This window comes from Delphinus delphis, chromosome 11 (assembly GCF_949987515.2).
Source record: "Delphinus delphis chromosome 11, mDelDel1.2, whole genome shotgun sequence".
NCBI classification, from domain to species: Eukaryota; Metazoa; Chordata; class Mammalia; order Artiodactyla; family Delphinidae; genus Delphinus; species Delphinus delphis.
In genome coordinates, this window is record NC_082693.1 from 86,163,896 (window position 1) to 86,308,074 (window position 144,179).

Sequence of the window (144,179 nt, forward strand, 5' to 3'; positions counted from 1 at the left end):
GAAAACCTTAGACCCCACTTTCTGGTCTTTACAGAGCATCACTGCTGCTCCATTTCCATACCCCAAACTTCACAGGATTCTGAGGATTAAAAACATCCTCTCCATAAATTTCAGTAAATTAGCAGTGAATTTCTGCAGTGAAAACATATCCTCCTTTTAAAATTGCATGTGTCTCATCTGGGGACCACCTGTCAAAGGAAGCAGCCACTTGTAATTAAGGATACACAAAATCATAAATGATCACAGCCAGTTCATGTTAGAATGTGGCCACAGATGTTTAGCAAAACACCAGACTTCCTGGACCATGATTGTCATATACAGATGGACCAGATATTAACCCTGTAAAGCTCTGTTTTGAAGACATCAAGGCCTTTGCATGTACTGTTCCCTCTGCCTGGAACGCTCACTCTTCATATAGCTAATTCTTCATCTTCAGACCTCTCCCCAAGGGTCCCTCTTCAGGTTTGCCTTCCCTGACTACCCTTTATACAAGAGGTATCCCCTCCCTTAATTCTTGACTCTGCACCCTATCTGTAATTTTCAGGGATTTTGTTTACTTGTTTATTATCCATTTCTCCCCCTAGACCTACGTAACCATGAAATCCACCATTATCTCTGAAATTCCAAATATATGAGCTAATAAAGCCCCTGTAGTGTTTAAACCAGTTTCAGCTGAATTTGCTGTTACACCTGATTTTTACAGCTAAAAATCTTCCTAACAAATATCTCTCCTTTCTATAGTATATTTCCTGATCTTTTGTATATAAATTAAAAATCTTGTATGTGTCAAGTCCTGTATTAAGTGATTTACTTAATCTTCACAATAACTCTGAAAGTTAGGAATCATTTAATGCTACTTTATAGGTGAGGAAATTAATGTCCAAAAGTTGTAACTAACATGGGTTACTTTTTGTCAAGCTTGCATCCCTTCTTTTGGGACAGGTGCCCTCCCCAACTCTGTGATTCTGAGGGAGTTGTCATTCAAGTATACCACAAGGGTAGGCATAGGATCGAGGCTAGCCAATTGGAGCATCTCTCCACCTGGACTCTGTGACTGGGCCAGAGGGAGACAAATGACCCAAAAGAAGCCAATCACAGTCCTTTCTTGGCACATAAATGCTAGGATAGTAAGAATCTCTCTCTGACTCCAGGATCACACAGTAAGAAGACCTCATAACCCTGTTACTACCGGGAGATCTCTTGCTGCCATGCAGAGAGAGCCTGCCGAAGAATGAAGCCCACATCCAGCGACAGTGAGTGAAAAAGAGGCCAAGGGCATCACTTGAACTCCTGGATCCAGCTGTGCCTGAGACATACATCTTGGACTTCTCAGTTGCAAGAAGCAGTAAATTCGTCTTATTACTTAACATGGTCTAAGTTGGGTTTCTACCACTTGCCACTGAACAGGATGAAGTGAGCACCATGTAGAAGCTCAATAAATATAATTCTCTTGATTTTCCTCAAAGTGACCACTTCCCATTAACCTCACTGACCTATCAGTTGACAACATGTCAGCTGTGCCAATCCAGCCACCCCTATTTCCTCTCTACCCCTTACATGTCACATTTGGTCCAGCCTCTAGAACAGGCATATGCTATTCCTCCTATCTGACTGCCAAATTATGCCTTTCTAAAGGGGTTCACTTTTATTTTTTTATTTATTTACTTTTTTGTTGACGTATAGTTGATTAACAGTATTGTGTGTCAGATATACAGCAAAATGATTCAGTTTACTTTTCCAGATTCTTTTCCATTCTAGGTTATTATAAGATATTGAACATAGTTCCCTGTGCTATACAGTAAATCCTTTGTTTATGTACTTTATGTATAGTAGCTTGTATTATTAATCCCATACTCCTAATTTATCCCTCCCTCCCTCTCTTTTCCCCTCTGGGAGCCATAAGTCTGTTTTCTATGTCTGTGAGTCTGTTTCTGTTTGTATTATTTTTTTAGATTCCACATAAAGTGATATCATGTAATATTTCTCTGAGTTACTTCACTCAATATGATCATCTCTAGGTCCATCCATGTTGCTGTAAATGGCAATATTTCATTCTTTTTATGGCTGAGTAATATTCCATTGTGTGTGTGTGTGTGTGTGTATATATATATATATACACACACACACACACACACACACACACATATGTCACATCTTCTTTATCCATTCATCTGTTGATGGACACTTAGGTTGCTTTCATGTCTTGGCTATTGTAAATAGTGTTGCTATGAACATTGGGGTGCATGTATCTTTTCAAATTAGAGTTTTCACCTTTTCCAGATATATGCCCAGAAGTGAGATTGCCAGATCATATGGTATCTCTATTTTTAATTTTTTAAGGAACCTCCATACTGTTCTCCATAGTGGCTATACCAATTTACATTCCCACCAACAGTGTACTAGGGTTCCCTTTTCTCCACACCCTCTCCAGCATTTAGCCAAAGGGGCTCACTTATAGGTGAACTTCCCCTTAGTCTCTTATCCTGCATGACTGACTGGCCCATTTGCTAACAGCAGTAGAGACCAAAGCAAGAATTAAGAGTCTCCAGACCAGGCAGATTGTCTCAAACGTCCTATTTTAAAAGTCAGTGAATACCGCCCTGTAAAGAAAGGACTACAGTTTCCCATTCATGATGAGTTTTACTCTCAGGCTAACTTCACAGAAATTCTCTCCTTCCTTCTTCAAAGCCCTGTTAGAGTTTGGCAAAGGTAGCAATTAATATACCCACGAGTCAGATGAGAAAACTGAGGCCCAAAGAGGTGAAGAAATTTGACTCAGTAGCCATCATCATGTCTAAACTGGAAAGTTGCACTTTCGTTGGAAAGTCCGACTTCTCTTGCTTGGACCCCTAACACTGATATTCAGTGCACAGCATGACTCTCTAATATTAGAGACTAGGGGTAGGATTGAATGTCATTTGATATCATGACGGGGATCCAGGAACTCCTCAATCTTACCCTGTTATTCATCCCTCTTTCCAAGAGCTTCCTGAGGGTCTGTTAGCACAAAAAACAATGGCAAATGGGACTAAGGACGGCATTTTATTATAGGCAGAGCAGTGGCCTTCCCCATTAGGAAATATGGCCCAATGATTTGGACTCAGAGCAACCATATGATCGCTTTGTCTGCCCTTGGGATAGAGGGAGGCCGAGGCAGGGGGCAGGCAGAGGAAACTGACATGTGGGGAGCAAGTGTGGCTAAGGGTTAACCTTTGATGCCACCTCTAGTCCAGACTGTGGGAAAAGGGTCAACTTTTTGGAAACCAGAACTGAGAACATGTAAATTTGGAAGCTATGGGGTAAGCCAAGGTGGGTCATAAAACCAGGGAGGAGAAAGTGAGGCTACAGAAGGAGAAGAATGAAACTGGCATGCAAGGAGGAGCAGAAAAGAGGGACTGGGTCCTACTTTTCCAGTTTCTGGTTGCAACTGCACGGCCAGCTACATTTCCTCTTCTGGGAACTTCGAAGAAATTCCCCCTTTGTGCTTAAGCTAACAGGTGGGTTTCTGTTACTTATACCCATTCTGTCATTCTCTTAACTAAGAGAAAAACAACCAAATAAAGAAGCAACGTCCCAGTTCAGTTCAGTTCATGGCAATTTATTTAATTTAAAAATAAAAACAGAAACAAAAACAAATCAGTTTCCAATGAAAATACAAACACTTTGGGTGGTTATCCAGCTTTTTTTTTTCCCCTGTAGGCTGTCCTGGGCTCAAACCAATCAAATGAATGAAAACCAATTTTGACTGGAGACATAAAGCATGTTGCACCGTTTAAATTACACCAATATATTATTATAATACCTTTGAAATGCCTTTCAGACCAATAAATAAAAAAAGACAAATTCAAATAAAAAAGTCAACTTTTTATTACCAAAAAAAAAATAGAAATTAAATAAAAGTCACAACACGGATTAAAAAAAATGTGCAGTCAAGTTTCTCTCTCTTTTTTTTCTTCTAGGAATGATACCATGCCAGTAAATCCCTACAGAACATTTCCAGTTTGGCAATAAGCAGTCAGTCAGTCATTCACATTTGTACTCAAGACCGCAGGCGTGGCCAACACTCACCAGAGTCTCACCCTGAAAGATGCACCTTGTCATCTGCAGAAGCAGCACCTTGTAACAGGGATGGAAATTCAGAGAGTACTTGGCATTTTCATTTTGCCTGGGGTCTTGAAGCACTTCCTGAAAACTGATCATGCCTTGAAATTTACCTGTAACAAGAAGTATAAGTCTACTCCTTTGGCAGATGTGTAAACTAAGACACTGAAAGGCCCACAGAGGCAAGGAAAGGACCAGGAGAGCTGACCTTGAATCTCCTGCTTGGTCCACCAGGTCATCAAAGTGTCTCTCACTTGTAATTCCATGGAAATGAATCAAGCATAATTTCCTTGGCTGGGATTGGCTGGAAGGGATGATAGGACTTAATCAGGAAGCAAGGGAGCTGCTTTGAGGGCCTGTCCCTCTATTCCAAGTTTTTCCTTAAAAGGACAGAGTCGGCATCACGTCCAGAATCAGAGGATGTTAGCAGAATGTCAGAACTAGGCAAGGCCTGAGAGACCAGCTAATCTACCCCTCCAGCCCTCACTGAAGGGAAAACTCAGCCCCGGAGATACTGCAGGTGCCTAAGGCCACCAGCACACCAGGATTAAACTCAGGGTCTCTTCCTCTGAGTGGAGGACTGTCTTTACCACAATCCACTGTCTGGTTCTACTGACAAAAGAGAACATACATGTGTTTTGGGGGTGGGGGTAGAATGACGTTCCTTAATAGTGTCATTTTTACTTGAAGATTGTAAGGATGGAAAATACCAAACAGACACAATCACTTGGGCAAGAAGAAAATACACCAACCAGTAGGTAGATGTTATACCTAAGTCATACTGACAGCTACCAACCAGGCTGGCTGCCATGCGTGAGGGACCAGCAGTGTGGCAGTGCAGGCTGTCCAGAAAAGGTTGCGTAAAATGAGACAAGGAGGGAGCTTTAGAGATTGCAGAATGCCCTCCGCGCACCCACACGCCCCATACACAGTTTGCTAGCTACGGAATTTTTTTCCCTTTGAACCTATCTTGGAGTTCAGGAAGGAGGTGGAATTGAATGAAGGGAAACCGGAAAGCTTCCCATATTACACTACTCAGCTCAACCCGAAGGGACGCACAAGCCAAAGCCCCAGAGCTGGTGACAAGGGGAGAAATGGAGCCACATCTCCTTAGGGAAAAGGGCAGTTTCATTCTAATCAATGTTCTTAGTACCTAAAGGTGAATGCCTTCTCTTCTCCCCATGAACTATTATCTGTTGGTTTTCCCCAAAATACCCCCAAGACTAGTTCTCCTTAAATGTCTAGCTGGCTTTCAGAAGTCAGCCATCCTGAAACAAAAGTTTCAATTAGCTGGGGCCAGTAGAACCTGAAGTTGTCCCAAACTCCCAAATAAGACCATTAATTCCAAACTCGGTATCTGAAGATGCCCCACTGTGGGCGTGACATCTGATCACCTGTAATCTGGGCGTCTAGAAGTTACACTATGTTAGCTATGTTACTTTTCAAGCTAAGAGTCCTGTCACACCTCTTTTCTGCCTCCTCCAGAACCATCTGGAGGACTTCCAGGGAAGTGTTCCCTCTCCGCTCTGCTTCCTCCCAACCCACTCTGCTCTTGAAGCACCTTATTCATCTGAGTGGCTGGAACGCTCCCCCTAAAGCCTAGGAGTTCTAGGCAGGTAGGACACAGAATACCTAGATTCGTACGGGGAAACACCTTCTGCCTGACTTACCTTTCCTCATCCAAATACCCCACCTACACACTAACTCCCTAGAAGGAAACTCGCCTACCTCTGAGGATTCTACCCTTAGTGGATGGGGAAACCGTTTGCTATGAGTAAACAAGGTTAATGGTTGAGCGAGTTACTCCTTTGGGGACTATGGACGATATCACATCCAATTCAAAACATTCACACAGGTCAGAACCCACAAGGCAGCATTCCAGTTAATATTGAGATGTTAAAGAAATTGACAAGTTGTCCCCTTGCTGGTGTGGATCAACTTCCACTCATCTGCAAAAGATCACAGAGGGTTCCAAGCTCTGTTATACACCATAGTTTTGACCTCTGACACCACCTCTTTTTCCCTGTCTACCCTTGGAGGTTGTGCTGAAGAGCCAGGAAGACACCAGGAAAGAAGAGGCAGACAACAGAAAGCCAAAAAATCACCATGGGCTGGCTCTAAGTCCTTAGCAGTGTTCAGAGCACTCTCTCTCTGACCAAGGCCCTGTCTTCCATTCGAGGCAGAGTAGCAAATTAACAAATGCCATACCAGTGGCATGAAAGAGATAACATAGATCCCATGGGATCTACACTAGCACTCCCAGGGCTTAGCCAGGTCAAGGATGGCAACTACACGGCAAGAGTGCCATCCCCATGGCAGCCATTACTATTCAATCACAGCACTCCTTCCCACTGTCTGGGCTACTCAAACCAGCACACCCAGCAGCCCCTATCCATCGATTACCGATTCAAGCTCAGATGAAATCTACGTGCCCACCCCCTGCAGGCAGACCAAGCCTGCTAACGCAAGGAGAGAAGGAGCGAGCTCTGAGTTCACTCAGAGCAGATGGCCCCAGTCTGTCTTGCCCTCCTCCAGAAGCACGTGGACGACTTCTAGGGAAACGTTTCCTCTCCCATATGCTCCCTCCCCACCCCCTAAGTGCTGGCCAACACCACCTCCCCTGGACTCTAGGAGGTGCCGTAAAGCAAATGCCAATGAGGATCCCACTTCTGACTGGCAGTTGGCAGGACTGGCCAAGAGCCCACTTCTCCCTCATACGCACTGGCTCAAGGCTGCAAATTTGGCCAAAGCAAGACAGCACCGATCCTTTTTCAGTCTGTTGTCATGGCCAGCAAAGAGGTAACCAGCTCTGTCCATAGCCCAGTCACCACTCCCACTCCTCCCTTGTACCCACCCCGACCCACCCCTGCACCCTGGGGAGCTAGTTGAGTTTGTTACAGATCTCCAGCGCTTTCTTGTAGACCTGAGTCACATCGTCCATGTCCGTGAGGAGGGAGAAGCTGCTGTCTCCCAGCCGGTTCCGGTACCGCTTCAGGTACTGGGGCCGGGGCCGGTTCTGGAGCCCCTCAAAGTCCTGGATCTGGAGGAAGTTTTCGGCAGAGACGCAGCTGCGGATGCGCTGGCGGGCAGGGCGATTCTCCTGCAAGTCGAGCAAGTCGAAGGAGTCGCTGGACAGGACGCTGTCGTCGCTGATGACGCTGGAAGGCCGGCTGTAGCTCCGGGAGAGGCCCTCGGCAGGGATGCCAGGCTCCAGCAAGGATTCCAGTGTGGGCATTTCGGGGCTGGCCAGGGCCGGGTCCATGGTGCCCTCTGAGTACTTGCTGCTGTGTTTCAAGATGCCCTTCCTGTGGCAGGAGAGGCTGTGGGACGTCACCCTGGCCGGATCCGGGGGGCTCGGGGAGGGGATGCCGCCACCCAGCCCATCGTTACTGTCCAGCAGCTCCGAAGACTCGCTGCGTTCCGGGGACGAGTAGTAACCCGATTCTCTCTGCTGGGTCTTTTTCAAGATGCCTTTCTTGGGCATCGTGGCCGACTGTTTGGGGCTGAGTTTAGCGGGCACCTCCGCCTCGGGGGCGCTTGGCAGGGGCACGGCAGTCCGGCACAAGTCCTGCTCCAGCTTGAAAGCGGGGGGTAAGGCGGGGCTGACGACGCCTTCGATGAAGCCGGTGCTGTGAGAGCGATGCTCGCTGTTGCTCCGCTTCTTCAGGATCCCTTTGGGCCGCTTGGAGCTCACCTTGGATGGGCTCTCAGGCACCGAGTCCTGGCCGGACTGAGCAAAGTCATTCTCCTTCTTGGACTTCTTCAGCGACCGCTGCCGCTCCAGCATGACCTCGGGGGCCCCGGGTTTGGCCAAGCCCTTAATTTTGGCTTCGGCCTCAGCCTGTAGCCCTGTGGAACGGTGGTGCCAGTCGATAATGCGGGCCAAGAGTGGGGACTCGGCGCTGTGAAGGGCATCGCAGTCGCAGACGCTGCTCTTGTAGCCCCAGTTCACCCACCAGTGGTTGGCAATGTCCTCGATGGTGGCCCGGCGGTCGGGGTTCACCATCAACATCCACCGAATGAGGCCTCGGGCATCTGTGGGACAAGAAGCAGAAGGAACGGTACATTTTACGGGAGTTTTGGGCTTTCCAAAGCTGACGCTCTGGGGGCGCAAAGGAGACACACTCATTTGAGGAAAAGGCCAAATGGAGCCCTGGTGCAGCCACGCCATGGAGCAGGAAGCCGTAGCCTTCCAGACTGTCCATCAGAAAGCGTCATCAGGACTCAGAGCCACAGGCCAGTGGGCTATCAGAGCCCGGCATGTTTCTCCACGCTACTGACGGAATGTCAGACTGCTGACTTTCCATCAACTCAGATCTGTATAAAATGGGGAAGGCCAGGTAACCAGGAAAGAATCCAGACCTGACCCCAAGCAGGGCCCCACCATTCCTTTGGCGGATATCATTTTACTAAATGGGAAAACAGGTATAGATTACCATGGCTTTTAGTCCTCCAAAGTTAGGTTTATATAAACACACAGCACTCAGGTCACCAGGAAAATGTGTCAGCACAAAAAGGAAATTTAGGGCTGAGACGGCAAGGAAAAGGCTTCTCATCAGAGAGGGAGAGACAGAGAAGGATGGAGAGGTGTTCACACCTGGCACGCCTGGGCCTTGAGAGGGGGCCGTCCCCAAGGCTGGCCTGACTCGGGCCTTGGCCGGGCTCTGAATCCCACACCCAAGTGCTCACCTCCTGTCCCTCTCTGACATAAGCCATAGCCTACCAAGCTGTCAGATCAGGGAGCTGATCTCTATCTGCTATCCGTTTATGGCCTGTCTGAAAAACTCCATTTGTCAATTTCTGCTGCCAAAGAATTAGGGGAAAGCCCCAAAGGGATGTTGAGGAGGCCACAGGAACCAACAGACTCTCACAGCTTATAAATCGCCTTTTAAGATCAAACCGTGCTCCCCAAATGGGGGTTGAATTATATCCTGGGAAGGCGCCACCTCCCCTCAGCTACTTATGTAGCTAATGAGTAGCTGGCCGGGACCTGGCGATGGAGCCAGGGGTGAGCTGCAGCCCTGAAAAGTAACAGGATGTTCATTCATTCAGTCAATAAATATTTTCTGAACCCCTGTAGTGTACCAGAAACTGTGTCGACACAAGTTAGCTGGTCAGGCAAAAAGGCTGCCATAGATTTCACCCTGAATTTTCTAAAAACAAACAAACAAACAAAAATACTCGGGTTAGCTTATTGAAAAAATGTACAGATATAGATATCTGCATATCTATACCTGTTTATACATATGAAATACTCAGTGCTCATTATTCACAGATTCTGTATTTGTAAATTCGCCTACTCATTAAAATGTATTTGGAACCCCCAAATCAATACTCAAGGTGCTTTCCACGAACTGGCAAAAAATGTGAATTACCCCCCCACACAATGCGCATGTGTGTTCCCAGCTGAAGCAGAACCAGGTGACAAGGCACTGCCTTCTTGTTTCTGCTCTCATGCCGTAAGCAAGTGTCCTTTTCACAGTCCGTTTAGTTCATGCTTTTCACATATATGCGCTTTTTATTGGTGATTTCACTGTTTAAAATGGCCCCCAAGCGTGGTGCTGAAGTGCTATCTGGGGATTCTAAGGCCAAGAAGGCAGTGATGTACCTTACGGAGAAAACATATGAGCCAGATAAGCCTCATTCAGGCACGAGTTAAAGTGCTGTTGGCCGTAAGTTCGATGTTCATAAATCAACAATATATTTTAAATGAGGCGTCTTTAAACAGAAATATACATAAAACAAGGATATGGACTGATCAGTTGACAAAAACGTTGTGACCAGAGGCTCCCAGGAGTCGAGCCCTGTATTTCCCTATGAGCAGTGCTTCAGTATATTCACAAACTCAGCGTTCATAGCAATGTTATAGGACACAACTGCGGCAAATAATGAGAATCAACTGTGTGTGTGTGTGTATACACATGTGGGATGCGCGGACTGCAATATACGATGTGTCTGTTCACCACATTCCAAATATGGCCACCTGTACACACCCCTTCTGCACTCAAACAATGCTCTCCCATCAAGAGATGGAGCTTATGGCCTTGGTCGCTTTGACCAATAGAACATGGCAGAAGTGACATCATCTGGCTTCCAAGCAGACGTTAAGAAGGCCTGGCAGCTGCTTCTTCCTCCATCTTCGAGCCCTGAGCTGCTATGTAAGAAGTCCACGCTCCTTCCTAGAGAGAGAGGCCTGGGGAGGCAGCTCAGGGGGAGAGAGCCCACACAGAGGGGCCCCGAGGTGTCCCCACAATCGGCCCCAACTCCAGCTACCATCTGATTGCAACTGTAGGAGAAACCCAAGGCAGGCCAGAAAAGCTCTAACCAATCCAGGGAATCAAGAGATAACGGCTAATAGATGTTGGTTAAACTGCTGAGTTTGTTTGGGTGTGGGAGCGGGATGGGATAGACTTGCTCTGTGGTAACAGGTCATGAAACAGCACCCATGCGCCACACCCCCCGGCCAGGGCAAGGTGTGCAGAAGAGCAGCTGCCACCCTTAGAGTCTACTGAGGGGGTCTCATGTCTACGTGGACTGGAAGGGACTTCACGTAATACCTTTTCCAAAATGTGAATTTACAGTGGAGAAACAGAATCTAAACAGGGTAAGGGCCTTGCCCAAGTTCACACAGCAAGCAAACAGGACTCCTAGCCAGCAGAGTAGAACAACTGTTCTGGAAATATCACAGTGGGAAGGTTTGGGGAAAGCGGCCTAATAAGCCAGCTCTGCCGGAAGGCAAAGATCTGGGGGGAAGAAAGAGGAAAAGCAGGAGTCTTCTTACAGACATGGACACAAAAGCAGAAAGCGTGAGCTGGCCTCGCCCGGCTTAGCCGCCGACCCTCCGTGGGCACACACCTGAGGGCTGCGTGGGCTCCCGGTACTCTCCGCTGCTGATCTGCCGAATGAGGTTTTTGTGATCGAAACCATCGAAGGGCATCGTTCCATACACGAGAGTGTAAAGCAACACGCCCAGGGCCCAGCTGTCCACCTGGAGCAGAGAGACAGACATATAGGAGCTGGGAAGCAGATTCCCTTCCAAACCATTAGCATCACACACCACGAGCAGCCACCCTCAATGACCCCAGGAATGGAATTTAGCACCTGGCAGACAGGTTCCCACCACAGCCTGACACCTGATATGCAGTGCACCTGGGGCCTGTTTCAGAGCCTGACTTTTTCGTTGCAAACTGAGACCAACGGTTCCAACCCATAGGAGAATTTTCTTGAACAGACGATATTCTTTGATCCTCTCTAATTTTGTGAAACAGGTAGGGGCCCCGGATTATTTTCAGCCCTATTTGGCAGATGAGAATACTGAGGCCCAAGGAAGTTAAATGGTTTCTCCAGAGGCCCCTCCCCATCCCAGTGATGGAGGTAAGACTGGAACATGGGGTTCTTGACTCCTAACCCAGGAATCCTGCACCTTCTTCAAAGGGATCAGGGGTTGCAAACTCAAATGCTTACAAGAGCCAGGCAGACAACAAACGTGAACAAAGAAAGAGAGACGGTGGGGTACCACGTGGAGTGTTGGTTTGAAGACAAACTGTAGAGGGCATTCACCCATCTTACATAGGCAGCCTCCTCTGGCTAGTTGCTGTCACATAGTAATATAGGCCCAGCACTGCTAGATCCTTTGTTTTTTCAAGAGAAGTCAGAAAACGGACTTTTATGTGAAATCTCCCATTTATTAAATGTTCAATTTTTTTTTAGAAAGATGGCCAAATAAAGCACTCTTGCTGGCCAGATCACAGGCTGCCAGCTTGTAACCTCAGAAACGGATCATCGAGGATCAAAGCAGCATTCATTATCTGTGATAAATTTACAGTGTCAGGTTTCTGCAATGTTGTAAATTGGACCTTAGGCTCCTCCCTTACATTCTTGTTTTGGAAAGACTTTCTCCTTACTGCAAGTGATGGAGGCTCTTGGCATCCGTCTCTTTACCCTCTAGCCCTGCCCCAAACACTCTCAAACAGATAAATACTTGGAAGGAAACATTTCAACCCACTGAATGGCTGCTACTTAAGGTATCCTGAGTGGATGAATCTCTCTATAAATAGAACTATCTCTTTAAAAATGAATAATCAGTCACAACTCACCCATTTTCAAAACGATATTTTCACATACCTGTGTCTTACAGTGGCCCTGAAAGCTTTAGGCACACAGAGAAAATGTATTTCTCATGAATCAGAAGATGCAATTAAAATGTATTTCCTTGATCAGAAATACATGCTGTCAAAGATACACGCAAAAAGGTTCGCTGCAGAGTGAGGCTGTTTGCTTTCTGTTCTGCTTGTCTTATTACAATAGGGAACAACTGAAAACAATCTAACACTAGGGAAGTGATTAAATAAATTACAGTATATTCATACAATAAAACATCATGTCATCGTTAAAAACCATGTTTTCAGTAATAACAAATTCAGAAAAGTCACAATTAAGTTAGTAATAAAAGGAGAGATGTACACCTATAATAGTGACCTCAATTGTTTGAAATACAAGATCTACACTGGAAAAAAAAGCCTAAGAAGAAGTCACATAAATATTACGTGTTATCTCTTGTGGGGAGATCGCAGGCAACTTTATTTTCTCTTTTAGGCTGTTCTGGATTTTTCTCCCAGGTGTGTATATTATGGCTTTTATAATCATATAAGGAAACGGTTTTTTGTTTGCTTGCTTTTATGTTTGTTTGGTTTTTTTAAGTATTCCTAGGTTCAGTTCTTTTCTCCTCTCCAGCCCCCCACCGTACACACCAGGCAAGCTGCTCACCTCTGGCCCTCGGTAAGGCCTCCCGTTGACAATTTCGGGAGAGGCATAGAGTGGGCTCCCACAGAACGTTTGCAAGAACTTGTCCTTCTGGTACAGGTTGGAAAGCCCAAAGTCGGCAATCTACAAAGAGGAGCAAGACCCAGGGAGCCTGTTAGCGTTACAGTCAGCGTCTGCATCGGCTCAGCTCACACCACACGGACCAAAGCAGCTGAGGCGCCCCTGCGTGGCTCTGCCAGCTGGGTCACCCTTTTCTTTTTTCTTTTTTTTTTTACTTTATTATTTTTTATTTTTTTTAAACATCTTTATTGGGGTATAATTGCTTTACAATGGTATGTTAGTTTCTGCTTTATAACAAAGTGAATCACATACATATGTTCCCATATCTCCTCCCTCTTGCGTCTCCCTCCCTCCCACCCTCCCTATCCCACCCCTCCAGGCGGTCACAAAGCACCAAGCTGATCTCCCTGTGCTATGCGGCTGCCTCCCACTAGCTATCTACCTTACGTTTGGTAGCGTATATATGTCCATGTCTCTCTCTCGCTTTGTCACAGCTCACCCTTCCCCCTCCCCATATCCTCAAGTCCGTTCTCTAGTAGGTCTGTGTCTTTATTCCTGTCTTACCCCTAGGTTCTTCATGACATTTTTTTTTTTCTTAAATTCCATATATATGTGTTAGCATACGGTATTTGTCTTTCTCTTTCTGACTTACTTCACTCCGTATGACAGACTCTAGGTCTATCCACCTCATTACAAATAGCTCAATTTAGTTTCTTTTTATGGCTGAGTAATATTCCATTGTATATATGTGCCACATCTTCTTTATCCATTCATCCGATGATGGGCACTTAGGTTGTTTCCATCTCCGGGCTATTGTAAATAGAGCTGCAATGAACATTTTGGTACATGACTCTTTTTGAATTATGGTTTTCTCTGGGTATATGCCCAGTAGTGGGATTGCTGGGTCATATGGTAGTTCTATTTGTAGTTTTTTAAGGAACCTCCATACTGTTCTCCATAGCTTTTGCACAGCAAAGGAAACCATAAACAAGACCAAAAGACAACCCTCAGAATGGGAAAAAATATTTGCAAATGAAGCAACTGACAAAGGATTAATTTCCAAAATTTACAAGCAGCTGGGTCACCCTTTTCTCTGCAGCCCTGAGCTTTCATGAAAGGATCAGTTGGCATACCTGGGCCAGTGATTCCCGACTGCAGTCCCTGGCACCCACTGCATGCTCTGTTACTTAAAATCACTCCTTGCAAGGACTCTGTTTTCACGTCAGTGTAGACTTGTCCTGAGAAATACCCACAGAATCACATGCTCGATGTTTCTGATGAATACTACAGTGTGTAACTATTAATCTGAGATCCGTCCGTCTGTGGCCTACCTAAAGTCTCACTGCCTTCCTCCACAGTGGTGTACGTACCTACCTGTGCACTGGACATCACCACCTTTTATAGACCTATGCACCAATCAGAACTGTATTCTGCCCACCTTGGGACCCTAGATGAAATGGACCCACAGCACCGGGTTCTGAGTCATCACATTGCAGCCCAAACTCTGCCACTAGCCATCTGTGTGACATGGAGCAGGTCCCTTAGCTACTCTGAGCCTCTGTTTACCACCAGAAAATGGAAACCCATGATCCCTATCCTCTTCTGGATCACAGGATTATTGTGAGAATGATTAAAAAAAAAAAAAGAATTAATCAAGGTGAACGAAAAAGTGCCTTGAAACTTTGTCTACAAGTTCCAGGCAAATGTTTTCCCTAACCTTGCTTCTCTTGTATCGCACACCCCTTGGAATCACTCTCTTCTCCTTTGGCTTCTTGAAGTGTTTTACTATCCTTTATGGCAGCGCTCTTCTGTGTGTGTGTGCACCTCTTCATATATACATATAATGTATATATGTTACATGCATATATGTATTATCATATATGTATAATGTATATATTATACATGTACATATCATCACATATATCACATACATTCATGTAATATACATTACATATGTACTTACATATGTATGTACATATGTATATACAAATATATATATTATATGTATATAAATTCACCTTGCCTACTAGGCTGAGTCCCCCGAGGCAGGTGGCAGGTTCCACATCTGCCCCTCATCTCTGTAACATCCACTGCTTAGCACCTGCCCTCACCCAAGAAACACCTGTCACCAGAATAGGCATTATATTTTGAAAAGCACAAGACAATTAGTAGATAATACAAAATAATAATAGTAAACTTAGTTACCACTTACAGAACAACCTCCAATTATCAGGCATGGTTCTAAGCACCTTACACTCCCTAATCCTATCTAAAATCCCATTTACACAACCATGTGAATGTATTTCATGCCACTGACATGGTACATTTAAAAGTGGTTAAAATGGTAAATTTTATGTTATGGATATTCTATCATAATTTTTTAAAGACCCACTTAACAGATGAGAAAACTGAGGTTTAGGAAAATTAGGTTATTCGTCTCAGGAGAGCTACCTAGCAAGCAACAATGTAAACCGAGTGTCTCTAAAGGTTCAAACCACTGCCCAGCGCTGCCCCTGGGTAATCTGCAAATCTCACCCAGTCTAAGCCAGCCGTCCACGCTGAGCCTCTGCGGACTTCTGCCCTTCCCCAAACTGATTTCCACTTGAAGCTTATAAATAGGATGAGTGATTCACACACAGCCCAGCTGAGGCTCTGTTTTGAAGGCAGCGCCCAGAAGAAGGCTACTTTGTAAAAGTCACCCCTGAATGAACGGAATGGCACTGAAAGCAGCTGGCGCACAACCGCCCTCAGAAAACGCAGTCTCGGAGCTCAGCTTGCACTTAATTGCCCTGAATTCCACCTTCTTATCAAGGACACTGACTGGCTTGCAGGAAGTTGGTTGCAAGCTTTATGAAGTGTGCCCTGTCAATCAGGACAGGAAGGGACCAGCTGCAGCCCTGGAACATCCCGAGAAGTCGGCTAAGGCAGGACACAGCACTGTGAACGTCGGCGGCATCTGGGGCACTGCATGAGCTTCCAAACACAGGCGCGCACACACACACACGTGAGAGGCACCCGCCACCACCACGTGCAAAACCCCACACACACACCAGGAGTGCTCGAGTCTGGGCATCCCTGCTTTCTTTGTAGCCCTTCTGAGAAGTGTGTTTATGTTACGGCCCACTCCCATCCTCACAGACTAATGTTTATCAGCCTCTCCCAGTTAAACTGTCATTGTTGCTGACATAAGATTAATAGAAATCTAGATTAGTCCCTGTTCTTGGCACTTCAGTGGAAAAGAAATATTAGTCAACACACACACACACACACACACACACACACACACACACAGAGTTCTCCATCCTTGAGCCACTTAAACTTGGGCTGCAGCTCTAAGATTCCACGCCGTACGGAGCTTATATCAACTATAAGATGGGAAATGGCCACTGTATAAAACTTCTCAAAGCCTCAATTTCCCATCTGTAAAATGGAGGTAGGAATAGTATCCAGCCCCACGGTGTCACAGTGAAAATTAAATGATGTAAAGTGTGTGCCAATTACTATTTTAAGCATTTTACAAAGTTGGAACTCAAATACATGTCCCACCTTTAAATCCACCTGGGTAGCTTTATTAGCTTCATGATACTCAAAACAATACTGGTTTTCCATTGGAGGTAATTATGTAAGGTTTCTTTTTCAAATACACATGATTTCTTAAGTGAATTGCACTAAATAAAAGTATTAAAGTGAAATAGCACAGAAGATACTAGGAAAAGGCAAAATCCATGAAGAGAACAAAAGGAAAGACATTTGGGAAATTTGGGAAATAATGATTTTAAACATAATAAAACAAAAAGGAATCCCAGAAATGGTTCCAACCTGGAAGAGTCGTAAGCGGTGAACTAATCCTGCCCCTCGCTCTGTAAGTGAAGCAACTGAAGGTTACAGGACTTAAGAAGCTCCGCTGAAGGTCACAGACAGAACAGCTACGTGAACATTGGGTTCTGTACGATTCTCTGTAACAGAACATCAGTTGTGTATCGAGGGTGACTCCACCAACGAGGCATCCAGCTTTGCTTTCAAAGTTGTATTTTGCCGACACACTGGTAACCTTTGGAGAAAGGTAACCACTTTGCTGGTGATGGGCTGTTGCCCTGCCCCGTTCAGAACCACCCTCTGTCCTCACACTGGGCTATTCAGTTCAGCCTGGACTCTGAAAAGGATATCAACACTCATGTCCTTAATTTCTAGAGTTTTTGTTGTTTTCAAACCTTTCTACAGGTGTGCCCTGCTGGATGAAAATCAGAGTTATACAAAGTGGCAAGTGATTATTCACGTTTCAGAAGAATTAACCTCACTACAACATGGATGAACTTTGAAGACATTATGCTAAGTGAAACAAACCAGACACAAACCGATAAATATTATAGAATTCCATTTATGTGAGGTACTTAGCGGAGTCAAGTTCATCAAGACAGAAGGTAGAAGGGCAGTTGCCAGGGCCTGGGGGAGGGGGGAACGGGGAGTTAGTGGTGAATGGGCACAGAGTGTCTGGTTGGGAAGATGCAAAAGTTCTGCAGATTCGTGGTGGTGATGGTTGCACAACAGTGTGAAGGTACTTAATGCCACTGGACCGAAAACCTAAAAATGGTTAAGCTTTACGTTACGTAGATTTTACCACCATTTTTTTAAAAGGGGGTTAACCTCGGATCACTGTGAATAATCCCTGCGAGCTCAGCCAGCTTGCTGATGACTAACCACTGGGAAAGGATGCTGATGTGGATGATAATAAAAGCAACGGTCTGACAGTCATTTGCAGTGTCTGACAGGAAGTGCACTGCACAGATCAGAGGTTGTGGAGCCAGAAGCACCTGGGGCTAACCCTGGACTTGGCACTGCTAGATCATGGGTGGGAACTGCCACCAATTTCCTCATGGGCAAAATGGGAATAATAATAGAACCCACCTCTAAAGCTGTTCTGAGGATTGAAGACATGCACGTAAAGCCCCTGGAAGAGTCCTGGTACCGGCTGACTCTATAAACTACAGCCGTTAGGATAACGATGGTGGTTGGTCTACTTAACAATTGTTTGCGCAGAGCCAATGCCCACCGAAGACCCAAGAGAAATGACTACCATTCATTTCCGAAATAAGCACGTCCAGCATGAGAGGCTGCACCATACGACAGGAGAAGTAAGGGATGCTGGGTTTGAGTTCAGATCCTGGCCTCGCCTTCTACCAGCTGGACCAGCAACATCAGCACCAGCTGGGAGCCCCACCCCAGACCTACTGAGTCAGCATCTGCGTTGCCACACGGTCCCCAGGGGATTCGCTGCCCGTCCGTCACTCTGAACCTGTGTTCCTTCAACTGTAAAATGGGGGCGGGGGGTGATGATTATAATGTAACCTACCTCACAGGGCAGATACGAAATCAAATGAATTGATAGATGGAACGTGCCTTAACCCACGCCTTACACATGGTAGGCCTTCGGTCAATGTTAAGCGATCACTACTTTCACCTGAGTCTCAGTTTCCTTTGTTGGAAAAGGGAATTGCAATAGCCTCGACCACACGGTGTTGTGAAAAGCAAAATCAGATTAAATGAGATAATAATAATAACAGCAGCATTGCTACATGCCAGTCATTGTTCTGTGAGCACTACGTATATTAAAACCTAACAACCCAATGAGCAGGGTTCCGCTGTTATCTCCATTTTGCAGATGAGGAAGCTGAGGCCCAGGGCAGGAAAGCGGCTGGCCTGAGGTGTGGGTGAAGAGCTGCACTGGCTGTAAAGCTCCACATTAAGGGGATTTAGTGTTCTCGGGTGGCTGAGGAGGAGACGGGGCTTTCTGTGTCACTCTCCAGAAAGACACACTCCATAGCTCTGTCAGGCCCTGGAGTTCATTGCTGTGGCTTTCCCGTGACAGCCTCGCTCAGGTTGTCAGGAAGTGAAGGTACGGAGTGAAATGGTGAGCAAAAGTGAGTGGGGTCAGCTTGTATCGTCAGATCTAAGGTTACACCTCCTCTCGAGAGAGATGGGAAATAACGGATCCCAAGCCATCTGGGGAAGCTCTTCACTGAGGTACCTCCAAGAAGCAGCCTCTCAGGGGACGCGAACACACAACCACCCAGCTCATTCGACCCTGGCAGCCCCGCATGGCTACTCTGGCCACGGTGACTCAGGCAACCTGGCCATGGCCACCATCAGCACTTGGAGAGTCTCCCCCAGGGACAGCTGTCTGCAGGCTGCCTATATACAAGGTAAGGCCAGCTGAAGCAAGGATGAAAAAAGTGGCCTCCCCTTGTGAGTGTGAGGATGCTCTGTTGGATTTAGGGCAAATCTGGGTGGGTGTAGTAGAGAATTTATCAGGTGCCCGGTCTTTGGAGTCAAATAACCTTAGGTTTGTAAGGCAACCCCATTGCTTATTAGCTGCAGGAGCTTCCTCATCTGTAAAATGGGGGTAATCAGACCCACCCCAGTGGAGACATTCTGAGAACCAAATGAAATAAGGCGTGTGGAAGGTCTGCCACAGGGTTTTGGCTTCTAGCAGGGGCTCCAAAAAGGTTACTTTCCTTGTCTAGCCTCCATGCCCTGCCCTGCTCCTGTGCTTGCTGCTCCTTCCCCTTGGAAGCCCATCATCACATCCCTTTCTATCAAACTCCTAGCCATCCTTCAAAACCCAGTTCAATCGCCACTGCCTCGGCAAAAGCTTTCTGATCTGCCCATAGTTCAGACCCACCACTTCCTCCTCAGCACTTCCACGACAGATTACAAAGGGACTATGAGGCACACAGCAGAGTCACCTGGGCCTAAGAGATGAGGATCAGGGAAGGCTTCCTGGAAGAAGAGGCCTTCAAGCTGAAACTCTAAGCAGGGGTAGGAAAAGAGCAGTAGGAAGAGCATTTCAGGCAGAGGCAACTGTGTGTGCAAAGGCCAAAAAGTCTAGTGGATTTGAGGAGTTGTGTCCTAGGCAAGGGAGCTTCTCTGACTGCCCCCCACCCCCCACCCCCTATAGCTCAAATAACACCTGTCATTCCCCATACTCATCCCGCATGGATTTTCATCACCTCCAGAGAATTACACTACGTATTTGTTTATTGCTTGTGTCCCCAACTGGAATTCTAAGTCCATTAGGACAGGTACCTTACCCTCCTCATTCACCTCTGTATCCTTCTCACGGCTCATTATTACTGGTTTAACAACAGCTAGATTCTGAGCTCCAAGAAGACAAGGACCTGGCCATCTGGTTCACTATTAAATTCCCAGCATCCAGCACCATGCCAGGTACACCGTAGGAACTCAGTAAATATTTGTGGTCAAATAAATAGTGCTCACGGGAGGTATTCAATTTGCTGAATGGATAAGTGCAGGAATGGAAGAGTGAATGCAGGCATTCATGGATAGGTATGTATACACGCACATACACATAAGTGGACAAATGAACAAACAGATGAATGGATTCATTAATGCATGACTGCAGCATCCTCACATTCATATAGTCAAAGCCCAGAGGCCTGTACCCTGAGCTGCCCTTCTTGGCCTTGTTAAGGCTCGGGGTTTCCATCTTGACTTAGCCCTGGCCATTCAAAGCTGCTCTTCTTATCCACAGCAGCAGGCATTTCCATTGTCATCAGGGGCAACGGGCCATTTCCCCTATGTCCCTCTACTCTGAGCCCCGGGAGCTCACCAAATTCCCAGCCCTCTTTGTGGAGGTCTGCTGACCCTGGTGCCTGGCCCTCTTCTCATTGTCAGGCACTTTTACAGGAGCTGTCTATGGGAATTGTCAGCATTCCATTCTCCCAGAGAGTGGGATGTGAATCTGGCCCATTTTTATTAATTGCAAATTAATGCTGTGCTGGGTGTCTATTTTAGTAGGCATGCTTCTCCGCAAAGTACGGAATGCAACCCAAAGAAGCACATTGCTCTCATTCTTTCTGCCGACCGACTGTGTGAATATTTTTAGAAGCCACACCCTCGCGCAGTGGCCAGAAAAATAATTCCCAGTGCCAGATGCGCTCTTTGCAAATCAACATCAGGCAGGGAAGGGGAGAGGAACAAGAGCCATGGCTCACACCAAAACTGCAGCGACAAGTTTCGACCAGTAGCATTTTTATAGGTCTTCTGGGTAAAAGCCCTCCACCCTCGAGATACGCAACATGGACCCACATTTTGAGAAGCACCTCACTGCTCATACTCTGCTGGTTGGTAACAGGCCTTCAGGGTCAGTGGTCCCCCGGTGCAGACACTGATGACATGGACTCTCTTGAGCATGGAGGCCAGCTTGTGGCCATGTGTCTGCCTGCCTTTGCTACGAGTGCCCTTTCTAAATATGTTTCCAGCAAAATGCTGAGTCAGGAAGAGTTGAGCATATGCAGCCGGAAGACAGATCAACAGCAGCTGAAACACATTTTCAAAAACCTTGGAAGTGGGTGTAAGACGATATAAAGAGAATCTGCCTGGAAGTCAAACATGTGAGTTCTAATCCTGGCTGTCACCCCTTCACTCCAGAATCGAATAGCTTAGAGTACCGACTTACGGCGGCGTGTGACAAGCATTGTGCTGCATTCCAAGGAAACAAAGACACAATGACATACTGATTCATTGTGTACGACCTTGCGCAGGCACATCACTTAGACTTTCTGGGCCATAATCATGAAAACAAGGGGTTGGAAAATGACCCTCAAGGTTCTTTCAAGCTCTAGGATTCTCAGATCCTCGTAGGATTCCTTGAACAAGCAGAAGGAAGGAACAGCGTCAGAGAAAGGGGAGGTTTGCGCGCGCGCGTGCGCGCGCACGCATGTGTGTGTGTGTGTGTGTGTGTGTGTGTGTGTGTGTTTTACCTTGGTAAACGCCAGGAGTAGACATTCTTAAGGATTCAGAATCCTAAGGAAAAAGGACCCAACCTTACTTTTTATAATGTTCTATGTATCTGTTATTTCCCTACCTAATGGTTAGGGACCCTGGGATGAAGGACTTGGTCCTGGGAGCTGGGAGGCCCCCATCATTGCCCTTGTGCTTTATGCAAATGAGCCGTTCTCCCAGGCTCCTGCCCATTGTTCCCCGCACAATTGCTTTCAGAATGGTGACCATTCTTCTCTTCCATCGGGGAATTCTATGACTCCGTAGGAAGCTATGTGCCTTATCACTTCTGGGACTACATCATGGGACCATGAGGTCAAGCTGTACCACAGAACCCGATCCCCAAGTGACAGGCTCACATTCCAGGCCTTGTAAAGACCACATTTCGTCTTGAGAGCTCAGGGGCAGGTGGCAGGAAGACTCTGCAGAGAAAGTTACCAGGGTGGATGACACAAACCCTTAGAATGTGCCCCTCAGACCAGAACCCAATTCTCTAGCCGTGGCCTGACCACCGTGCCCCAGCCCCTTCAGAGAGCTCACTTCCTGTTCAGTGCCCTCCGCAATGGCCAGCCTTGTCAGCTGGGGCCTTGGATATTAATAGGTGAGTGCTAAGTGCTTTGACCACATATTGTCTAAAATCCTCACGTTTGTCACTGACTGTCCAGGGCTGGCATCCTTACTAGACAGATGTGGAAACTGAGGTTTAGATATGTGAATAATTAATCTAAAACACTGCCGTTAGTAAGGGGCAGGGTTGCACTGCAAACCCAGGCCACGCAACTCCAAAGCCACCGCTCTTAACCTTGACTCACTGCACTGTGCTTAGACAAAGCCAGAGGCAGAGCATCTTGTTCAGTCCTCAAAACAAGCCTGTGGGCATTACCCTCTCCCCATTTTATGGCTGAGGAAACAGGGTTTTAAGTGGCTCTCGCGATGTCAAACAGCTAGTAAACCACACAGGACGGAATTTTCTAACTCTGCAGCCACTGCTCCTTCTGGAATAATCCAACCACTTTGCCAGAAACAGAGAGACCCTGAGATTTCACTTCCTGTTCCTAGAAAGACTAATTTGACCGACTGTTTCCTCCTTATTCTGTGGGCTACGGAGAAATATGTGATCACGGTCAACCTCTCACAAAAAAACAAGAGGTCACCCGGATGTGGCTTCCAGGGGCCTCTCAAAGGACGATGGTGACTAATGGTTGCCACCGTGATCTGCAACCAGAATGCAAACACCAAAGCAACTCCAACCGTCCCAGCAAGGAAACACCTCCCTGTGATGCACTCCCTCAACGGAAAGCAACAACAACAAAAAAAGGGGATGATGCAAGGTCACTCCCATGCTTGGTCCAGGGACCAGGGATGAGGCACTAACGTCACCGGCGGCCAATGAGAGGGACCCCTGGTGCTGGGAGTACTAAGGCCATTTCATAATGAAACCCATGTGGCAAGCTCCAGTTTATTTTGAAACCGTATTTGCTTACTTTGCAGCCATGATCAAAAGGCCATTCGGAGTGCTCTGCAGGGGGCACTTGAACCCTGTCGGCCAGGAGAGCTTTCTCTAGCTCCGTCAGCAGCCCGCATTAATACTCCCCGTGAGAGTCAATCCCATCACTTGCTGGCATGTTCTTTCCCAAAAGCCACCACCGCCACCATTTCAGTCGGCTTCCCAGTTCCACAGCTGGCGGGGGGCGGGTGAGGAGACAGGGGGTGGAAGTGACAGAGAAGTGGCAGGGACAGATAATAAATTGCGGGCCTGCGGGCAAATTCCAGCAGGATGGTTCAAACTTGGGCTCAGTGGGTCAGAGAGACAGGGGCTCAAACCCCAACTCCACTACCTACCACTGTGTTATCTCAGGAAAGTTACTTAACGTCTCTGTGCCTCAGTTTCCCTATCTGTGAAATGACGTAAATAACAGTATCTATCTCGTGATTGCTGTGAAGATTGAATTTAAGTGATATCGGGCAAAGATGCTATGAAACACAAACGCACTAGGTTATTGTTGTTAAGTATTTTGATGGTGCTAATTACAGACTATGAGCTTCCCGAGGACAGGGACTGTATTCTAGTCAACTTTTAGGACAATGTCTGGCATGTAGCTGGAGATCGATAAATGCTTGTTGAGTGAATTCAACCACTGGAACTGAACTGAGGGCTCAAACACAGTGATTCTCCCCACCCGCCTGCCGGGAAGGAAGTGGCCGCCTTATTCGTAGGCTGCAGCTTGGAGCAGAGTGTAAGCCTTCAACCAGCTGTAATCCCCAGGTCTGGCATATCAATCAATGAGGCAAGAGCTTTACCTTAATATTACAGTTGTCATCGAGCAGTATATTTTCCAGCTTCAAGTCCCGGTGGACCACACCATTCTGAAATGAGAAGACAGGCAGGCAATTGAATGGGAGCAGTTGGGATGAGAGAGAAAGTGGGAGAGGGGGAGGAAGGAGGAGAGTGAGCAAAGGGAAATCTTTGACAGATTAAAGAAATGCGTCAGCGCCGGTGGTCTTCACCCCCATCCTTCAGGGCCTCTCTCACTGTCATGAAGCTCCCTGCCAGCGACCAGCACAGCACCAGCGACAGGAGAGCATTAGTCACTTGCTGTGTGGTTAAGGGAAAAATGACAGGAATCCATTCTCCCCCAGAGCCTGTAAAACAGCGGGGGGGATTCTTTGTCGGAATGTAATTCCACTGTGTGAAAGCCGTATAGTCCCAGGCAGTGGCAAACATTGTCTGTCTGTGATGCGATTCCCAGGGAAGCAGCAGATTTCTCTGCTGGGGACTCAGAATGTGGGGCTCACAGACCTTGCTTGTCTTGTCTGTCTACCTGTCTCCCCAGTGCCTGGCTCAATCTGTTCTGACCCAGGAAACCATGCAGATCTGTCCTGAGGATAACAGAAGCATTCCCAAGGGTTATTTCCTAAGCAGCTGGAGGCAAGGTTCCTCTCTGCTGGGCAAGACTCAGTGTGGAGTGAACGGTGAAGGTGGGAGAGGCCACTGAGACCAAAGCAAGCTGCCGCCATACGGTGGGACCTTTCCATGCAAGCAAATGCTGGCAAAGCTGGCAGAGGAGCCCAGTGACAAGCAGGCAGACAGCCAGCTGAATGGTGAAAAGAAGTCCTTAACCACCAGGCTGTTGGTCTATACAGCAGTAACAACTGTCCTGCTCAATGCTTTTCAAAACCCCGTGATCTTTTAAGGGGATGGGTGAGCAGGGGAAGAGGAACTGAAAGAACCAGCTATTGGGGCTGGGAGGACGTTTTTAACATCATTCAGCATAAAGGACCTTGGCAAGTGAAGCTGCCCTTTCAAGAAAACCAACTAGCTAGGAATTCTTTGTCTTTCATTCAGGATTTCTTTAGTTCAGAATCTGCATGTTCACAGCTAGTACTTTATTGCTTATTTTCCTTTCTATTTGACAGTTCCTAGTATCTCTAAAGACACTGAGACTGGAGAGGTGAAAACATGTATTTCTACCACTCTTTCTAACCCAAACCTTCAGGGATTCAGAAATGCACAAACCAGGGCTCCTGGAGGAAAGATAACGGAATGCAAGGTAGCTGATTTTGTTTAATTTTAAATATTGGGAGTAGTTTGGTTTACACTGTTGCATTCCCAGTTTTCATAAGACGGAATGAGCACACTAAAGCCCCATTCATACAAAAGCCAAGCTTCACACACTTCAAATAATGAAGACAGGATCTGTGGTGCTTTATGATGACGCCTGATGATAAAATACAAAACACTGTGCGATCTGAATCATCAGTGCCTTTTGAGTCAGCAGAGAGAAGTTAAGTAATGTCCACACGGGTGAAGGGTTTTAGATTGTAAGTAATTAGAAGATGATCATTCCAGAGTCGTTCTCAGTTAAGCAGCGTATTTGACAAACCAGAAGGCCCCGTGCTGCAAGCATTCAAATGAAGAAGCTGACTCTATTTTGGATGGCATGTTGGGTTCAAGTCACTACTGTCCTCAAAGTGGAGGACTGTTCCAGGTGTGCAAAGTATGAATGGGATGGAAATCAGGACTAAAATGATAAATAATAATTTGTTGAAGTATGGCTTGGAACTATCTGTGTACTTCATTCCCTTCTCCAGAGACCAAGGGTAGCTAAACTGGCTGGATTAAGAGCACATCCCATTAGTTGTGTTGCAATAAAATTGTACATGTGTGTATGTAACCTCTGTGGATATAACCTACGCAAGGAAAAGAAACCAGGGCATAGAAAAGTTCGGAAACTATGGCCTGCTAATTGCACTTCTGGAATTTCTCTTAAGTAAATTATTCAAATGAGAGAAAAAAGGTTAATGTACAAAGACGTCAATCGCTATTTCTAATAACCAGAAATTAGAACCAGCCTAAGTGTCCAACAATCACAATCATTCCAGAGACTTTTCAGTAACATAGGAAAATGTTTAGATTAAAATCCTAACTGAAAAAGCAAGACAGAAATGTAAAAATACATGCAATGTGTACCACATTGATTGCATATGGATTGCATCCTGGAAGGGAGAAAGGTCACTGGTGTAAAACTCACGAAATCCGAGTAAAATCTGGAGTTTTGTTAATAGCAATAAATGAATGTGGGTGTCTCCATTTTAGCAAGTGTCCTACAGTCCTGTAAGATGTTAGCATTAGGGTAAACTGAGTGAGAGGTGCATGGGAACTCTCTGTGCTATCTCGGAAACTCTGCTATAAATCTAAAATGATTCAAAATTAAAAATTTGAATGAAAAATAGATGTGAGGAGCAGGGGGAATAAGATTGGAAAACAACAAACAAAAATGTCAATAGTGGGTTATCCCTGGATTCTGGGTGACGGTGATTTTCTTCTTTCTGGTTTATGAATTCTCCATACATACTACTATGAACAGATGTCCCCTTCATAATATGAACAGAATCACGTGATGCCATGAAAGCTGTCTGTGAGCAAAGCTGTGGTAGGGCCGGCCGTACCTTGTGACAATGGTGCACGGCGGAGACGATCTGCCGGAAGAAGTGTCTGGTCTCCCTCTCACTAAGGCGCCGCCGCTCGCTGATGTAGTCATACAGCTCCCCTTTGCTGGCGTACTCCATGATGATCACAATCTTATCTTTGTTCTCGAACACTGCGGGAGGAACGGCGATACACAAACACCCTGTTTAACTGACAAGCTCGCTAATAACTACAGACCGTGCGAGAGGGGACAACAGAGATGTCGCTGGACAAACAAATCAGTCCACAGCGTCACGAGGAGATGGGCAAGTTTCCCAGCCAGGTGGGCAATGACACCATCGCTGCTGTTACTGGACTTGCGTCTGTAATATCACGGGGAATGTGCCTCTCTCTTCTGAGAACCCCACTACTCCCTTTACCAGGTTCATTTCCCACAAGAGCCTCCCACCAGAACTGCCTCCCTGTAGATGGGGAACAACAAACACGACTACCATTTATTAACCATTTGATATGGACCAGCTACCCAGACCCCAAAACAGGTGGCGAAACTTGTCGTCTCTTTGCTCAAAACCTTCCAGACTTTCCATTTCACTCAAAATAAAATCCCAAGTTCCAAATGTGGCCACCAGGTCCTACACGCCCTATGGACCCCTTTTAGCCCTGTTACATATCTAGTCTGTGCACTTATTCTGTCTACCTCACTAGCATCTAAATGAGGGTTGGTTTATTTCATTCACTGACGTATCCCCAGCACTCAATGCCTTTTGGCAAAGGGGCTCAATTCATATTTATTCAATGAGGGAATTCAAAACTTCACAAATGCATTCTGGACCATTCTACTAAATAACTACATGGCACTCAATGCTTCTCTCTCCCCCAACCTGATATTCTCTAGCAGTAATGCTCAAACTCTGCTTGACTGAGTCCTAGGAGTTCCAGGCAGATGCCCCTGGGGGTAGGTCAGGGGAGATCATGAAGGACAGGCTCTAGGTCCTCAGCTCCACCCCAGCCAAAGCCACTCCACTGCTATCTGCTTTATAGTTGGGGCTTTACCAAAAGACATCCTTTGAGCAAAGACAAAATAATAATTGTGTTGAAATCCATCCTTCCAAGGGATGTGGTATAAAAACGTTGGTAGGGTACCCAAGACCCTCCTTCCCTGAAGGACCCCTGCCTATCTCCCTCCATCTCGTCGGCTTCTTCCACTGCCTGTCAGGCCCCCTGTGCCCACTGATGCCAGACTGTTCACTGTTTCTCCCAATCACACACAAACACACTGCTGTTTCCCACCTCCATGCTCTGCCCTCTGCCTTTACTCCCACCTGTCTTACCCGCCAGGGACACTCCAACTCATCAGTCAAGGATGAACTCAAATCTGATGCCCATATTGCCTCCCTTCTACTTCTCATAACGGATACTTGCAACACAGCACTTTCGAACTGTGTGGATATATTTGCTGATTTACATATTTATTTCCTCTGCCGAGACTGTGAGTCTGGACTTGGAGAGGTAAAAACTGTAGTTTTGGAATCAGACACTCCTAAGTAGATTCCTAGACCTCCCTCTTACTTGCTGTGTGACTCTGGGGGAATCACGTACCCTCTCTGTGCCTCACACTTTAGTCAATGGTAAAATGTGAATAATATCAGTAAGTACTCCCTAGAATTGTTGGGAGGGTTTATTGATATCAGGTGCGTGAAATGCTTACAACGGGGCTTGTACTTATGGCATACACTCAATAATGTTAGTTATTATTGTTGGTATCACTACTATGGGACCCCAGGGCCTAGCACTGAGCCAGACACACTCGATGAACTGGAACGTGCTCTCAGCCTGGGTCCCCTGTCCTCCCATACCTTGTCACTGGCTGCTAGAAGCTCAGGCTCCTCCAGTTCCTTTCTGGCTCCTTCAAGTCAAGCCAAACCTCTCTGATAAAACGAAGGGAGGGGCTTCCCTGGTGGCGCAGTGTTTGAGAGTCCGCCTGCCGATGCAGGGGACACGGGTTCGTGCCCTGGTCCGGGAAGATCCCACATGCTGCGGAGCGGCAAGGCCCGTGAGCCATGGCCGCTGAGCCTGCGCGTCCGGAGCCTGTGCTCCGCAACGGGAGAGGCCACGACAGTGAGAGGCCCACGTACCGCAAAGAAAACAAAAACAAAATTGGCTGCTCCCGCATCTGCTGGCCTCGGTGTGCCCTGCAGCTTTGGCTCTTGCCAGGAATTTCAGCCTGTTGTGCGCTTTTCATTAACAATAAACTTTGGAAACTGGAAAAGCTGCCTCAAGATGCATGGCTCAGCCTCTAAAAATGATAAGAGTGACAGGTCCTGGAGAGGGCAGTGGGTTTTCTAATTTTAAAAACCAGTGGGGTCAGGGCGGAGGAGGAAGAGGGAAAGTACTTCGACAGGGAAATAAACACGGAGCCTCACGCCCCCAAAGAGTCTGATGCATCCTTGAAGGAGGTCAAAGCCACTGGCCCCTTCAGTGACCCTCAGAAGGTGTGGGTCACCGGCTGCACGCAGACCAAAGGGCTGTTTCAGTGACCAGATGTATCCCTTTCCAACCGGCTAGCTTGGTATCAAGGAGATATAAACACAATTCAGTTTGACACAGTTCAATATGTCCAATGTTTTACTAAACAGCCTCCATCAGTAACTCCTTCTGGTCCTACCTCTAAAATAGAGCCTGATCCTGTCCACCTGTCTCACGTCCCCGGCCACCCCCTTCTGAATGATCTCCCCTCTGTTCACTCTTGCCTCTTTGCTGACTGCATTTGGAGGGGGTGCTGGGGAACAGTTCCCAATGCATGTTTCATGGAACACTAGTCCCACAAGACATTCTGGAGGAAAAGAAGGGTTCCATGGTAAAACATAGGTAAAATATTTGGAAAATGCTAATACTTGATCACCCCTTGGAGAACCTAGTTTCTTTAACTCTGAGTTTTGCAGGGCGATTTGGCCACTGCAGTACTCCTACTGAACTAACTGGGAGCCAGTTTGGGAAACAATGGATGAACGAGGCGATAGCCTCACTGTTGCTGGTAGGACTGGTGGGCAGCCGGGCGAGAGAACTGTCCACGGGGCCAGGCCTGGCTCTGAGATCCCATCCCCCAGTCCTCCAGCAGGAAGCAGCTGGAGTCAGGGTCAAGGCCCTGGTTGCAGCCCTACATTTCTAGACTTGGGGCATCAGTGATTCATCCAGGAGGCTATGTGGTATTATACATGAAGCTTCCTGAGCCCTTCCTAATAACAGCAGCATTTACTGAAGGCCTACTATGTGCAGGCACTGTACCCATGGCATTTTGCATGCATTATTTCTTATGGCTTTGGTCCTATGAGTATCTCTGTTCTACAGATGAGAAAGCCTGGGTACAGCAAGGTTAATAACTGCCACGGCCACAAAGCAAGCTCGAGGCCTGGGCCCACGGTCTGATGGCACACTCCACCCTCTTAGCCCCTATACTGCTATCCATATACATCAACCACTCTGAACCTCAGTCTCTTCATCAGTCAAATGAGGCTAACAACTTCCTCACACGGTAATGGGGGATTCAGTGAGCTCATGGGCCTAGCACCCTGAGCACGGTGCCCTGGCCACTGCTCAGTCAATGGGAGCTATTCTCATAATTACTTCATCTGCCTCTTAGGCAGCTCTGGCAAACAAAACCCTATGACTTTCCTCTCCCGGCCGGCATCACTCTTTAAAACATGCTGTGGCTCCGCAGAATCACAGGATTTTCGAGCAGGAAGAACCTTAGAGATCAGCTATTATTTTTCCAGAATAGCCCAGGATTTATAATGTATAACAGCAAGGCCTTGGGAATTCGTCCTGAAGAATGACCGGCTTCCGCACCCCTGGCCCACGACTCCTTGCCCGCGGTGAGGTCCCTATCCGCCAGGTGACAGGAACACTCACAGCCATTCTTCTGGCAAAAAGGGCTGCTTCCCTTGGGTACTTTTACAACTGGTTATTTATAAGCCCAGAAATCTTGTCTGTGTTTTTGTTATTAGTCACTAAGCAAAAGCTTATTTTCCACCAGTTGGGAAGGGTTTCCTTTCTGAAAAATGAAAGCCTGTGTCTCTTGGCCAGACAGTTCTACCCAGAAGCCCGCTGGCTCCAGAATGGTAGGGAAAACTATGGCCCTTGACATGCCAAGCCTACCAGGAAAATTAAACCCCTGAATAGAAACTGAGCTCAACTTGAGTCAGCCCGCAGCGCAGGGGCCAGGTCCATGTGGTGCAGACCCAGGTTTCTAGAAGAGCCACAAAAACTTTACAAAGCACCCATGACGTGCATGGCGCTGGGGATACTGGAAGAAATCTTTACCAGGGTGAGAAGGGGAGGAAAGGTCAGCCCGGCAGAAGGAGCAACATGAGTGAAGGGGGGAACAGGAGCGCCGTAAGCGGGACCCCCAGAGGGGACAGGTGCCAGGGACTAAGACAAGAGAAAGAAGCAACAGACTATGAATGAAACACAGAGGCCTTGAAGGCCCCCAAGGGGCTTGACAGACACGCAACCAAACATCGCCAAGAACAATAAACATATGGAACAAGGGACAGGGTGGCAGCCAGGATCCTGGACCCATGAAAGAGTGCAGGGCTCACATCACCCCAAGAGCCTCCCCAGTCAGTGATCTCTCCTCTCCTGGAAGGCTGATTCATAATCACCGTAGTTAACACTTACTGAGCAACTACTGCATGCCATGGATTGTCACATCCAATACTAACGATCCTATGAGACATTAATATCACCCCTACTTCCTAAATAGAGGACCAGCGCTCAGATCTAGAAACAATGTGGCCAGCGCCCCCCCCCCCACGTCCTCTTCGGTCACTAACCATCTCCCCAAGGATATGTATATAAGCCAATATCATAGATTCGTTTTGGACTTTGAGTTTTCTAAAAATGGAATCATGCAGCATACAGTATATGCTTTCACATCTGGCTTCATTCGTTCAATATTATATTTGTAAGAATAATCCATGCCATTCCACGTAGTCAAAGATCGTCCATCCTCGTTGCTGTAGAGTACTCCAATTTGTGTGTCATGCTAACTTATCCATTCTACTGGTGAGAGACATTTGGGTTGTTTCCAGGTGAGGGTCATTACGAATCATGCTGCTATGAACATTCTTGTGTGTGTCTTTTGATGCTCCTCTGTATGCATGTCTGTTGGGCAGATAACCAGTAAGGATCTGATCCCAAATGTGGCTGACTTGAAAGCTTATATTCTCGCCATGACTCCCCACCACTTTCCTCCATCATAGGTTTACTCTCCTTGCCTAATACTCAGTAAAGATTCTCCTTCATTAAGGAGAACCAACATCACTCCCTTTTCTGACAATGCTTGTTTATCAGCCTATCTGAAGCATTTACCTGAACATTTTGCTATGTGTTAAAGGAGATACAAATGTAGCATAAGACGGTCTTTGTTCTCAAGGAGTTGCTATCTAGTTGTATAAAACTAGTACTTATAAAATAAATCAAATGCTAACCTGTGGGATATAGACTTTAAGTCCCCAGATGAGCAGCGAGAACGATGGGTGAGGCAGCCTGAGTGGGCCTGAGGAGATTCCTAGAGAAAACAGGCGTGGAACTCTCCTTTTGCTTCTACTGTTCCGCAGAAGGGCCTTCTTCCCGGATACCCACTTGAATTATTCTTCTTGTTTTCTGTTTGTTTTCCATTTCAAGGGAGAGTGGGAATTGGCTGCTATATAGTAACAGCTACTTCTCCCAATTAATTCTGAATTTCGTCAGATGTTCAGTTTGACGGTCCAGTTCTGCCTTCTAATTGTCTGGCTTCCACAACCACGCTAATTACCCAACTCCTAACCATTCCCTCCCTTGGGGTTAATAACACAACTTGTATAACTTGAGAAAATGCATACGATAAAAACAGTGGCCTGGCCTGGGAGAGACGCCGATGAGTGAGGAGATCTTGAGATTTCAACCATCCACTGGTCATTTAGAGCCAAATACGAGGCCATGTAGGAAGAAAATGGGCTTGGGGAGGGAGAGGGTGAGAATCAATTAACAGGACGTTCCATGAGAAGCAGGTTATAAAAAATGGAGGCTCTCTTTCTGCTTAACATGGAACCTCAAGAGAGGAAGACTCGTCCGTTGGTTTTAAGTGAAAGGCCAAGAGCCTAGGATGGACCAGTCTGAATTCTCTTCATGCCTTTGCCTTCCATCGACTCCATCTCCTAAATCACTTCCAGGGTGCTGCCACTCGCTCCATGGCAGGGCCTCCTCACATTAGCAGCATTTTTATTCCTTTCCTAAGCCCTCAGATAGAAGCACCGTTCCACTCCTCAGGGTGCTCTCTTATTAAAGTTCAGGAGGATCCTCCCAGAAAGTCATTTTCTTTTTCATTTCAGAAATGGAGTGATCTTTCCTTGGCAAGAACTGTCTGCAGCCTAGTTGGGTCATTTAGTCAATACAAGATTCATACTTTAAGAGTTCCCTCCCCAGAACTAAACTTCAGACACCTCATGGGCTTAGACCTTCATAAAATGGTCCTCTAATCCCTTAAGTCTGAAAGCCCAGGGCAGTGAGAGTGAGAAAATTAACCTAGACTGGCAGCTCTCCCATCATCAGTGAGTTGGTCAGAGTTGACCCAATGTGCTTCCTGGTTTGGACACTGAAAGGCTCTTTAGTTCACTCATTGTCTTTTCTTAAACCAAAACTCTTTCTGGATGTCGGCTGGCATGCCCCGGGAGAACCAGAGTCAAGAAGGCCACCCATTGCCAGCAGTGGACTCCACAGAAGGCAGACGAAATGAAAGAAAGTGTATAAGCTGCCCGAGAAAGAGCAGATGAAAAAGGCTGGCCAAGTACCATTTATTAGTGCCATCTGGGGAGACCAATAGCAAACCCTAGGAGGGCAGGGGACGTGACCAGGATAGAGGGGCTGTGTGGGAGAAGGAATCAGGGCGCCATGTAGGACCAACCATTGGACTCCACCCTCCTCCACAGTGAACTTCTGGAAAAAAGCATGCTCCCCCAATTTGCACAGTGAAGGGACAGAAACCCCACCCTCTGTGAAAACAGCCTTAGTCTCCCTCTCCTGAGAATCCCCACAGGTGGCTCTGTTATATGGTTTCACCCCACCCTTATCACTTAGGGTGGAAAAGACAAACTTGTGGGCATCACACCTCTGGCTCTAGCCACTGCCTGACCCTGAGGTATGGCTCAGGACCATCTTGTCAACCCTAAATTCTAGACTGCTTCGCTGGGCAACAGAGTTCAGAGCTTAAGAGCTTGACTCCCGAAGCCAGGCTACCTGGGTGCAAATCCAGGTCCTGCCATTTACCCATCTGAGTGACCCTGGCAAGTTACTTAACCTTTCTGTTGCCTCAGTTTCTTCATCTGTTAAAATGAAGCTTCTATCCTCCTTGTGAGGATTACCCCAGCATGCAGCAGTCAGCAGACATGTAAGTGTCAGCTGTTATTATCAGGCAGCAAATCTTAGTTTAAGAAAGAAGAACAAACAAAGACATGCCTGGCTCAAATCCAGGATTATTATGGATCTGCATTGGCAGAATCCACACTTGCGATTGCATTTGTGCCCTTGAGGGATGGGAGAGGGGTAGGAGAACAGAGGAAAGAGTGAACTAACACAAAGACATCAAAGGACTCCGCAAGCCTGGTTCTCTTAACTGCGGTCCATTCTTCAGTCCCCAGTGGTGTTCCAAAGCACAGATGTCAATCTTGGAGCCGTACCTACCAGATGAACCCACTGTCAGAAGTCACTGGAGGGGGCGGAGCACAAATTCCCAAATCAAAAAACCCTCAAACTCTGCAAGTTAGAAGTTATAGTTCATCTAGTCCAATCCCCCTTCAATATCCAAATCTCCTCTGTAGGGTATGGTCACTGTAGAGACCCCCCCTTCTACACTCCATGAGCCTTCCTAATTTGCATCCTCGGCAAATTAACAGAGCCATCCCAGTTCATTTCAAAAGACCCTAAGTTACATGGCAATACAGTTCCTTTTTTTTTTTTTTTTTTCTTTAAAAATCAGCTTCAAGTACTAGTGGTGTTATTTGAGGCACTAGAAAATATTGAATTCCAGGAAACCCAAGAGGGCGAGGCAGGACAGCCAGGGAGTAGCATTCGTGTTGGGTTGTTTTATTTCTAATCTCCAGCCTCTAGAAAAATGACTTGGGTGTAATCAAATGAAAACAATGAAAATAATACACTTGAAGGTCAAATAGCTAACTTCATAGGAAACTCATTAGAAACGTGACTGGACAGATTCACAGCCCAAGAGCTTGTTTGTCTGATTATAAGTGAAGAAAACTCTCTGGAGCTGTGTGATTAACGGGTGGGTCCTTCATTTGGATGCAGTCTGAAGAGACTTCATGTGGAACTTGTGAATCTGACAGCAGAGGGAGTGTGTTAAAATGCTCAGCAATTCGCCATGGGTTCAGAAGAGTAAACACAAGCATAATACACCACTTTGCCAAGTTCAACAAACTGTTTCATGGGGCTCTGAGTCCCTGATGAGGGCAGCAACCAAATGGCTGAGGAAGGAAACCCAAGCCCAAAGGTATCGCCCACGGCTCACTGGTGACAGCTGCCAGACACATGTTCTGCTCTGGAATCCACTGATGACAAATGATCGGACCAAGACAAGTTTCTAGAGCAGGGCTCACTTCCTCCTGGTTGGAGGATCAAGCCCATCTTTCTCAGACTGGCCAAATAAATTGAAATCCCTAGGGGTGAGGCCCAGGCATCAGCATTTCTTCTTGCAGATGCCCCATGAGGTTCTAATGTGCATCCAGAGTTCAGAATCACTGAAATGGACAATCTGGCCTCAACCTTCTCTGCTACCACCTCCCAACAGAGGTTTCTATTCCAGCCAGAAAGGACCTCTCAGATCTCTAACTCACATCACATCAAGAATGATCAGTATGGTTTATTGAGTGTGTATCTGGGACCAAGCTTAGCCATTTTATTCATTATCTTAATCCTCACCATCTTATCTATAAAGTAGCTAGCTATTGACCCCATTTTATAGCTAAGGGAACCAAGCCTCAGAGGGGGTAAGTCACTACCCCAAGGTCACACAGTAGCAATTGGCAAAGCAATTGATTAATTCAAATCTAAGCCCATTTGGACAATGCCTACATATTCACCCTGCTAGACCAGTACCTGGCATATAGGTGCTCAATACATCTTCGTAAAATGAATGAATGAATGAATGAATGATTAAGTAAGCAAATGAATAAGAACACGGGGTAGTATCAGTGACCCACAGACCTTGTTAGATCAAATCAGCTGTCCCTTGGCTTCGAAAGAGCCTAAATCAGGATTTGCCTGCTGCCTGAAAACTCTGGATTGAGCCAGAGAAGAAAAATGTTAACCGCTTCCATTGTAGGTATTTCCAAATCACTGACGCTCGCAATGAAGCCCTGCTTTAGTTTCTAACCTACTGAGCAGGGGTTTTTCTAATATGGTGCTTCTCAAACTTGAGTGCATCAGAGTCACCTGGAGGGCTGGTTATCACACAGAACGTCAGGTCCACTTGCAGGGTTTCTGATTCAGTGGGTCTGGGATGGGGGCCCAGGAGATGCTGATGCTTCTGGTCCTGGGTCACCCTCTGAGAATCGTGCTCAAGTGTATTATTCGGCAGTTTATCAGGATCCTGCCATCCTCAAGGGGTTCTCTTCCAGGGGCAGCAAAAGTTTCTCACTCCAGGACCTCTGCTGAGTTCTGTGGAAACAACTTGCACTGGTCTCATTGCCTCTGGTCACAAGTTGCAAGGGAGGAGAAGGCAGGAATGCCCGTCATCAGAGCCTGGATTTTTAAAGCAGTGATTTTCACCAAGAGACAAGAACTAGATCCCCTTCCAGAAAGATCTATCGGAATCTCATAAGGCACAGGTAGCTTAAAAAAGCATATTGTAATGTGTACTTCTAAGAAGCTGGAAGGAGCTTTTAACTGATAGTAAATTCATCCAAAACGTCTCCACAGTAGGAGTTCGGAGAATTTAGTAGAATATGGACTCTTTTACATCTTCTCATGGACAGCAGGTTTAAGGCTCATGGAGCCAGGGCATGAAACTCACATGATTATTAAAAGAAACACATTTGCTTGCTACTGTGTTTCTGAAGTTTGAGAGACTCTCCCAAAGGCAAGAGATCACAGCTGACAAATGCCAAATAGCCATCCTACTTTGTCCCAGAAAGCCAGGCTCACCCTTACCTAAGACAGGGGATGTGATGAAAAGGCTGGCCAGTCTGGCATATCACAATGTAAAAAAGGGCCGAGAGAGAAGATGTAATCTTGCAGGACCAAGAAAAGAGATTTCCAGGAACAAAAAAAAACAAGAGCATAAACGTGAAGGCACGGTCCAATCTCCCCACTCCCCACCTTTTTGCTTTTACATGCTGGACTGCGCTGTTTCCCTGAAGTGTTCTGCAGCAAGATGCTGGGTCGTGGTTTTGCAGACTGAGTCTCCTGGGCTTCCAAAGGGGAAATGGGGGTGAGACAATGTGCCTTTGATGTTTGAACTTGGGTCCTGAAATCAGACCCCCAGGCAAAAACCGTTTTTATCTCTTCCATCCTAGGCAAACCAAGTTGAAAGCTCCGGGGCACTTCCTTTTCAGCTGTTCTTTCCTTATTGTCAATTACCTCCCTGCTGAGAGAATGGAATTCCTTTGACTGAAAACAGGGGTCCATCCCAAGATGGTGCCAGAGATTTCTTTCTTCCTTTTCTCTCTCGATTAGGTTACCCTTATAGCATCACACGCTAGAAGGTGTATGTCTATCCTCTTTTATTTACTTAGCATTAGAAGCCAGTTATGGTTGGTGTGTTTACACAGAGTTGATAAATTTGAGGGTCAATCACCTTCACCTACGTGTCAATAGGAGAGTAACCCCAGGATCTGGTTTGGGAAAGAAACATTTAAAAGGAATTATTTTTGAGATCTGGTGAACAGCAGCACTGATTCAGTGAAGCTGCAGGTTTTATGAGCCTGCAGGTACTGTGAATAATATACAAATAACTTACATTTCCATGAACTGCAGCTTAGGAAACACCTGACCTATGAATTTACTGGACTGGGGACCCAAGCTTCTTCCTAACATGTATGCAGAAATATTCTCTAAAATACCCACCAAGCTGGGATTTAATACTCTCACATATTTAAGACAGTAACCTCTATGAAGGCCAGGAATTATCTGTATCACAGGGTTTAGGACAAGGCTTGCCCCCAATTAGGGGTCGCTGCAGACCACCAAATACCTGGTTAGTATCAGCAGCACAAGCTTCAGAGTGTCGCTAAGTTCAACTCTCAGATCCACCAGTTACTAGTAGTTGGTATAACCTTGGAAAATGCACTTAGCCAACAAGCTGAATTTTCCTTACCATAAAATAGGGATCTTAACAATTCATCTTTCATGGATATAAGGGTTAAATGAGATCATACATACACATATCCTAGCACAGGGTAAACACTCAATAACTCCAAGCTATTATTAGTATTACTTTCAAGTGTTAATTTTAAAATGTTACTTCCTCCCTCAAAACCAGTGGCATCCCCCTACTCCTGGTGTAAAAAATCCATACTCTTTCCTTTAGCCAATGTGGTCAAAATATGGCCCTCTCCAATTTCCTCTCTCCTGCCACCCTATTCAGTCCCTCAGTCTCAGAGGCCCTCTGTCACTTCTCACAATACAAGCTGCTTCCCTTCTCTGAGCATCTGCACATACTGTTCCCTCTGCCTGGAATGCCCAGGTCTTCAAAGGGCTCACTTCTCATTCCATTCAGGTCTCAGCTCAAAAGTCACTTATCTGTTCGCCTGTCTATTCACTAAATTTCAGCTCCATAGCCCAGAGCCTGCCTTGTTCACCTTTGCATTCCTAGTACCTAGAACAGGGCCTGGCACGTAGTGGGCACTTAGTTTTTTTAATGAATGAATTATTCCTCTGGAACTGGTTATTACAATATCACCTGATTGTACAGTCCAAAATGGTGCATTCCCCACATGAAACCCCAGAGGTCCTAAACGTACAGGGTTAGGCGCATCATTGCTTTGTCATGTTGCTGCTATTATTGTTATTGCTACTGCTGCTTTTGCTAGGATGTATGTGTGTGTGTGTGTGTGTGTGTGTGTGTGTCTGTTTTAAATCACAAAGGTCCTTGTTGAAGAAGAAATTGTAAAGTTCACTTAGCTAATGTCCAAACAGCCAATTAGATGCCTGGGCACTGATTTTTCACTCAGAAAATTAACACATGTCTGAACTCAGCTAAGGCTCCTGATTGGCCCATCAAACGACCAATCAGCTTCCAGGGAGAAGGTTTCACTTTGTGAGCTACAGAGGGACCAGGGTATTAACTCACAGACTCAGTTCCCACCAGCATTGCTACCTCTGCACTGCCCCTGCCACACCCCAGGGTTGAAAAGGAGGGAAAAGGCCAGGCTGAGGGGGATGCCTGGGGCACAGTGGTGGGCTGCAGAGCCAGCAAAACAAGACACAAGGTCAGAAATACAGGGCTGAGGCCTGGCAGAGGGAAAAAAAACAAGTGGGGTAAGAAGACCTGTGTGCCAGGGCCACCAACTAGCCAGCGTACCCAGTATTATAAGCTGAATATTCCCAGCCCCACTGCAAAACAACAAACAAACAAAAAACCCTATGTTGAAGTCCTAACACCTAGTTCCTCAGAACGCAATCCTATTTGGAGATAGTCTTTAAAGAAGTAATCAAATTAAAATGAGGTCATTAGGGTGGGCCCTAAGCCAAAATGATTAGTGTCCTTCTAAGAAGGAAAAATTTAGACACAGACACATACAGATGTGAAGACGCAGGGAGAAAATGGCAGTCTACAAGCCAAGGAGAGAGGCCTTAGAAGAAACCAACTCTACTGACACCTTAGTCTTGGACTTTCAAGCCTCCAAATCCAAGAAAAAATAAATTTCTATTGTTTAAGCCACCCAGTCTGTGGTAGCAGCCCTAGCAAACAAACACACCCAGGGAGTCATGAACCTTCCAGAGCCTCAGTTTCCACAACTACGATGCTGTCCAATATGGCAGCCACTAGCCAAATGTGGCCGTTGAGCTACTTGAAATGTGGCTAAAGTGTCTGAGGAGCTGAATTTTTATTTCAATTAATTTTAATATCCATCTGTAGCCAGTGGCTTAGACAACATAGTTACATACTTAATTTCAGAGGATTTACAGACCCCCTGTAGCTCACTCATGACAGGAAATATCCTGTCAATGGCCCAGATTAAGAACTACTTAGGATGATTATGGGGTCTTCATAACAATGACCTTTTTGAGCTTACCAGTATATGTATCATCTCATTTAAACCTACTGACAAACCCTAGGAGGGGGTAGAATTGTTATCCCAATATAGGTGCAGTCATTGAGGCACTGAAAGGCCCACCATCCTGCTCAAAGTCTCAAGTCTGGTGTGAGAACTCAAGCTCTTCCCTGACTCCCTAAAGCCAGTTCTAAGGGTTTTATGAATTGAAGCCCAAGCTCTCACCTGAGGCCTTGGTGAAAGTTATTTCTAGTCACCCAAAGAACTTTAATTCATGCTGATACCCATCTTTAAAGTTACGAGCAAGGGCTTCTCTTCTTGAAGCCTCCAGCAGGGGCTGGACTAAGGCCTTGACCTTGATAATAGGATGTTCTTCCATTGAGGTTCATCTCTGGCCTTCCCTTGGAAGGGGGACAGATTCCTGTTCCCCATTCAGCCTGAAGGATTCCCAAGGTCAAGGAGGGCATGATGCTAGTAAAGAAGAAGGCTTCCTGATGCCAGACTTCTGTGACCACAGACCCGTCTCCCAAATAAAGAACTGGAAACTTCATGCTGGATTAAAACTCTGCTTCCTGGTAAAGAAGCCTCCAGCTCTAGGCTAAGAAATCTCACAGAACTGCACACAGAGCACGTGACCCACACTGGTCCACACTATGCATGATGGCCTTCAGGTTTCCATGGCAACACAAAGAGCAAAAACACTCCACATTTAATAAAATTCACTCTCATCCTGCATTTTGTATCTCAACTCACTTCTCACTTCTGGAAATTCCCCTCAATTACCAGGCATATTCAGATTTGTTTTATCAGCCTGGAATTCTACTTTTGTCAATTCTTCCTCCAAAAACCTCCTTCAAGGCCCAGCTTGGATGCCATATATTTCCATGAAAACTTCTAAGCTTGGGCCTCCTTGGTCCCAGAATATATTGTTTACATATCTACGGCAGGTCCTGGGCAGGGCCTGGGACTCTGCATTTCTAACAATCCCAATTTATGCTGATGCTTCTGGTCCAGGGACTGCAGTTTGAGACTCACTGCAAGAGATGTTTGTGGAATGAATAAGTGACTGAATAAATGCAGATTTCCCCCTTAAAAATCCTATCTCCAAGGGTCCCAAAAATGAGCTTTAGAAAGATCAAGATAAAAGATATTACCAGCATTTACTTCTACATGAGGAGCAAAAATAGAAATAGCAGGGGGAAAAAAGCATAGCAAAACCCAGCAGGGAACCAGAAGAAGGAAAACTGAAATATCAGAAAAACTTTAGGGTCACCGTCTGGTTTCCTCTTAGCCCTTACTGTATAAGTTATGATGAACAGACCAGAAATTAAAAATAGGTTTATTTTTCTGACTCAACCATATATTAAAAAATATTCTACAGAAATGTTTTGACTCAGTAAATCCAAGACTAGGGATTTTTCATAAGAAAATAATCAGTAATGAATGTAAACATGATGTACAAGGAGACTCTTTAAAGCCCTGTTTATAATAACCAGAAATTTAAAACAATTTATATATTTGACAAAAGAAAATAGATCCAATAAATTATGGTATGTCCATAAATGGAACACTATAAAGCCTTTTAAAATGTCCTTATAGTGGAATATTTATTGATATAGGAAGAGATGCATGATATAAAAAATGAAAAAAAATCATGCTAAAACCCAGTATAAACAGTATGATCTAACTCTGGATAAAAACCACATTACAGATATAGAAAAGTAGACTAAAAATATAAATATGTATAAAGAGCCATTCATCAAAAGCAGAGAGCAGAAATTATTTTTAAAATTTTAACAGTTGTATTTCAATCATTTCTGCCATAAACACATGTTGCTTGTGTAATTTTTTAAAGGATATTTTTTTTAAATGACAGACTGGGAAGTTTATACTCTCCATTTCTTCCCATGAGGAACTAAAGAGTTGAAGCATGAGCACCTTTATAAGCTCTTCCCCTCCCTGTCCTTCTATAAACACCAACAACTCGAACTGCATCTGCAAAGTATCTGTCACACCAACAGATCCCTCTTCTTCCTTGGCATTTCTTGGACCTGCTGGAAGTTAATTCCTAACTCAGAAAGGCTAACTTTGAATAACTCATGACACCACCCCTGAAGCATCAGCTCTGGGGAATGACATTTACAATAGATCCACCGTTACTTGGCCACCCAGAAAACTGCCATTTTCCAGAAACCACGGCTGTCTCACATAGTGGTTTTCAATAAGGTGGGTTGCTTAGCAACCACCAAGAAACGGGGAAGACAGAAGGAGTCACCAGCCACAGCTACTTTATCACCAAAGTGCGCTGTGCTACATGTGTCTGGTTGCACTCAAGGTAACCAAATAAGAGATAACACCCAGCTATTTTTGCATCATGAGGAAAAAATACTTGGCTCCTGCCCAGAAGGGCAATTACCTAAAAATCTTGGCAGGCCCCATGGTATGAGAAATGGTAACTGATACGGGGGTGAAAAAAAAATCACTGACCTTCATAAATACTGATGATATGAGGATGGTTGAGGGATGACATGATCTCAATCTCTCGTCTGATGTGAACCATGTCTTGTTCATCCTTAATTTTGTCCTTACGAATGGATTTTATAGCAACCTATAAAGTCAGGAAATGAAATGTTACTCAGAGAACTAAACAGATGCAAATCAGCCATTGGGAGAGTTTGGAAAATAAATACAGATGTTACTTGTTGGCAGAACTGACAATAACCAAAACACAGCTTCGAAATACCCCCGTCACATCTTTCATTTATAGCAAAAACACCCTTCTCCAGACAACAGAAAACATCAGGTTTTAACAGCCTGGGTTTGGGATGGTGGCTTTTTTTTTTTTTTTTTCCCACAAAGCAGAGGGCTGCTTCACGTGGCCAGATTCATTTACTCTAGGAATCCTGATCCTTTGAAAAAAGAAAAAAGGAGAGCTTGGTTTACAGGGTGTCGATGACTAAACATGGAGAGGTGAAATTAGCATCACTCAGCCCCACCATACAGCTGCCGCAGTGATGGATAGAAAAGGCTTTCCTGCGTGGCCTGTCTCAAGGCCAGTTCTGCTCAAACCTTGGGTTTTAAGACTCTGGCTTATGCTATGCTGATGCAATTGCTCAGAAGCCAAATCCTTCCTACATCCTTCCTCTCACTAAGGCACCTTTGACAGCAAGTGATACGACCAAAAGGCCCTGCTTGAGAAAAGTCAGAGTAAAACCAAGGAAGCTAAGCTAGACTCCCTGCCCAGCCCCAGTTGATTCCAAAAGCTCCGTGCCAATGTTGTCTGCAAATCCAAACTGCAGAGAGTTGCCAGGGCCAAGGCGCAGAGCAATTACTCAAAAGAAACACATAAATAAAAGGACATTAAAGGACAATGGGAATCTAATAAGGAAGAAATATGTTTGCCAATGAATTCATCTCTGCTCATAAACAAGTTGGTTGGTAATTTAATCCGCCTTGGCTCTAAGGGGGGCAAAAACTACTTTGGCAGAGGGGGTTAGCCATGGGTAACAAGGAAACCTGCCAATCGATTTGCTGCCAGCTCTGAAAGCCTGCTTAGTTCCCTCCAAACTGGTCCTCTTGTGACCTCGACCCTCACCTTAGCAACCTTTCCTGGATGAAAGGAAGTAAAACCACCCCTCGGATTGCAAAGGCTCTGGAGGAAAAAGTCCTTGTTAGCAGCAGCCCAGGGCCACACCTCGCCTATCACAGGGTCAAGCACGGGCGGCTGCAGCAGGAATGCACTCACACCTGTGATCATCTGCAGTTTCCGACTGGGCACCAGATCCCCGTGCAGCGCTATACACGGAAATGTCTCTAAAATACAACCGGTCCATCTGTGACGCCACAAGACTTAGGAAGCTCTTATTATTCTTGATTTTGCTCTTTGCTGGTTAAATCAACTAGCAGGTCCCCGGATTTCTCCTTTGCAGACCTTTCCCCAGCTGTCATTAAATCAGTATTGGTGTCATTCATTACCTGGCCCTACACTAGTGGGGATCTTGTTCACTGCTTTCTCTCCGGCGCTTAAAACCATGCCTGGCGCGTGGCAGGCCTGAGAAAACACTGAGTGTGGGCAGGGAGGCAGGTACATAGAGAGGGAAGGGGGAAGGAGGGAAGAAGGGCAGGGGGGCAGGGGTTGATGTTATTAGGTGGATGAGAGGCCAGACCAGGGAAGTGATAGTAGAATTGGAGCAAAAACAGAGGGACCACTCCAGTCAAACAGCACCACCAAGACAGGCACGTCAAGAAGGTGACTTAGGATTTCTTTGGCATCCTACTTAACGTGGGCAATTGAGGAATGGGGAAAGCAAACAGGAAACACAGGACGCCCTGCTGTAAACCCAGGGGCAGGTAGCACCCTCCCTAGAGTGTGGATGGACCACGCATCTGGGGAGACAAGGAGGCTTCACAGAGATGAATGAGCTTCCAGCTTCAAGGCCCCCTTTCACCAGGGTGCCAGGCCCCCCAGCTCCCCCAGGCCCTCACGACAGCCCCATTCAGGATGCAGCAAGAAATGCCTGCCTTTGCTTACGTCAAATGTAAAGACACGACTTGAAGGCTTTAATTTATCTGAGCAGGGCCTGCGATCCTGGGAGCTTGCTCTGGAGGAAGCCGACAGTGAACGCACTCAGGCCATGGAGGATGTGGGTGGCTCTTGGACCAACTCCTACATTCCTCCAGGAACTAAAGATGGGCCGAGTGGTGAAACTACCCCTTTGATTATACAGCAGGCTGAACTTGGCCTTGGGGAGGCCCTATTGTCAAATGACAATAGAAGTAAATTCTTTCACCATCCAAGGTCAGGGGAGGGTAGTGACATTCCGGGGGTTGAGAAAATAAGTGGACTTGTCAATCCCCCCAACCATGCAGCGAGAGGCCAACGGTCCCACGGTGTCTTTGCCAGAGGGATGTTTCCAGCCCAGTGTGAAGAGGAAAGTGCCCACATTCTAATCACACCCCGCTCGGCACTGAGGAGACTAAAAGGGCTCCATAAATGTTAATAGCCATGGTGGTTGTCCCTCCACAAAAGCTTCCCTCTTCCGACAATGAATCTTCTATTGCAAGTGTAAAAGAGGGCTCATTCTGCCCCCTATTTCAAAGGCGTGGTGGGAGACAAATGCTAGAAATCACTGAGAACTGTCAAGGCCAGAGGGGAGACATTCAGTTCAACTCCCAAGAGCGGGAGATGACTCACCCAAGGTCATAGATCCAATGAATGGCCAACCACGAAAGCAATAAGGATAGAAATAATAGCGGCATTCACGACACACTTAATATATGGTACAGACACTGTGATAAGTGCTTTACACACCACGGATCTTTACATCCTTATCATTCAAGCTTCAGCTCCGTGGTCCCTTAGGGAGGCCTGCCCTGACCCCTCTACCTGATAAGGACACTCCTGGCCTTATACTCTCCCTACACCTTTCCCACACCGTCTGAAATTATCCTGCTTCTTTGTTTGATGCACATTCAGCCTGAGGCCAAATCCAGCTCCCAGGATGTTTCCATAGGAGCCAGATAGCTAAAAATGGTTGTCACATTTTTGAAGAGTTGTTTAAAAAGGAGAATGAGATCTAAAAATGCAGCTTCTGTAACGTAATGCAGTGCCTCCTTTGTGAAGTTGAAGGATAAACTGAGCCAGCACACGGTGAGGCAGCATGATGGTTAAGGACATGGCCTTGAATCCTGGCTAAAACCACTCACCAGCTGTGTGACCTTGAGCAGGTTGCAAAACCTCTCTGTGCTCCAGTTTCCTCATCTGTCAAGCAGGAAAATACAGGGCCTGCCTCACAGGGCCCTATGAGGATTAAATGGCTTAGAACATGCCTGGCCCAGGATAAGGGCTTAATAAATGTCAGCCACATTTAACCCGGAGGCAATACCCCATAAATTCCTCCTGCTTCCTCGTGGGGCAGCAAGTGAAGGTCTAGGGAATGGAGACCACATTTGTTCCCAAAGTGCAAAACGGGCAGGAGAATCTCTCTCCTGGGTCTTTAAATTGTACCCTCATCAGAAATGTCTGGAAGCTCAGAACAGCTGAGCCCACATGAGCATCCGTGGCTCCTGAGTCTGAGACCAGACAGGAGGACGAACAACTGGAACCCGAAAAGCAACCTCAGGACCATTTCCCCTTTCTCCTTCCAATAGTGGCCAAAGGCTACCAAAGAGATACACAGAAATGCCCGATATTATGGAGCAAACCTCCTCCCCAGTTTTCCTCAATCCTCACCCACATCTACAAAGAAAGACAGAGGTAAGGAAAGGGCCCAGCAGGAAGCGGTTACCAAATGTCTGAAATCATACACCCTCCAAAAAAAAGTCCAGTTGGTTCCTGCAGGCGCTGGGGAGATTTCACTCTGCCTTCAAAATGATTGAAGCTGGGAACTCAGGTGTTTAAGCCCAATGCACAGCCCAGCCCCTTTGCTAAGTGTTCCCAAGTCTAGACATCACCGTGTGCCTTATAAATGAGGCCACCCTATCGTTCAATGATTAAACCTTATGGCTGTGGACCTGCAAATTCTGCCCTGCGGTGCCTGACTGTTTAAGAGGCAAAAAGCCCGGCCAATGCTGATCCCTTGCTAAATATAACAGCCTTCTCTTCTGCAGTGGTTGTTTTTCCTTTTTTGAATAATCACCCAAAACTACCTGCTCTGCAGCCTGCTGGGCTTCCTTTTCCACCGTGGCCGTTGTGAATGTTAAGAGCTCGGGGATCTAGGCAGGGCTACGGGGAGCAGAGCAGTATGATGAAAGCTCAGGCTTTTGCTGGCTGGATGACCTCAGGCAAACCTGAACCTCACAGGTCTCAGTTTCCTCATCTGTAAAATGGGGTCAGCAAGTCCTAACTCTTGGGGCTGTTGTAAGGAGGAGAAGTAAGTACAGTGCCTGGCCCTCAGGTGTTCACTGAATGGCAGTGACTATAACGAGGCCTGTCAGAACGACACAGTGATACAGGGTCTTGGGCCACGTTTAAAGGGGTGACAAGCCCACAGCACATCATCACATGGGCCTCTCCCCTCCCCATTCCTCCCACACACATCCTCCCCTTCCCCACATTTGTACTGAGGCAAGAACAGGTTAAATTTAATATCCAGCCTGCATGCCTACACAGAGCAGGGCAGCCAGCCATCTTCCCGGGCTGCTTTGGGGAGTGGAGAAAATTCCGGGCAGACTGTGTGTATTTGAGGCTCCAACCAAAAGAATCACTACCCTCTTCCCTCCACAGCCACCTCCCACGGTGCTCATGGATTGACATCTGTCAGCTTAAGGGAGGCTGTTCCAGAACAGTGCCTCTCAAAGGGGTCCTGGACATCTGGTCAAAATGAAGATTCTGAATCCACAGGTCTAAGGTGGGGCCTGGGATTCTGGGGTTCCAGCAAACTCCCAGGTGATGCACCAGTGCTGTCAGCCCAGGGACCACACTTTGAGTAGCAAGATCTTAGTGCTTTGTCTTTGGCCTAACAGATCAACATTTTTAAAGCAACGGCAATATTCTTAATAATAACAGTAACTAATATCTAGTATGTGTTAACCATGTGCCAGTGGACTTTATCTCATTTAGTCCTAACTACAACCCCATCGTACAGGGGCACCTAGGCACCGAGGAGATAAACATTGCCCAAAGTCACACTGCCTGGAAGAGATGGAGCGAGGACTTGAACCCAGGCAGGCTGAGCCCAGAGGCTGCTGATTCTCGAGGCTGTGGAAAAAGCTGGGATGGACAGCAAACATGGCAGGTGACAGAATCTCTCAAAGGATCCCAAACAGTCCCCAAAGCCCAGTGTGATGGGCCCCCTCCAAGCAGATGAAGTTTTTTACAGGGTCCCATGTGAGGTCCTGGGAGGTCAGGAGTCGGGGACTGAGCAGCAGGGAAGAAACAGGGCCATAAAACACGGCGTTAGCATCACTTAGTGAGAACAAGTTTGAGTTCTAATCCCGGCAACAGGAGCTGGCAGCTTCCCTGCCATTCACAGGTGTGATCTAACACCCGGCCACGTTCCACGGCTCCACGGGAGCTGCAAGGCACTGAGTCAGAGGCAGCTCAGGGGACCTTTTCTTACCAAGAGGCCCAGAGGCCATCTGCAGTGGGAATGAATGGTTAGCCAAGTCAAGTTGGAGGCCAGCGTAGGGCGTTCCTGCTCTGGCCTGGTTGATGGCCCGAGTTCAAGGCAAAGGCACAGCTCCGCATGGGCCCCACGGGTCCAAAGCTCCCCAGGATCACCAAACGGCTTTCACTTAGAAAGGCTGTGCCCGGCCATCACCACGGTGACACCAGCCAGGAGGCCACCTTGCAGCCAAGGCCCGTGATTAATTAAATGCCCCCCAGCTCTTTGTGAGGAGTCTGGCCAACTCAGGACAACACTCTAGCAAGTTGCCGTGATGCAACGTTCAGCCCCATGGAAACCCAAGGCAGCTCCACCGTGGGCCTCTTCCTCTCTGGCCTGTTGATTCATGTCAATGTGTGGATGTTTCTTCAGACAGAAGCAGGTTGGAAGCCAAGAGTTGTATCAGCAGGCTCTGAGGAGAGGCGTCCTGACGCCAGGGAGCACAGCATATAGAAGAAAGACCTTTTTCTTCAAAGAACATTATCCTACCATTCGCCACCACCAGCCTTTTAACCTTCTAAGAGGTTCTGAACATATAATCCTGTGTAAATCAGCTCTCAATCCTCGATTTCCCAAAACTCCCCATAAGAGATGGTGTTTCCTCAGATGACCCTGATTTTTTTTTTCTCCTGCCATGAAAAATGTGTTCTATCTCCAGAATTGAAACAGCAAAGCAGATTTTTATTTGACCGGGCCAGGGCCCACTTCGGAGGTCCTCAGAAGGGCCTGGGAGGTTTCTATCTACAGATACAGTCATCCCTTGTTCTGGACCTGCCCCCTTCAAGGGCTGAGCGAAGAATGTCTTTATTGCATGTGTCGATGCCACAAGGGAAGTGGAATTAATGACTAAGAAACTGCAGGCAGATTTACATTCCCTGTATGGCGCTGAGGTTTGTAAACAGGAGACAGTGGCCAGGGCTGACCGGGCAGGCACCGATGGAAAGTTAGCGCCAGCAGCAATGATAGAGCAAGCGACAAGCCCACCCCGAGCACGCAGTTAGATTCCAGGAGACAGCACTTGGCCAAAGGCTGGCTGGTGTACCACCTGCATCAGATCCTCCGTCTGGGGAGGAAAGGGGGATGCTGACTGCCATAATGCAGATTCCAGGGCCCAGCCCAGACCTATTGAATTCGAGGATGAGGACAAGCTGGGATGGGCACTTTTTACAAGCTTCCCCCGTGATTCTGCGGCACTCTTTAGTTTGACCTTAAACCACAGTCAGTGTGGCCGGGATGGCACTCCTTCTGTAACTTAAATACTATGCAGTCATATTAAATGCTCGATGATTAAGGAAAATTCATGAACTGCCCATCTAGAAAGAGGGGAATTTAAAACAAGCTACTTCCTTGAAGGGACTCAGTGACCTGTATTAATTTGCCCCTGAGAAAGGGAAGGTTTGTTCCCAGAGGACATCTGGCTCATCCTAGCCCGAGGCAGGCCTGTGGATGCCCGGAGGCCACGGAAGCTGGCTGCTCATGGGTTACTTCATGCTCTGCAGGCCACCTGGAGCTCCCACGCCTGGTCAAAGTGAATGTGTCCAGAGGAGCAGAGAGGAGGTGAGCTCTGGAGCCCCCCATCCTGCCTGCTCTGTGAGAGAGGGTCTAGCCGGGGCTGTGAGAAGCCCCCTCTTACGGGGATCCGCTGGAAATCTCTTAAGAAACCATCCCAAGGCCCCCTGCAGGAAATGGTCTCCAGTAGCACAAGAGATGCTACACAGGCAACACCAGCATCACAAAAATACTGAAAACGCGAGGCTTGTTCAGCTGGGACTCGAGTGGCCAAGCAGGGGGTTATTTTTGGACTCTCGCATTCCTGAAAGCCAAACGCAACACCAACTCAGAAATCTAAAGCTCAATGACTCTTCTTCCAGGTTTCAATAGCTCTGGGGGGAGGACAGACCAGATCAGAGGGCTGAGGTTACTTCTAAGTTGGACAGCCTCAAGTAGTAGCATCTGATCACTCTGACACTGTTTATACCACAGCTTGAATAAGCTTAGGATTGTGCAACTTCGATTTATCAAGCTCCCAGCCCAGCAGAGCCCCAGCCAGAACTGCTAAGAAAGCCAGCCTCAGCCCCTTGGCCCTGTCATCAGTCACAGGAACTTGGCCCAGGTGCCCCCTGCACAGGGAGGTACTCAGACAAACATGTCACAGCCTCAGTTTCCTCATCTGCAAATAAGGTGACAAGAGCACGGACCCCACGAGGTTGCTGTGGGGATCGTATCAGATTGTGTATATGATGAAGGGCGAGAAGGCATAACCAGCAACATCATCACTGGCAGATGTTAGAGCTACAAGGGCCCCAGAATGTTCTATGCCAGCCCCCTCGTTTTACAGATGAGGAAACCGAGTCCCAGGGAGATTAAAGTACAGGCCCAAGTTCACGAAGCTAACAGCAGTACTGGAACGGCAACAAGCGTCCTGATTCCCACTCCACTCCTGGATACATCATACCCTGGGTGGGGATTCCTAACCAAATTCCAAACCACAGCTAGCAGCAGGACTGAAACTGCCACCCCAAAAAAGAGGGTTTAAATTCACATTTACATGTGAGGCAGGCCCCAGCACAGTGAAGTCCCCAGAACTGCTGCATTATTAATAAACTGAGGTGGGGGCGTGGGGCGGAGGTGACAGCCACTCCTAAGCGTGTTGGCAATTTAGGACCCGTTTCACAGCACGATGCGTGATTTCATTTCCATCTGACGCCAGGGGGCTGTCCTCACACAGACCTGCTGGGGACACTTTTCAGTCCAATTCAGTCCGATCCTTGTTCCAATATCTGAAGCTTGATTTGATATCACACGTGAGTAGGCATACCTGGGCGGTTCTTCTCCCGTTATTTCTTAATTCACTGAAAACATTGCTTTTAAATATTAACTTCAGGCGGCCACTGAATCACTGACCTTGGGAACCAATGAAAAAGGGACACAAAAGACCAAAGAAACATTAGTCTTCCAAAGGGAAAGGAAATTAGCCAACTGAGTTTAGCTGATCCAGGTAAGCAGAACAAAGAAAAAAAGAAAGTTTTTTAATTTCTTAAGATGGTAGGATACATGTAACACACACACACAAATTAAAGGGCATGGCTTTAAATTTTATATTTTAACCATGGGTGATTTTAAAGATAAGTGAAAGAAAAGAGTCCTCAGAGGTTATTTTTATACTGACAGAATCCCTCTTAGGCGAAAAACGGGCATATAGCAATTAGAGCGCAAAGACGGATCAGAGAGGGAAGAGATATGGGGACATATGTATATGTATAACTGATTCACTTTGTTATAAAGCAGAAACTAACACACCATTGTAAAGCAATTATACTCTAATAAAGATGTTAAAAAAAAAAAAAAAGACGGATCAGACAGGGAAGGAATAAGAGCCCGGGCTGCAGTCTGTCCCCGCCCCCACCCCCAGAGGCCTCATTCATCATCTCCTCACAAGCAGCAGCTTCTTTTCCTTCCAGGAGAAGCTCTCAGCTCTCAGTGTCCATTATCCCTGCTCCACAGCCGCTTCCCCCCCCGCTGGACCCCCCCATCGCCCCCCACTCCCCCCCAACATCCTCTCCCCACCCCACCCCCCACCCCACCTCCCGGCACAATCCATTTGGATGCTTGTCAGCCCGCTAATTACCGCCCGGCCAACCTGCTACCAGGGATGTTGTCACAGAAGCACCTCCAGCTACAAAGGCACAGCCCCCACCCAGCTCTGCCAGCCCAACCCCCAAGGCGCATGCTCAGTCCCAGGTGGAAATTTCCTGCCACCCCATCAGGCCGGTTGCCTCCATGGGCCTCACCCACACCCATCACTCAGTGCCTACCCTCAGGGCGGTTGGGGCAGGGGTCTGTGGTCATTACAGGGACTTAAGGAGCAGCCTGGGTGTGTCCATGCCCCTGGACATTTATGCTTGTCATTTCCTCTGCCCGGATCCCCCCACACCCTACTGTCTGCAACTAACTTCTCCAGCTGACCCCCTCCTCCGCACCCACCCCCTGCAATAAGCCCCCGAAACGCACATATAGGTCCCCTTTCCTAACCTTGCTCACCATTACTTACAGGCTTCATTCACACAGAGACCGTTTCTGTTTTATTCATTGCAACATCTCCACTGCCTGGCAGGTAACTGGTGTTCTGTATACGCCAAAGAGCTGTGGCTGACATGGTCCCCAAGTATGAAGAAGGACCTTTATGAAACCATACAACAGTAATAGGGCATCTGATTCCACTCAACCCAGCCCCCAGCCCCCTGCCACTGAGTCTTCTTTGACCTGGCTAAACTCTCAAGTGCTGAATCCCTGCTTGTCCCAAAATCATTGAGCCTCAACTTGCTCATCTTTAAAATGGAGCAATAATAGTGCCCACTCCAGAAAGGCTGGGAGAGAATTCACAACAATAGCTAGTGGTAATCATGCTAATTCCCAGTTATCAAGCCCTTACTGTGTGCCAGGCACTGGGCACCATCCTCAACATCCTCTCAACAGCTCATTCATGAAATTCTTACTAAAAGAGTATTTCTGCTTTCTCAGTGAATTTAAACTGAGTCTGAGGAAGGTGAAGTAACTTGCCCTAGGGCACACAACTAATGAACAGGAGAGCTGGGTCTCGGGAAACCCAAAGACCACACTCTGAATCTCGGTAGCAACACTGACAAAGCACGTAGCACAGCGCCTGGCGTTTAGCGGGTGTCTGTAAAGAAGGCTGAATCGGAGTCTCCGGAGATGCAGGCGCCACCCAAGCCACACCGCACCGCCTTGTCCCCACCCCAAGTCTTTTCTTATTCAAATCAGTCCCATCTTCAAAAGCACATCCACTGGTGTTTCTTGCTGCTCTCTGCAGGGCCAGGCAACACAGCTGAACAAAAGGCAGAATCAGACCAGAGGGTCCGGGAAGCACATCCCTAAAATGCAACAGTGAGTCAATTCTCCAGCAAGCAATCCTGGGAAATCTGCTCTAGATAAGGTACCGATCAAGGTCCTGCAGATCATGGACCGACCCCTCAAGTTGCTTACAATCCCATGGAGAGGGCAATGGACAGGCTCTCCCTGCCCTGCACCCATTCATCCTTCTACTAGTCGGAGCACCCTGACATTGCACTGGGGCCCACCCCTATCCCACTGCTAAAGAGACTGACAGTCAAGATACTGCACCCTCCCCATGCCAAAGGGGAGACACATGACCTACAGTTTGGCCAAGGAGATGCTCTTCCTAGGACTCTGAGACCCTTCCCAGCAAAGTGTTCTTTTGTGAGATCACAGGCAGAAACTGATGTAGAAGTCCTTCCAGGCCTCATTCTCCCATTTCCACCCCCAAGTCTCCCTCATGCTCCTAAGAGGAGAATTGAGTCTCACTTTGCCCAGAGTATGAATTTTCCCATCCCTGACAAGAGCCAGGAGAGAATCTCCCCTGTCCTCTTTGCTCACTCATGTCATGTGCCTTACACTCCATCATCCCCTCCATAAGATGGGCCTCTGACTACTTCACTTGACTGGTACTAGTTGAAATACCGTCTTCAGGACCCATCCAGATTAATTCTTACAATAATTTCCTCTCTCACCCCAATAAAGACATAGTAAATTACTGTGGAATTTGGCCTTTTTTTCTGGCTGACTGGGGGTTCAGTCAGGTTGTTTTGACCAATCTTGCAAGAAAGGTGCAGAAAGTCCAACGATATTCCCTGCCAGATAATATTCTACCCTATAAAATATTACCAGTTGTTATAAACTGAATTGTCTTCCCCTCCCCCCAGCAAATTCAAATGTTGAAGCCCTAACCCCCAATGTGACTATTTGGAGGCAGGGCCTTTAAGGAGGTGACTAAGGTTGAATGAGGTCATAAGGGTGGGGTCCTGATCTAACAAGACTGAAGTCCTTGGAGGGAGAAGAAGAGACCCCAGGAGCACGTGCTCACTGAGGAAAAGCCATGTGAGGCCACAGGGAGAAGGCAGCCATTTGCAAGCCAGGAAGAGAGGTCTCACCAGAAACCAACCCTGCCGGCACCTTGATCTTTGACTTCCAGCCTCCAGAACTGTAAGAAAATTAATTTCTGTCATTTAAGCCACGTACGCCATGGTATTGTTACAGCAGCCCAAGCAGACTAATACGCCAGTCGTTGTCTGTACTACCTAAATCACAGTCAACACATAATATAACAAGAGGGAGAGTCATTCACGGTCAATACCAGGAATAAGAAGCAGAGACGGCAGGATAGGAACCCTCATTCACCCCTGCGTCCCCAGCAACTAGGGAAGAGTCCGGTCCCATAACAGACATTCAATAAACACGTGTTGAGTTGAACTGAATTAAACATGCTGAATCCCATCAGTCATAATTTTTATAAGAATGTTCACCCAGGGCTTCCCTGGTGGCGCAGTGGTTGAGAGTCCGCCTGCCGATGCAGGGGACGCGGGTTCGTGCCCCTGTCCGGGAAGATCCCACATGCCGCAGAGCGGCTGGGCCCGTGAGCCATGGCCGCTGAGCCTGCGCATCCAGAGCCTGTGCTCCGCAGCGGGAGAGGCCACAACAGTGAGAGGCCCACGTACCGCAAAAAAAAAAAAACAAAAACAAAAGAATGTTCACTCATCCACCCACTACCACCAACCTGGGCCAAAATCTACAAGTTGCTGATGTCAGATTCCCAATTCCACTCTGGTCCACCTTGATTCTATACTTGCGGGTGAGACCGCAAACCCGTGTATGCAATACCAAGGTGTGTAAATGCCCCCCCCACCATGTACACAGTGCCATCTCGCTTTATTTTACTCTCCCTACCCCCATGAGACAAATTACTTATTTTGCAGGAGAAAGAAACTGATCCTGCAGAAAGGAACTCTCTGAGTCCCCACAGGTCATAAAGGCAACACCCCAAGTTCCAACCCAGGTACTTGGATTCTGTGGCCAATACTACCTCCACTGGGCCACACCTGTTTCCAAGTGTCGTGAAATCCATGCAACCACGGGGTGAAGGAGAAACACCCCAAGTCCTGGCACTGTGATGCTTCTTTTCTCCATTGTTTAAACCCTGGGGAGAACGAGCTCAGATATCAGACTGTTCAAATGTCGTGGGCGATCTGGCTGGGGAGCTAATCAGAGCAATTTGAGTGCACGGCTAAACGAGGACACCCCTTCCTGGACCAAGCCCTGCCTTTATGGCAACACTTCATAAGAACCATTCCCTTACAATACAACTGTCAAATCCAGCAACCGCAGGCCAGAAACATCCCAGCTGAACCCTGCCAAGCTGCTTTCTGATGTACTGTACACACAAATACCAATATTCCCCAGATGTTCTCCATGTAAAACATTTGGTTTGAGACACAGCCCTCCTTTCCCAAAAACTCTTACATTTGTTTAATGGACTCATACAGTTCAGCTAAAATATCCTGGAGCAGACATCTGAAGCCAGCCAGGCTCTGATGCAAGCATCCCATCTGCAGAAAAGAAGAACAAGTAAATAAGACGGTCCTCCCCAAGATTTATGCTCCCTGCATCTTTAAGCAGGTCATAAAATGTAAGCTATGTACGGATAATAATGCAAGTTGCTTTCAAGTGTGTTTCTGAGTCCATCTCGGTACTAATCTAAGACTGATGTTCAAAAGGGCAGTGGGTCTGGCTGGCATGCTAAGGAGGAGGCCACATTCTGTTTCTTACTCCCTCAGAAAAGAAGTTAAAAAAATCTGTCACTTGAGCAACCTAGATGATTGAGGTGAAGGTAGGTTTTCTCTTGGTTTTCGTTTTCCAAATATAGCAATAGCTCCTTTATTCCAAAGTCACTTGTCCCTCCGGAACACAGGTAAGATGTGGCGAAATGAGAAATGTACTGGACCTTGAATCAAGAGACTCATCTCAGCCACATACTAACTGAGTGAGCCTGGCCGGGTCAACTCTCCCCAGAATGGCTCATTCTTTTACAAGAGAAAACAGAATCTCATCAGGTTCATTGTCAGGGCCCATTCAGCTCTGAAGACTGTATGAGAAAGGAAACGAACTCTTAGAAAAGCCACCCCAAGAAATGGCATAGACTCCATCCACTGAGCCCCTGAAGATGGTCACCCCATGTTTTCCTGCTGACACAATTCTAACAAGCTTGTCATGGCAAAGCTGCAGAGAAGTGGCATATGGAACTAGAAAGCCACTAGAGACAGCCTCCCTGGTGGAATCAAGACCGGACGACTGGCTTTTACCTTTCGTCTTTAACTTTTCTGTGTCTTGTGAGTTTTCAGTATTGAGCATGCATTATTTTTGCTAGAGTGAAAAGAAAAATGTTATCATTTAAAAAAGGGTCACAAAAAGGCATGGAAGCTGATGAAGGAGCAGATAGACAAACTATAAATAGCAGACATGAGAACTCCAAAGTACAGTACTGAGAACCATTTAGAAGTTCCCCAAAAGACTTCGAGAAAAGGTTTAACTACCTTCAAGGTACTTCGTTTTAAGAAAGCAAGAAAGTGTGCATCCAACTGAGAAAGATTTCCATAAGAAATGGCTACAATTTTCTAAAAGATTGGCTTGTATATAAGCGAGCTTCAATTACCTGGAAAACTATATTTAGAGCTCTCTATTATAACCTTTCAGTATTTCCACTTAACCAATGCATCAGATTAACAAGAATTCTCCACTTTCTTGACTGGGCTCATGTCACGTTGAACCCTAGGGGCCGCTGGGCTGCTCTCTGCTTCTTCCACCCTCTTCTGTTTTACTAGCCAACTCCCCACCACCATCCCAGCCAAGCCAACTGCCCCAATATGGCAGCTTCTATAGTCCATGGAGCACCTCATCCTCCCAAAACGCCAGCAAATCATGGTGTAATTGTAACTTCCTCCATTTGAGGATAAAGATCCCCAGATTCATCACTGCCAAGAAAAGGCAAAATGCAATGAGACAACATACAAAAAATGCCCAATACTGTCCAACATACAGTACGTACTGCAAAGCCCCTTTTAAAATTATTATTATTAACAAATAGGCCACACGCAGAAATGTGTGTAAGAACCCTGCAGTGAGACCTTCAAAATACGAGGTTGAGAGGATGGTGTCAGAGGGCAAAGTGAGACAGGGCTTGGGAGAAGAGGAACAGCTGTAGCCTCTTTTGAAAGAGGACATGTCGGGTCACCCCAGTAAAAGAAGTCCTTCCAAATGTACTTCTGTAACCGTCAGGGAATCGATTTTGCAGGACGGAATTATTTCCCTGAAATAAATAGACACACAAAAGTCGCCACAACTGGAGCCTAACAAGAAAACAAGCCAGCTGCTGATTTACAAGCAGCGTCTGATGCAACAGAGCAAAAGGTCCGCAGCTCAGGTCCAGCGGGATGGCTCTGGACACACCAGCCCTCCGTGGCGGAAGCACACTGGGAGCCACATAGGGGAGGGGCCTCACCTTGCTGTGGGCAAGGTCCCAGGTGGACCAGGCATGGATGGGACACCTTCAGGAGCGCAGACCCTCGGGCCTCCGTCATCACCATGCTCCACCATGGTCTCAGCTCCAGCCGTGCACCTAGGCGTCTGTTTAAAGATGGTGATGCCCGGGCCCCACCCACAGAGAGCGGCTAAAAGGTCCCTATAGGTGATTCTAATGCTCCGCCGGGACTGAGAACAAGCGGTGTAGCTGGAAGAGCCCACAGAGGGGTCAGACAGACCTGAGTTTTTAACTCTGGCGCTACCTTGCTTACTTGAGCAAATCAGTTACCCTTCCTGAGCATCAACTTTTTTAACTGCAAAGTGGGAATAACGGTCCCTTCATGACAGAGCTGCTGTGAAATAAGATGCTGCACGTCAACGGCCTCATGGAGGGTGATTATTCTACAAATGTTCTCTCCTCTCCCTTCGCTCCCCTTCTTTCAAGGTTCTCCCAAGTGGGTCAGGAGTTCTGGGCATCTCCCAACTCTAAGGGGCTTCCTGCCTTGCTAGGTGGGAAAAAAAAGGACGGGAGCGAGGCACATCTTTCCTTATGTTGGCTGTCCCCCATCACACATACAAAATACACGCACTCAGAACCCCTACTGGTGAAGTAGCCATATTATTCTACAGCAAAACTATGCAAAGAATGGAGAGTCACAAGAAGCAAAATGAGGGAACACCTAGCTTGTAAGATTTGCTTTGCTTTTCCTGGTGAGAGGAAGACCTAACCTGGGTGTGACACTTCCTCGGGAAGTCCCTGCCTCTGCCTCTGTCTCTCCTGTTAGCTGCGAGCCTCTTACACCTGGCAGCACAGGGGTGAGGTATAGTAGGCCCAAGGGAATGTCTGAATTAATTATGCTCTTTGAGGCCAGGGATGGGCATTTGTAGATCAACAGAGCTCCTAAGGCCCACACGTGTTAATCTCCTAAAAAGGCATTTCCTAAATATACCTGACTCTGATTCTGAGCAACTGGCAGAAAAGGATATAAAGGCACATTCGGCATTTGGGGGGCAGCAGCTCAAGGTCTAGTGACAGAGCAGCAGCCCCGCAGCACTTCCACGCTGGCATTCCCCTTCAAGTAGTGCAGACGTGGGCCAGTGACTTAATTTTCTGTGCCTCAGTTTATCCGCTGTAAAACGAGGATGATAATGCTGTGCATCTCTTAGGGTTACCATGAGGATGAATTAGGTCAGTGATCCAACGTGCTCAGACTACCGCCTGGCACAATTCCTGCTATGTAATTGTTTGCTATTATTATTACTCCATGGGAAAATAACAGGCAAAGAGACCTCAAACTACGGTTCCAATATAAAGGCATGGGGTCTTAGGGCCCTCCAGTTATCACAAAAGGAGGTAAGGACTGAAGAAAGTGGGGGGGTATATCCTCAGACGAATACAACGAGCTTTCCATTACTGTGTTTCCCAAGGACAGACCGTGGACCGACCCCATCACCTTCCCTTGTGTTATCTGGTTAAAATGCTGAAGATTCCCAGGTGTCCCTAAGTCGCACCCCAGCCCTGCCGGACCAGGCTCTCTGGGGTGGGTGCCAAAGATGGTGCATTTTAACTGGCACACCCAGGAGATTCCCATGTCCCCACAAATCTAAGAGCCCTTAGGCTGGCTAAGCTCATCAACTAGAGGGTCATGTCCGTTTGCCCACCATCCTGAGAGGCTTGCACATAGTACGTGCTCAACAAATACCAGATGAATCCATTCAAGAGTTACAGCTCAATAAGTAGTCAGTCAGTTGTTTTGAAGGTGGCAGGCACATGCAAAGCCATGCTAAACCAGACAGACAACTTCATTCATTTATTCTAAAAATCCTCACCGTGCTTACTATATACCTGGCACTGTTCTAGACACTGGAGATGCAGAGAAGATGATGAAGGAGGTTGTTTTAGAGATAATTCAAATGGTGACAAGTGCTGCGAATGGAGCTAATAAAGCAAGGAAACGGGTGGAGCATGTCTCTCTGTCATTAAACTCGGCCTCTAGAACAGCGCCACCCTTTAGAACTTTCTATGATAATGGAAATGGTCTTTCCTGCATTGTCGGATGGTCGCCACCAGCCCCATAGGGTTATCCAGCACTTAACATGTGGCTAGTATGCCCAAGGAGCTTAAGTTTTTAATTTTATTTCACTGTAATTAATGTTAACTTTAATAGGCACGTGTGTCCACATGAGACAGCACAGGTCTAGGGGCGGAAAGAGATTAGTAGACTGGAAATTATAACACAAAGCACTCAGTGCTATGAGGGTGAGGGAGGCGGGCAGAAGCACCATGTGTTATCAAATGCCTCTCACCCAATTACCAGATGACCTACCGTTCTCTGGCTCTCAGGATTGAAAGAACAAGGTGAGGTACAAGGCATTGTACTTGGGCTGGAATTTTTATAGGCCATGATCAGTTGGAAGTGGTATGCAGCCCGGCCAAGCCCCAGAGACTGTGGTTCAAGAACACACCACCATCCACAAAGCCTGCCCACAGCTGCCAGAGAGATCTCTCTCTTCCCCATCATTCCGCTGATGGTCATTTTGTCCTTGGCTACAACGTCCCACTGGGCCCTGCATGGATTTTACGAGATTTATTCGCTTCAAGCATAAGTACGGATACAAGCCTCCTAAATTCCACCGGAAAATTGGTGGCTAATCCAAACATTTCATAAAATTAGAGCTCATTGTGGGGCTGAAAGGAATTCAGACTGTGCCGCCACCAGAGAAATGCAAAATATTTGTTATAATTTTTTCCTTTGTGAGCTGTTTCAAGCAGCAAGTGCTTTTTCAGCTTGAAGTTAAAGGAGGCGCTGGGGCGGTGGGGGGAAGGAATGGGAGAGTTTTTGTTTTTGTTTTGTTTTCTCTGTGGTTTGCAAAAAGTATCACCAGATGATGAAAAATCGAGGAATCCTGCTGACTCCCTAATCCCTCGGCCAGCAGAGATAATAAACTTTCCCCATCTCGGCTGCACCTTGCCTTTATAAAGATGGTGTTTTTCTTGGAAAATGGTACATCTGCTCCTTAATTTTCTTCTTAGGCTTTAGCCCCAGAATCTTTCCTATGCTGAGATTTCATCAGCAAGAGAGAGACGGCCATCATTCATTCAGGCATGCGTGCAGGCCCGTCACCAATACTGATTTGCCAGGCACCATGCTAGGCACTTGAGATAACACCAGTAAACAAAACTGGTGGAAATCCCTGCCCTGGAAGAGCCTGCCTTCCAGGGAAGGAGGACAAACAAGGGAGGAGTTGGTGACTGCCACTTGCAATTTGGAGACAAGACCTGAAGACTCACCAAATGCAGAAATTGGATGGGGCTGGAAAGTAAGCTCCAAATCAGTCCCAGAACTCTCATCTCACAGAGAAATTAGCTGAAGCCGTAGAAGAGGCGTAATTCGCCCCAGGTCACACAGCTCAAGTTGTGGCAATGGTGGGACTGGCCCCCAAGCCTCCTGACAACATCCCCAGACTCCTAACACTCCACAGCCATTCCACAAACATGAGGTGCCTTCTTCCTGTGCACCAGGCACAGAACCAGGCACAGGGAGGACATAACTGAGTAAGACACGGAATAACTGGCTTCATGGAACCAAGTTCCTCCAGCTGCTATTTTCACAAGCCTGGACACAACTTCTCGGAGCAGTAAGTCTGGGTTCAGTGGGAGTCCACCCCACAGCGTGTGGGTGAAGGACCAAAGCAGGAAGCTGCACAAGCCTCCAAGGATCCGCGCCCATGAGAGGCCATGGAGCCCAACGATTACAACCTTGACCCTGAAGTCAGACAGCCCAGCCCTAGGTCCCAGCTCTGTGACTTTGGGCAAGGCTTGTGGCCTCTCTAAGCCTCTCCTTCCTGGTCTGCAAAATGAATGTACTAATAATACAGGCTCAAAGGAGAGGTAGCATGTAAAGTAGTTAGAACGGTGCCTGGCTCACACGCGCCACCCGATAAATGTTTCCTGCTATGACAACCGTTAGGGAAAGGATCCTCCTTCCGCTCTGGACCTTCCTACACATTCAAGAAGGTGGATACGACTCAGTGGAGATTTCCACTTCATTCCTCCCCTCTCCAGGACTTCTGCCACGAGCTGCCTGCACACCCACTCACACACTGGTTCCTTCCCCGAGCATTCCATTTGATTCTGCCTGGGAAACAGATATCAATTAACCACAAGGAAGATGCAAAGCGGGGTTCTCCCTGGAGCAGGTGCATCACTGCCCTGCCTTTCCACCCAAATACATTCACGTGCTGGGCTCTGAGCTCACCAGACCAACCCGAGTATCAGCCTCTTCCCTCCCACGGCTTCTGCTAGTTGGAGAAATAATTCACTTTCTAATCTACCAAGAGCTAGACAAGGTAGTAGCGTTACATCAAGGACCACTGAGAGCTTCTCAAAGTTTGCTGTCTTCTCTTCTGATACTGAGAAAATCATGGTTGCATAATGAATGTACTTGATGTAAAGGGATGAAATTCTAAGAGACCAAAGCACACACAAAAGAAATACAATAGGGAATCAGTGTCCTTAAATGGACCAGCAAGGAGGGGTAAGCGTTGACCACAAAGGCTGGGGATCTAGAAATGACAAGGGGCAGCTGCACGTTCTAGAACCAAGAGGTGGTTGAGCTCCTTTGGGGCAGAGGCTGTTCCCTGTTGCCATTGCCCAGCCCCACCCCACCACCTCCCTGGTGCCCACACAGGGCCTGGCACAGCGGTGGAGCTCAGCAAATATTTGAATAAATGTGTTTAAACGTGCAACCTGGGAGAGGCAGAAGGAAAAATGACAGCTATTTCTACTCCTCCTTGGAAGCCGTCTAGGGTCGTCGCCGAGAGCTCAGACAGATGTGAATTTCATTCCTGCCATCATCCCCCGGTCACAAATAGTGTGTCCCTGGGCCTCAGTTCCCTCTGCAGTAAAATGGGGGTTGTGAGAGCATCTCTCTCACTGGGACGGGGGGTGTCTAAGAACGACCGGGAATTCAGTGAGATGGTGCAGGCAACACACTCACCCCAAGGCCTGGTGAATATAAAGCGCTCCACAGAGGTGAGCTTGATGGACTGATTTCATCTTTAAGGATGAAAGACTAGTAAACATACCGGTCAATTCTTCCTTTTAAGTGAGGATGCCAAAAACATGCCTTCCACTGGGGAGAGGGCCCCTCCTTAGTCTTCTCCTCCTGCCTGGAGTCTTGCCTCCACCCGCCTGTCCCCAGATAGAAGGAGCTCCCTGGATGCTGAACGCCCCCCCCCCACACACCCCGTCGATGCTAAAAGCACTGGGAGACCCAAATGCACAATGGAGAGCAGAGGCAGCCACAGGCCTCCAGCCTCACTGGGACCAAAAGCAAAGTCCCCTAAACGCGAAGTCGCTAAGGAATGAGTGAAGATCCCTCCGAGCAGCCCAGCAGGATATGAGTTTGCCTTCCTCTGCATCCCAAATGATAACGGCTAATTTTTATCGAGAACTGGCTACATGTCAGGCACAGTTCTCGGCACTGTCCCTGACAACCCAGGAGGCAGGTTCTATTATCATCCCACTTCATAGATGAGAAAACTGATGAGGTTCTTTGGAAATGAGAACAGTCTAACTCACATAGAGCCTAGGCCAGAACTCACTTCACAGACATGCTTAAAAAGCAATGTCTGCCTTGAGCTGAATGGGAATGCAGACTCTCCTTACACTTGACAAAGCCTGCACCTAACAATCTGAAAAAGGTTTTGGGAGCTGAAGATACTTCCCCTTCCCGCAGCAAGACCTCCTGCCAAAAACCAGGCAGTAGGAAATGAAGTCTACGTTTCACCAGTTGCATTCAGCGAATCCCAGGATTCTCTTCCTATGCGCTGGCAGGGACCTTGGAGAGCATTTTGTCTTGGCCCCTAGATTTACAGGTGAAGAAAGGGGCTTCAACACCTGGGCACCTACTCTGTGATGCCCTGTGTCCAGGCTGCCCAAGGTACAAAGACAGCTGAGACCCCATCCTGCCTTTCCCAAGAGGGCTCCTTCCAAGGATAACATTCTCTGTGGGCCACACACTTTTCTAAGAACTTGACGTACAACTCATTTATCCTCACAACCACTCCCATGTCACAGATGAAGAAACCGAGTCAAGCTGACCATCTCAAATTTACACAGGAGGTTGGAGCAGGGTCTCAAACCCAGGCGCTCAGAACCAGCCCACACTCCCTTTGGATTCCTGGATTGGATCGTCCACTTCCCTTCCACCTTCCTGTGAGTGTCATTGGCAGCTGGGGTGAATCATACATGAGCTGAGCCCAACTCACAATGAAATGACAACAGCCAGCAAGGATTCCTTCCAACCTGCACCCATCAGCCGCTTGTGTGGCTTTCGAGCCACGTGAGCTACAAGGAGCATGACACCAGCGAGAGGGAATTGGGGACTTAAGGAAACACTGACAACGCAGCAGCTCCCTTTTTTTAAACTCCCTTTGGCCACAGAGTTGCAAGTTGCGCCCTGAGCCATCTGGACACCGCCCTTCCCCTCCCCTTCCAGGGAGGGAGGGAACCTACCACAGCAGCCTCTTAGCACCCTCCCACTGGAAATATCCAGCTGCCTCTCAATACCTCTAATGAAAGTAAGCGAAGTGGCATTCTTTTCTCGAGTTTAAAAGGCGAATCACGATGGTGTTTTTTCCAGACATACATTAAACTCCGCACTCCAGCCGGTTTACAATTCCTTAAGTACTTGATTTACAGCCCAGGGAGAAAATGTTTTGAAAATCTTGCAAATGCATTTCGTGTCTCCAGCTTGCCTGCTCTGCAGAGCTGATCACCGGGGATTCTCAGATGGGGGGCGGGCGACTCCCGGAAGTGTGGAAGTGACCCAAGGAGGCCACAGAGCTCCAAAGAACCACGGGGAGCAGCCGCCAGGGGTGGGAACCGGCTTCCCTCCTCCTCCCTCCAGCCGTTCAGAGCCGCAATGGAGACGCACCTGGCCGCGTGGGCCCTCCACCGCGGTCCACCTGGTGGTAAGGAGAGGGGTGACCCAGAGCAGGGTCACCCAAGGGCCCTTCCCCACCTTCTCAGGACTGCTGGTGCACTCTTGATGCAGCTATTCATTCGTGCATTCATTCATCCATTCATTCATTCTTACTGAACACCTACTGTATGCCTGGCACCCGGCTACAGGCCAGGATGCCGTGGTCAGACAGTGACCCTGCTTCCCTTCTAATGGGGGAGGAAGGGGAAGCTGTATACAGACAAAGCATCAAACCCACAAGCTCTGAAGGAAACCGACACAGGGCCAAGACAGGAGGACAGGGGAGTGAGAGTTTGGACAGCCAGTCAGGACCTGAAGGGTGTGGCAGATTCAGAGTTTAAGTCCTCAGCAACCCATGGGAGGGTTTAAAGCAGGGACAGCCACGACCTGGTATAAGAAGGCCACCAGGTGCTCGACGCTAGTACTTCTCAACACAGTAGTAATACCAGCTCTGGTTTTCAAGATACTATGCACAGGATCTGCGTTGCAAGCTTCCAAATCCTACTTCTCATGGCAATCGCACTTGGTCGGATATTGGTCGCCGCATTTTCAAGACGAGAGAACAAAAGCTCAGAGGAAACGTGCGGCTTGCCCAGGATCCTCCAGCCGCCGAGCCGCAGGGAGGCAAAGGAACCCAAGTCTGCCTGATTGTACAGCCATGACTTCTTTCTCCTCATTTATATACTCCCCTGCATCATTCTCAGACTCTTCCAGATGCGCTCATGACACGCCCCAACTAAGTTCTCGGGACCTCGATGGCAGGTCATATGCTGCTCTGAAACTTCCCACTGTCCTGGGCACTTTAGGAAGCCCTCATGAAATACACCCGGTTTCCTGCCAGATTGAAAGGAAAAGGGGTACCACCCCCAGCGGAGGATGTGTGTTCATCACAGGGAATCTTCAGCCCAGCCCCGGGTTAACATGCAGTTAACAGCTTACCGGAGAGCCTCGCCGTGAAGTCAACATCTGGCTGCTTCTGGACCATTTCCAGAGAATTTTATCAATACAGCCAGACTCCACTCACGGTGGGTCATCTGGCCCAGCCCCTCCTGTGCCGGGGCCTGGGATCTTCTCATTCCTGCGCTGTACAGTGGCGTCTGGGCCAGCGGAATGATAAATGCATTCTGCTTTAAAGCAGATACTTCACAAATCATAACTTACAGATGCTCCAGGACTTTCATGTGGGAAAGACAAATGAGACTTAGGCTGTCTGACTCCAGAGCCACTGAGGACAGGAAGCCACAGCCAGGAAGGCTCTCTCCCCCCTAACAAGCTCATGAGCAAATGTAACAGAAAGAGAATTCGTGCAGGGAAGGGTCTGCCTGGCTTTGCAGACTATGCTACGTAACCCGCCATTCATTTCCAGCCATTGTCTTTCCTTGCCCACAAATCGGAAAGCTCCTTGAGGTCGGGGGTGGTGACCTCCAGCCTCCACACCTCCTAAAACAGTCCCTCGCTCACTGTACTCACTGTATTCCCTTCTGTGCCATCCTACAAGCCTTTGCGCGGGACCTACTATGTGCCTGGCACACTGCTAGGCACAGACAGTAGGTCCAAGACGGTTAGAAGGGGCTTCCCAGCAGCCAAGACACCTCAACTCAATCCTTATCTCCTGCGGCTTCCCAGGAGGAAGTGAGATCAGACGTCCTGGAGTGGGGTGGGTGCATTTCTGTCTGCAGGCCGGGAAGTGAACCAGCTGACAGCCCGAGGCCCCCTAGGGATTCCAGAACCTGAGGATGCTGAAGGCGCAAAGAACAAAGTGTGTGCCCAGGAGGAGAGCTCTCTGACCTGCTTCATTAAAACAGACCCGTGGCCCAACAAGCAGAGGCCTCTCTCCCCCAGCACCGTGCTGAGCCTTATCTTCTCACAGCTCAACTCCTGCGAAAACCTCCAGGCTGGCTCCCTACTCCAAGCCGGCACACCAGACCCATGGGCTCGGAGCCCCCGCTGCGATCAGCGCCCAGCTCAGCCCACCTAGAGGAAGGGAGCTGGCCAAGGTCTCTGCATTCACGCTGCCTGGGTCCAGACCCTGGCTCTGCTGCTGCGTGTGACCCTGGCAATTAGCGAACCCCTCCGTCTCTTCATCTGGGAAATGAAACGATTGCAGGATTGTCACGAGAATTAAATTAGTTAAATGGACCTGGCACATTAGAAGCACTCAAGAAGAATTAGCCGCTATTATTATCATTATTATTATTAAACGGTATTATTATTCCCCCCATCCCATATCACCAACCTTGCCTCCCACTATGTCCCAGCATACACCCTGCATTCCAAGACATCTGGCCTGCTCACCCTGGAATCTGCCCTCTGCCCGAAAGCTTCCATATTTCAGTCTTCGGAAACCCAAATCAAGGGTCATCTTCAACAGCCCCTGCCCTCCTTAATCCTACAGTACGCCCTCTCTCTATACCCTTCCTGAACAACAAGAAACCCCCCCAGGAGAAAAACCTCCCCATGGCTAATCTTCCGGCACATGAGTGAAACACCGCACCCAAATCCAGAGGTCACCTGCTGTGCATCAAAAAGAAGGTTTTCCACTTCAACAGCAGCAATGGGTCTCAACATAGATAAACCTGTCTGACACTGCCTAGCTATTTGATCCTGGGCAAGTTACTTAACCTCCCCAAGCACTGTTTTCCCCACTGGTTAAATGGGTCTAACAAGAGTGCGCACCTCTTAGGATCGTGGTGACGATCAGAAAATGTCCGTAAAGCACTCAGCACAGCGTGACACACCACAAACTCTCAAAAGTATCCGCTGGTTGTAGTAACAGCGGCAGCAGCAGCAATACAGGAGGGGGTGTTCCTGTCTAGCACGGAACTCAATTTAATGAACTGATCTTCGATGAGCTACATTCCCACTTGAACATCTCCAGAAGTAATCAATTCCTGTATAGAAGAGGTACCCATGGCCTAGCAACTGCTCACTCTGTCTCTTCCACCAGACTGTAAGTTCCTCGGGACTTATCCATGTGTATGTCCCAGAATTTAACATGGTGAGAAGCATATGGCAGATGGTAATAAATCTTTGTTGAACTGAGCAGAATTAGCTCAATAGTTGTAAGTACATTTCATCTTTGCTACTAGATTATAAGCTCTTTAAGAGTGAGGCTCGTGTCTTGCTCCAGTAAAGATTTATTAAATGAGTGATGGAAAAATACCAAACTAAGAATCAGGTTTCTTAGACCCAGCCCAGTCACTCACCAGCTGTGCAACCTCAGAAAAGTCACTTAACAATTCTGTACCTTATTTTTCCCGCCTCAAGGATGAGAAGTTTGGACCACGTGTCTGCCGAAGTCCCTTCCCCCCTGAAACTGGGTTTGGGCCTTAGCTGCGACAGGGCACCTCAGCCACCATGCGTATGGCAGCCACGCGCAGGCCAGCTTACTAATTTGCAACCCCGATCTGCAATTTTCCAGCACCAGGCTATCAATAACTTTGGGCCAGTGCTTAAAACATCCGTTTTTAGTCAAATCATCCCTTTGCTGGGCAAGGATGCCCCATCACCCACGCACCATGGCAAACTGGGGGCACGATTTGCCCGCCAGCCCTGCCACTCCCATGCCAGACCCCTCCCGGAGACCTGCTTCCTGCTCACACCACGTCACGTACTGCTCACAGGAGCTAACCTGGTGCAGAGGGAGAGTTGAACTTAGCCCTTGACGGTGAGGTGATCGCATAACACCTCTCCCCAAAACGTTGTTTGTTTTTGCCCTTGAATTTTTTGGCAATGCTCTGTGCAGCCTGAGGGTCCAGGGAGTTTGGCTCAAAGAAAATGCCATGTTATAACATTGGGGCTCACTACACAGCCCTGCCTGAAACTGTATCAAAACAAAAGTTGTGCAATAAACAAAGCCCAAATTCAAGGCCTTAGAAATGTGTTCAGATCCTACCAGAATCTGGCTGACTGTCGTGGCTTCCTACGGGTGCACTTCCCTAATTAACCTGAAAAGTTGATGATTTCTCCTTCCTCTCTCTGCGTGAGTTAACTGTCCAATGCATCATGCCTCTCTGATGGTCTTAAAATCTAAATGAAAGTCCAAGCGATATGAGAAAAAACATCTTTTAAAAGAGGAAAGTAAATTTGCTAATTTCCCTTTTTGAGGTTTTCTATAGGTTATTTTATTCAATTCTCACAACTAGTCCATGAAGTTGGTACTATATTAGCCCATTTCACAGATGAGGAAGTGGAGGTTTCTGAAAGTTACATAGCTTGCCCAAAGTCACAAGGCTAGTCAGGGATCAGTCAGGACTTGAACGTAAGCCAGGACTCTTAGCCCTTCTGCAAGAGTGCCTCCTTTGTGGGGCTTGTTAATCTCTGGAAGAAGCCACTTTGAGTCCTTTCTCGTGGACATGCTCAGGCAGCAGCAGCAAGACTACATTTGGGATGAAGAGGGGAAGATGCCTGGACCACGCAGAGGGCTGGACTAGCCAACTCCAAGTTCCAGACTCTGCAACTCTCTACGGAACTGCCTTTCACGGAGCGCTGATGCTGCATGGTATTTTGCTTGATTCAGAAGGCCCTTGCAGACGTGCAATTCTTATTCTTAAACACTTCTCTGTCTCGGGGGGCTGATTTCACAGCATCTCATGGAGCCTGACACCCAGCACCCGATTTCCGCCACTCGCATTGGCAAAGGAGCTGACAGTCACAGCTCCTCTCGGGAAGTGCTCTGAAGGGCGTGGGGACAAACGAAAATAAAACATCACTTCACAATTCTACCCAAAGACCTAAAAGGTAGAATTGAGACAGCGTGCTCTGAATTCTCCTAAACTGCACCCCAAAAGCGAATTGCGGATGTTTAGTGCATCCTCAGAACCAGAAGAAAACTCCAAGTTCACACTTCAGATGAAACTTCCTTGCTGCTCTTGACAGCTTCTGAGTCACCAAGCACTGTACAGGCAAGAACAACTTGCTGACCAATTTTTTTGATGTTTGTTTTATTTTCTGTCCAGTCAGGCACAGGGAATTTTCCACCTGACAATTCTTGTTTCTCACTTAAGTTCTGACACCATCTGTGAGCAGTGTGCTCAGCAGGGGAAGGACTTGAGGCCAAGGAAGGCTTCCCTTCACCCAACCTCGGTTTTCCCATCTGCTTAATGCAGGGTTTTCACCAGATGATTTTGCTAACATCCTAAGTTTATCTATCAAGTAGAAAGCAGTCTGGGGATTGCCAGTTTCTGGATGTGGATATGCTACCAGATTCAAAATCTTTGCATAATTTTTGAGTAAAACATGAGATGGAGCTGAAATGAATAGCACAATGGGAAACTGAACTAGGACTGGACAATACCAGAGCAGGACTCAAATCTTGCGGCTGTGAAATGAGCCTCTTCCGTTCTCAGGGCGCCCCCTAGTGGCCACTCGGCTAAATCCCGACGGAATGCTCAGAGTTTCTTCAAATAAAGGGAAAGACACCCACCAAAAGAGAAAGGCAGGCTACCGTCTACTGATGCAATCCCTTTCACTCTACCCTAGTCCGTGGATCAGACAGCAAGACAAATACCTGAGGCCCCAGTGAAGCTCGGAAAGATGTCTGCCATAAGACAAGCTTTCACTCTTGCAGTTAGTGGCAGCTCCCCAGGCTTCTGGTATCTGTGTCCCCTCACAAATCCCAGACACACCCTTACCACTCAACCCCTCACAAGCTCACATCCTCAACCTGCAGCTCCAACTGCGTCTGGTTTTCATTACTCCGCTTTCCAACTTCCCAGCGCGATTCTTCAACAGCTATTAAGACAACATGAGCAAGGAGCTAGGCTTAGTTTTTGCTTATTCAACATCCAGCCTGGGGAATATCACCTCAGACGAAAAGCATGAATGAAGTGCACGTTTCTCAGCCTCCTCTTCCACAGACCTGCAAGTGTGCTCCTCAAAGGTCATCTTTACAAACATCTCCTCTTGAAATTTTTCAACCTACAAAAATGGCACCTGCCCTCTCAATGACTTGCTTGCTATGGAATTTGTTGATAGGCGACAGCTTAAAAATACAAGGTACAATCTCTCAAATTTCCAATTAACCTATAACAGACTTTTTTTAGGCTATAGGATAAAGCCGTATCAACCCAAAGAGTGAAGCCTAGAATGAGGGAGTTACCCAGGTAACCAAATATTTGAGAATTGGGGGGCTGAACTTTCTGCCTGATGCCCCATTTTGTCCACAGAACTGTCCCTGCAAAGACGCAAAAGAAAAATACTGACATGAACCTACCACTTCATCCAACAGTCCATTTTGCTTTTTCCCTATGGTCATTTGTTAAGTTTATAATCAACCTGGGACGTGAAACAGCCCCCAAAAGTGTACACAAGGAGTGCCATAATTAGTTCCTGACTTTGGCCCCAAATCGATTAAAATCCATCTGATATGCTGCAAATCAAAGAACCATGTTAATTTCCTGCCACACACCACACAAAATCTTTCTGCAACAGTCAGTCACTTTGAACCCAAACCTCCAGCCACAAGCAGTGTGGATTTCAAGGGCCCGTTCTGCAGAAAGGAAAATGACAACACACCGAGGTTGGGACAATGCAGAGACCCCAAGGCACTCGAGGCGCTACTTGGGGCTGTGTAAATGGTCTTGGGACCCTGGCAGGGTTTCAGCTGTCACAAAGAGTGGGGGTGGCTGGGGCAGACCCCTTAAGCAATGTAGTAGCCCTGCAGCCAGGGCCTGAAATGCAATTGAGTCTGCAACTCAACGTCCGTGTGGCTGTCCATGCCCTAGGCATTTCAGTCCTCCCAGAAGCCAGCAACAAACTGTCACAACCCTCAGGCATGCAGCAGCCTTTACTTTTGTCCCCTAACCTTCTCTCTTAAAAACAGGCAGGAGTGCGTCCTCCCTTGCAGTGACAGCAGCATCGCGGTAACGGGGAGTGGGAGGATGCAGGGGAGGGGGGTCTCATTCATCTACAGGACATGGGGCTTGGGAGACCAGCTCCGAGCTGAGTTTGTGGTTCTGTCTGGAGTTAAAGCAATAAGGCATTCCAGGGAATGAATGCGTGCCCACGAGGGAGACCCCAACGGTCCCGACGTTGCAAAGTGTTTGCAAATCATAAACACTACTTTGCTGATGGGATCAAAACCCCCAAAATATGCGCAGACAGGATGTAACAAGTGTTTCGGGAGAAAGACACGCCTGAGCCACGGGGAGCTGGGGGGAGAGTGAGGAATCTGTCTGGGGGTTCCCGGGAAGCCCCCTCTCGGACAAGAGACCCTCCTCTGCGCCCCAGACCCCGCCGCGCGCGCTCTGGGTCCCCAGCCGCGTCTAGCCCGAGCCCCCCGGGTTTCCCCCCAACTCACCACTCGGCCCGAAAACCTCTCGGTGGCCCTCTTGACTTTGCCGTAGGTGCCTTTGCCCAGAGTCTCCTGCAGCTCGTAGCGGTGTTTCAAGTTGTGCTTGTGGTGATGCCGCTTCACCCCGTGCGGCTTCCTGGGCTCCGGGGCCGCCGCCGCGGGGGCTGCTGTCGCCCCCGCCCCCGCCTCCGGGGGAGAGCCCGGAGCCCCCGGCCCCAAGTCCGGGCAGTCCCCGGCCGCGGGCGCAGCGGCCCCCTCCATGTCCGAACGCGGGGCGAGCCGGGCCGGAGAGGGCAGGACAGGGCACGGCGCTCGCGGTGTCTGGGTCCCCGCCGAGGGAAACCTGGGCGCGCTCAAGGTCGCCCCTGCAGCATTGGGTAGGCGGCCGGCTCCCGCCCGGGCTGCGGCTGGGTCACTGGCGGCGGCGGGGACCGCACATCTGGCGCCCCCGGCGCGCAGGATCCGCGCACCGCCCACCAGCCGCGGCGAGCTGCGGCGCGTCGGGCGAGGTGGCGGCGGTGGCGGGGGAGGCGGTGGTGTTCGCAGGAGGGAGGGGAGAGGGGTGGCTCCGAGCGCAGGAGGGGGAGTGTTATGTGGGGCGCCGCGCCCCCGGACCCCTCCCCGGGAGGACGCGCAGACGGGGCGGGGGCGGAGGCGGCGAGCGCGGGCCGGCCCCGGGGGAGGGGGCGAGGGGCGAGGGGCGGGGCGGCCGGGGCTTCCCCCACCTCCCGGGACCCGGGGCCACCCCGAGCTGGGAGGGGGACGGGTGCGTGTCGCGACTCGCCCTTTGTGCTGCGCCGCCTAGGCCGCGGCGGCGGCGGCCGGCGGGCTTTGTCCTCGCTCGGCCGGGACGGAGACGGGGGATTCCCAGCCCGGGCGACCCCTCCCCGGGCGCGCCCGCCGCAACTACCGCGGGCCCTCCGCCGCCGCCGCCGCCACCGCCACAGCCTCCTCCGACTCCTGCTCCGGCCGCTCGGCCTCCCTTCCTGCCCGCGCCCTGGCGGCGGCGGCGGCGGCGGCTCGCCGAGCCCCGGGGCCGGGCAGGCGAGAGCGCTCGGAGCCGAGGGCCGCCGGGACCCTCTCGCGATCCGGCCGGGGGCGCCGCGGGCTCGGGCGCCCCTTCATTTTCTTTTGGGTGTCGCCGCGGCCGCCAGGCCGGAGACTGGGGAGAGGCTGGGGGAGGGGAGCAGCGCGGGTGTTGGGTTACAGGCGGTGAGTCACGGCCACCCCGGCCCAGCCGCGGTGCGCACCCCCTCCGCCCCACCGGGGCTGGCACCCCCGCCTCGCAGACCCCCGCCGCGGCAGCGGAAGGGCTGCTCGCCCCGGGCAGCTGCGCGACCCCGAAAACCCCAAGAGGGGCGCGCTGAGCCCGGCGCCGCGCCCTCCCCGAAGCAAGGCGGAGTCGGGGAGGGAGGGAGGCTAGGAGGCTGAATCTGCGGCCCGCCGCCGCACTGCCGACCGCCGGCAGGGCGACGGCTGACAGAGGAGGAGAGCTGGGTGCCCACCCTGCCCGCCAAGGCTGCCTTTGGAGGTGGGCAAACCAGGGGCCTCGAATGGAGCAGGGTTGGGGCCTGCTGAAGCCAGAGGTGACTTGCAGGCCTCTCGGCCCCTTGGGCCGTTAGAGTTTTCCTTTAACTGAAATGGCCAGATCCTGGACATGGTACCAGGCACTCTACCCGCCCCCCCAAGCGAGGGTCAGGCAGGAAGGACCTACGTCTGCAGCCAGGCTGCCCCGTTCTTCTAAGAAGGAGCGAGGAAAAATAAAGAAGGCAAAGGGAAAAGAAGCCTTAGGAATTTTTTTTATAAATGGTTCAGTATACCAGACTAGGATGGGAAGAGTGAGGTATGAAGGATGTCTGGTGCGTTCTGCAGATGGCTTGGTGGTTCTTACTTTTTCACCAGTGAGCTGGGCTCGCCCTTCCTCTGCAGCTCTCAGGTTCATCCCTTCTGCATTCCTGCTGTCTTCACTCCTGTCTGTCCCTTATCACCTTACCGAGGACTCCAGCAACAGCATGTCCTCCCCGCAAACCCCCTCCCTGCTGCCAGAGTCATGGCCTATAACACTGCAGTCATCATATCCTCTCTGTGCCACACTCCTGTGCTTGGTATTCTTCTCTGTCCAAACTTCTCTTCTACTGATGCTTGACATAAACCCCGCTGTCCCTTCTTGCCTTCCCCAGGAGCACACTGGTTATCGCTTAATACAAACACAAAGGTCATGTTTATTCAATTCCTATTCTCTCCTCCACGCTTGCAGGGCCTCTCTGCCCCCATCCTGCAACTATTCTGCTTTTATACAAAGTCTGTAGATTAAAAAGTCAGAGTGAGTAACATGCAGGTTGAGCCTGGCTTCCCAGTGGGTAGGCTGTGTGACCTTGGTCAAATGACTCAACCTCTCAGAGCTTCAGTTTCTTCTTCTTAAAGTATAGATTAGTGGGTCTGTTTTACAGATAAACAGATCGTGTCTGTAGCGGTAATTAAAACGGTTAACCAAATATTTTCTGGGTCTTTCCCTTCCCAGGGACATGGTAAGAATCTACTACCCCATCCTCTTGAAATTAGATTTGGCCGTATGACTTGCATGGGCCAATGGAATGAGAGCAGTGATGTGCGAAGCTTTTAAGGATCAATGGGCAAATGCCCATGTCTGGACAATCCTGCAAGTTCAGTCTTGGCAATCTTATCGTGACAACCATGAAGTACAGAGAGCCTCCGTCATCCAGCCTGGGCCTCTGTAAAGATGGCAGAGCTGTCCCAGTTAACCTGCGTTGGAAAAGTAGTGTGAGCAAATATTAAACACATGTTAAACCAGGGAGATACAGGGGTTCTTTATTATAGCAGCGTAACGTTGCTTATTCTGGCTGATAGAGATGCTCCCAAGTGCCTGGGACTTAATCAGTATTTGTTGCATGAATAACACCTACCATGTACGGAACCTGTTTTATGACAGGAAACCCTGTTTTTGGTTGAGGAAACCATATCAGAAAGGTTAAGTAATTTGCCTGGGATTACACAGGCTGTAAATAGCAGTGCCAGGATTTAAACACTACCTGTCCAGTTCCAAAGTGTATGTTGTTCTTCCACATATGCTGTGCTACCTCTCCTTAAATGGGAAGGATGGAAACAGTACAATGCCTGGCACACAGTCATGCCCAAGCACAGAGAGTTCCTCTCCAGACTGAATTCCTATAGCATTTATAATTTGAACCACACTTCAGCACAATGTTCTCATGCATTGTGCTCAAGTGTTTTCACATAGATAAAGCATTTCCTCCAACAAGATCCCAGGCTCCTTGGTTAAGAACTTGAGTTCTGGAGTCAGACTGCCTGGGTTCAAATCCCTGTTCCACCACACATAACTGAGCATCTTGGACAATTCTTTTCCTCCTCTGCCCCTCGGTTCTCTCATCTGCAAAATGTCAATGGTAATAACATAGGAGGTATTGGCAGGGGTAACAGTATGTCCCAGGGGGTTGGTGTGAGGATTAAGAGACATAATGTATACACTCAATAAGTCATGGCTATTAATATTATACTTATTTTTCGTCTTCTTAGGGCTCCTACTAGAATTCATGCAGTTACAAGCAGGTTGATCATACTGCCTGATTAGCCTCTGATTTCTGGCTTCATTCTGGATATGGGACAAATGTTGTCACATCAGCAGTTGGAAGCATGACATCCACACTGTCCTACAACGTATATTTACATAAGGCTCCCTACTTGATTCTTTACGACACTTTCTATTTTCAAAGCAATTTAAAAGAAAGAGTGTTTGCTCTCTTGAGAAATCTTTGTTCAGAAAACATAGTAATACCAGTTACGGTTTATCTACTGTCTGCCACGACCTTTATATGTATTACCTCTAATCATCATAAAACCGCAAGATGGGTATTATGATCCCCACCTGGCTGTTATGATCCCCCACTTGGCTGTTAACGCTGAGTCTCAAAGAGGTTAAGTTACCTGTGATCGGGCTTTGCTCTGACCCCTGTTCCAAGCTGCCTGACATCCCAGCTCATATCAATGAATGCGTATGCTTTGGTTGACACGAGTCTTCCATTTTTCTAGATGGAACGTTACCTAAGGTTGTGACATTTCTAACTTGTGTTGTCTGGTAGACGACCTACAATAAAAAGCAACCCAGGCAGACGCTTATTCTTCACAGTGGCGGATTTCTAGATGCCTGCCAAATATTCATGCTTCTTCCACAGCTGCTCCACTGGGGATATATTTCCCAGCCTCCTTTGCATCCCACTGTGGCCATATGACTGGTTATCTCTAGTGAGATGTAAGCAAAAGTGATATGCATTACTTCTAGACCAGGGTGTTGAAAAATGGGTATACCTTCCCCACTTTGCCTAGCTGGAAGCAGAGGACTCCAAGGCCCCAGAAGATGATGGAGTCAGCAAATAAAAGAAGCCTGTGTCCCTGCATCACCTTGAAAAATAAAGTCACTCTCTGACCAGGATATTAGACTGGTGCATGAGTGAGAAGTAAACTTCTATTGTGTTAAGCCCCTGAAATTAGAGGGTTTCTTTGTTACAGCAGCTAGTACTACCCTAACTAATACATAGAGCTTATACTGTCTGTATATACATATAAAAAGCAAAATGGGAGATTATAACAACCCTCTGAATAGCTGGAACCCAAAATGCCACTTTTATGTTCTCTGTCCACTTGCTTATTTAAGAAGAAAGCATATTATTTGGAGCAGGAGTTTTTCCTTTCATTTTTCCCAGGTTACAAGTATCTGTGATCAAACAAGAGTAGTATTCACTAGTCATAAAACTAGTAAGAAACAAATTTAGTCATTCAACAATATTTCTTTTTTTCTCACTACATACCAGGCATCTGGGGCTGAGAATGCACTGTAACGAGACAGGCCTAGTCTCATCTTCCTGAAGTTTCTAGTCTGTGGGTAATAAACACAATTTACAACATTCAACTGACCTCCAGCCACCAAACTTCTTGGGAGAGCCCAGGCTATTTGAATGTGGAATATATACTTAAAATAAAAACTAAAATTTCCTCAAAAATCGAAACAGAAGCTGTGTTTCTCTCTAAGCTAAGTGGCTAGAGAAACAGTAAAAACGGTGGTTAAGAGCGTAGGCTCCAGAATCAGAACCAGCTGAGTTCAAATCCTGGCTCTACCACTTTCAAACTGTGTGATCTTGGGCAACTTCTTTGTTTCTCAGTTTCCCCATCTTTAAAATGGGACACTAATAATACCTAGCTCAAAGGGTTTCTGTTGAGGATTGATTGAGTTAATGCAAAAAAAAAAAAAGGCACTAAGAACAACACAAGATGACACGAGATAGCGTCCAATAAATGTTGGCTGTTATTATTTTTTGCCATTTTCCCACTGGTATTACATTATGTGTATGAAAGGATACAAGGGAAGACCTTTTCAGGGGGGCTGACAGATGACACCAGGAAACAGAATTTTCAATATAATCCATTGATATTACAAGGATTCAACTGAAATAACCCAGACTGAGATCCTACTTTCCATTCTCCTCATCTCTTTGGTGACTGAGGGGACAAAAGGGTCCTGTTGGGAAAAGCATCACTTTGGGTATCCACCGGAGTATGGGGACAACCAACGGGACAAGTGACAGGGCTCCTGGCCCCTACCGTACCCAGAGGTGGTACTCTGGGCAGGTACCTTCGCCTGTCTGTGGAATCCTGTCATCAGGCGAGATGCCCCTCGGGGCTGACAATTTGCGATCCCTTTTGGAGATTTCAGTTTTACATTCCCGGCACATTCCTTCTTTTCCTCCCTTCTTCATGCACGTGTGAAGAGAATGGGGCAAGTGGACGATTGGCAGCAGCTCCATTTGCTTTGTTTTCTCTGTCCTAAACTTTATACTGAAAAATAAGATACCGGCTTCCTGTGGGAATACAACAGCGGGGATTCGTTGGAAGGTTCTGTTATCGAGAAAAGAAACTGAAATGTGATAAATTCCCCATCAACAGGGAAAACGCTGGCAGGACTCCAGCAGGAGCAAACAATACCATACCACCCTGGAAAGAGTGGCTGCCAGAAAGTCAAGAGAGTACACGTGTCACATGCAGGGATGCACTGGGGTCATGTGGGAAGAACTCTAACTGGCTGCAGTGGAAGAGCCTTTGGGTTTCCTTGAGGTTACATGGGGCGTTCGGGGCAGGTTGGGGAGATACAAAGAATTCTCTATGTTTCGCTCCCTGCATGGGCCAGTGCACTCAGTCACGTGAGCTAAGTGCTTACCATGGGCTCACCGTGATTCTAGGTACTCGGGATACAGAAGTGAACAAAAACGAAGCCCCTGCCTTCGTTTGGTTTATAGATAGACGAATAAATGTATCACGTGTCCGGTAACGGTGAGGGCTAGCAAGAAGAATAAAGCAAGGTAAGGAGGTAGAGAATGATGAGGGCAGTAAGGAAAAGGCTTTCTGATAAGGGGACATTTGAGCAGAGGCTCCAAGGAAGAGAGAGAATATACCATCTAGGTCTCTGGGGAACGATATGGATATCAGGGGGAAGACCCTCCCAGCCATAGGGTCTAGTAAGTGCCTTGAGGCAGGAATATCCTTGGCGGTCACTGCGAGTAGAGTGGAATAGGAGTTGAGGCCCGAGAGTTAACAGAGGACTCAATCCTCTAGGGCTTTGTGGAGTGGTGGGAGGACTTTGGCTTTTATTCTTTTATTTTATTCAGGCAGGAAGCCATTGACCAATCTGATGAGAGCAGTGACATAATCAGATTTGGGTTTGAAAAGTCTCCCTGCAACCACTGTACTGAAAATAGGCTTGAGGAGGGAGGGAAGTGATTTGGAGAGGCACAGGGGAGGTGACTCTGACAGGGGCTAAGGAGAGGCACCCACAAGAACTACAAAGCAAGGACTATAGCTCTTTAGGCAGTCTCCTTTCTGCCATCCTTCCCCCACCTGGTCACCATATGACGTTCCTAAAACAAACGTCTATCTGACCCTGTATCTACTTCTTCTACTGATCTCCTATGGCCTTCAGGGCAAAGTCCAAATTCCTTGGCCTAACGTACAGGGCAGCTTGACAGGGTAATGAGAGCATCAGCATTAGCATCAGAAAGACCCAGATCAGAACCCTGGTCCTGCCTATCACCAGCTGTGTGACTTTGCCCAAGGCACTCGACCTCTCTGACCTTGGTTTCTTCTCCTTCCTCCTTGTCCTGTAGATTATGACCTTCATGTCTCTGAAAGCAGAGACTTTGTCTTGTTCCCTCTGTATATTCAGCATCTAGAACAATGACTAGCACATAGTAGGTACTCAACAAGTTTGTGTGGAGTCAACGAATGAGCTAATATGGGCTAATACAGGAGATAGCATCTGGCATAGTGGCCGGCACGCGGGGGACCAGCCATGTGTCTTTCTCTCCTGAGCAACGCCGGCTTCTCTTTCCCTGCAAGGTCTGACCGTAACGACCCTCTCCTGATTCAGATCCACACCACCTCCTTCCACCAAGCGCCCATCGTCTCTGGGGTACTTCTCTCCACCTTTATACGTGCTGCACCCGATGCCTGGGACACCCCCCTTCCTGTCCTCCAGATGACAAACTCCTACTCACCTCGGACACCTAGCTTAAGATATCACTCTGCCTCCGATCCTGTGCTAATCAGAACTGAAGGCTCTCGCTCCAGAACACTCAGTTCCGGAGTCTATTACAGCGCTTGCCTCATGGTAGTACAGTTATTCGATGATGTGCCCAGCTCTGCCCAGTCGCCTGAGAGCTCCAGGGTAGTCAGGTCTAGAACAGCACCGTCCAACAGAAATATAATGTGAGCCATGTATAGCATTTAAACTTTTCCAGCAGCCACATTAAAAATGAGTTAAAAAGAAAAACAAGAGAAATTAATTTTAATCATATATTTTATTTAACCTAGTATGTTCAAAATATTATTTCAATATGCAATCAACATGTATTCAATATAAAAACTTATTGATGAGATATTTTACATTCTTCTTTTGCATAATTTACACCTACAGTAAATCTTAATTCAGAGCTAAGTTTGCAATGGTTAAACTGAAATGTAACCCTAGCAAAAAAATAAAGTTGTATTTAACAGAAAAATATTTTCCACTACTCCAAGGTTTTATAATTTGAATTTTAGTTAATTGCATGAAATTAAAATTTTAGTTCCCCAGTCACACAGCCATATTTCAAGCACTCAATAGCCACATGTGGCTAATAGCCATTGTATCCAGCGGTACAGAGCTCGATCTTATTCTTCGTTCTAATAGAAGTATAGATCTGCCTGATAACGTGTACCATATAAACATCGGATGGATGGATGGGTGGATGGATGGATGAATTTGACTACCTTTACTTCCTCCCTAGTTTACCTGCTTATTTCTTACTCTGGAAAGGCACACCCCCAGAAAGAAAGAATGAACTTAAGAGAAAGGTAAATCCATAGAAGTCTTCCTTGGACTCCAAGTTTTCAATTTGCCCCATGGGGCAAAGTTCAAAGGCATTAAAGTTATACTCTCTGACTCACTTCCACACAACTCAGCAACCCAGCAGCATCTTCTGCTGTTGCTCAGATGTAACCTTGCCAGTGGGGTCTTTCCTGATCATCCTGTTTAAAATCGCAGCCCACCCTCTTCTCCCTCACCCCACCACTGGTGCTACTTACCCCCTTTATTCTTCACCATTGCATTGACCAGTGTATAATATTACACAATCTACTTATTTGTTGTGTCTGTCTGGACAAAACAGAGATTTTTATCTATATTACTTGCTCATGAATCCCCAGTACCTAGTATATAATAGATGCTCAATAATTATTTGTGGAATGAATGAATGGATGGATGAATAATTTGAGTTCCAGCTCTTTCATCTGCTAGCTCCATGACCCCGGTAAGTAATTAAAGATTAAACCTCAGTTCCCTCGTCTGTAAAATGGGTATTATAGTAATACTTACCTTTTAGAGTTGTGCGATGTGACCCTGCGGGGTTCATGCTTACCTTATATGACTAAATAAGATGCTGCCTATGAAGTGTTTAAGTATAATACCTACATAGGCATGTGGTAAGCACTGACAAACTGGGAGCTGCTATCTTACGGTTTAATTAATAATATTATTAAATTTATTCTATCAGCTATAACAACCATGTAAAGCAATTACAGTTTCCCAAGTAATTCTGTCCCAAACAAACAAACAAAAAAAGTTAGGTCAGGGAAAAATAGTCCTGGGCTCTAGATACCCTACATAATTGCCTATATTTACCTGTCCTGTTTTTGTTTGTATTTCTAGCCCTGGGATATGGGTCCTTCAGCCAAGACCCAGGGCAGCTCAGTGTCAGGCCCTACGTCCATTATGTTTACTGTCACCAGGGACTTAAGCTCTAAAAGCAGGCTCGATAGGGAGGGCATTCCAGGCATGTCACCGGTCTGCCTGTGATGGCAGAAGTTCTTTGGTCCTCCTGCTCTAGAGCAGTTCCCCAGGCCTTAGACAGCCCGGGGCCTGACAGCTGGGTCCAACCGGAGCCAGGCTGCCCAGGCAGCCAGCTGGTGAGGGATGCGTTAGCTGCCTTCCCAGCAGATGAGGCAGGTGCCCCAAATTCCTCTCAAGGGTCTGCTGTTCCAGCTCCTTCTGCAGCCTCATCCTTTGAAACCCTTAATTGAACAGGCACATTTCCAGTCTCCCCTTCCCTTCATGCTCTCTGCATCCACCGGTTTCATTTATTCATGCAGCAAATGTTCCTTGAGCATCTGTAAGGTGCACTCCTTGTGCCAGGACTGGGGATCAAGAGTAATCAATGGAGTCCTCTGCTCTCGGGAAGTTTCTAAGACCTCCCATCAGTATCTTGCTTGACAGTTTACAAAATGCCTTCACACAACTGGCTTCTTTTCATTCTCATAATGATATTTTACTTGGGATTAGAGATTTTTACTTTCCCCACATACACTTGATGTGCTAAGAGATTGAGTGCCTATCTAAGCTCTGGCAGCTCACAAATGGGGAGCCAGGACTCAAACTCAGGTATTTTGGCTCCACCACAGCTAGTATCCAAGCAACATCACATCTCGCAAACAGCAGTTCTATAAAAACCACAAAAAGTCAGCTCACTGAAAGATAAAGGCCATTTGAGTGGCTCCAAAGAGAACTGCATGTTTTGTTTGGAGAGGAGAGAGACTGACTCCCTCCCCCAACAAGACAGAAGAGGGGACATCTGGGAAACAGCCAGGAATTCGGATGAATTGGGAGTCTCCCCAGATCCGTCTTCCCATAGCCCCTCCAATGCAAGCACCCCACTAGGGATTCCTGAAACCTCAGAACTCAGAGCCCTGACTGCCCAAATTAACAGGATGTGGACCAAGGCAGAAAACTCATGCCCAGGTGTGAACCACACTCTTTTTTCCGCAGAAGTACCATTTCTTGTGTTCCTCCCTTGAAACCTGAATTTCTCTGGGAGAAATTCCAGGTGGCTTTATGAGAAGAAACATTTTCCCACAGCACCACCAAGTGGCTGAGCCTCTGCCCACGAAAATCTCTATGAAACAGGCAGAAGAACTCTAGTTCACTTCAGGGCAAGCCAAGACACAAAATACCTAATGACCAGGACAGAGGAAAAAAAAAAAAAAAAAACCTTGGCAAAAATGGAAGTGGAGTGGAGAAATTCAGGGGCGATCCAGGAGGCATGGATGTCCTCAGGAACAGGAGAAGGTAGGCAGTCAAAGCTCTTTATCAAGAAGCAATTTCAGGGACTTCCCTTGTGGTCCAACGGTTAGGACTCAGCGCTTCCACTGCAGAGGAAGCAGGTTCGATCCCCGGTGGGGGAACTAAGATCCCATATGCTGTGCAGTGCGGCCAAAAATTTTTTAAAAATTAAGAAGCAATTTGGCAGAAATTCACAGACTACTAGGGCTGCAAGTGGCCAACCCTTCCCTCTTTATAGATGGGGAAATGGAAGCCCAGGGAAGTTTATGCTCTTACAGGTGGGTTATAAGAGCGATGATGTCCCCTGTGCAAAGCACATCCCCTGTACGATCTCATTTAATCCATACAAGCCTAAGAGAGAGGCATGTGTGCTCCCCAGTTTTATGAATAAAGATAGAGCAGGGACCTGCGCCACCTGTTTGGTGTCTTGCACAACCTAAGGCTGATTTTCACATTATTAAGTCGTTGGAAAAATAAAATAAGAACAGTGCTTTATGATATCTGCAAATTATATGAAATTCAGATTTCAATGCCATAAATAAAGATTTCTTGGAACACAGCCATGCCCATTTATTTATGTATGTCTATGGCTGCTTTTGAGCTATAAGAGTGGAATTGAGTAGTTTCAACAGAGGCCATATGATCATCAAAGCCTAAAATATATACTACCAGGCAGAAAAATTGACCAGCTCCTAGGACAGACTCCAAGAACTTGAGGAACTCAGGGAGAAGTGATGTGATGGAAAGAGAATAGAAGATGGAGTCAAAGGACCAGGTCTGCCACTAACTGTGTGACCTGTAAAATGGGAGACAGCAATACTCCATCGTAGGGACATTGACAAAATGAAAAATAAACGTGGGGGGCATGTTTGTGAAAGTCACTTGTGAAATACTTTCTACATAGTCCGTTGCAGGGTTTCGATGTCCTTTTTATAAGGAAATGGAATGCACGGAGCTTTCAGCCTCCAGATTAGAATACAGCGAGCCAGAAAAAAAGGGCAGGACAAAGAACCCCTCCCTGGCTTCAGCTTGGCTTCCTGCTCTTTCAAAAAGAACAGCCACCTCCGGACTTCCCTGGTAGCTCAGTGGTTAAGAATCCCCCTGCTCTCACCAAATTGCTTGGGTCCTGGGTCTACCTGCTGGTCAGAGCTCCATTTGACTGTGTGGTGCCACAGCAGCCAGCTGCATCTACCTAAAACAAGCGCAGCCAATGTCGAAGGGAATAGAGAGCAGAGGAAGTCCAACGTAGGAGAGGCCATGTACATGGAGAATGAAAGTTCTGGATCTGAGTCAAAACCCAGCTCCCTCCATTGCTAGCTGTGTGACCTTGGGCAAATTGCTTGATTTCTCTGGGCCTCAGTTTCTGCATCTACAAAATGGGAACAATACCTAACAAATAATTTGGGGAGGATTATATTGAAGTGTGCCTTGCATCTGGCACATAATAAGGGCTCAATTAAAGGGAGATATTGTTACTTTTTACTGTTGGGACAGCAATTTCTCCTCATGCATGTTGGTAGCCCTCTGCCCCTCAGATCAGAACTATGAAGACCCACCTGCTAAATGGGAATGAAGGAACTAACAAGCGAAAGAGCAGCACGCTTCATTTGGTCCTCCTGATGACGTCCAGGAGAGTTGTGTTATTGCATTATCGTGTCCAAGTTTTACGTGAGCAATGTGAGACCCGAGAGCCCACGTCATCCATAGAAATGTGGAATTCAAGGCAAGGGTTTAGATTTTGGCTTCTGCTTGAGCTTCTGTTTCCTCATCAATTAAACAGGTATAATCATCAAACTTATCTTACTGGGCTGCTCAGGGCATCCAGTGAGAGGAAGGAATATGAGAACATCACTTTTGTGACTAGTAAATGTAATGGTTCACTCTCCAAGCAATGTACTTAACAAGGCACAGATTGCCTGGTTGACTTTAGCCAAAGGGATGAAACTCTAATTACAGAGTTTCAAGCATAGCCAGATGAGCTCAAGAAGTGTCAGTGCAGGTGAAGGAGAACTTCCCTTTTGCAAACAAGTCCCATATGGCAATGTTGGCCAGGGGTGATCTTGTCCTCTAAGGATGTTTTCCTGGATTTGTAAAGTCCAACCTTGATTATGGCTCGGGCCTCTTGAGTGAAACCTATAAACAACAGAGTTGCAGAGACAGTGGACCCCACAAGCTCCATCCTCATTATTTTAGAAGTATCTGGCATAGTCCCTGTTTACAAGCACCTGGTCAGAGCTACAGGGGTTTAAGGCTACAGTGAGCTGGGCTTTGTTCATTGCACTGGCTCTATAAGTAGAAACCCATCAGAGGACGCCTTTCAGATTACACCCACACACACACACACACAAGATTACTTAACATTGAAAGATCTTGCAATATAAAATTATCTAAACTGTCTAGACTAAACCTTCACCTTAATGCAAACACATGTATTCCTTTGGGATAAAAGGCCTTATCGGTGCCTTAATGTCCAGTAAGGTACCTGTAGGAATCAGTCACCTGTAAGAATGGACGTTCTCCCTCTCACCTCAGCAATTGTCTCAGCCATCAGTGTGGGTTGGATCCAGTACAAGAGTTCTCATGAGAGCATGATTCAGAGCCTCTGACGAAAGTCTCCCAAGGGTTCCTTAGGGCAGTGGGGAAGGGGCATGCAGAGGGGCACCACACAGCCCCCATCGTGTCAACAAATGCCGTCCAGCTTTGAAAGCTCATGGTTCCCGGGCTCCTTTTCTGTGATTGGTTTCACTGGAGTGCTGCTGCTCACACTTTTGCTCTGATTGGCTCTATGCAAATAAGCAAACCCTAATATGTTGATCCTAGGTATGTTGATTAGTGTCCATGCTGGCTGTGCTTCCCCCACCCATCTCTCTGTCATTTATGGAGGTATAAATTAATCTACCTTAATCTGCTGATGTTGAAAAGATGAGGCAGGAAGGCAGTTCTCATGAGATGATCTGGATTCCAGAACCAGGACTTCAAGATAAAAGCCACGCATTCATATACTCTGTACACCCCATAGTAGGTGTTCAATAAATATTCTCTTTCCTGGTTTGATTTGCTACCCCCATCATCTCCCCCAACCATGTGGCTGTTTCCCCTCCTTTGTACTTCCATATCATCATTGAAATGTCCATTTTTTGAAACTATCTGTTTATCTGTTTATCCTCCCCCCCTGGACTGGGCAGGGTCTGGGTCTCTTTTTCACTGTGTGTCACTAGTGCTATTACTATGTTTGAAACAATTGGTGCTAAGTAAATATTGAAATAAGCTGAGCTAAAGCCCAAGTGTGTAACTATAAAGAAATGAGACTGATTTTTTTTAATTCATTAAAACACATAAATCCGAAATGAATGGTGTCCATTTCAGAGCAGTCACCATAAAGGGGGAGTACACTTGCTGGACCTTTTTTGGGAAGAACCTTTTAGTATGTGGCACATTGTTTTGAACAGCCTTAGTGAAAATGCACCTTCCTCCTGTAATGAGAGGATTTATATAAGAATGCTTTTAACAACAAGGAACAAAACAATGAAGTAAAAGTGACAAACAATGAAGACATGTTATTATCTTGCATGACAAGAAGACTGGAGGTACATTGTTCCAGAGCTGGCTCAGCAGTTCAACAAAGACATCAAGGACACAGGCTCTTTCAATTCTTCTTCTCTTCCATTCTTAGTTTATTGGTTGTTTTTTTTTTTTTTAATTTCCTTGGGTTATTACCTCATGGTCACAGATGGGTGCCATAGTTCCAGACATCACATTCTCATACTATGGCTTTCAAAGTAAGAAGCGTTGGGGTGGTGTGAGCCCCTTCATATGTCTGTCTCTCCTTTTATGAGAGATGCAAATACTTCCCAGCCCACCCCCTCCACCAGAACTTTGTCATATAGTTACATTTAGCTGCAAAGCAGGCTGGGAAAGCAAATGCCAGGCATATTCAGGTTCCATGGAGGGAGGCAGGGAAAGACAAAAGGGGGGTAGGGGGGCAAGCAAGAAATGTTCTCAGAATTTTTATTTCCAGTAGATTCAAAATTCAGTTATAGCCCAAGAAATCCAGTAGTTAACATCAAGGTGGAATCATAAATAATAACCTGTTGAACCCTAAATATATGCCAGCTTTATAGGAAGGAGCAGGAAAACCACGTCATCCTCAAAGCCAAGCTGAGATCTCTAGTCCACCTTTAGCAGTTACAACACTGATCCTCTCACCTCCACCTGATTCCTGTGTTCATTTCTCAGTCGGTTCACAACTAAAAGGGAGGAGAATGCAGTAGGGTCTCACCAAACCCCCAACATCTAGAATGCTCTGACCTCTCGCAAGCCCCCATCTGGCTAACACCTACTAATTATTAAAAATAATTGATAATAATAATAGCTAACACACAATGCTTATTATAGGCTAGTCACTGTTATAAGTGCTTTTCAAATATTAGTTCATTTAAAACTCATGCAAACACCATGAAGTAAGCACTGCTTTTAACATCTGCATGTTAAAGATGAGGAAACTGAGGTATAGAGAGGTCAAGGGACTTGCCCAAGGTCACATCCAGTCTCAGAACTGGATTTCAACTTGGGCAAGATGGCTGGAAACTATACTCTTAACCACTCTACTTCACTGCCTCTGGCTTCCCCACAACCCATTCCCAGGCTGGATGAGGGGACCTGTGTCTTATTGGTGTCTGCAATACTCCATCCAAACTGCTAAGGCCACATTGACCACGCTGGATCAGAATCATCTGTTTATGCATCTGTCTTCCCTCTTGGCTCTGAGATGCTTGAGGGCAAGGACTGCATCTTATTCTTACTTTTATCTTCTCTGCCTAATAAGATTTTTTTTTTTTTTTTTTTGCGGTACACGGGCCTCTCACTGTTGTGGCCTCTCCCGCTGCGGAGCACAGGCTCCGGACGCACAGGCTCAGCGGCCATGGCTCACGGGCCCAGCCGCTCCGCGGCATGAGGCATCTTCCCGGACCGGGGCACGAACCCGTGTCCCCTGCATCGGCAGGCGGACTCTCAACCACTGCACTACCAGGGAAGCCCAAAATGTTTTTATTTATTTATTCAGTATTTCCTGAGCATGACTAATGGCAAGCACTCTGCTATTTCATTATTTCTCCCATTCACCTGATGTCCCAGATGATAGCAAACTTGTAAAGTTAGAATGAAAGATTGTTTACAAAAAACAGCCTGCTATCATTCCCCTCCTTGAATCAATTTCCCCACTCCGTGGATCTGGGCTGGCTTTATTATTCACTCTGACCAATAAAATGCAGTGGAAGTGACGTCCATCCAATTCCAAGCCTGGACCTCAAGGGACCTTGTCCATTTCTATTATCTCTCTCTCGGCCTTGGACAATTGCCACAGGAGCAGGCCTGGACGGGGACAGTCTGTTGGAGGATGGGAGGCCACATGGAGCAGAGATGAGCCAGCCCAGCTGTGGCCACCCCAGGCCAGCCAGCCCCCAAGTCATCTCACAGCTGACCACAGATGCATGACCAACAGCTGTAAGTCATACCTGGCCCAGATAAGAGAAACAGCCAGTCACACCCAGTCTCATGAGCTGAATAAATGGCTATTGTTTTAAACCACTAAGTTTTAGAGTCATTTGTCACACAGCAAAAGCTAACTAATACAACTGGCAACCGTGGTGTGCACAGAAGAGTAGTGAAATTTGCAGTAACCACACACAGACCCTCTTAAGGACAAAGTGAGGCAATAAACAGCCCATCTGCTGCCCTTGTCAGTTAGGTCAAAGACCCCCAGTTCTGCCTCTTCCTTTTTTCCTCTCACTCCAAAGATGAATCACATGGTCTACAAGATGAGAAAGGACCACAATGGTTCCAAAGGCTCTGTGAAAATAAGCCAGACAGGCAAACAGGACTTTCATTCCAGTCTCCAAGGGTTTTAACCTACTAGCTCTCAAACCCTGAGATAAATCTTGCTCTACCAAGAAATGACTATTGTGTACCCCCAAATTAGAACATTTCAAAGGAATGTTCAACGAATAAAACAAAGTGCTGGGAAAGACTCTTATTCCTGAGGGAATGAAGCCAGTCTCTTTGGAAGTGACTCGAATCTTGGAGAGGACACTTGCCTGTTTTTCTGGTTAGTGATTAAGGACTCAGCATTTCTATAAAGGGATGAAACCTTGCTGTTCTCTCACCAAGTCTTGGCTCTTCTGCCTCAAAGCTTTCGATTTTCACCTATCAGGTTCTATCTCAATAAACTGAGATAGCTCTGATCCCTCTGGAAGAGAGGAGCTGTCTTTTTTATTAGCTTCCTCATTGCTCTGCTGCCTTTGTATAGCCCACATCAGTAGCCTCAAGATGCATTTCTAGGAGTATAAGTGACAGAACAGAGACAAATCTTTTCCTAGGAATAGGCCTTGTCATTTTTTCATTGAAAAAAAAAATTCTAGTAAGCAGGCAATGTGCTAGGCTCCGGAAATAAATGGGGAAAAGACCCAGGACCTGTCCTCCAGAAGAAGAAGGAAATGGAGAAGGAAGACCAAGAGGAGGAGATGATCTTACAACTACCAATGGTTTTTTTCATTAGAGCCTGGAACTACCCTGGGCTGGGAAAGACAAGAGTGTTAAGAAACAAGATCCACTTTCAGAAAGATAACAGTAATTGTTGTTAACAATAACGTTGTTATTGTAACTTCCTTGGTTTGGTTTGGTTTGCTTACTTTTTTGTGGCAAAATATGCATAGCATGACATTTACCATCTTAATCATTTCTAAGTGTACAGTTCAGCGGCATTAAGCACATTCACGCTGTTGTGCAACCATCATTCCACCATCCACCTCCAGAATTTTTTCATCTTCCCAAACTGAAACTCTGTACCCATGAAACACTAACTCCCCTTCCACCCTCCCCCCAGCCACCACCATTCGACATTTTGTTTGTGATTTTGACTACTCCAGGCTTCTGGTAAAAGTGGAATCAAACAATATTTGTCCTTTTGTGACTGGCTCATTTCACTTAGCATAATGTCTTCAAGGTTCACCTGTATTATAGCTTTTGTCAGAATTTCATTCTCTTTTTGAGGCTGAACAATGTTCCATCTTATGTCTATACCACATTTTGTTTATCCCTTCATTCATCAATGGATACGTTGTTGCTTCCACGTTTTGGCTACTTTGAATAATGTTACTATGAGCATGAGTGTACAAATACTTCTTCATGATCCTGCTTTCATTTCTTTTGGGTGTGTACCCAGAAATGGAATTGCTAGGCTTCCCTGGTGGTGCAGTGGTTGAGAATCCACTTGCCAATGCAGGGGACATGAGTTTGAGCCCTGGTCCGGGAAGATCCCACATGCTGCAGAGCAACTAAGCCTGTGCGCCACAATTACTGAGCTGCGCTCTAGAGCCCACGAGCCACAACTACTGAGCCCACGTGCCACAAGTACTGAGCCCGTGAGCGACAACGACTGAAGCCTGTGCACCTAAAGCCCATGCTCCACAACAAGAGAAGGCACCGCAATGAGAAGCCCGCGCAGTACAACGATGAGTAGCCTCCACTCTAGCCCCTGCTTACCGCAACTAGAGAAAGCCCGTGCACAGCAACGAAGACCCAGTGCAGCCAAAAATAAACTAAAAAAAAAAAAAAAAAAGAAATGGAATTCCTGGATCAAACGGTAATTCTACATTTAATTTTTTGAGGGACCACCATGTTGTTTTCCACAGTGGCTGCACCATTTCACATTCCTACTCTCAGGGCACAAGTCTCTATTTTCCCCACATCCTCATCAACAGTTATCATTTTTTAAAAGAATAGCCATCCTAGGGAATTCCCTGGCAGTCCAGTGGTTAGGACTCTACGCTTCCACTCCAGGGGGCACGGGTTCCATCCCTGGTCGGGGAACTAGGATCCCGCAAGAAACGCGGTGCGGCCACACACAAAAAATATAGTGATAATAATAATAATAGCCACCCTAATGGGTGTGAGATGATTTCTCATTGTGGTTTTAATTTGCATTCTCCTAATGGTAATGATGCTGAGCGTCTTCTATGCGCTGATTGCTCATCCGTATGTCTTCTTTGGAGAGATGTCTATTCAGGTCCTTTGGTTTTCTCTTACATGACCATATGCTGCCTTTGTGTTTTGTGCCAGGCACTCAAGCAAGCTCCACAGATGCATTACTGTATTGCATTTAACCTCACTGCAAGCAAATGAAGGGTTATTGTTCCCATTTTACAGGTGAGGAAACTGAGGCTCCTTTCATGACTTGCTACCTAAGAAGGGCAGAGAGGGCCTTGAGGCGGGCCTGGCTGAGACCACTGAGCCTCACTTCATGTCAGGCAGGGGAGCCCCGTGGGAAGGCAGCCAGGTGGGGTCAGGGGACAGGGACTCAGTGCACCCTGGTCCAGAAGAGCTGGTCTTGGCGTCTCACGTGCTCCTTCCTGCCTTTTGCAGAGAAACTCTTAGCACCTCGGTGAGAATAGCTCCTACCCCCAGAGGATTTTCATTTTCAAAGGCTTGAACTAGAATAGAAGTGCCCAGAAAGACCCTCTAGAGGCCCTGACTGGGAAATCTGAATCTAACGTGGGGTGAGACACTGGAGACAGGGCAAGCCAATCCCAGCCCCGCCCCCATTCCCATGACCTGGTGACTGGCTCTTTTCTTTCTTTGCATGAGGAAGCGTTACCCAACTATTCACTAGGTCTTAATACAACTTAATACAATGGGCTGTTGGCATAGCTACAAACTAACTGACACCTACTATATTCCAGGCACTGTTCTAAACATTTTACATGTATTCACTCATCTCATCCTCCCACTGGTCCCATTGAGAGATGCAGAAAGTGAGCCTCAGAGCAGTGAGATAAGCAGCTCAAACTCCCACTGCTTTCTTTTCCCCCACTGCTCTCAAGTGGTCCAGCCAGCATTCCAACCCAAGTGGTCTGGTTTCAGAGCCTGCACTTAGCTGCTACGTCATACCACCTACAGTTTTCTCCTAGAAGAATTTAGAGACAGATAGACATGATAGTTAGATAGGTAAACAGATAGAGAGAGATAGACAGACAGACGGTGGGGGGGGGGGGGGGGAGGGGAAGGGGAGGAAGAAGGACTCTTTCCCCCAATCCTGACTTTTACTTAGCTGTGAAGTAGATCCACCATCACAGTCAGCCTCTCGCCAGCTCCTCATTCACTCCTCCACGGGGGAGGAAGTTTCTTTTGCCTATTGTTTGCACCGCCCACTCAACCCCTATCCATTCTGTTCTTTCTCTGACCCAGGGAGGCTGACTCCCCTTGAGTTCTGGCTTTCAGTTGGGTGAAGCCATTGGAGGCACCAGCAAGGGTCGGAGGATGACAAGTGCCCTACTGCTAGCAACTTCTGCATCCTTCTGTGGTCAGGGATCCTGCCCTATAACCCCCTCCATGGCTACAGCTTCTCTAAATGGAATCCCTCTGCCTTCCTGGCATCCACAGGGGAGGTAAGTCCTTCCAGCTATTGCTAGCCTTAGAGCGCCACACCACTGAGTATCTGTTCCTTAACTCTGCCCGCACCTCTGTAATTCTCCCTTCTCTTCTCTTCATAGACTTTCTGTCCCAGCTCTTCAGAATCTCCCAAGGAGTTCAGACATCAGATGGGGAAGAGGGCTATTTTTGGTGGACCCTACACACACGCGCACACATACACATATATACACATGCACACAACCACATGTATATGCATACACACATAGATACATATGTACACACACGTTTGAATACACGCACACGCATGTATACATATACACCCATGCATACACATATATTTACAGATGCACACACACAAACACACACACACACACACACTCACAGCCCAAATACTGGGAGGACACAAGCCAAAATGTTCACGGTGCTTGTCTATGGGCAATAGGATTATAGATGATTGTTTTTGTTTTTTCTTTATGCATTTCTAGATTTTCTATGATATTCATGACAAATTTTTTTTTAATGTTCTTTCTTTTTTCAAAGAAATGCTGATCCATTGGTGAGAAGGCAGAGCCAATGGTGTGGGGGGCGGGGTGTGGATATATTTAGGGGTCAGGGCTTCTTCTGGTTTCCCCTGAAATAACACTAGGAAGAGAGGGACCTCCCCTGCCTTTGCAAAGACCCCTCCTCAAGACTTCCCATGGCCATGATGGAGATCTGAGCCCACCCCTGCTTCCCCACCAAGGGTACCTTGAGGCCTTGAGCAGAGGAAAGGCCATTATGAGCCCTTCTTTGCCCCCCAAAGTGGCCAGAAGTGTCTGCTAGCCCTCTTCCTGGGCCCTTGTACCCCTGTAGCCCCTGTGCTCAGCTGTGGAGCCCACCCTGAAATCCCCTGCTCCCCACCTGTGAGAGGAGTCAAAGGTGGGCCCAATTCTGAGGATAGCCCGGGCTTCCCAGGCAGTCCTCAGAACTGGGGAGTCAGGTCAAGGTCACTGGGCAAGAAGGGCAAATGGCCCTCACCCAGGCAGGGACTGGGCCCAAAAGCCCACCAGCCCTCACCAGAGTTGTGCAGCGAGAAAAAGGAGTTTCCCACGCCTCAGTCCTCACTTCCATACTCTCCCTGTCACCCTACCATCCCCCTCACTGCACCCAGTTCAATTCTCTCTCGGGACCAGCTCTGAGATCAGAGACACTCCCTGACAACAATAGCAGGTCAGATGGAAAAGTGTTGCCTCCCAGGGGTATTTACATTTTAAATAGAGGAATCTTAGAAAGGCAGCTCCAAAGAGGGCCTTTCAATGGAGCACTTCCAGGCAGTGGTTGGGGCAGTCTGTTGAGAAGCAGAAGGTGTCACAGTGCCCTTGCACCAGACCATAATCAACTTTCTACTGCATTTCAAAGTAGGGTCAACCAGGGCCGGCCAGGTCACTGCCCATGGCTGCTTCTGAGAAGCTAATCTAACAAGGATCTAGCAACACCAGAGATAGGAACCAGCTATTGAGATGGGAAATTGGGTCCAAGCAAATGAGTCTGCACTCCACCCAACTCCCCAGCTCTGCAGAACCTTCCAGGAAGCTGCAGTCAACAGTTTCTGTGGGTGGCGAACAGCCCCAGGCCTAGAAGTTTAAAATCCTGTGTTCTGCACCCAGCTGTCTCCTAATTTGCTGTGTGATGTTATTAGGCAAGATAAACCTCTCTGAGCCTTGTGTCATGACGGGCAATAGGAAGAGAGTGGATTAGATGGCTCTAAGGTCTCCTCCAGCTCCAGTGTGCTATGATCTCCCACTCCTTTCCCTCCCTCCCCCTCCCAGTCCCCCTGTCCCTCACATACCCCTGCCCAAAAGAATGCATATCAAAATGAGAGCAGAGGGACTTCCCTGGTGGCGCAGTGGTTAAGAATCTGCCTGCCAGTGCAGGGGACATGGGTTCAAGCCTTGGTCCGGGAAGATCCCACATGCACCACAACAACTGAGCCTGCGCTCTAGGGCCCACAAGCCGCAACTACTGAGCCCACGGGCTGCAACTACTGAAGCCTGTGCACCTAGAGCCCATGCTCCACAACAAGAGAAGCCACCGCAATGAGAAGCCCGTGCACCGCAATGAAGAGTAGCCCCCGCTCACCGCAACTAGAGAAAGCCCCCACACAGCTTCCCAATGCAGCCAAAAACAAATAAATAAAAATAATTTTTTTAAAAAAAGACGATGGCAGAGAGGGGGTTGGGGGGAGGGATAAAACAGGAGATTGGGATTAACATATACACACTACTATATATAAAATAGATAACCAACAAGGACCTACTGTATAGCACAGGGAACTATACTCAATATTTTGTAATAACCTATAAGGGAAAAGAATCTGAAAAAAAGAATATATATATATAACTGAATCACTGCACTGTACACCTGAAACTAACACGATATTGTAAATCAACTAGACTTCAATTAAAAAAAAAAAAAAAAGACAAAGGCAGAGAGTTTGGCTCACCTCAGCCCAGAGACTTCTAGAAACTGCAATAAGCCTGCAGCTCACATTGGGTCAACTGCAGCCAGCTGTCCTAGGGACTGAAAGAGCTTCTCTTCCCAGCTCACGCAAAGGTCCAGGCCTAGCTAAAGGGCCTGCCCCATGCTCAGCTTGAGTTGCTCAGCCCACATCCAGGATTAACCAACGCTCCTCACTGGCTCTCTGGTTTCAAAACAAAACTTTTGAAAGAAAACTGCATTCAGTGGAAAATCCCCCAGTAACAAGGCTCCTGGGAGCATTAGCGGAACACCATCTGTCAAGCATTGGTTTGCACAACCTGTGACCAAAAACAGCCTTTTAATGTCAATATCAATCATGATCATCTCACCTTGTGTATTTGGACAGCACTACTGACCTTTCAAAGCCCTTCATCTGGGCTCAATTTGGCCTCATGCAACTTTCTGAAGCAGGCAGAGCAAGAGACTTGCAAATAACTCAGTCCTGTGCTAGAGACGGAGAAATTGAAGCCCGACAAAATAACAGAGCTGGGAAGAGAGACACTCAGAGCTGGAAGGAGTCCCCTAAGCAAAACTCAATGAGTTTCCCCACACCAGTGCACCCCAAATGTCATCTTCTGATGGCTGCCCAGCTGGCAACATCACAACCATCTGAGCCCCACCGCAAAGACGCTAGAGGTCTTGGATGCAACCTCCAAAACAAGCATTTTTTAATTTCCCGTGCGATGCACAGATTCGTGGACCACTGCCCGCTCCGCAGTGTTCACAGAATCTGAGGATCCTGGAAATTCCAGGCTGGAGAGATCATCAGAGCTCACTAAGCACAATCACCTGCTCAGTGCATACCACCCCCTGCACCTCAACAAGTTCTTGGGACACAGGTTCTGCCGCAGTGAGAGAGGCAGCAGATAGCTCAGGATTAAATGGAGGAGCAAAGTCTCTTTCTTTCTCATATCGCAGTAAACAGTAGAGGTCGATAGGGCTGCCCCCTGGGGCCAGGGACACAGGATTCTTCTCTGCTTTGGGTTCTTTAGGGTGTGTTGCCCTTTGAACTCCTCAGGAAACAGACTCAGAAATGGAAGTTAACCTGCAGGATGAACACCTGTGGAAAAGGGTACGGGCTGGATTGAGCAGAGGGAGGAGTGGGGCTGTGAAACAGTCACGACCAAGGCCTCAGCCACCCCTTTGGGGTGCCCTGTAGCTGCAATGGCTTTTCAGGGTTGTCCAAGTTGAGGTAATGGGGCTGGGCCTTTATACATACACACAGAGACTGGTCATTGGTTACTGTCTTCCCCCAGGGAAGGTATGTGACCTTGGAACAGAAGACTCTCTTCAGCTGAGGGCATGTCTCAGCAAGGGCTGAAAGCGGCGGGTGGGGGGTGGGGTGGGGGGGGCTGGCAGCTGTGGGTATAAATCCTTCGGTCCTAAAAGGTAATCACAGCACAGCATCCACTGTGAGGTGGTTATGGGCTGAATTGCGTCCCCTCCAAAATTTATACATGGAAGTCCTCACCCCCAGTCACCTCAGAATGTGACTTTATTTGGAAAAATAGGGTCATCGCAGATGTAATTTGTTAAGTTTAGATGAGTTTATCCCAGAGTAGGGTGGGCCCCTAATCCAATACGACTGGTGTCCTTATAAAAAGGGGAAATTTGGACAGAGAAATGCACACAGGGAGGTAGCCACAAGGGCAAAGATTGGGGTGACGCTTCTCCAAGACAAGGAATGCCAAAGATTGCCAGCAAACCATCAGAAGCCAGTCTAGAGACATGAAATAGATCCTCTCTCACACCCCTCAGGAGAAACTAACTCTGCTGACACCTTGATTTTGGATTTCTAGCCTCCAGAAAGGCAAGACAATACATTTCTGTTTCTTAAGCCACTAAGTTTGGGGTACTTTGTTACAGCAGCTCCAGAAAACTAATACAGAGATGTTGCCTTCATCTACATGGTCCAAAATGGTTTACCACCATGTCCGCATTCTGGCCAGTGGAAAGGAGAAAGAGGGAGGGGAAGGCAGGCAGACCTCCTCCCTCACTTCCAGTCATATCCCATTGGTCATAACTTGATCACATGGCCATATTTGCTGCAAGGAATGCTGGGAAATGAAGTCTTTATTCTGGGCAGCCATGTGCCCAGGTAAAAACTCAATTACTAAAAAGAATGAGACCACAAATAAAGTGAAGTCAATCCCTTCAAGGAGCTCAAGTGAGCTTAGGGGAGCCAGACATAAAAACCAACACTTCACTTAGAGCACCTTGCCAAGAGACAGGTATTGCTCTGGTGAGAAGCTTCCTGCTCTGGCACCCTGACAGGTAGAATTGCTGCAGCAGTTAGGTAAGTCTGGATTCCAACCACTCTGGCAGAAGCAGCTCTTTTTCAGCAGTCCCAGCCCAGGCCAAGGAGATACCACTTTAACTGACTTAGATCTCACTGCAACAAGCTCCCCAGGGAAGCAGTGCTTCCTGCCAAAGACACCAGCAACTCTGGGTGCCCAGGTGTCTTCCGTTTTGTTCTCCCTCCCATCTCCTTCTCATTTCTGTTTTTCTAGCCCTTTCAAGATCTTTATAACAATACCCTGTATTAAATTCCCTGTATTAGAAATACCCAGCATGTTTTTTTAATTTCCTGACCGAACCTCTTCAAACTCAACATACATTTTAAGATTTTTTTCCCTTCAATTTTTTTTGGGTGGGGGGAATGAAAATTTATTTAACTAGTTCCCTTTGCTTCCAGTGAGTCACACTAAGATCTGTGTGCATGTTTCTCAGAAAAATATATATAGTAAATATATATATTTACTATATTTCCAAATATAGTACTTGGAACACACCTACAAGTAATAGTCATTCAATCATTGGGCCATTCTTTTTGTTTAATGTTCAATTTAAAAAGCTAAGAGGGGGCTTCCCTGGTGGCACAGTGGTTGAGAGGCCGCCTGCTGATGCAGGGGACACGGGTTCGTGCCCCGGTCCAGGAAGATCCCACATGCCGTGGAGTGGCTGGGCCCGTGAGCCATGGCTGCTGGACCTGCACGTCTGGAGCCTGTGCTCCGCAACGGGAGAGGCCACAGCAGTGAGAAGCCCGCGTACCGCAAAAAAAAAAAAAAAAAAGCTAAGAGGGAACCATTAATGCTACCCCAATTGAGGTTTGGGAGTTATTATCTGATATCATCCCTCCAATAGTATTTTCCCCAGGAGACTTTATAAAAATATCATCTCCCCCTTTTTTTTTTTTTTTTTTTGCGGTATGCGGGCCTCGCACTGCTGTGGCCTCTCCCGCTGCGGAGCACAGGCTCCGGACGCGCAGGCTCAGCGGCCATGGCTCACGGGCCCAGCCGCTCCGCAGCATGCGGGATCCTCCCAGACCGGGGCACGAACCCGCGTCCCCTGCATCGGCAGGCGGACCCTCAACCACTGCGCCACCAGGGAAGCCCTCATCTCCCCCTTTGAAGCAGATATCTATCCACTGTGGAAAAAACTCTGGATATGCCGCTACCCAGACTGGGACATCTCTTCAGACAGGTCACAAAGGAACATGCGTCCCAAGCTGAAGACTGAAGTGGCATGGTAATAGCCAAATGTTGGTCAAGTTGATACTGACAGAACAGTCTTTGAGTGGTTGTCACATCTTCCAGTGTCCAGAAGCTTCTTCTTTGTTACTTATTTTAAAAGATCAAAATGTTGGGCACAGCCTGGAAAAGAGAGCCACCCTTGAATTTGGTGAGTTCCTAATACTCTTGGTATGAACTTCAAGGGGTCTCACACCAAGTAGTTTCATCAGTTTTCACAAATATATAGGTCCTTTCCCCAAAAGGAATTCTTCTCTGATCAGCTACTAAGACAAGAGTTTTCTCCAGGGTTTTATTACCGCTTAAACCAGGTTGCCTCTACTGCCCCAAGCAAAGTTCCATAAAGGGGTCTGGGGATGGTTCAGCAGCTGAAACCATGAACATCCAGGCCTATTTAGATTGCCCTGTGGTCATGAAACAGACGTCTCACAGAAACCTCCAAGACTTCCCATCATACAAGGGTCTGAGAAAGGCTTAGTTCTGTTTAGTAAGTCCTATATTGTCAATTATTTTGTATTGAGGAGCAAAAGATGCAAGTTGGAACTTTAGTGCAGGATGGAGGGCAGGGTGCCTCCGGGGGTCTGGTTGTCACATGAGTTGGGGATGGGATTGAAGGAGGAGAAGGTTGGAGAGCCAGCAGATGAAGTACCATGACAGGCTCAAAAAATACTTTAAACTGGGACCTAAGAATGACCCTGTGTGAATCAGAGCATACGAGCCTCCACAAAATCTTGGGAAGGAAACATGACCTTCCCCTGTTCTAGTGCATCTTTCAAATAATGGTGATTGAGCCACTCATTCCTTCAGTCATTCCTTACATTCAGAGAAGCAATAAATATCTTACATGCAATACTTCCTGGTGGTTACACTTGCCTACCTGGAGTCAGATAGACCTGAGTTCTAATCTTACCTCTGGCTCTTATTACCTATGTGTCTTAGGAAAATGGTTCCATCTCTCTGAGCCTCAATTTCCTCATATGTTAAAAAAAATGGGGGTAATAATGTCTCCCTCAAATGGTTGCTGCGACGATGAAATGAAATTGGTGCAAGGCACAATCCCTGACTTCCAGAAACACTCGATTAACAATGGTTTTAAAAATCTGATCGGGTCATGGCAGTAAGCACACTGCCTGTACTTAAGGGATTATTAAATGCTTGTTGACCACTTGACCCATGGCCCCAGGGCCCCATGGCTCCTCTCCAGGAACCCTGACCTCAGCTAAGCCAATTAGATTTTGTCTGTTTAAAATTTGTGACACTCAGAAATTCTGGTTCTTCTCTGTTGGTGTTTGAACAGAGAGGACAGGTAAGAGCTGAGGTAGCTACTGCATGTCCCGTGTCCAGAGAAACCAAGAAAGCCTAAGGGAGGAAAGGAAGAAGGAAAGAGACTGGCAGAGTGAAAAGCAGAGATGAGAAGCCATTGGAGTGGGAGGGGCTGGGGATTGAAGAAAAGCAACAAAGGAGGAGAGAAAAAGAAAGAGAGCTCATACTTGGTTTTCATGAGACACCCCAGGATGCTCCTACTGACCCCCCTTTTGCTTAGACTACTGGGTGAGCCTGATCTAAGACATCTTCTTTCAAGTCTCTCCTTAGCTCACTGACTCTTCTCCCATCCCTCTGGTTACAGGCATCCTAGTTCTTCCTTCTACAGTTGAAGACGTGAAGTTTGGAGCACATTGTCTGGTAAGCATAGAGTCAAGACTCAAACCACATCACTCTGTCTCCCTGGGGAATGAGCATGGCTCCAGGACTCAGGAGACCTTGGGTGAAGGGGTAATTCTGCCCCTCCCCAGTCACGTTACCTAATCCAGCTACTCAACCTCTGAGCATCCCACCTGCCTCTTCTGTAAAATGGGAATAACAGTCTGCTCCCCTACCCTCCAGGATTATGGATGAAATACTGTATGTGAACGCTTTTTTAACTGCAAAATACTAGCCATTCATTCGTTCATATATTTTTCTATATCTCTGCCTGTCTTATGAGATTTGTAAGTTGAAGATCCCATGTCTACTTGAATGCCCCTCAAAATCACCTGGAAGTCTGCTGGTCCTTGGAAAATGTTAAATAACTCCAAGTTGAGAAATCTCAAACACATTTATCTTTCTAAGGCAAAGGTTACAGATTTCATAAGGAAAGTAAATATGTTAAGAAATCACTCAATTTCTTAACTCACATTCCCAGCTGTTCATTGGAAACATTGTGGATGGCATTTGGGGTGATTAACAAAGAAGAAGTAATTTATGTGAATGTCTGCGTGTTGTTTCTCAAAGTAGCTATTAAAAACACAACTGAATAGCATGTGTTTTTCCATTCTCTGGAAAGCAAGAAATACAGAGCTGTTTTTACTCAAATATTTCCAAAACAAATCACCTTCTGTGATGGAAAATGTTGCCCTAAGGAGAGAAATTTTCAGAAAAATTCTGAGTGAGTGAAAGAAAACAGAGAACCAAGTGGAAGTTCTATTTAACAAGAACAAAAACCTTGGCCTGTAGGCCTGAATCCTTTCGCAGCCTGTGTCACTCAGCTGTCATCTACAGGAGCATTAAAGTCAGACAGACCTGGGTTCCAATCCAGCTATGACTGTTAGTGGAGTTGCCTGGGCTATCTCGTCACATCCTTAAGCCTCGGCTTCCTCTGTAAAATGAGGATGAAATACTTTCCTCACAGGTTTCTGGAAAGATTGAATAAGATTACATATTTAAAGTACCCACCAGGGACTTACCTGGGGTTTTGTGGTTAGGACTCCGCACTTCCACTGCAGGGGCACGGGTTCGATCCCTGGTCGGGGAACTAAGATCCTGCATGCTGCATGGTGCAGACAAAAAATAATAATAATAATAATAAAGTACCCACCACGTTGTAAACTTTGAATATATCGTCATTTCTCTAGTTGCACTGGACACATTTAATCCCATTGAACATACCACACTGCCTATACAGCATCTCTTAGGTCTAAGAACCACGCTCTTCCTAGTGATGTCTACTAGAATATTCTAGTCCCCAAAACTGAGAGTTTTAAGCCTCTCATCCTGCTATCTAAAAGAATAGGGATTGGATAGAGAATGGCAAAAGGATTTTGTTCTCAGGCTTCCCTGGTGGCGCAGTGGTTGAGAGTCTGCCTGCCGATGCAGGGGACGCGGGTTCGTGCCCCGGTCCGGGAAGATCCCACATGCCGCGGGGCGGCTGGGCCTGTGAGCCATGGCCGCTGAGCCTGCGCGTCAGAGGCCCGCGTACCGCAAAAAAAAAAAAAAAAAAAAAAAATTTTGTTCTCTCATTTTTATTTATTATTCTAAACTACATTGCCAAATGTAAAAAAGGTGGAAAGGAGACCCACCAAACGAGGGATATTGGTGCCTGTGGTGTGTGAGGAGGGTAAGGAGGGGAGAAGAAAGAGGTAGAGGAGGTAGACCGAGAAAGAAGTCAGAAGAGAATTTTCACTGTATCTGTAATTTTAAAATTTCATTCATATAAAAAGATTTGAGGGAAAAAAGATAAAATGTCAACAGCAGTTCAAAGTAGCAGCTACATGAATGTTTGTTGTAATATTCTTTGTGCCTTTCTGCATGTTTCACTACCAAAATTCTTTCCAACTAAACAAACTTTTCATTATAACCATAATTGATTTTTTAAATTTATTTATTTTTGGCTGTGTTGTGTCTTCGTTGCTGTGCACGGGCTTCCTCTAGTTGCAGCGAGCAGGGTCTACTCTCTGTTGCGGTGCACGGGCTTCTCATTGCAGTGGCTTCTCTTGTTGCAGAGCACGGGCTCTAGGCACGCGGGCTTCAGTAGTTGTAGTGCGTGGGCTCAGTAGTTGTGGCTCACGGGTTCTAGAGCGCAGGCTCAGTAGTTGTGGTGCACGGGCTTAGTTGCTCCACGGCATGTGGGATCCTCCCGGACCAGGGATCGACCCCCCATGTCCCCTGCATTGGCAGGTGGATTCTTAACCACTGCACCACGAGGGAAGTCCCCACAATACATTTTTAACGGCAAGAACTTCACCAGTATCCTGGCTACTCTAGTAACCTATGTCGTTTGTATCCTGTTTCTTTTTCTCAGCTTTGCACCTGGTTTACAGAGCATAATGTATAATCCATCGCCACATAGGGATGTGCCAGGATAGCAGAATAGCGGCCCCTGGTGTGTTTCGTGGGGCAGTGTGCTTAACCCACGTAACAGGGCAGAAGGCAGATGGTTCGCGCTACAAACAGCCAGGTGCCTGTTGTCTTAAGTGCAGCCAGCTTCAAGGATTTTTGTTGCTGTTTCTGGTCCTTGGGTTTGCAAGTTCTGCATCATAAGATAACACCTGCTTGCTTCAGCTCTTCATCAGTCACCGACTCATCGATTCATTCTAGAAGTCTATTTAGTATCGCTCTGTACGTGGCCCTGTGCTGGGCCCAGGGAAAGTGAATGAGTCAGACCAGGTGGTCACCCTCAATAACTCAGGGTCAAATGTGAGAGATGGACGGTGAAGCATCCCATGAGAGGTTACACAAGGTGATGAGATATGAGGATAGTGGAGAGAAGCAGAGGGCGTGGGTGGCACAGAGGAGACTGGAGGACAAGGGACGACTCCCAGAAGAGGTGAGAGCTGGAAAGGGTCTTGAAGGAAAAATAAGGGTTTGCTAACATTTCGAACTTGGAAGATTATTTTGTGTTTTTAAATCCAGATGTTTGAGCTTATATTTTAAAAATCAGAAGATCTGGCAATGCTGGGGAAGAGTTCTACAGAATGAAAGTCAGCTGGACCTGAGTGGAAGGCTGGGTGTCTGAGCAGGTGAAGGGATTCTGCAGCCAAACCTCGTCAGACTCAATTGACAGGATACGGGCCAGTGGGGGCTACGCACACCCCTTTGGTCTCTCTCAACTTTGGGGGGAAGGAAGGGAGCATTGGCTCCTGCAGGCTAGAGGAGGCTGGACTCAGAGAGGCTCCTTCCTGGGACCTTCCAGGGCAGAGACAGATTGCAGACTGCACCCTCTTGTAGTAAGGCCAGAGCTCTTGCCTCTGGGCCAGAGAAATCCCTGTCATGGTGAAGATATTGGCACCAAGGGAGGCCAGCTGGGGAGACAGGTTGGGGGGCAGAGAATTTGGTTCTGTGTAGGTTAGATCTCAAAGCCCACTTCCTTCCCTATGGGCTCACAGAGAGGTGTTCCTAGGTACACGAAGAGAGAGAGGGGCCTAGTTAAGATCTTCCCAGGCCCAGAGTTAGCTGAAATGAGATGACAGCCGGGAAGAGTAAATAAGAGATGCCTTGACCTATAAAGCCTATAGAATGTCCCAAATGTTCACACCCTCAAACTCAATAACACGATATATTTTGTCGTGGTGACTGTCATTCAATACTACTTACATACCAGGCGTTATTTCAGCACTTACCTCTGAATCCTTACAATAAGGATAGGTTATGCGTTCTAACCCGTATTGTAGGGACGAGAAACCAAAGCTCTGAGCGGGAATGTACTTGTCCAGAGTCATCCAGCTACTGAAAGATGGAGCTGGGATACTGCTCCAGTTGTCTGACTCAGAGACCTATGATTTTTTCCACTAACTACAGCCAACTGCCCCCAACTTCTAGAAACCTAGCCTAAGAAGATCATCTCAAACTTGAAAAAGAATTTATTATGTAGAACATTGTTCATCCCAGGACTATGTACACTACTAGAAAAATGAACACAACCTAAATGTCTAATTGTTCACAAAGTGCCTGACCCAGAGTAAGCCCTCAACAAACATCTCCTAAATGAACAAAAAGGAAATAGTTAAAGAAACGATGGGCCACCACTCTTGATGGAGTATTAGATGCCCTTTACTAAGTGCACTTAAGAAGAGTTTGTGATAATAGCTTAAATGCTTATTATAATGTTATAGGAAAAATAAGGGCACACAATTATATATACTATATTATGTTCAATTATGTTATGTCCCAAATATGTTCAAACACATTTCATGTAGACAAAAAGAATGTGAGAAAATATGATATTACAGTCACTACATTTGGCTGTCAGTTTTAGACTGATGAAGATTTAAGTTTTTCTTCTTCTCCCATTTTCCAGATGATCAGTTAAAAGCTTAATTGATCTCATAATAAAGAGGAAACACTTTGTTTTATTTAAAAGAAAACCTGACTTTCAGAATTCTAGTCTCAGACAGTGAGGACCTAGAACCAGAGCATGCGGGGAAAACTGGCCCTGCCAAACGGCCAGGCCAACAGGCAGGTGCCCAGGAAGAGGCAGCTGCTCTGGAATAAAGGCTCAAAGGAGAAAGCAGAGTGGACAACAGGGACAGCATCGAGGGAGAAGGGTATTTGGGGGGGAGGGCGTGGTACAGAAAGGGCCTGGGGTTAAACCGGAGCAGGCAGCTGCACATACACAGTAAGTAGACAGGCATTAATTGGGCACCTACCTTGAGCTATTGCTATCTTATTAAGCATTTACTGTGTGCAGGGCACTAGTCACATGATCTCACTTAACCCTCACTACGAGTCTATGGTCTATAAGTTTTATTATTTCAGTTTCACAGGTTTAGAAAATAACTGACTGGAAACCATTTTAGAGGTGAAAAACACTAAAGAGTTGAGTGGCGCCAGTGATTTCCAGGCTGATCTGTATATCACAAACGCTGGGATACTCTTTCAAAGTATGGTGACGTCATTGGGCCAAGTCACCCAGCTAGCAAAATGGCCAGGCTGAGATTCACACCTTGTAACCACTATGCCACCTGGTCTTTGCAAGGTATGGCATAGCATCCAGAGTTGGGGGAGCACCTCTAATGCTCTGAGGTTGATATCATGAAGGAGACCTTGTCTCCCCACAGACCGCCACTCCCAATACGCCCCCCAGACCCAGCACCCCAAGACTGATCCCACCAGCAGTCCTGAGTTTGTACCATGTATTTATTTATCCCATGCATATACAATAAGTTCGTAGTTATGGAATATTAGAGTTGGAAGGCATCCAAGAAATGACCTGGTTCAACCCTCTCTCTCTCTTTTTTTTTTTTTTTTCTGTGGTAGTGCACGGGCCTCTCACTGTTGTGGCCTCTCCCGTTGCAGAGCACAGGCTCCGGACGCACAGGCTCAGCGGCCATGGCTTACAGGTCCAGCCGCTCCGCGGCCTGAGGCATCTTCCCGGACCGGGGCACGAACCCGTGTCCCCTGCATCGGCAGGCGGACTCTCAACCACTGCGCCACCAGGGAAGCCCCCCTCAACCCTCTCTTTGACAAATGAGGAAATGGACACCCAGAGAAGTGAAAGGACTTTCTTAGGGGCACACGTCTATGTGGTGCCTCTAGTCCTAACTCTGACTTATCTCTGCTAGAACTGGACCCCAAATTCTTTGGCTTCTAGCTCACTTTCCATTTTTCCTCTCTAGGCTTCATTCTCCCGAGCTCCATTTCATTCTTCTAAGAACAATTATTAGTCCCAAAAGAGAAAGAAGGCAAGTTTGTCCCCTAAAGATTTTATTTCCAATATTCAAGGGATTATTGCAAATGACAATAAGTAATATTAAGTTATTAAAGCAACCCCATGTAAAATGAAAACGTCATCTCTCAGAAACTGGCTGCAAGATCATTTTTCAGAAATTAAAGAGAAAAAAGAAAAAAAGACTAGAACAGGGCAGGAAAATCACAATCGATCCAAGCTGAACACATGTAAGGTCCTGCACTTAGCCAAAGGAGGCAGAAATAGCCAATTTCTTTCAATTACGCCCAATTTTCCATCCCTTAAACTGGATGAAGACTGTCATTTTATTGGCTTGTCAACCTTTAGGAAACTTGACCCAGCTCTTTATTTATTCAATTATCTCCCCAGCCCCAGCACTTAGCCAGAGAAAAGCATGTGGCCCAGCTAACTCACTTTTCCCCCTAGGGCTCCTCTATTTACACTTCATTGCCCAAGAAGCTTCTCATTTCTCTGTTTCATTACTTTTCATTTTCTGACGTCCCTAAAGTCCGCGCTCATACCACCTCTCCAGGCATGCGGACTCTGGAGTCAGCCTGAAGTTAGATTTTAAGCCCAGCAGAGCCATAAACTATACAGGTTGCCTTGAATATTTGAGCCTTCTGAGTCTCAGTTTCCCAGTCTATAAAATGGGGTTACTAAAATGGCACATGACTTTTGTGAGAAATAAATAAGATTATGTGTGTAAATTAACCAGCACATAGTAAGCCCTCACTCAGTAAATGCTGGTTTTGTCCCCCATGACACCTGGCGTGACACACATGTAATCATCCCTTTAGCTCAGGATACCTTACTAGTTAACGTTCAGAGTACCACAAAAGATTCCAGGCACTTTAAGACTTAGAGGACCCAAAGGGTAAGTAGTTATCAAAAAATAAATAGGAAAGTTCATGTTCCTTTTTAAAAAATCAGAATTGGGAATCCTAAGAAATAGGACTAGAGATGGAGTTGAAGAAGAACTCAGCTAAAGGCATTGAGAAGTTCTGTAGAAAGAAATCTGCATCCCTTGAATTTTCTAACTTATTTGGCCACAGAAACTTTTGTCAAGTGATACTTCTTTTTTTTTTTTTTTTTTTTGCGGTACGCGGGCCTCTCACTGTTGTGGCCTCTCCCGTTGCGGAGCACAGGCTCCGGACAAGCAGGTTCAGCGGCCATGGCTCACGGGCCCAGCCGCTCCGTGGCATGTGGGACCTTCCCGGACCGGGGCACGAACCCGTGTCCCCTGCGTCAGCAGGCGGACTCCCAACCACTGCGCCACCAGGGAAGCCCCCGAGTCCTGATCTTTTTTTAACATGTGACTGAAGTAGAAGTTAAGGACTACTTCTTACACAGCTCCATCTCCAGTCACATGTATGACCTTGAGGCAATCCTCAAGACTCCACCTCTCTAGATTTCTGAGGTTCCAGCTATGCAATGAACAGGGTATACGTGATAGCTAATCTTTGGGTCTCCCAACATGCACATGAGGTAATCTGGGTTTATTATTTCATAAAGACTTAGGTTCTGAAGTCCAATTACTTGGGTTGGAATCCTGGGCCTATCACCTACTGTGTGACCTTGAGCAAGTTACTTAACCTCTCTGTTCCTCAGTTCTCTCATCTGTCAAATGAGATTAAATCAGAGAACAACTGTTTTGAAGGGTTTCAAGTGCTTGATAAGTGTTAGTTTCATTATTATCACCACTAGCCTTGTTGCAAAGTGCTGCCCAAGAGGTTACAAATCCCAAAATGCCCTGGTTTCTGGACAGAGCTGACCTCTCACCCACAAAGCTCATTCCCTCCTCCCCTTCTCTCCTGCCTCCTCCCCACTCCCTCCAACTCCATCTCCCACCCCCTTCTCAGCCTCCCAGTCTGAATCCCTCAGAAAGGAGTCTCCAACAAGCCTAAATGGAAACCACCCTGCTCAAGGATAGAGGGGCTGACCTCTCACAGCTGGACAAGGCTCACAGCGGCCAGTAGAGCCACGCAAGGTCGGGGGCAGCAGCAGGGGCAGCAGAGAGATTGGCCGGGGCGCCAGTCCATTCACTAACAGCTGGCACCCTGCCTGTCCCCAGCCCCAGGGCCTCTGGGGCCATTGTGAGGGAGGAGCCCTCCTGCTCTGCTGGGCTCAGCCACCTGGACCCCAGAGCTGCCCCCAGAAGGGGCTCACAACACCAGGGGGGCTGCACTGCTGCAGCTGGACCAGGGAGAAGCTGGTGGGGGGTGGGGGAGGGGAGGAGGGCACGAGGATGGGGGTGGGGAGGTGGACAATGGGTAAACACTAGGATTTTCACCAAGAGCTGGGGTTTTTTACCTGATGATTAAGAGGGCGTGCTGGGGAGGGGAACAGGTGAGCTCAAACAAGGCTGCACCACCGTGCCATCCCCCCCGCCCCCGTCCCCACGTCACCTGGCCCCTCCGTGCCTCAGCTCACTGAAAGGACCAAGTGAAATGATACGTAGAAAACTCTTAGAAGGCATGGCAATAAACTCCCAAGAAATCTTACCTATTATCATCAGCAGTTATTCAAGCATGCCTCACAGTCCTTGGAGATAGCAATTTTTACCATCTCCATTTTCCTAATGGAAAATTCCCATTTTCACAGAGCTTATATTTGGAGGCTGGGTTCAAATGCAGCTTTGCCCCCAGCGTCCACACTGTTGCAAAGTCACCCTCTGCCTGGGGATTTCAGACTGCCCTTCTTTAGCACATTCTTCTCTGGTGGAAAGAAGAGAATTGTAAAGTTTGTCCATTCAGGCATTATCGGGGATGGGCCAGGCACTGACTATAGGGTCAGGGACACAGTGGGAAGCAAAGGAAGTCATGTCTACCCTCATGGAGCTTATGGTCTGGGACCGAGACACGCAGATCAAACCAGCAGGGGTGAGAGAGTGTAATTCCTGCATGCGGTGAACAATCCAGAGCTGTGCCATCCAAGACGGTAGCCACTTGCCACCAGTGACTATTTTGATTCAACTTCGAATTAATTAAAAGTAAACAACATGAATAATTCGGTTCTTCAGTCACACCAGCCCATGGGGCTAGTGGCTACCTTACGGCTCATCACAGATCGAGAGCATTTCCATCATGATAGAAGCTTCTATCGGAGAGCACTGCTCAAGAGGAAAGGAACCAAAACTATGAGTTCTGGGGGTTCAGACACCTAGAAGTGGCGTTTGAGTTGAGACTGAAGGATGAGGAAAACTCCAGAGAGCTGGGGAAGGGCAGGAAAGCATGGTAGGCAGGGTAACAACACCCATGGGACAAGCCTGTGATGGGAGGGAGCTATGTGACTGGAATGCAGAGAGAGGGACTGGAGTGCTTAGGAGTGGAGACTCCAAGGGGCTGCCTGGCTGGCTTGAATCCCAGCTCTGATTCGTCTTAGCTGTGTGTTATTGACAAGTTACTTGACTTCTCTGTGCCTCACTTTCCTCACCTGTAACGTGAGGACAGTAAAAGTACCTCCCTCCCAGGGCTGTCTTGAGGATAGTCAGAGCCTGGCATACGTTTAGCCCTATATGTATGTGTCCTGTTATTATTCCTGGCACAAGATGAGGACAGGCAGGTAGACAAGAGTCAGGCTATTCAGGCCTTGTGGGCCCTGGAAAGACTGTTGGTCTGTAACCTGAAAGCACTGGGAAGCCTGAAGGGTTTTAAACATAGAAGGCAGAGGGTTACCGTGGGCAGTGGTGGCAGCAGCTACTACTCAACACCAGCCAGGTATTGGAACGTGAGACAGTGAACCCAGCATCGCCACACCTTCCAATTTTCCAAAAGAAGCAGGAAATTCAGACTTTTTAATGTAAAATATCCTGTCTTTTAAAAATAGGCCTCTTATTCCCAAATTTTTTAATATCTTGAGGAACAAACCAACCACCTGCTAGGACTTCTGGTCTACCTGCTAGTCTGGTCTATCTGTGACTCCCAAAACCTCCATAAACCAAAGTCTATAACTAAAGCTACGTCACCTGGTGAGCCAGGTGGCTCCAGGAAGAAACCAATAGATTGCCTAGAACACAAGTGGCACATCAAAAGAGTCACCAAATTAAATCTGATCCAAATGGTTATAGAACTGGGCTGGAGGCCCTCAGGGCCTGAGCAAAAGGGCCCAGTGATAAGAACGTGCACAAGTTTCACAGCCCTTTTATTTTTATTTTTTAACCTTTTGGTGGTAAGAAAGAAAATATATGAAAACCTGTATTCTCTTCTCTCTTCAATTGTTAAATGAATGTATTCTCTGCCTCTCCATAGAGTCTGTTGTCCTTTCACCCAAAAAGTATAGCGAGCAGGGGTTCTTTTGGGAGGTCTGTGGTTCATGTCATTTCCTGGTGCCAGGTTATAAAGCAAAACCGCTCAATTAGGACGTGGTATAGGGTGGGAGAGCAAGAAAGTCCAATAAAGGAGAAAGACTGGTTTCATGAATAAAAATGTTTGAAGGAAAGCTTGAGGACTGAGCAAGGATCAGGTATTTTAGGTTCTCATTCTTGACATCTTAAACTTTATTAACCATTGCTTTTATTTATAGAAGTTTTTCTTTCTTCCCAAAATATTGAATGTCTAATGTATACTAGAAACTGGGACACAGAGCCCTGGGTCCCGTCCTCAGGTAACTTACAGTCAACTAGTCGGTGATTACCATTCCTCCACATTAAGAGAGAGACCCAGCTAAACACTTGCTCTAGGTGGTAAAACATTTGTAACAAAGAAAATAAAGAAAAATCTGACTGGCTTGAGCATCTTATTAACCGCCCCCCTTCCCCATCCACACCCCTAATCAGGGAGGAAAGGTGGGCATTGGGCTCCTTAGGGAAGATTTTATGAATATACCAGGAAAGTGTAGAAACTGTCTCTTTAGAAAGAGGCTTCTGGCGCTTCTTCCAGTACTCGACCTCCAAGAGTCAAGCTCAGCAAACAGCAATTTAGAAGCACTAGATTTGCTCTCTAAGAAGGGCATGGATTTTATTGGGTGAAGTATGCCAGTTTGGGCTGGCACCAGGAGATGAGGCTGAGGGCTGCCAGCAGAGGTCCAACCTCCTTTCCATCTTCCTCCATCACCCCCACCCCTTCTATAAGTAGATGTTGGGAGGGCAGGTTATGGGCTGCTTGAGGATGCCTGTATGTCTTGGTCCAGCTTTGAGAGCAGAAGATATAGAGACAAGATACATGATACAGAGACATAGATAAAATGCTTCCAGATCTTAGGTCGGGGCCATCTAAACCAAACTAGGGCAGAGTTATTAACTTGCAGTCTGTAGACTGAACTTAGGGGCTCCCTGAACTTGGACAAGAAAAAATTTTTATCTTAATTTTCACCAACCTCTAACTGAAATGAAGAAGGCCCTTCTATTAGGAGTGTAGGCAACACAGTGGCATGAGTGGTACCTGTGACTTTACAATGAATTATAATCCCAAATATTCTCATATCATATTTCATTTGTGGCAGAAACTTTGAAATAACACTTATTTGCATCACGACATCAAAACAATGGTAGTTATTAGACTTGCTGCTGGATCTCGTTATCTAATACATTAATAAGAAGCATATAGATCACTATATCACTAACTCTTTTTTTTCAGTGGGGTCCAAGGCATTAAAAGATTAAGGGCCCTTGGACTATGGGATGCAGGTGTGGTCTTTTAAAGGATCAGTTGCTGAAATTTAAAGGGCATGAATTAACAGACAAAAGAAAGGGGCAGGGGAAAGGCATTTCAGCCTAGGAAACAGCATTTGGAAAATCACATGCTTTTCAGGTACAATAGCTGTTTGGTGAGGCTGCTGAGGACCTCTTAAGCTGTGGAGAGCTGAGGGAGGTAATTCAGAGGCTGAGAGTGTAGTTGGAAGCCTATTCACCTTGGCGTCACCATCACAGAGGGCCCCAGCTTCAGGCCTCTGATCCTAGATCCTCTAATGAGATTATATCCCCATTGAACTTCTCACGCATGTGTTGAAAGTGTTAATTAACCAAAACGTTTTGTTTTTTTTTTAATAAATTTATTTATTTTATATTTATTTTTGGCTGTGTTGGGGCTTCGTTTCTGTGCGAGGGCTTTCTCTAGTTGTGGCAAGCAGGGCCACTCTTCATCGCGCTGCGCAGGCCTCTCACTATCGCGGCCTCTCTTGTTGCGGAGCACAGGCTCCAGACGCGCAGGCTCAGTAGCTGTGGCTCACGGGCCTAGTTGCTCCGTGGCATGGGGGATCCTCCCAGACCAGGGCTCGAACCCATGTCCCCCGCAACGGCAGACAGACTCTCAACCACTGCACCACTAGGGAAGCCCCAAAACGTTTTTATTTAAAAAAAAAAACCCAGTATTCCTAACCTTACTTTGACATGTCTTCATTTGGCTTCAAGTCACCTCTCTCGACTTCTGAGGAAGTGAACCTGGCCAAGAGGGAAGGACTTACTGAAGATGGGGAGGAAGATGAGGTCAGCAAAGTGAATGAGGACCAGATCAAAGAGTTGGGATTTGGTCCTGAAAATTATAGGGGGTGGGTAATTTTTTTTTAACTGTCGTACAAGTGACATAGTGAGTATAATGGTCACTTGCTGATTTCCCTCCCAACAGACATCCCCTTTCTCCCAGCAGTAGTAGCTCAGATTTCTTTAGGAGAACCACCTCTCTACAACTCTTAGAGGTAGAGGGAGGGCATGTGACCCAAACCCAGCCAGTCAGAGTACAGAATTCCCCAAGCCACAGTGATTGATTTAGAGGTAAGTTATCCCAATAATTCTGTCCTCCTGACCTCATAGGGATTGTTTCAGGAATATTCACCCAAGTTGTTCCACTCAAAGTGACTCTTGGGATTCGTGCAAGCACTATTGGTAAAAGAGTGCCTTTTTTAGGCTAGATTGGACCTAGAAAGGTTTAAACCTAGAGAAGGTGGTTAAAATAGCTATCTTGCTACCATAGAAAGCCTGAAACTAATGCAAAAACTGAGAAAGCAGGAAAGCAGAGTCAAGAGATAGAGAGACATGGAGTCCCGATGACAATATTGCACCTCTGGGTAAAGCAGGGCCAAATTTATCCTGGACTTCTTAGTTAAATAAAATTTCAACTCCTTTCTCTTTTTTTTTTTTTTTTTGGTCTTTTGCCTGTTGAGTTGGGTTTTCTTGAACTTGCAGCCAAAAGAGCCCTAATGGATACAATCAGATCTAGTTTTAGAATGGGCATGCCATCTGTTCGGAGGGGAATGACCAAGAGGCACTGGAGGCAGGAAGACCCGGAACTCCAAAGCTAGACACTGTACTAACAACCCACTTTCTCTAAGAAAGGCTTGCATAACAGACAGCTGCAAGCTTCAGATGGTCTACAGCAACCAAAATTCATTTCTCATTCATGTTGCTTGTTGGCTGCGGGTGGACTGTGGCCCTGTGGTTCCACTCCAGATGTCTTCCCCATTCCAGGATCCCCAGAATTATAATTTCTTAGACTTTGTTTGATCACCCCTAACCTGCTCTCTGTTCTCACTAAATGCCTGGGAGAAACCAGCTCAGATAATGATTCTGGAGAATGTTCTCTTTTGCCCTGACCATCATCCAGCAATCAGTGCAGGGAAACATACTGTGCGAGTGAGCGGAAGGGAGCAGAGGACTGTGAACATCTCACCTCACTCGCCAAAGTGGAACTTCAAGGAAGCAGCCGGGGCGCAGAGAAGAGCTCTACACTGGGACACAAGAGACCTGGGTCCTCACCCTCACTCTGCCACTGGTGACCCACGTGACTGCGAGCAAGTTACTTTAATCCGGGACTCAGTTTCTCTATGTGTCAAGTGAAGTGCTTGAATCAAATCACCTCCAAAGTCTTTTTTAAAATTTATTTATTTTTTGGCTGCGTTGGGTCTTCTTTGCTGCACGCAGGCTTTCTCTAGTTGTGGCGAGTGGGGGCTACTCTTCGTTGTGGTGCACGGGTTTCTCATTGCGGTGGCTTCTCTTGTTACGGAGCATGGGCTCTAGGCGCTCGGGCTTCAGTAGTTGTGGCTCACGGGCTCTAGAGCACAGGCTCAGTAGTTGTGGCGCATGGGCTTAGTTGCTCCGCAGCATGTGGGATCTTCCCGGGCTAGGAATCGAACCTGTGACCCCTGCATTGGCAGACGGATTCTTAACCACTGCACCACCAGAGAAGTGCTACGTTTTTTTGGTTTGGTTTGGTTTGGTTTTTAATGTGGACCATTTTTAAAGTCTTTACTGAATTTGTTACAATATTGCTTCTGTTTTACGTTTTGGTTTTTCGGCTGCAAGGCATGTGGGATCTTAGCTCCCTGACCAGGGATCAAACCCGCACCCCTTGCATTGGAAGGCGAAGTCTTAATCACTAGACCGCCAGGGAAGTCCCACCTCCAAAGTCTTGACAGTGGATCCTGTTACTGTTCCAATCAGTCGCTGCCTTTCTCGTAAGCGGATTAAACATCCCTGCCCATTGCCACACAGCTTTTGGTGCTTGCATTGATGTTGGGCTTGGGCAGATGTGACAGAGCCACCATTGAGCAGAAGCTTTTAGAGCCATCGTGTGGTTCAGTTACTGCTCTGTTACTTTCTGCCATGAGACTAATAGGACCTGTTCCTCAGTTATAATTCTGCAACATTTAAAAAAAATGGATTTAGATTTGGAATTGGGGGTTTGGGACTCCTTCCTTTTATTGTGACTTGATTTTTTTTTTTTTTTACCACCTTTTAATGCCACAGAGGAGAAGAAAAAGTAATAGTTCTTGAATATCTAGAAGGTGTTAGACACTGATAGATTTGATATATGTGTTAACTTTATTGTATTAGCTTTCCTGGGTAATTAGGAATTTTAAAAAATATTTCTGAAGTGACATGCTTCTCTCCCCTCCCTAATTCCTTTTTGTAGAACCTCTGAGGTTACACAAAATATAAGAGAAGCCCTATCATCGCATGGTACTACTATCTTAGACTTCTGAACAGCCAAATATTCCATATAACATATTTCAAACACTAACCACAGACATTAAGAATTTTGGAGATGTCACAGTCTGAAAAACTCATTCACCTTGGTGCCACCAGGACTGATCTTCCAGATCTGGGCAGGGCATTCGGGTTTGTGCTCAGCTTCCCAGTGTCCTGGGATTCCACTGGACCCAGTGACCTGCATCCTGTCCCAGAATCACTTCCAGCAGGTACTCCCTCAGTGGAGTCAGGCAGGAACCTTCTCCAGTCTCCCTAGCTGGACCTCTAAGTCTCTGATCCAGAAAGAGAGGGTAGACCATGCAACCAGTAATGGTTACCAGCTGAGGGAAATGGATACATTCTATACCCTTCGCTGGCCCTCACTGTATCTTTGCCTCTCTTCCTACCGTCTCCCCTCCAGCTCTGTTGTCTCTATTTTAATTTCTCCCAGAATCACCATCAGTTCTAAGGGTCTCTCTCTACCGAATTTTTTCATCAACTGGTACATTAGCTCATCCAACCCTCAAGATAAGCTCTGTGTGATGGATACTGTTAGCTCCATTATGCAGATAAGGAAGTGAGGCTCAGAAAGGAAACTGATCAATTTTGGCCACACAGCTGTGGAACCAGCCTTTGAAACCACACCTGGCAGACTCCAAAGCCATAGATGCTGAAATTCATTCATTCAAAGATAGGATAGAGTCCCTACCATCTCCAAATCCTGCGTGAAATGGAAATAAATGGTCGATGAGACCCACTCCTCATGTAGTTTATTCCAAATTCACTCAACAGATATTGCCTGAGTTCCCACCAAGTGCCTGGACCATAGTGGTTTATAAGCTACTAGCAAATCCAGACAAATTCCCAAGCAACTAACAGTACAATTGGCTAAGTGCTACAGTGATGGTAAGTCAAGGGGTGATAACAGAGGGAGTAAGTGAGATCCACCTTCTCCACCACCTGCATTGTACTGGGTTTGACAAACCTTGGAATAAGCCTACCCAGCCCCACTCTCTCCAATTCCAATCGTCCTCTTCCTTAACGGCTCATCAAAAGCAAGGGACCTGCAGGGATTTAGGATATGCTGGCCTTTGGCCTATCCTCTTCAGCTATAGAAAACCATATTGGAGCAGTGCCTTAGGCCAGGATTAATTTCCGTCCAAGAAGTCAGGCAGTGTACTTGCAGCCCAGTCGTGGGAGGGTGCAGGGAGTAAGTCTGAGATGGTTCTGGAGAAATCCAGAGGTGGTTCTGCAGTCAATTACTGATGGTGAGTGAAAAATGAGGTCAGGTCCCTGACAGCAAGGCCCAGGAGAAGCAGCAAAATACCACAGAACCCCCATTCTCTGTGGCCCTGAGGACACAGTGTCTAAAAATAGACACACAATACCACTGGATCTGCTGTGGATTTCACAACTGCTGGCCCAGCACAAAATGTTTGGCTTGGGCCAAGTCAGGATGCAATGAAAACCAGCCGGGAAGCTGAGCATGACCAAGATCAACATTCACCAGGACAACAGCAGCCCCTCCGTCCATCAGGACTGGACCGTGAAAGCAAAGTTACCCACTGCCCTCGGTTCTTGTTCAACTTACAGAAAACTTGCCTCGCGTGCCAGGGACTTTCTAAGACATTGCATTTCAGGGACGCTGGGGTGGAGGTACTGGTGGGAGTTTGCCCTGAGAACTGGAAAATTAGTGAGCAATGTCCATAATTTCAGTGTAAGGCGAAACACACTACAAGCGTGGGATGTGGCTGGATGGGATAAGAGAACATTTTAAAGAGAAAATAATTACAAACACATGAGAGGGAGAAAGGGGATGGTCCAGGCTAGAAATGTGTAAGAAAATAAAAGGAAAACAGGAAAAGATTTGGCATTATATTTGTGGGCTTAAAACCCATTTTAAAGTTGACAGTTGTACTCTACTGGCAAACCTCTATTTTTATAGTTCGTGAGATATTATTTACTAAGTAGGTAGCATGTGCCAGAAGCTGCTCTCAACTCTTTCCATGTATTATTTCATCTAAACCTCATACCAACCTTGGGGCAGATGCTGAGAATATTCCCATTTTTCAGTTCAGGTAAGCAATTTGGACCGTTTAAAGCCTGAAAAGACCTTAGCAATCATCTTACCCAGTGGTTCCAAAGCTGACTGGTATATCAGAATTATCCAGGAAACCCTTCAGAATCTGGAACCCTATTCTAGATACCACCAACCTCAGTTGGAACAAGGATAGGAGAGGGTCCAGGAATCTGTGTTTACAGAGCACCCCAAATGATTCTCATGTACAGCCTTGTTTGGAATCTGCTTGCCAATCCAACCGACCTCTTCATTTTCCAGATCAGAAAACCGAAGCCCAGAGAGTTCTAGCGACATGCTCAAGGTAATCAGCCTGCCGGCAGCAGAATCAGGCCTAGAACCCAGGGCTTGCAATATGGCACTCTTGCCATCCTATCATACATTCCTCACTGGATGCTAAATGGGGGAAAGGTGGCTTCTTTCTCTCCCACTGAATCACTAGATTTGGCATCACATTCACCCAACTCTTGCCCACACCCTGAGTTCAACTCAATTCAGTGCAATGAAACAAAATTTTGCTGAACACCTGCTGTGAGCTACACACTGTCCTTGGTGCTAGGAATCCCACAGTGAAGGAGACTAACATGCACTCTTGCCCTCATAGAGCTTAAAGAGCAGCAGAAAAGAACCATCTTTTAAAAGGTAACCAGATTCCTGAATGAACTGAAATCAGTCGAAAGCAACTTTATTTTCTCATCGCTGCCTCTTCAAACCTGCTCTATCTTCCTATTCCTTGGAAATCTTAGGTATCTTCAATGGATCCTATATTTATTCTGGCCACTCTTAGATATTAAAGAATAATCTCACGTTCTGGGTAATTTATAAAGTCCCACTTAGTCTAATGGCAAAGTTCCAATCTTTCATCCAGTTAAAAAGTCCTCCCCCAGCCTCATCTTGGTACTGGCTCAGGCTGGGAAGCTGCAATAGGGAAAGGGATTGTATGGGCTCCTTTGCTGACCCTTGCCCTTCTTCCCCACCCACTGTTTCGCTGGCAGGAAGGAGAGGTGAGAGAGGTAAAGAGGTGAGATGGTCGTATGGAGCCAGGGTCATCTGTACTGGTCGAATGTTCTCATTACTGCAGATGAGCAAACACTGGTTCTTTCTCCCACAGGGACTCCCTCTCCACTCCCTTCTGCCATTGATGGAATTGGTCTCCTGTAATTCCCTGATATGGGCCATGCCTTCCCCAGCTGACCTCTCAACCCCTCACTTCCCGCCATCTGTCCTATTCAGACACTCTATTGGAGTCACCTTGTGCCTCACAAGGGATCTCTTGGATGGAGACCCCTCTCAAGATAACTCAAGTTTGGCTCCTCCTTCTTGGGACAATACTCAGGCTCCCATTGCCATTGGGAGGACTGTTCGTACCAACGTGGCCCTTCTTCCTCTTTCTTTTTTATTTATTTGTTTGTTTGTTTGTTTTTGGCTGCATTGGGTCTTCGTTGCTGTACGCAGGCTTTCTCTAGTTGCGGCGAGCGGGGGCTACTCTTCGTTGCGGTGCATGGGCTTCTCATTGCAGTGGCTTCTCTTGTTGCGGAGCACAGGCTCCAGGCACGTGGGCTTCAGTAGTTGTGGCTCGCGGGCTCAGTAGTTGTGGCTCACGGGCTCTAGAGCGCAGGCTCAGTAATTGTGGCGCACAGGCTTAGCTGCTCCGCGGCATGTGGGACCTTCCCGGACCAGAGCTTGAACCTGTGTCCCCTGCATTGGCAGGCAGATCCCTAACCACTGAGCCACCAGGGAAGTCCCTTTCTTTCTCTTTCTCATCAAGGCAATTCCAGTCTGACTCTCTCTTTAGACACTCCAGGCGTAGTTCTGCACCAGTCACTAAGTCCCTTCAATGCCAGGGACTTTTCCAAGTGATTCTCAGAAGTCCTCCACATCTGGTTCCAAGGAAGGAGAGAGAAGCATTTCCCTTCCTCTCCCCACTCTGACTGCTCACTCTCCAGTCTCTCTTCCTTGATCCCCACTCCCACCCCATTGTTTGTCTTCCATGTGTCTTAGCTCATGTGGGTGATGAGCTAAGAATTTTTTTAAACAAGAACTGATTTCACAATCTCTTAGCATGTACTACACAGATGGTCTCAACCTTGGGTACTTTGCCAAAACACCAAAAGTCAAATGTAACATCCTGTTACACGAGAAATTACAAATTCAGAGTGCCAAGGGAACATACAGCAAGGGCATCTGGGGCCAGCGCACTTTGGTTTACTAAGATATTTCCCTCACAGCCCTCGGCTGAGGAACCAAGTCCCTCCTTTTCTAGGCCTCAATAGAGACTGGCTTTCCAGAAGGCAAATGAGTAGATCTTTGCTAGAGCGCACAACTCACCCATCCCACTCCACCAAAATAACGGCTGCTTTGCATTCTACAGTATAGATTTAACTTTATACACGTGTGGACTCTATATACATCTGTCCCTATCTTTACAATCATAGATTGTAAATACCTGCAAAGGTGGTCGAGGACGTCTCTAGAATGGTGATGACGGTGATGATGACGCTGCTGCTGCTGCTAATGATGACAGTAATACTGACGATATCCATTAACCATGACGATAATGATTAGGGGTGAAGAAGCAAAGAGAAATGATTGACTCATACTTCCTATCACTTCTAACTATTAACATATTGCCCAGCCTTCTAGATCCAACTCAAAAATCTAACACTTCCATCAATACCATTCCAAAGATGTGAAATATCTTATTGAGTACCTTCTCTGTGTCGAAGAGCACATTGTAGTAGCCAGCCTCCAAGATGGTCCCCAACGACCTTCATATTCTGGTATTCACACCTTTGTGCAGTTCCCGTCCACACTGAGTAGGGCTGACCTATGTTACCAAAAGAATTTTGTGGAAATGGTGTGTGACTTTTTTGAGTCTAGGCCGTTTTTTTTAAACTGCAATTTCTACCTTGATCTCTCTTTGAACATTCACTCAGTAGAAAGTCAGCTACCACGTTGAGAGGACATAAGCAACCTTCTGGAGAGGTCCACATGGTGAGGAACTGAGGTCTCCTGCCAACAGCCAGCTCAGACCTGTCAGCCACATGCACAAGCCATCTGAGAACAGGGTCCTCCAGCTTCAAGTAAGCCTTCAGACAACTGCAGCCCCAGCTGACCCTTTGATTTTAACCTCATGAGAGAACTTTAGCACCCAAGGTAAAGAGCTCCTGAGTTCCTTACTTAGAGAAACTGTGTGAGATAATAAATATTCCTTGTTGTTTAAGCTGATAACTTTTGGGATAATTTATGACATAGCAATAGAAAACTAATATATTATGATGGTTAAAAGCATGGCTCTATAATTACAGTGCCTGGATTCAAATTTCATCTCGATCACTGATTACTGTGTGATTTGGACAAATTATTTAATGTCTCTGAATCTAAGTTTCCTCATCTGAAAAATGAGGAAACAAGAATACTTGCTTCATCGACTCAGAGAAGATTCAATTAAATGAGATGAGCCAGTAAGGCACTTAGCACAGGATGTGGCATAAAGAAGGCACCAGATAAATATTAGTTATTATTGTCGAGCCCTGCAGCAGCTTTCCTGATATCCCACATGAAATGAACCCTTCCTTCTCTGAATTCTGAGAGTGTTTGCTACTGTTTTGTCAAAACAGAAAGGGAATGGGAATGGAATTGACATTATCTGACCATGAGTTACTTACTATACTGGGGACTTGACATATATTATCACATTTGATCTTTGCATAGTCCTAGGAATGTAAGGGAGTTGCAACAAAGGCACTTAAGTCTTGTTCAATCTAATATGTTGACGTGTGTGGCTTGTTCAGCAGATCTATGGGACTAGCCTGGCAGAAGTTGATTTGCGTGAGGGACCGGGGAGACCCCTAGGAAACGGACCGCTTAAGAAGCAAAGATTTTTAAAAAGCAAACATTTTACTGTCACCTGATATGACAGATGAAAGATAACCATAAATTCTTTGACACTTCACCCACTGAGAGGTGGGATCTATTTCACCTCCCCTGACGCTGGGAAGGCCTGTGACTATTTGACAGTAGAGTACAGTGAAAGTGATGCCATGCCAGTTCTTGGTCTAGCCTTTGAAGAGGACTCATAACTTCTTCTTAAAAGCTCTCGGAGCCTCCAGATCAGATTAGTCATAAGACAAATGTCACCACTAAGTGATTCTAGTTCATACCATGTGCAGCAGCAGAATAAAACAGTATTGCTTGAAGCCACTAAGCTTTGAGGTAGCTTACTATGCAGCATAATACATATCTGGAACATCTGGGGTCCACATATCCCGAAGTACCTATAAATAGAACTCAGAGAGTCCAAAAAGTTGGAGAAGAAAAACATGCATCTTTATTTTCACTAACCTAGAACTGAAATGTAACGTATTTGTCATTTAGAGCGTAGGCAGCAAACCACAGTAGTATTAGCTGCATCTATGACTTTGACACTGAGAAGGGATTTATGAGCTTTTCCAAACCACCAAATGGGTTCAGAATGTGTGTACATGTGAATGTGTGCGTGCACAGACACACACACACAGCTTAAGAACAATGGAAGAGAGTGAAAGCACAGCAGAGAGGGTCCAGAGTGATAGGCCAGTGTTATGGGGGGAGGGTTGATTCTGGGCACGAGGTCCTGTCCCCAAACGGTCTCTGACTCATGCCTGAGACCCGGAAACAAGGGGGCTGCATTGAAAGTCATTAAGGAAGCTGTTTATTGACATAACTGCAAGACTTTAAGAGTCTACAGAGGCACAGATGCAGCAGTGCAAACAGAAGCAGACAACTCAACAAGAGCCAGAGAGAAAAGGAGAATGTGGCCAACATCTCTGGGTGGCTACAAGGACTCTGTGAACACAGGATTGATTTGGGGGGAGCTATTTGGAAATCATGGAGGAGAACTCTGAACTGGTCTGTAGTTCCACAAAATTCAAGACAGAAAGAATAGACAGAGATTCTTTGGGACAATTTAGTGACACCATTTTTCTCTCATGGGTTATATGACACAGGCAAAAGTATTACCCTTTTGCAGGGACACCAAAAGTTTCAATCACTTAACAGAAGGCATCCAGGCAGTAAGTAGCAGAATTAGGATTCGAACTCAGGTCTGCCTGGCTCCAGAGTGCAGGTTATTTCCACAAGGCTGGTCCAGCCTCACCTCCTATGATTCCTTCTCAAATATTCTTGATCTCCTTGGGCACATCATGAGTTCCCAAACATCTGTGTCTTTGCTCAGTTTGTTCCCCTTGCTGAGGGTTCCGCCCCACTCCCTCCTAACCCAACTTCCGCCTCTGAAAATCCCCTTTCGTATGAAACTTTTTCTCAGTCCATCAGAATGTATTGTTCTCTATGTTTCCTTAACCCTTCATTCATTATAGATTGTATCACATTGTAAGATTTGACCTATTTGTCTCCCTGATTAGATAAACAATAGAATTATTGCTAATAATAATAGCTAACATTTACTGAACACTTGCTAGATACTATTCCAAAGACCTAACAGTTAGGTCATTTTAATAACAACAACCCTATAAGATAGGTCCTACTATTATCCCTACTTTACAGACATGGAAACTAAAACACTGAGTTGGATCAACTTGCCCAAGGTCACCCAGCTATGGAGAGGGCAGATCTGGGATTTGAACTCCCCAGTTCATGTTCTTATCCACTAGGTTATAAGGCAGAGACTGTGTCTTATCAATCTCTGCTTTCCCTGCACCCAAGCTGGGGTCTGGTCCTCCGTGTACACTCAGTAAATAATCATTGAAGGAATGACGGCAGAAATATGTCAGCTCTACTTGTGCACTGCTGCACCCCAGTTCCAGGTCTGGTGCCTGGATGAGTGGAAGATGCCATTTGTTGATTCGATTGACTAAATAATTTCATTTTTAGCTCTGATGCCCTGTGATGGTGGGGCAGGAACACAGAAATGAAATCGTCTTTCCAGATAAGAGTTGCTATAGCTCTTGATTCCAAAGCCTCTATTCTCTTCTGGAGCCATCACGTCACCACCAGTGATTTCTCTTTTTTTTTTTTTTCTGGCCACACTGCGTAGCAGGATCTTAGTTCCCCAACCAGGGATTGAACCCAGGCCATGGCAGTGAAAGCACCAAGTCCTAACCACTGGACTGCCGGGGAATTCAACAATAATTTTTAAAAGGCTAACAGAACCCAAACCCTATCAAGTTTTTGGACTGACTCCCTGATACACTGGGGAGTCCAGTGAGCAAATCCAGGAGGAACTGAGTGTGTAGTCTGTGAAGTTCACGCTCAAGTTCTTTTCCAAGCCAGACCCAGAGGCCTGGTCTTGAAGCAAGCCAGTGTTCATAAAGAACAGACTTAGCATTCTCAAGTCACTACTTCAATAAAACAATCATAATGAGTTGAAAGAATAAGAGCTCTAGGCCATTATGTATGAACCCCTGGGCCAGCCAGGCAGCTTCAGTATAAAATCTTCTAGGTGTCACATGTGACAGGGAAAGATGACAGGAAAGATGAGAATACAGACAGAAAAGGAGGCCCACTTGGCCCTCTCGGTGTTGTCTTTTCTGGTTTTGCCAGAGGTGCTGGTCCCAGCCAGACCCACATAACAGCCCATTTTTCCTAACCTGGTTTTCATCAACCACCGAGGTCCCAGGAGCACCTTTTTACCTGCCAGGTGCACTGCTAAAGTGGGCGCAGAGAGAGGAAAGGGGAGGCCAGGAGGAAAAAGAATGTTGGGGTATGCAATTTGGGATTATTTTGAAATAAAACAACATAAACCATAAAGTTAAATAATAGGCCCAGCCCAGGACTGGCACCAGGTGAAATGCTCAGGAGGTGTGAGTTCCCCTTCCTTCGGCTAATTACAGAGAATTAGCCCTGGCAATGCCTGTTCCCAGAACATGCCTATTTCACTGCAAAAGGGAGAGTATAAGATTCTCAGATGCTGCATTTAGTGTCCCAGCCAGGGCTAATGTTCAGCCAGAATGCCCAATAAGACTGTGCTGGTTGTTTATAGCAAATATCTACCCCAAGGGGATCAGGCCTCTACTTTCTACTTAGGACATATTTTGAATATTACATCTGGTTCCAAATCTTCATTTATTGAATACACATGCATGAATGCCTACTGTATACCAGAACCTGATCAAACAGCAATGAAGCCTGGACCAAAAAAAAAAAAAAATTGAAAATGCTCTCCCTCTTTATGAAGCTTATATTCCAACGGTTGAGACAAAGCAGCACAATACGTAGTTGGTTATATGGTGATAAATGCTGTGGAAAAGAAGGAGGAAAGAAGACAGCAAGGACAGGAGTACAGTTTTTGAACTTTTTACTGAAATATCATACATGTACGGAAAAGTGAACAAATCATACGTGTTCAGCTCAACAAACTTTCTCCAAGTGCACATACTCAGGTAGCCAGTTGAAGACACAGAACATGACCTGTGCCTATGGGGTTCCAGTTCACAGCCAAGTTCCCCAAGATGTAGGAGTCTCTGGGGAGGTTGACCAAATATTTCCGGCTCTCTGCCTCTTGGACCTGAAGACTGAACTGCTCTGCTCCCCACTACGTGCAGCCATTTATTTGCTCTGGCCTCCGTTGTGTGAGCAGAAGTGGCGAGGGTCACTCCCCATGGTCCATACCAGGCTGCGGTGATTGTGGAATCCATGTGGCCGTGGAACCTCCATCAGCCTGGGTCCTGGGGGCCTCTGATGAGCAAAACACCCCTGCTAAACCCCAGGAGGCATGTGGATGGGGACAAGTAAGTCTTCCTTGGTTAAGTCACTGAGATAAGCAGCTTGTTACCTCAGCATAACTAACCCATCCTGACTGATAATGAAGGTGATATCTCAGGAGAGATCTGAGGAGGTAAAGGAAACCTGGGGGAAGAACAATCCAGAGACAGAAAATGCCAAGGAGGGTGTGAGGTGTGAGGAACAGTGTCTCAGGATGGAACCCCCAGAAGCACTCCCTGAGACAAGGATTCGGATGTGAGTGATTTAGTTGGTAGTCAACCCCAGAAACACTAAGACGAGAATGACGAAGAGAGCCAGGGAAAGGAGGAAGCCATTAGAGGGAGGGTTCTTCCGTGAGCAGGTTACCCCTGGGGCTCAGTCCCACTGGGGGCATCGGGAGATGGTGCAGAAGAGGCCTCAGAGCTGTTCCCCTGGGGTACCAGGAGGCTGGGGGGTTTGTCCTCCAACATCGACTGCTGGCTGAGGCTGCTCCCCACGTGTTAACTCCAAGGCAGGCCAAGAGTTGAGGGTACCTGTCCCTACCGGGAGGGACAGAGACATGAACAGAGCACAAACAGCACCCGCTACAAAGAGCAAGAACAGAGGGGCTAGAGGACCAGCTGTGTACGTGTAACATGTATACATTACATCCAAAACCCATGGGCAACATCCCCAGATGTTATTCAGGTTCTCACCCGCTCATCCGGACCATGCAACTCCAATCCTACCTGTTTATCCCTGCTCCAGCCTTTCCCTGATCGAATCCATGCTTCCTACTCAGCCAGAGTGGTCAGTAGAACATGAGAATCTGACAATGACACATCCCTGCCTAAACTCCTTCGTGGTTTTCCGTCTCTGTCAGGATAAACTCTGAGCTATTTGGGTTGGCAGACGAGGCCCTGCGTCAGCCTGCCCCACCCAACTCAACACCCCATCTCCTCCACTCACCGTCTCAACGTTGATGGTCCAGCCACACCAGATGGCTGACTACCCACCACCCCTTGTTCTCTCAAAGCCCTCGACCTTCACAAACGCTCTTCCCTCTGCCTAGAGTTCTAGTATGTCTCCCCACCACCTGTATTCACCTGGTTGACTTTTATTTGTCATTCAACAAACATTTATTCAGGGCATACCATCTACCAGGCATTAGGAGACACAGCTATAAATAATCAAACCAACCCTCCTGCACTTAATGAAGCTTACGGGAGTGGGGTGAGGCGGGGAACGGGACAGGGTAGAGACCAGTTATAATGGACTTGAGGACACGGGGAGGGGGAAGGGTAAGCTGGGATGAAGTGAGAGAGTGGCATGGACATATATACACTACCAAATGTAAAATAGATAGCTAGTGGGAAGCAGCTGCATAGGACAGGGAGATCAGCTCCGTGCTTTGTGACCACCTAGAGGGGTGGGTATGGGAGGGTGGGTGGGAGATGCAAGAGGGAGGAGATATGGGGATATATGTATATGTATAGCTGATTCACTTTGTTATACAGCAGAAACTAACACAACAATGTAAAGCAATTATACTCAAAGATGTTAAAAAAAAAGTAAGTAGGAAAATCAAATAGTAGTAGGGACTTCCCTGGTGACTCAGTGGTTAAGAATCCACCTGCCAGTGTGGGGGACACAGATTCAATCCCTGGTCTGGGAAGATCCCACATGCCGCAGAGCAACTAAGCCTGTGTGCCACAACTACTGAGCCTGTGCTCTAGAGCCCACAAGCCACAACTACTGAGCCCGCGTACCACAACTACTGAAGCCGCACGCCTAGAGCCTGTGCTCCGCAATAAGAGAAGCCACCACAATGAGAAGCCCACGCAGTGCAATGAAGAGTAGCCCACACTCGCTGCAACTAGAGAAAGCCCGTGCCCAGCAACGAAGACCCAATGCAGCCAAAAAAAAAAAAAAAATTAATTAAAAAAAAATCAAATAGTAGTAAATGCAGTGAAGTGAAAAATAGCAATGTTCCATGACAGAGAGTGATGGTTAAGGTTGGGAAGTGTTGTGATAATTTTGATTGGGTGATCAGGGAGGGCCTCCTGAGGAGGTGATATTTGAGATGACTGGTTGGAATGAGAAGAGATTGTCAGCCATGTAAGAACTAGGCCCTAGGCAGAGGGGTAATGAGTGCAAAGGCTCTAAATTAGTAAGAATTTTGGAGCATTGGCATAACTGAAAGAAGGCCAGTGTGATGGGGTATGGCAAGCCAGGGGAGAGAGGCAGGACACGTGCTTGGCAGGTAGAAGCCAGGCCATCATGGAGGGCTTTGCTGGCCATGACAATGGTGGCGCACTTTATCCTACCATCTTCATCCAGGTGACGCCTCTCTGTGCCTCCTTCTCTATCCTGCAGAGAAGGCTGAGGGAGAGAGGAGGCAGTTCTCCTAGTGTCCCTTTCATACCATGAATAATCTTTGACACAGTGGTCTCCACAGAGGCTTCAGGCATCTATTCTTGGCCTGGCCTCTGCCTGGCTGTGTGACTTTTGACAAGTTATTCACCTCTCTGTACCTCAACTTTCTCCATAAATTTCTGTTCTGTCCTCTGAGTGGTACTGAATTAACTCAGCCTTGCAGGTAAATTAGGAGGAACAGCAAAATTTTCTCCTGGCAGGAGAGTGTTTCATGAGTCCTCCCTTTGTACCACAGTCATTGAGAACGTGGGTGTGTTTTTTTTTTAAAGGTAATTTTAATAAAGTTTAATTAATGAAATGAGAGCTTCATAAAGACAGGATTTTATGGGTCCATATATGAGAGACACCTGAGTAGGAAAACCAGGGATTATTTTATTTAGTTAGTTAGTTCTTTCTTTCTTTATGGCTGTCTTAGGTCTTCGTTACTTTGTGCAGGCTTTCTCTGTTGTGGTGAGCGGGGGCTACTCTTCACTGGGGTGTGCGGGCTTCTCATTGCGGTGGTTTCTCTTCTTGCAGAGCATGGGCTCTAAGAGTGCGGGCTTCAGTAGTTGTGGCACATGGGCTCAGTAGTTGTGGCTTGCTGGCTCTAGAGCACAGGCTCAGTAGTTGTGGCGCAGGGGCTTATGTGCTCTGCAGCATGTGAGATCTTCCCGGACCAGGGCTCGAACTCTTGTCCCCTGCATTGGCAGGCAGATTCCTAACCACTGAACCACCAGGGAAGTCCAAGAACCTGGGTTTTGAAGTCAGACAGACCTGATATTGCATCCTGGCTTCACTGCTTTCTTGAGCAAATTGTTTAGTCTCCCTAAGCCTTGGTCTTCTTAGTTGTAGCATGGAGCTTATAATTATCCCTACTGCAGTGTTTTGTGAATGATTTTGTGAAGTAAGGCCTTTAATCACTTACCATAATCTCTGCACAAAGTGAAGCCCAATTATAATTTTTTAACAAACCCTTCCAACGCCATCTGGGCCGTCTCATTGCTTCCTCTCTATGAAGGCTAAGATTTGCTTTGCAAGGATCCCGCCCATCCTCAGAAGGTTACTCTCAAATCCAAATGCCGTGGAAAGACAGGGGTCCTAAACTAGGATTCGAGTCCCATCTCAGTCAATGACAGGCTGTCTGACTTAAAGCAAGTCCCCTCTGTCCTCTGAGTCTCACCACATGACTTAAGGCAACTGCCTTTCCAAGAAGCCTGTGGCAGACAGAATAATGGTCCCCCAAAGATACCCACACCCTAATCCCTGAAGCCTGTGAACATGTTACCCAACAGGGCAAAAAGGATTTTGCAGAGGTAATTAGGTTCAAGACCTTGAGATGGGATGGGGAGATTATTCTGGATCATCTCAGTGAGTCCAATGTCATTACAGGGGTCCTTAATAGAGTTAGAGATGCCGTGATGAAGCAGGGTATCAGAGTGATGCCATGATGACTCAAAGATGCTATGCTGCTGACTGTGAAGACAGATGATGGGCCCATGAGCCTCTAGAAACTGGAAAAGGCAAAGGAAACTGGAAAAGGCAAAGGCTCCTCCAGAGCCTCCAGAAGAAACACAGCCCTGCTGATACCTTGATTTCAGCCCAGTGAGACCAATTTTACACTCCGACTTCCAGCACCGTGGGAGAATAGATTGGTGTTGTTTTCAAGCGCTACGTTTGCAGTCATTTGTTACAGCAGCGGTGGGGAACCAATACAAAGCCCCTCTGTGCATGTTCTCTAGAAGTGCCTCTGCCTGCTTGCTTTCCTGCCCCTAATTCCCCACCACTAACATCTAAGGTGAGTGACCTGGCAGGTCAGCAGGTAGGTCAAGCTCTGGTAGAGGGGAGAAGTATAAACACAGAGCTTTATTACCCAGAAGCCAGGGGTCACTGAACCTTCATTAGACCAGAGCCAGATGGCACAGAACTGAACCGGGAGCTTCAGAATCTCATCTCCCCAGAGCCCCAGAGCCTGGAGAAGGTCAAGGAATTTATGATCTTTCCAACAAACACTCATTATGCTTTCCACCCTTACTCAGAACAAAGAGTTTGCCCCAACCAGATCCATCCTGGCAAAAAAACAGGACCGTCTACAGGAATGTAGCAGAGCCGTGGCTCTCTTGCCTCCAAAGTGAAAAGTGCTAAGGAAAAAAAAAACGACAGCCTGCTTTCACATCACTGACAGCGTTTCCCTCATCCTCCGTCATTACCCTGTGTTGTTGTTGGTTCCATGTGGTTTTCTTTTTTTCTCTATAAAAAATGTAATTTGCCTTTGCTTTTGAGAAAGTTCTTGGAGAAAGTGCAAAAAAAAGTTGTTTTTCGGGATCCCTCCCCGTGGTTTAAAAGTGTCAGGTGCCAGATTTTTGCGGAGAAGTTCCATAAACATTGTGCCACGCGGAGCGCTCTCGCCCGGCACTAGGAGCATTGTTTTTGGCAGCCAGGTGGTTCACCAGAGGCACACCTGCTAAAGGCAGCCGCCCCTGTGCTCAGCCAGAGCTGAGGCTGATAGAGAGAGAAAAGGAGTGGGCAGGGCAGCTGGGCAGGGCGGAAATGAGAGCTGGGGGCCGGGGCTGGGCTGGGGGGGTGGGGCGCCCTGGGCTTAATGGGACACACCTGTTGGAAACAGCCTCGCAAGGGAGCCCTCGAGTCAGCCGGGCACTTTTTAAGACCATGTACTTGGAAACTAGAAACCAAGAAATAGTGATGATAAAGAAAACAAGAGTCTCGTGTAAGGAGAGAAGGGTGCGTTGGTGGAAGTGGATGGAGAAGGAAAAGGAGTGGGAAAGAGAGACCGTCAAAGGAAGGAGGGAAGGAAGGATGGAAGGGAGGATGGAAGGGAGGAAGGGAGGGAGGAGACAGAAACCATTAATGTTGGGATATACAGATTATTTTTCAGAATGTATAGCTGGGAAAAGTATTCACCCCCCAGCTCTGATATATTCTGAGAGATACAGCGGTCTGTGTAGCTCACATCATTTCAAGATTTTCTCTTTTCTGGGACACTTGAGACATGGGGGGAGGAAGGCAGCCAGTACCCCTCTTCCTGACTCACCCACCACTGCAGAGGCACTGGGCTGTGCTGGGAGCTGATGCACTGGGGGTGGGGAAGTGGCTCCCAGCCTCTGGGTTTTCCTTCCCTCCGCAGGGTTTGCAGTGGATGAAAAATGCTGCCCTGGAGGATGGAAACCCAAATTCCAGGCAAGCCCCTAACTACCAAAATGTGCCCACTGGAATAGGCTAACCAGACCCCATCTAGAAAGATGCTAGGTTAACTGCTGGTGCTAAATGCCCAGCAGAGGATTCGGGACCTCATTAAATTATAGATGATGGGAAGCTGGAGAGAGAGATGCCTTTTAAGGGAATGAAGCTGGTGATCCTTGGCTGGATGGATTACAGAGAAGGTAAAGGAAAAAGTATGGAAAACAGGAGAATTTCATGAATTTTCAAAAGGAGAAGAAAGATACAGAGGCTTTACAAAAACAGATTCATGGGCTTTCTCTTTCCCATCATCATTCTGGAAAACTTAGAGAAGGATAATGAGGAAAATAAAAGAGATTCATAACATTACCATCAAGAGATATCGTTTTCTAAAAAAATTTATTTATTTTATTTATTTTTGGCTGTGTTGGGTCTTCGCTGCTGCGCACAGGATTTCCCTAGTTGTGGCGAGCAGGGGCTACTCTTCGTCGCAGTGCGTGGGCTTCTCATTGTGGTGGCTTCTCTTATTGTGGAGCACGGGCTCTAGGCGCATGGGCTTCAGTAGTTGTAGCACGTGGGCTCAGTAGTTGTGGCTTGCCGGCTCTAGAGTGCAGGCTCAGTAGTTGTGGCACACGGGCTTGGTTGCTCTGCAGCATGTGCGATCTTCCCAGACCAAGGCTTGAACCCATGTCCCCTGCATTGGCAGGTGTATTCTTAACCACTGTGCCACCAGGGAAGCCCCAAGAGGTATCCTTTTTAATAGCTTTATTGAGTATAACAAAGGGCATATGTTTAAAATGTGCAGCATAGTAAGTTTTGATATATATGTATATACCCATGAAATCATCACCACGATAATATAATGATCATATTCATCACCCCCGCCCCAAAGTGTTCTCCTACCCTTTTGGAATCCCTCCTTTCTATCCCTTCACATTTTGTCTCCTCTGTTAGCTTATTAGCTATAATTTAACTCTTTGTATTGTAATTTAGTGGATGCTCTAGGGTTTATAATAATCATCTTTAACTTACCACGGTCTCCCGCCAAGTGATACAACGCCACTTCACATATTCTGTAAGAACTTTACAACAATATCCTTTTATTTCACCCTCCTCCTTTTGGTATACATTTTGCTTCTACATGTTATGAATCCCACAATACATTGTTATTCCTTTTTAAGCAGTCAATTATATTTTAGAGAGATTTAAATAATATCTATCCATGTAATTAACATTTCTGGGGCTCTTCATTCTTTGTGTAGATCCAGATTTCAACCTGGTATCGTTTTCCTTCTTCCTGAAGGACTTCCCTTAATATTTTTTATAGTGCAAGTTGGCTAATGATAAATTCTTCCAGCTTTTCTGTCCCCTCCTCTTTCAGAGATTCCAATTACATTTACATCAGGTCACTTGTAGTTTTACCACAGCTCACTGAAGCTCTATTTATTTTTTTCAGTCTTTTTTCCTATGTTTTTTGGAATAGTTTTCATTGTTATATCTTCAAGTTCATTCATCTTTCTTCTCAAAATTTAATCTGCTATTAGTTCCCTTTGGGATGTTGTCATTCTCATCTCTAGAAGTTCAATTTCAGTCTTTTTTTTTATAACTTCCATATCTCTACTTAATATGTTCAATCTTTCCTCTAGCTTCTTAAAAAACATAGAATACAATTAAAATAATTACTCTAATATCCTTGTCTAAAACTTCTAATATCTGAGGCATTTCTAGGTCACTTTCAATTGATTGGTTTTTCTTCTCGTTATGGTTATATTTTCCTGCTTTTTCAGATACCTCCTAGTGTTTTATAAAATGCCAGACGTTGTGGGTTTTACCTTTTTGGGTGCTGGATGTTTTTGTAGTCTTATAAATACTCTTGAACTTTGTTCTTGAACATAGTTAAGTCACCCAGAAACAGTATGGTATTTTCGAGTCTTGCTTTTAAATTTTGTTAGGCAGGACTCAAGGAGAGTTTAATGTTTAACCTAGGGCTAATTTCTCCTACTACTGAGGCAAAACTCTACTGAGTACTCCACCCAATGCCCTGTGAATTATGAGGTTTTCACTTTGACTGGTGGGAACAGAGACTATTCCCCGTCCTGAACGAGCTCCCATCTATTTGGGGAGTTCTTTCCCCAACTTTGGGTATTTCCTCAAACACATGAGCTGAAGGCTGTTCACCTGAAGACTTAAGGAGGACTATCTGCAAAATCCCATAATTCTGTCTCGTCCCCGGTACTGTGTCCTGTAAATGCTAGCCACTCCGGACTCCGCAGAAGGAGACCTCTGTCTCCTCAACTCGGGGAGACTGCCAAGATCCACCTGGGGTTCCTCTCCCTACACCACAGCCTGGAAACTCTCTTCAGGCTGCAAATTAGGGTAGGTCCAGGGCTCACTTCACTTGTTTCCCTTCTCTCAGGGCTCACTGTCCTTTGTTGTCTGATATCCAATGTCTTGAAAATGGTCGTTTCACACATTTGGTTCAGTTTTTTAGTTGTCTTAGATGGCTGGGTAAATCCAATACTGTTACTCTACCTTGGCCCAGAAGCAGAAGTCGAGATGATGAGGGGTTTTGTTTATTTTCTTGTGGAATTATTTTCCTTGCAAATATTAGTCTCTCTAATGTATACATGTGTGTGTATATTCAACAAATCTTTATCCAGTGCCTACTATGTGCCAGGTACTATAGTAGTGTTGGGGATACAGTGCTCATCAAGACAGACATGACTTGCAGTCTAGGAGACACATCAGGCAAACCAATGAATGTATAATTACCGTAGTTCATCAGCTCTAAGAAGGCACCGCTTGTAAGTTGCACCATTATTTTATATACAACTAAAAAACAAAAACACTACCAATGATACTTCTGAGGCACGTCCAATTGTAAGATGCATCCTGATTTCAGAGACATTAAAGTGCTTAGAAATATAAGTATTGGAAAATCAAGGAACTAGAGCAATAATTAATAACAATTATGACAAGAGCTGAGACAGAGAAAGCCAGAATGCCAGAAGACCATATATCAGAAGGATCTGACTTAGCCTTGAGAATCAAGGAAGACTTCCATGAAGATGCAGCATTTGAGCTGGGGTCAAAAAGATGACCAAGTGTTGGCCTGGTGAAGGTGGGTAGTGGGAAGAGTATTCTAGACAGAGGGACCAGATTGTGCCAAGTTGCTGAGGAGTTTTGCATTGGCAGGAAACTGAAAGGTTCATGTGCTTCTAGTGTGAATTTAGGGACTCCAGTGTAATCTTGGACTTTACCCTCAAAGCAACACAGACACTGTAGGTTTTAAGCAAAGGAGTTATAAAATTAGATTTGTCTTGTTAAAATGTCACTCTGGCTTCTGGGAGAAGGATGGACTGGGGAAAGCAAGGACATCAGGCAGGAGGCAATCACAAGAGTCTAGGCAAGAAATGACAGTGGTTTGGACCATAGTCATGGCAGTGGAAAGCAGGAAACGTTCTTGAGAAATGTTTAGAAAGATGTATGAGTGAGATCTGGTGACTGGAGGTAGACAGGGAGAGGGAGGTGTAAGACTCGTGTTTCTGACCTGAGAAACCAGATAGATGGAGAAGACATTTACTCTGATACAGTTCACTGGAGGAGGAGAGGGTTTCAGAGGAGTAGATAATGGGCTCGTTTGAGGCACAATGAATTTAGTAAGCTTGTACATTTCATGGTCTTGGCTACAATCACCACAAAACAGCCCTGGGTTGGAAGGATAGCTGGTGGCTCACTGGTGCAAAAGAAAGGCTAGAGACCCCGTCACCAAAAACATTCAAACAAGAGAGAAGCAAAGTTCAAGTGAAAACAGCATGTTGTGGATGCTGCCAGGGCATCGCCACCCCTGGATACTTTCCATCTGAACCCTAGACACTCGATTCCTTCAGTATCACAGTAAATGACCTCTGATTATCTCTGCACCTCAAAGGCTGAGCCGAGAGTTCAACGCTCTAGGCTGAGAGTTTGTAATTTGCTGAGAACTAGAAAAGAGAATATCTGTGCCTCTTCCCCCAAATAGAAAGTGTGTTCCAAAGACAGTCTGCTGTGAGGTCTTTAAATGCCAAGTATGTACTTAAGCAGAGCTGGTCCAGAGCTCAGGAGAGAGGTCTGGGCTTGAGAGAAAACCTTGGTGTCCTCAGCCTATGGAGGTGGCATGCTGAGCCCAGGAGCAGGTGGCAGCACCCAGGAAGAGAGGATAGAGCAAGGAGAAAGGACTGTCCATGACCAAGCCCTTAGGTCTGGTCAAGGAAGAGAAGCAGGCACACATCCCCAGAGGGAGTGGCCAAGGAAGTGAGAAGAAAACCAGAAGCATGAAGTAACTCGGCCACCAGGGGAGGGAGTGGGCACTTGTAGTGAACACAGCTATGAGATGAAGATGAGGATGAGAAGATCTTGGACTTGGAACCCACTGGTGGCTTCCACAGGAACCATGTGACAGCACAGAGGGGAACTCAGATAGCAGGACTGAGGGATGATAAAGAGACAAAAACTGGTGACGCCTTCAAGAAGTTTGCCTGTGGGCAGAGGCAAGAGGTGGAATGGGCACTGGAGGTTTTCTTTTCTTTTCTTTTCTTTTCTTTGTTTTTCCTGAATAGGAGAGAGAGGAATGTGTTCAAGACTTGACTGGGTAGAGTCAGAGGAGAAGAGGCTGAGGATACGGGAGAGGAGTGGGAGGATGGAGAGTGTCTCATTCCAGGTTGTTGGGGTCATTCATTCAACAAGTATCGCTGAACACTTGGCTACACACTCAGACATGATAGCACAGTGGTCCGGAACACAGCCTCTAGAATGTTCAGGTCTTGATTCTGCCCCTGACTGACTAGCTAATGGACCTTGGTCAAGTCATGGAAACTCTCTGAGCCTCAATTTCCTTGGCAGTAAAATGAGACTAATAATTTTAAATGCTTCACATGGGCTTCCCTGGTGGTGCAGTGGTTAAGAATCCGCCTGCCAATGCAGCGGACATGGGTTCGAGCCCTGGTCTGGGAAGATCCCACATGCCATGGAGCAACTAAGCCCGTGCGCCACAACTACTGAGCCTGCGTGCCGCAACTACTGAAGCCTGCACGCCTAGAGCCCGTGCTCCGCAATAAGAGAAGCCACCGCAATGAGAAGCACATGCAGCACAACGAAGATTAGCCCAGCTCGCTGCAACTAGAGAAAGCCCGCGCGCAGCAACGAAGACCAAACACAGCCAAATAAATAAATAGAAAAACAATTTTAATAAATAAATAAAAATAAAATGCTTCACACACTTGTGACGAATAAGTGAGTTAAGGCATGAAAACAATAATATTAGCAAACATTTAATAAGCACTTATTATATGTTAGTATTTAGTTGTTTCAGGCAGATGGGCAAATGCAGTCCCCGTATCCACCTCAGCTTGATGTGGAAGTGGAGATAATGGTTTTTTTAATGTGTTTTCTTCTAGGATTTTTTTTTTCTCTGCATACTTTAGAGTCTGCAATGTAGACATGAATATATATGTTCAACAAATCTTTATCAGGTTCCTACTTATACTGTGCTAAGCACTTGCAACCTCACAAATACTCTGTGAGGCAGGTACTATTATAATCACCCCCATTTTACAGGTGAGGAACTGGGGCAATAAGTTAGGTAACTTGCCCCGAGTCACACACCCAGACAGCTGAGCTCCAGAGCCTGTGTTCCTAGCTACTAGGCTATCCTGTTCCCACTAGCTCCAAGAAGTCCAAGGGTAATAAGAGGAAGTGAGGTAAGAGGTCCACAGCCAACAGATGTAGGAACAGGCTGGGAAATGCGAAGCTTGGTAGGAAGCTCCTGAACAAGGCTCCCTGCCCAGAGTTTATACTTTTACGGCTGGCTTTTGGGTGAGTCTGGTAGAATTAGAGGCCAATGGAGATGCGTAGACACCAAACCACCAGAAATGCCCCTTCATCTCCTAATGACAAGCTAGACCCTTAGTGCTCTCTTAAGATACAACCTCACTGTCCCTGACTTCTGGGGCACCTGACCAGGGCACCTGATCAAGTGAATTCAGTGGGAAAAGACCCTGCCCAAAATTAGCAGGATGGGGTTTCTAAAGCATAGCAAGGCACTTTTAGTGGAGCTGCTGAGCCAGAAAGGGTTTTGCCTGCTGACTTCACTTTTTATCTCTGCCTAGGGGTACCTGAGGCCACCACAGGCTCTGCATCAGCCATTTCTGGAAGGAATTTCCATCAAGAAAAAAAATAGGCTCTGCTGTTACACAATGCAGAGATGGGCAAACCAGCAGCGTGTGGTATTTGTAACTGTAAATGTTTTTTCGGGATTAAACAGTGACACCAGCAAGGGCAGAAGCAGGCTACAATGCTGGATTCCAGACGCCTTGGGGTGGTTCGACATGCCTCCCAGCATGAGCATGTGACCCTAAAAGAGCCGTTTTAAGCCTTTTCCCCCTGCTGGATCCACGTAGAGAGGTTTGAACCCTCACAAAAGAAACTTCTCAGCTGCACACACCACCACCCCATTCTCACCCGTCCCCCCACTCCCCTCGTCCATTTCTGGTTTCTTACTTGCACAGGCCGACTTGAGTTCTTGGCTAGTTCATCCCAATTCTCTCCTGACAGGATCGCAGAACCTTAGAGCTGTACATCAGGAAAAATGGGACCAAGCTTATTGTGCAGATCACAGCGATGTCCTTCCAAGCAGACTCTGGACTTGAACCTGTGTCTCCCAGACCTAACCTTCTCTGTCCTCTGCACTACACTGCCCTCTTCTGGCAGTGGAGGGAAATTGCCTTTTTGGTCTGCGTGTAGTTTTCAAGACTCTTGAGGCTCTGACACCTCCTCAGGGCAGACTTTCTCTGCAGAGCGACTGCAGGGATTGGGGCTCTCGGCTGTGTCTGCAAATCTCACTCACTTTCTCTTGCACCCCTTCTTACCTCCGGAGCCTGGTTCTTCCCTGAGAAGGGTGGGAGGAAAGTAGACATCTGTGGAAGGAGGTAAGGTGGAGCTGGAGCTGGCCCTAGTTCGTGGCTAGCAGAGCCCCTGTTCTTGGCAGGAGAAACCATATTGCACGACGGAAGAACCCAAAGGTCTTCTCTGATGTACAGAGCTGTGAATTTGCAGGCCTTGAAAGAGATTTACAAAGAGCCCAAAGTTTCCATCCAAAGTTTCCATCCAAAGTTTCTCGGGGTTGGGAGTTTCCATTAATTCATCTCATACACTGCAAGGATCAAAATCCCAAATGCCTTTGAGAGCCAGACAAGGGTTCTAAATGGATGGAGAAGCAGAAGTGAGTTAGTGATGGGAACCGTGAGGATCTAGAGGACACAGGCCCACCTAGAGGTGCTCGGACCCAAAATTCTCAGCATGCATTTTGTCGGCCAACAACAGGCGAGCTCGTTTCACAGGACTCATATTTTCAACTCCCTGCCTTACAGTCAATTTTGAAGTAATATTTACTGAACACCTTATTGTGTGAAGGGCACTGTTCTCAGCACCTGAGATGTAGTGACTATGTTAAGGGTCACAAAACCCTATGAAGTAGGGTTTAGCATCATCCCCATTTATAATGGGAAACTGAGGCATGGAGCCCTTGAGTAGCTTTCCCTATGTCCGACAGATAGACATTGTTATGGCTAGGATCTGAACTCAGAGAGTCTGGCTCCAGAACCCAATTCCTTAACTATCAGTACTATATAAACAGTACAAGTATGTAAAGTTGTATCCTTGGACATTATGGGATGCCAGTTATATCACTAAGGCAAAAAGAACGTGATTTTTAGTAGGCAGAGAACGGTCGTTAGAGATAGACCAATGTGAGTCTGAATCCTGGCCCTAACGATTACTGTGTGATGTCAGGGCAAATTAATAAAACTTTCTTAGCTGCTGTGAATGACCAGCAAATCACAGACTGCCGTTCTCACTTTCTGGGATAATCTCTAGGATTAAGTGAGATAAACGTGTTTTACCTAATGCATGACATAAAACACAGATACACAATTATCAGTGACTGCTACTTATGTTAATGACTAAGCATTCAGCATTGGACTGCTCTAAGGGTCAGCGCCTGCCCTTCTGAACTAGCTGGACGTGGGAAGGTTAAGTCCTTTAGGACTTACTAAGCCTCAACTAACAAAAGATTCCTATTAACAAAACCCTTTATCATTACCTAAGTTTTCAGAGGGAGCTCATTTGGGGGAGAGTATACATATTTAAAAAGTGTTCATGTCACATAACAATACACTCATGAGTCTTTTAAATAGTGGGTTTTCTTGGTACATTTTAACGGTACAACTGGATTTATCCCTCCTTTCTGAAACACAATACCTAAAAAACTGAAGAAATCATTTCTATGATCCCCAACTTAGACACTAGATGGCGCTAAATTCTCGCTTCAAGTGGCACCTCTGGTTCCTACAGCCATCAGCCCTACAGATTTGGGGTGTGCTGAAAGTTCAAGAGTTTGAGTTCCTGGTGCATCCGGGTATCTTCTAAAAGTTAACAGACTTCGGATAAGGTTATACAAGATGTCAGCCCAGCCTGGAGGCTATCGCCGATAACAAATCTAACAAATCACTAGCCCCACCCCAGTAAGAAAGACAATATTTGAGCATCCACTGTGTGCCAGACACTGGTGGAAGCTAGGACCACAGCCTTGGTTAAGACAGAAGTTATCCTTGACCTCCAGGGCTTTGCCCACCCTCTAGTTCTTTTTCCCTCAGACCTCCTGCTGCCCACAAGATGCTCCCAAAGAATCATATAAGACGATAAAGTCAAGGAAAGTTGGAGCTGGAAGAGAACTTGGAGATCATTTTATATTTATCACCCACCTCACTTCACACACAGCACGGCAGACAGGGGCCCAGAGAGAGATGAGTTATCCAAAGAAACACTGGCCAGCAGACCAGAACTAAGACCAGCATCCTGACCCCAGGTCCTTTTCCGCCCTGCCTCCTGTCCTTAAAAGTTCAGCTGGGGGTACTTCCCTGGTGGTCCAGTGGTTAGGACTCTGCACTTCCACTGCAGGGGGCACAGGTTCGATCCCTGGTAGGGGAAATATGATCCCACATGCGGGCACGGCCCCCCAAAAAAAACTTCAGCTGGGGACTCCCCTAAGGAGAGCAAACCAAGACAATACCAGCTCATGAGAAATGTAGACCTGTGTTCCTGAGTTGCTAAGAGTGACTCCATAGGACAGTAAGCATCTTAATACCAGGTAGCTACACCCGATTGATAACAGGCATTTCAACAGAACATTATCAGGTATTTATACGCACATAGGCTGAGGTTTCCCCACAGCCCATTGCCCAACATGTATTGCTCTTGGCTGTTCATGACCAATACGCTCAGCACGGCCAAGGGGCCACTCGCTTTCCTGCGCAGAATGCAGTTCGCTGCCTGCAGCAACTCAGCTGCCTTGATCCTTTGCTTGCTTCTGGGCATTTCAGAAGTTTGCTTAGGCCTGGGATGGAGCCAAAACAACTAGTGGAAGAGAAGAGAAGGAACTAGGCCCTGTCTCCTAAACAGCTAGTCTGTGACTTTGGGGGAGCAACTTCCTCTCTCTGAGACTCAGTCCCCCCTCCCCTGATCTATAAAATAAGGGACATTGGAACCCCTTTTCAGCCTTAGCTCTCTAAGGCCTGCCACATGGCTATTTAGCTTGGCTATTATGAAAAGTAGTTATGTTTAAATATAGCATCTCATGAAGTATAGGGAGATGATCATTTGTTTTCTGATCTACACTATTTTAAATGATAAAAGTGTGGTTTACGGGCTTCCCTGGTGGCGCAGTGGTTGGGAGTCCGCCTGCCGATGCAAGGGACGCGGGTTCGTGTCCCGGTCCGGGAAGATCCCACATGCCGCGGAGCGGCTGGGCCCGTGAGCCATGGCCACTGAGCCTGCGCGTCCGGAGCCTGTGCTCCGCAACGGGAGAGGCCACAACAGTGAGAGGCCTGCGTACCGCAAAAAAAAAAAAAAAAAAAAAAAAGTGTGGTTTACCACCTCACACCATCAGAATGGCTATCATCAAAAAGACAAGAAACAACAAGTGGCGAGGATGTGGAGAAAAGGGAACGCTTTCCACCGTTGGTGGAAATATAAAGTGGTGAGGCCACTATGGAAAACAGTATGGAGGTTCCTCAAAAAACCAGAAACAGAGCTACCAGATGATCCAGCAATTTCACTTCTGGGTATTTACCTGAAGAAAACAAAAACACTAATTTGAAAAGATATGTGTACCCCTATGTTCACTGCAGCATTATTTACAATAGCCAAGATATGGAACCAACCTAAGTAGATGAATGGATAAAGAAGATGTATATATATATATATATATATATACACACACACAATGAAATATTACTCAGCCATAAAAAAGAATGAAATCTTGCCATTTGTGGCAAGACAAATGTGGATGGACCTGGAGGGCATTATGCTAAGTGAAATGAGTCAGACAGAGAAAGACAAATAGGATCTCACTATATGCGGAATCTAAAAAACAAAACAAACAAACAAAACAAAACAGAAACAGAGTCATAGATACAGGGAACAAACTGGTGGTTGCCAGAGGGACAGGGGATGGAGGGAAGAGATGAAATAGGTAAAGGGGAATAAGAGGTACAAACTTCCAGTTATTAAATAAAGAAGTCATGGGGATGTAATGTACAGCATAGGGAATATAATCAATAACATTGTAACAACGTTGGACAGTGATGGATGGTTATTAGACTTGTGGCGATCATTTCATAATGTACAACAATATCAAATCACTGTTGTACACCTGAAACTAATATAATATTTTATGTTAATTCTAAGAGTGACTCCATAGGACAGTAAGCATCTTAATACCAGGCAGCTACACCCGATTGATAACAGGCATTTCAACAATTTATGTTAATTATAATTTAATTTTTTAAAGTATGAGTGTTTCCCTATGTGTTTCATGCCCCTTTTTAAAAATTTTTCATTACAAAACATTTCTGACATGCAAAAAGTATCAAGAATATGAAGAGATTGGGAGTTCCCTGGTGGCCGAGTGGTTAGCATTCCAGGCTTTCACTGCCATGGCCCAGGTTCAATCCCTGGTCAGGGAACTGAGCTCCTTTAAGCCACAGGGCATGATCAAAAAAATATATATGTATGGGGAGATGGATATATATGTGATAGTAAAATGTTCATTGCAGTATCTCAGTGGTAAATGTATGTGTTCACTGCACAATTCTTCCCATTTTTTGTCTGAATTTTCATAATAAATTGCTGAGAGAAGAAAAAAGATATTAAGAATAATATAATGAATGCCCAGGTAGCCCCCACGTAGCCGAAGAGATCAATCTGAATGTGGGTAGTCAGTATCCTAGCCATTTCTTGATCCTTTTACTATAATATATAGTATTACTTTGTATGCTTCCTTAATTTTATATACAAGTTTTCATACTATGTATTTTCTTCTGCAGCTTTTTATTTTTCACTCAGCAATTAGTTGAGCAATCCATCCACACTGAGACACAGGATTCTGGTTTAATTCATTTTTATTATTGTTTTGAGATCCATTGTATGAACAAGTGACAAAGTAGTTATTGATCAGGTTACCAGACTTTTTAGGTGTTCACAATATTTTTGGTCTTAAGCAGTTGCCACTATGCCCGTCATTTACATGGTTCCATGTCACCTTGTGTCCATATGAAAGGCACGATGGTGTACAATTCTGTGTGGTAAAGAACATGGCCTGTGGAGCTTCAGGCACAGCTGGATCCAGGTGCTCATACTATGTCATCAGGAATCTGTCTAGTACCATCTCTTGGCTTTGCTTTCCTCTATGCTGACTTCATTCTCAGTGGTCTCTCCACATAGCGTGCCCCCTAGCAGCTCTGGGCTTATATCCTGCCAGTGGACAGAGGTCACTCCTTTCTAGAAAGTTCCAGCAGCAATGGATAAGATTGGGATATGTGTTCATCTGGAACAAATCAGACCAGGAGAATGGGATTTCTCACTGGCCGATCCTGGGTCATGTGCTTATTCCAGTCAGTCTCATCAAAGCACAGTAGACTGAGAATGGGGAAGGAGTGATGTTCTGAAGAAAAACAGAGGAGTTGTTGCCAAACAAGGGAGGACTGATGCTGGGCAGGCAAAAACAGAGGTCCAGGACCTCATCAGTCCCTCCTGTATGCACCCCTTTACCGCAGCACATGTCACACTACATGTGCCGTTTACATATCTGTGTCCCTTTTTCAGCTGGGAATCTCTCGAGGAAAGGAGACCTCATCCTTCGTCTCATCTCCCAGAGCGAATGCAATTCTGCCTGGTTCATAATAAACAGCCACTTGTGGAATCCACACTTTAACCAAACACAGCCTGAGGAGGGGGAAGGACTGTCAAAGCCCCTGCCCCTGTAGTTTTCACCTCCTTCCCTGTGGACCCAGCCAGAGAGGCGAGAGGAAGAACATTTCCACCACACCTCACCCTCTTTTTTCATCTCAGAGTCATTGACCAGTAAGATGGAGACCCCAAAATGTGTTATCCAGCTCAAAAATCCTTATGCACTCAAACAGATGCTGTTTATTGAGCACCTACTATGTGTCACATTTTTTTAAATAAGTGACAGAGGCAAGATTTATCAAATAAGAATGTGTCCAGCCTTCTGTAAATATACTAAGAACAATTGTACATTTTAATAGGGTAGATTTTGTAGTATGTGAATTATAACTCTTCGTTGTGGTGCGCAGGCTTCTCATTGCGGTGGCTTCTCTTGTTGTGGAGCACGGGCTCTAGGCGCACGTGCTTCAGTAATTGTGGCATGTGGGCTCAGTAGTTGTGGCTCACAGGCTCTAGAGCACAGGCTCAGTAGTTGTGGCACATGGGCTTAGTTGCTCCACGGCATGTGGGATCTTCACAGACCAGGGATCGAACCTGTGTCCCCTGCATTGGCAGGCAGATTCTTAAACACTGTGCCACCAGTAGAGTCCCAGGACTAGGTATTTTTAAGTGAAGAAAATAAATCAGTTATAGAGTAATTCAGAGCACAGGTTTTTAACTGGGATTTTCTTCTGAAACCAAAGGGGAGACACTGAAGGATTTAGTGGGGAAACGACCCAGGCTAACTTTTGAGAAAGTCTCTTTCTCAGAGCTTTTGAGAAAGATCACACCAGTTACCCATGGAGGATTCCCTGAATGGGAACCAGGCTGGGGATAGGGGAGGCCAAATAGGGGCTGTTCGAATCCTTCAAGACACGGACTGCAGTTTGTACATTTAGCTCTGTTTCTTTCCACATTTACTGCTGGTCTCCTCCCACCTGGACTGAGCATCATGAAGGCAGGAGCCGGATCTGTCTTGTTCCTTGTCATCTCCTCCTTGTCCAGCAAAGAGAGGTGCTCTCCGAGTATTGTTGAATGAATATTGACCACGTTTCTGTGTTAACAGGCAGGGGGTGCAGTCAGCGGTTGCTGCTGGAATTCAGGCACCATCTGGTGATGGAGTGAAGGCTGCAAGGAATGGGATGGAAGTGGCTGTGTCTGGGCTTCAACCTGAGTGGATGTGGAGGGACAGGAAAAGAGAGAGGTGGGGAGACATGGGTGACTCCTGAGCTTCTGGTTCAAGCAATGAGGGAGCAGTGGTTCCACTGACTCCAGGGGAAAGTGATGACTTCGGTTTCGAACCCTGTGAGATGTTAGGCAGTGGGGGCAGGGTGTCCAGATGTTACTGGAAAAAGAGATCAGTAGCTCAGAATCATGTTTTGAGGAAGATATAGGGTGATTGCAAAATATTTAACCCCTGGCAAAGCATGGGTGCCCACCCATGAGAACTAATGCTTCCATGAGGGTGGAGCACAGTCCTGGAGACCTCACTACACCAAGGTTTTAGCCTATTAGTTGTTGGACTGTAAGGAGGTTAGTGGTCCCGAGGGAGGGCACTCAGGGGGCTCAGGGCTGCAGCTATTTACCAAGCAGCACAGAAGTATTTCAATCTTTTACCCTCCGGTGTGGCTGCACATGAATGAGCACTGGAGCTCTTACTATGTGCCAGACGCTGTGACAAGCTAAACCCTCTCGATCCATGGCCTCATTCAACCCTCACAATCATCCTGTGAGGTGTCATCATCACCATCATCATCATCATCACTATTCTAAGTGACATGGGATGTGGTGGAGCAGTCTCCTTACCAGCGTGCTGCCAGTCTTGCTTGGGGAATTTCACCGCAGCCTATTATCCTGGTGCTGGACCATCTGCAGTTTAATCAATACCTTCAATTACTTGTGCCTATCGCCTGTTCAAAGGCCGGGGCAAACTCATGTTTCCTGAGGGTTCCCATTACTCATGGACACATTCCAAGAGACTTCCCATAGGCCTTTGCAAACCTCTTCTAACCACCCCAGCCCAAGCCTGGCAGAACTGGCCACTCCCTATTCTGTACCCCATTACACCTGGCTATAGCATCTATAATTCCTTATGATATCTACCAGCTTACATGACTGTCACTCCCACTTGGTTACAAGTCCTTTAAGGATAAGGATCCTGTCGAGTGCATCTTGAATTCACTGATACCTAGCAAAATGTCTGGCTATGGGCTCACTAAATGTCCACTGAATGAATGAGTGAGCAGACACGAGCAAGACTGAATTGTGATTGTTATTTGGGGTGAGATCTATCTCATAATGCATTCC

At 46.8% G+C, this 144,179-nt stretch overlaps 1 protein-coding gene across 3 annotated transcripts; it reads right to left on the reverse strand.

The window, feature by feature from the left end:
* Positions 1-3,582: 3,582 nt before the first annotated feature.
* On the reverse strand, positions 3,583-72,289 carry NUAK1 (NUAK family kinase 1). 3 transcript variants are annotated; one of them, XM_060025530.1, is made up of 8 exons: positions 52,065-52,077; positions 50,754-50,927; positions 42,406-42,526; positions 26,674-26,825; positions 24,025-24,090; positions 12,868-12,987; positions 10,957-11,089; positions 3,583-8,136 (listed from the first exon to the last, which is right to left on the reverse strand). In XM_060025530.1, the coding sequence occupies exons 3-8, from the start codon at positions 42,476-42,478 to the stop codon at positions 6,983-6,985; spliced, it is 1,698 nt and encodes a 565-aa protein (XP_059881513.1). In that variant the 5' UTR covers positions 42,479-42,526; positions 50,754-50,927; positions 52,065-52,077; the 3' UTR covers positions 3,583-6,982. The 3 variants fall into 3 exon arrangements, with proteins under 3 accessions (XP_059881513.1, XP_059881512.1, XP_059881514.1); XM_060025529.1 differs by lacking the exons at positions 50,754-50,927; positions 52,065-52,077 and adding an exon at positions 71,703-72,289; XM_060025531.1 differs by lacking the exons at positions 50,754-50,927; positions 52,065-52,077 and adding an exon at positions 51,652-51,692.
* Between the last annotated feature and the right edge of the window lie 71,890 nt (positions 72,290-144,179).

Excerpts from the sequence above, each read along its gene's own strand:
- NUAK1 (XM_060025529.1), bottom strand. The coding sequence starts at position 71,957 with ATGGAGGGGGCCGCTGCGCCCGCGGCCGGGGACTGCCCGGACTTGGGG. Across the intron at positions 42,527-71,702 it reads AGAGGTTTTCGGGCCGAGTG|GTTGCTATAAAATCCATTCG; the intron begins GTGAGTTGGGGG and ends CTGACTTTATAG. Across the intron at positions 8,137-10,956 it reads GGAGCCCACGCAGCCCTCAG|ATGCCCGAGGCCTCATTCGG; the intron begins GTGTGTGCCCAC and ends CTTGTCCCACAG.